Below are 144,179 nucleotides of genomic sequence, written 5' to 3'. Positions count from 1 at the left end.
GGCCCTCCCCGTCGTAACTCGAGAATATACCCCAGGTTCCGGCCGCAACTCGAGAAAAACCATGAGACTTCCCCCTCGCCGCGAGATGAGGCCGGATTCCCCTGCACTGGGTGCAGAGCAATTCCGTGTTCCACATCAAACGTGAAAGGAGTCTTGATTTCTTTGATGGCACTCCAGAGAAAACCCAAGTTCACTGTCTCAAGTCTAGAGGGATCCTGAGGTCACTGGAGCAACACGAAAGCGCTCCGTTGACCCCAAATCAACTCGAGATGAGAGCTTAGTCCCTGGCTTCGACTCAAGAGGAATACCAACTTTCCACAAGCACCTCAAGAGGAGGCTTCTCTCAGCTACAGGTATGTGAGAGGGACCCTGAGTTTGTGGCCTCAAGTGGAATGGACACCGAGATGCTCTGACTCGAAGTAAGGCCGCATATCCCTGCAGTGAATTGAATGCAGGCTCGTCTTGCATCTCCCGAGACGAAGGGATGTCTGAATCCCCTGTGGAGACGACAGAGAAAGACCGAGTTCTCCGCATCATCGAGAGCGGAGGCCTCACATCCTTTGAAAACTCGAGAGGTCCGCGAGAACAATGCTTCCAAAGGAGACAATGCCTGACTCCTCTTGAAAATGGATAGGAGTCTCAGGATCCCTGTGGCACGTGGAAAGGGACACTGGGTCTCCCGCCTCACATGGAGACGCATCCCAATTGCCATGCCAAGACTCGAGGAGAATCCCGAGGTGTCCCTCGCTCCTAGGCAGGAGTCCTGACGTCTCTGAACAAACACGTGTCTGGAAGGGCCCTCCCCATCGTAACTCGAGAATATACCCCAGGTTCCGACCGCAACTCGAAAAAAAACATGAGACTTCCCCCTCGACGCGAGATGAGCCCCAATTCCCCTGCATTGCGGGCAGAGCCATTCCGTGTTCCACATCAAACGTGAAAGGAGCCTTGATTTCCTTGATGGCACTCCAGAGAAAACCCAAGATCACTGTCTCAAGTCTAGAGGGATCCTGAGGTCACTGGAGCAAGACGAAACGGCTCCGTGGACCCCAAATCAACTCGAGATGAGAGCTTAGTCCCTGGCTTCGACTCAAGAGGAATACCAAGTTTCCACAAGCAACTCAAGAGGAGGCTTTTCTCAGCTACAGGTATGTGAGAGGGCCCCTGAGTTTGTGGCCTAAAGTGGAATGGACACCGAGATGCTCTGACTCGAAGTAAGGCCGGATATGACTGCAGTGATTTGAATGCAGGCTCGTCTTGCATCTGCCAAGACGAAGGGATGTCTGAATCCCCTGTGGAGACCACAGAGAAAGACCAAGTCCTCCGCCTCAACGCGACAGGAGGCCTCACATCCTTTGGAAACTCGAGAGGTCCGCAGAGATCAATGCTACCAAAGGAGCCGATGCCTGACTCCTCTTGAAAATGGATAGGAGTCCCAGGATCCCTGTGGCACGTGGAAATGGACCCTGGGTCTCCCGCCTCACGTGGAGACGCGTCCCAATTTCCATGCCAAGACTCGAGGAGAATCCCGAGGTGTCCCTCGCACCTAGGAAGGAGTGCTGACGTCGCTGAACAAACACGTGTCTGGAACGCCCTCCCCGTCGTAACTCGAGAATATACCCCAGCTTCCGGCCGCAACTCGAGAAAAACCATGAAACTTCCCCCTCGCCGCGAGATGAGGCCCGATTCCCCTGCACTGCTTGCAGAGCAATTCCGTGTCCGACATCAAACGTGAAAGGAGCCTTGATTTCCTTGATGGCACTCCAGAGAAAACCCAAGATCACTGTCTCAAGTCTAGAGGGATCCTAAGGTCACTGGAGCAACGCGAAAGGGCTCCGTGGACCCCAAATCAACTCGAGATGAGAGCTTAGTCCCTGGCTTCGACTCAAGAGGAATACCAACTTTACAGAAGCCCCTCAAGAGGAGGCTACTCTCACCTAATGGTATGTGAGAGGGACCCTGAGTTTGTCGCCTCAAGTGGAATGGACACCGAGATGCTCTGACTCGAAGTAAGGCCGGATATCCCTGCAGTGAATTGAATGCAGGCTCGTCTTGCATCTCCCAAGACGAAGGGATGTCTGAATCCCCTGTGGAGACCACAGAGAAAGACCTAGTCCTCCGCCTCATCGCGACCGGAGGCCTCACATCCTTTGAAAACTCGAAAGGTCCGCGGAGATCAATGCTTCCAAAGGAGAGGATGCCTGACTCCTCTTGAAAAAGGATAGGAGTCCCAGGATCCCTGTGGCACGTGGAAAGGGACCCTGGGTCTCCCGCCTCACCTGGATACGCGTCCCAATTGCCATGCCAAGACTCGAGGAGAATACCGAGGTGTCCCTCGCACCTAGGCAGGAGTCCTGACGTCGCTGAACAAACAGGTGTCTGGAAGGGCCCTCCCCGTCGTAACTCGAGAATATACCCCAGGATCCGGCCGCAACTCGAGAAACACCATGAGACTTCCCCCTCGCCGCTGGATGAGGCCTGATTCCCCTGCACTGAATGCAGAGCAATTCCGTGTTCCACATCAAACGTGAAAGGAGCCTTGATTTCCTTGATGGCACTCCAGAGAAAACCCAAGATCACTGTCTCAAGTCTAGAGGGATCCTGAGGTCACTGGAGCAACACGAAAGGGCTCCGTGGACCCCAAATCAACTCGAGATGAGAGCTTAGTCCCTGGCTTCGACTCAAGAGGAATACCAACTTTTCACAAGCAGCTCAAGAGGAGGCTTCTCTCAGCTACATGTAAGTGAGAGGGACCCTGAGTTTGTGGCCTCAAGTGGAATGGACACCGAGATGCTCTGACTCGAAGTAAGGCCGGATATCCCTGCAGTGAATTGAATGCAGGCTCGTCTTGCATCTCCCAAGAAGAAGGGATGTCTGAATCCCCTGTGGAGACCACAGAGAAAGACCTAGTTCTCCGCCTCATCGCGACCGGAGGCCTCACATCCTTTGAAACCTCAAGAGGTCTGCGGAGATCAATGCTTCCAAAGGAGACGATGCCTGACTCCTCTTGAAAATGGATAGGAGTCCCAGGATCCCTGAGGCACGTGGAAAGGGACCCTGGGTCTCCCGCCTCACGTGGAGACGCGTCCCAATTGCCATGCCAAGACTCGAGGAGAATCCCGAGGTGTCCCTCGCCCCTAGGCAGGAGTCCTGACGTCGCTGAACAAACACGTGTCTGGAAGGGCCCTCCCCGTCGTAACTCGAGAATATACCCCAGGTTCCGTCCGCAACTCGAGAAAAACCATGATATTTACCCGTCGCCGCGAGTTGAGGCCCGATTCCCCTGCACTGCGTGCAGAGCAATTCCGTGTTCCACATTAAACGTGAAAGGAGCCTTGATTTCCTTGATGGCACTCCAGAGAAAACCCAAGATCACTGTCTCAAGTCTAGAGGGATGTTGATGTCACTGGAGCAACACGAAATTTCCCCTTGGACCCCAAATCAACTCGAGATGAGAGCTTAGTCCTTGGCTTCGACTCAAGAGGAATACCAACTTTCCAAAAGCACCTCAAGAGGAGGCTTCTCTCAGCTACAGGTATGTGAGAGGGACCCTGAGTTTGTGGCCTCAAGTGGAATGGACACCGAGATGCTCTGACTCGAAGTAAGGCCGGATATCCCTGCAGTGAATTGAATGCAGGCTCGTCTTGCATCTCCCAAGACGAAGGGATGTCTGAATCCCCTGTGGAGGCCACAGAGAAAGACCTAGTTCTCCGCCTCATCGCGACCGGAGGCCTCACATCCTTTGAAAACTCAAAACGTCCGCGGAGATCAATGCTTCCAAAGGAGAAGATGCCTGACTCTTCTTGAAAATGGATAGGAGTCCCAGGATCCCTGTGGCACGTGGAAAGGGACCCTGGGTCTCCCGCCTAACTTGGAGACGCGTCCCAATTGCCATGCCAAGACTCGAGGAGAATCCCTAGGTGTCCCTCGCACCTAGGCAGGAGTCCTGACGTCGCTGAACAAACACGTGTCTGGAAGGGCCCTCCGCGTCATAACTCGAGAATATACCCCAGGTTCCGGCCGCTACTTAGAAAAACCATGAGACATCCTCCTTGCCGCGAGAAGAGGCCCGATTCCCCTGCACTGCGTGCAGAGCAATTACGTGTTCCACATCAAACGTGAAAGGAGCCTTGATTCCCTTGATGGCACTCCAGAGAAAACCCAAGATCACTGTCTCAAGTCTAGAGGGATCCTGAGGTCACTGGACCAACAGGAAAGGGCTCCATGGACCCCAAATCAACTCGAGATGAGAGCTTAGTCCCTGGCTTCGACTCAAGAGGAATACCAACTTTCCACAAGCACCTCAAGAGGAGGCTTCTCTCAGCTACAGGTATGTGAGAGGGACCCTGATTTTGTGGCCTCAAGTGGAATGGACACCGAGATGCTCTGATTCGAAGTAAGGCCGGATATCCCTGCAGTGAATTGAATGCAGGCTCGTCTTGCATCTCCCAAGATGAAGGGATGTCTGTATCCCCTGTGGAGACCGCAGAGAAAGACCGGGTTCTCCGCCTCATCGCGACCGGAGGCCTCACTTCCTTTGAAAACTCGAGAGGTCCGCGGAGATCAATGCTTCCAAAGGAGACGATGCCTGACTCCTCTTGAAAATGGATAGGAGTCCCAGGATCCCTGTGGCACGTGGAAAGGGAACCTGGGTCTCCCGCCTCACGTGGAGACGCGTCCAAATTGCCATGCCAAGACTCGAAGAGATTCCCGAGGTTTCCCTCGCACCTAGGCAGCAGTCCTGACGTCGCTCAACAAACACGTGTCTGGAAGGCCCTTCCCGTCGTAACTCGAGAATATACCCGAGGTTCAGGCCGCAACTCGAGAAAAACCATGAGATTTCCCCCTCGCCGCGAGATGAGGCCTGATTCCCCTGCACTGCATGCAGAGCAATTCCGTGTTCCACATCAAACGTGAAAGGAGCCTTGATTTCCTTGATGGCACTCCAGAGAAAACCCAAGATCACTGTCTCAAGTCTAGAGGGATCCTGAGGTCACTGGACCAACAGGAAAGGGCTCCGTGGACCCCAAATCAACTCGAGATGAGAGCTTAGTCCCTGGCTTCGACTCAAGAGGAATACCAACTTTCCACAAGCACCTCAAGAGGAGGCTTCTCTCAGCTACATGTATGTGAGAGGGACCCTGATTTTGTGGCCTCAAGTGGAATGGACACCGAGATGCTCTGACTCGAAGTAAGGCCGGATATCCCTGCAGTGATTTGAATGCAGACTCGTCTTGCATCTCCCAAGACGAAGGGATGTCTGAATCCCCCGTGGAGACAACAGAGAAAAACCTAGTTCTCCGCCTTCTCGCGACCGGAGGCCTCACATCCTTTGAAAACTCGAGAGGTGGGCGGAGATCAATGCTTCCAAAGGAGACGATGCCTGACTCCTCTTGAAAATGGATAGGAGTCCCAGGAACCCTGTGGCACGTGGAAAGCGACCCTGGGTCTCCCGCCTCACATGGAGGCGCGTCCCAATTTCCATGCCAAGACTCGAGGAGAATCCCGAGGTGTCCCTCGCACCTAGGCAGGAGTCCTGACGTCGCTGAACAAACACGTGTCTGGAAGGGCCCTCCCCGTCGTAACTCGAGAATATACCCCAAGTTCCGGCCGCAACTCGAGAAAAACCATGAGACTTCCCCCTCGCCGCGAGATGAGGCCCGATTCCCCTGCACTGCGTGCAGAGCAATTCCGTGTTCCACATCAAATATGATAGGAGCCTTGATTTCCTTGATGGCACTCCAGAGAAAACCCAAGATCACTGTCTCAAGTCTAGAGGGATCCTGAGGTCACTGGACCAACAGGAAAGGGCTCCGTGGACCCCAAATCAACTCGAGATGAGAGCTTAGTCCCTGGCTTAGACTCAAGAGGAATACCAACTTTACACAAGGACCTCAAGAGGAGGCTTCTCTCAGCTACAGGTATTTGAGAGGGACCCCGAGTTTGTGGCCTTAAGTGGAATGGACACCGAGATGCTCTGACTCGAAGTAAGGCCGGATATCCCTGCAGTGAACTGAATGCAGGCTCGTCTTGCATCTCCCAAGACGAAGGGATGTCTGAATCCCCTGTGGAGACCACAGAGAAAGAACTAGTTCACCGCCTCATCGAGACCGGAGGCCTCACATCCTTTGAAAACTCGAGAGGTCCACGGAGATAAATGCTTCCAAAGGAGACGATGCCTGACTCTTCTTGAAAATGGATAGGAGTCCAAGGATCCTTGTGGCACGGGGAAAGGGACCCTGGGTCTCCCGCCTCACGTGGAGACGCATCCCAATTGCCATGCCAAGACTCGAGGAGAATCCCGAGGTGTCCCTCGCACCTAGGCAGGAGTCCTGACGTCGCTGAACAAACACGTGTCTGAAAGGGCCCTCCCCGTCGTAACTCGAGAATATACCCCAGGTTCCGGCCCCAAGTCGAGAAAAACCATGAGACATCCCCCTTGCCGCGAGATGAGGCCCGATTCCCCTGAACTGCGTGCAGAGCAATTCTGTGTTTCAAAATCAAACTTGAAAGGAGCCTTGATTTCCTTGATGGCACTCCAGAGAAAACCCAAGATCACTGTCTCAAGTCTAGAGGGATCCTGAGGTCACTGGAGCAAGACGAAAGGGCTCCGTGGACCCCAAATCAACTCGAGATGAGAGCTTAGTCCCTGGCTTCGACTCAAGAGGAATACCAACTTTCCACAAGCACCTCAAGAGGAGGCGTCTCTCAGCTACATGTATGTGAGAGGGACCCTGATTTTGTGGCCTCAAGTGGAATGGACACCGAGATGCTCTGACTCGAAGTAAGGCCGGATATCCCTGCAGTGAATTGAATGCAGGCTCGTCTTGCATCTCCCAAGACGAAGGGATGTCTGAATCCCCTGTGGAGACCGCAGAGAAAGACCTAGTCCTCCGCCTCATCACGACCGGAGGCCTCATATCCTTTGAAAACTCGAGAGGTCCGCGGAGATCAATGCTTCCAAAGGAGAGGATGCCTGACTCTTCTTGAAAATGGATAGGAGTCCCACGATCCCTGTGGCACGTGGAAAGGGACCCTGGGTCTCCCGCCTCACGTGGAGACGCGTCCCAATTGCCATGCCAAGACTCGAGGAGAATCCCGAGGTGTCCCTCGCACCTAGGCAGGAGTCCTGACGTCGCTGAACAAACACGTGTCTGGAAGGGCCCTCCCCGTCGTAAAACGAAAATATACCCCAGGTTCTGGCCGCAACTCGAGAAAAACCATGAGACTTCCCCCTCACCGCGAGATGAGACCCGATTCCCCTGTACTGCGTGCAGAGCAATTCCGTGTTCCACATCAAACGTGAAAGGAGCCTTGATTTCCTTGATGGCACTCCAGAGAAAACCCAAGATCACTGTCTCAAGTCTAGAGGGATCCTGAGGTCACTGGAGCAACACGAAAGGGCTCCGGGGACCCCAAATCAACTCGAGATGAGAGCTTAGTCCCTGGCTTCGAATCAAGAGGAATACCAACTTTCCACAAGCACCTCAAGAGAAGGCTTCTCTCAACTACAGGTATGTGAGAGGGACCCTGAGTTTGTGGCCTCAAGTGGAATGGACACGGAGATGCTCTGACTCGAAGTAAGGCCGGAGAACCCTGCAGTGAATTGAATGCAGGCTCGTCTTGCATCTCCCAAGACGAAGGGATGTCTGAATCCGCTGTGGAGACCACAGAGAAAGACCTAGTCCTCCGCCTCATCGCGACCGGAGACCTCACATTCTTTGAAAATTCGAGAGGTATGCGGAGATCAATGCTTCCAAAGGAGACGATGCCTGACTCCTCTTGAAAATGGATAGGAGTCCCAGGATCCCTGTGGCACGTGGAAAGGGACCCTGGGTCTCCCGCCTCACGTGGAGACGCGTCCAAATTGCCATGCCAAGACTCCAGGAGAATCCCGAGGTGTCCCTCGCACCAAGGCAGGAGTCCTGATGTCGCTGAACAAACACGTGTCTGGAAGGGCCCTCCCCGTCGTAACTCGAGAATATACCCCAGGTTCGGGCCGCAACTCGAGAAAAACCATGAGACTTCCCACTCGCCGCGAGATGAGGCCCGATTCCCCTGCACTGCGTGCAGAGCAATTCCGTGTTCCACATCAAACGTGAAAGGAGCCTTGATTTCCTTGATGACACTCCAGAGAAAACCCAAGATCACTGTCTCAAGTCTAGAGGGATCCTGAGGTCACTGTAGCAACACGAAAGGGCTCCGTGGACCCCAAATCAACTCGAGATGAGTGCTTAGTCCCTGGCTTCGACTCAAGAGGAATACCAACTTTCCACAAGCACCTCAAGAGGAGGCTTCTCTCAGCTACAGGTATGTGAGAGGGACCCTGAGTTTGTGGCCTCAAGTGGAATGGACACCGAGATGCTCTGACTCGAAGTAAGGCCGGATATCCCTGCAGTGAATTGAATGCAGGCTCGTCTTGCATCTCCCAAGACGAAGGGATGTCTGAATCCCCTGTGGAGACCTCAGAGAAAGACCTATTCCTCCACCTCAAAGCAACCGGAGGCCTCATATCCTTTGAAAACTCGAGAGGTCCTCGGATATCAATACTTCCGAAGGAGTCGATACCTGACTCCTCTTGAAAATGGATAGGAGTCCCAGGATCGCTGTGGCACGTGGAAAGGGACCCTGGGTCTCCCGCCTCACGTGGATACGCGTCCCAATTGCCATGCCAAGACTCGAGGAGAATCCCGAGTTGTCCCTCGCACCTAGGCAGGAGTCCTGACGTCGCTGAACAAACACGTGTCTGGAAGGGCCCTCCCCGTCGTAACTCGAGAATATACCCCAGGTTCCGGACGCAACTCGGGAAAAACCATGAGACTTCCCCGTCGCCGCGAGATGAGGCCGGATTCCCCTGCACTGGGTGCAGAGCAATTCCGTGTTCCACATCAAACGTGAAAGGAGTCTTGATTTCTTTGATGGCACTCCAGAGAAAACCCAAGTTCACTGTCTCAAGTCTAGAGGGATCCTGAGGTCACTGGAGCAACACGAAAGCGCTCCGTTGACCCCAAATCAACTCGAGATGAGAGCTTAGTCCCTGGCTTCGACTCAAGAGGAATACCAACTTTCCACAAGCACCTCAAGAGGAGGCTTCTCTCAGCTACAGGTATGTGAGAGGGACCCTGAGTTTGTGGCCTCAAGTGGAATGGACACCGAGATGCTCTGACTCGAAGTAAGGCCGCATATCCCTGCAGTGAATTGAATGCAGGCTCGTCTTGCATCTCCCGAGACGAAGGGATGTCTGAATCCCCTGTGGAGACGACAGAGAAAGACCGAGTTCTCCGCATCATCGAGAGCGGAGGCCTCACATCCTTTGAAAACTCGAGAGGTCCGCGAGAACAATGCTTCCAAAGGAGACAATGCCTGACTCCTCTTGAAAATGGATAGGAGTCTCAGGATCCCTGTGGCACGTGGAAAGGGACACTGGGTCTCCCGCCTCACATGGAGACGCATCCCAATTGCCATGCCAAGACTCGAGGAGAATCCCGAGGTGTCCCTCGCACCTAGGCAGGAGTCCTGACGTCTCTGAACAAACACGTGTCTGGAAGGGCCCTCCCCATCGTAACTCGAGAATATACCCCAGGTTCCGACCGCAACTCGAAAAAAAACATGAGACTTCCCCCTCGACGCGAGATGAGCCCCAATTCCCCTGCATTGCGGGCAGAGCCATTCCGTGTTCCACATCAAACGTGAAAGGAGCCTTGATTTCCTTGATGGCACTCCAGAGAAAACCCAAGATCACTGTCTCAAGTCTAGAGGGATCCTGAGGTCACTGGAGCAAGACGAAAGGGATCCGTGGACCCCAAATCAACTCGAGATGAGAGCTTAGTCCCTGGCTTCGACTCAAGAGGAATACCAAGTTTCCACAAGCAACTCAAGAGGAGGCTTTTCTCAGCTACAGGTATGTGAGAGGGCCCCTGAGTTTGTGGCCTAAAGTGGAATGGACACCGAGATGCTCTGACTCGAAGTAAGGCCGGATATGACTGCAGTGATTTGAATGCAGGCTCGTCTTGCATCTGCCAAGACGAAGGGATGTCTGAATCCCCTGTGGAGACCACAGAGAAAGACCAAGTCCTCCGCCTCAACGCGACAGGAGGCCTCACATCCTTTGGAAACTCGAGAGGTCCGCAGAGATCAATGCTACCAAAGGAGCCGATGCCTGACTCCTCTTGAAAATGGATAGGAGTCCCAGGATCCCTGTGGCACGTGGAAATGGACCCTGGGTCTCCCGCCTCACGTGGAGACGCGTCCCAATTTCCATGCCAAGACTCGAGGAGAATCCCGAGGTGTCCCTCGCACCTAGGAAGGAGTGCTGACGTCGCTGAACAAACACGTGTCTGGAACGCCCTCCCCGTCGTAACTCGAGAATATACCCCAGCTTCCGGCCGCAACTCGAGAAAAACCATGAAACTTCCCCCTCGCCGCGAGATGAGGCCCGATTCCCCTGCACTGCTTGCAGAGCAATTCCGTGTCCGACATCAAACGTGAAAGGAGCCTTGATTTCCTTGATGGCACTCCAGAGAAAACCCAAGATCACTGTCTCAAGTCCAGAGGGATCCTAAGGTCACTGGAGCAACGCGAAAGGGCTCCGTGGACCCCAAATCAACTCGAGATGAGAGCTTAGTCCCTGGCTTCGACTCAAGAGGAATACCAACTTTACAGAAGCCCCTCAAGAGGAGGCTACTCTCACCTAATGGTATGTGAGAGGGACCCTGAGTTTGTCGCCTCAAGTGGAATGGACACCGAGATGCTCTGACTCGAAGTAAGGCCGAATATCCCTGCAGTGAATTGAATGCAGGCTCGTCTTGCATCTCCCAAGACGAAGGGATGTCTGAATCCCCTGTGGAGACCACAGAGAAAGACCTAGTCCTCCGCCTCATCGCGACCGGAGGCCTCACATCCTTTGAAAACTCGAAAGGTCCGCGGAGATCAATGCTTCCAAAGGAGAGGATGCCTGACTCCTCTTGAAAAAGGATAGGAGTCCCAGGATCCCTGTGGCACGTGGAAAGGGACCCTGGGTCTCCCGCCTCACGTGGATACGCGTCCCAATTGCCATGCCAAGACTCGAGGAGAATCCCGAGGTGTCCTTCGCACCTAGGCAGGAGTCCTGACGTCGCTGAACAAACAGGTGTCTGGAAGGGCCCTCCCCGTCGTAACTCGAGAATATACCCCAGGATCCGGCCGCAACTCGAGAAACACCATGAGACTTCCCCCTCGCCGCTGGATGAGGCCTGATTCCCCTGCACTGCGTGCAGAGCAATTCCGTGTTCCACATCAAACGTGAAAGGAGCCTTGATTTCCTTGATGGCACTCCAGAGAAAACCCAAGATCACTGTCTCAAGTCTAGAGGGATCCTGAGGTCACTGGAGCAACACGAAAGGGCTCCGTGGACCCCAAATCAACTCGAGATGAGAGCTTAGTCCCTGGCTTTGACTCAAGAGGAATACCAACTTTCCGCAAGCACCTCAAGAGGAGGCTTCTCTCAGCTACAGGTATGTGAGAGGGACCCTGAGTTTGTGGCCTCAAGTGGAATGGACAGCGAGATGCTCTGACTCGAAGTAAGGCCGGATATCCCTGCAGTGAATTGAATGCAGGCTCGTCTTGCATCTCCCAAGACGAAGGGATGTCTGAATCCCCTTTGGAGACCACAGAGAAAGACCTAGTTCTCCGCCTCATCGCCACCGGAGGCCTCACATCCTTTGAAAATTCGAGAGGTCCGCGAAGATCAATGCTTCCAAAGGAGAAGATGCCTGACTCTTCTTGAAAATGGATAGGAGTCCCAGGATCCCTGTGGCACGTGGAAAGGGACCCTGGGTCTCCCGCCTCACGTGGAGATGCATCCAAATTACCATGCCAAGACTCGAGGAGAATCCCGAGGTGTCCCTCGCACCTAGGCAGGAGTCCTGACGTCGCTGAACAAACACGTGTCTGGAAGGGCCCTTCCCGTCGTAACTCGAGAATATACCCCAGGTTCGGGCCGCAACTCGAGAAAAACCATGAGACTTCCCCCTCGCAGCGAGTTGAGGCCCGATTCCCCTGCACTGCATGCAGAGCAATTCCGTGTTCCACATCAAACGTGAAAGGAGCCTTGATTTCCTTGATGGCACTCCAGGGAAAACCCAAGATCACTGTCTCAAGTCTAGAGGGATCCTGAGGTCACTGGACCAACAGGAAAGGGCTCCGTGGACCCCAAATCAACTCGAGATGAGAGCTTAGTCCCTGGCTTAGACTCAAGAGGAATAGAACTATCCACAAGCACCTCTAGAGGAGGCTTCTCTCAGCTACAGGTATGTGAGAGGGACCCCGAGTTTGTGGCCTCAAGTGGAATGGACACCGAGATGCTCTGACTCGAAGTAAGGCCGGATATCCCTGCAGTGAATTGAATGCAGGCTCGTCTTGCATCTCCCAAGACGAAGGGTTGTCTGAATCCCCTGTGGAGACCACAGAGAAAGACCTAGTCCTCCACCTCAACGCAACCGGAGGCCTCATATCCTTTGAAAACTCGAGAGGACCGCGGAGATCAATACTTCCGAAGGAGATGATGTCTGACTCCTCTTGAAAATGGATAGGAGTCCCAGGATCCCTGTGGCACGTGGAAAGGGACCCTGGGTCTCCTGCCTCACGTGGAGACGCGTCACAATTCCCATGCCAAGACTCGAGGAGAATCCCGAGGTGTTCCTCACACCTAGGCAGGAGTCCAGACGTCGCTGAACAAACACTTGTCTGAAAGAGCCCGCCCCGTCTTAACTCGATAATATACCACAGGTTCCGGCCGCAACTCGAGAACAACCATGAGACTTCCCCCTGGCCGCGAGATGAGGCCCTATTCCCCTGCACTGCGTGCAGAGCAATTCGCTGTTCCACATCTAACATGAAAGGAGCCTTGATTTCCTTGATGGCACTCCAGAGAAAACCCAAGATCACCGTCTCCAGTCTAGAGGGATCCTGAGGTCACTGTAGCAACAGGAAAGTGTTCCGTGGACCCCAAATCAACTGGAGATGAGAGCTTAGTCCCTGGCTTCGACTCAAGAGGAATACCAACTTTCCACAAGCACTCAAGAGGAGGCTTCTCTCAGCTACAGGTATGTGAGAGGGACCCTGAGTTTGTGGCCTCAAGTTTAATGGACACCGAGATGCTCTGACTCGAAGTAAGGCCGGATATTCCTGCAGTGAATTGAATGCAGGCTCGTCTTGCATCTCCCAAGGCGAAGGGATGTCTGAATACCCTGTGCAGACCACAGAGAAAGACCTAGTTCTCCGCCTCATCGTGACCGGAGGCCTCACATCCTTTGAAACATCGAGAGGTTCGCGGAGATCAGTGCTTCCAAAGGAGATTATGCCTGACGCCTCTGGAAAATGGATAGCAGTCCCAGGATCCATCTGGCACGTGGAAAGGGACCCTGGGTCTCCCGCCTCACATGGAGAGGCATCCCAATTTCCATGCCAAGACTCGAGGAGAATCCCGAGGTGTCCCTCGCACCTAGGCAGGAGTCCTGACGTCGCTGAACAAACCCGTGTCTTGAAGGGCCCTCCCAGTCGTACCTCGAGAATATACCCCAGGTTCCGGCCGCAACTCGAGAAAAACAATGAGACTTCCCCCTCGCCGTGAGATGAGGCCCGATTCCCCTGCACTGTGTGCAGAGCAATTCCAAGTTCCACATCAAACGTGAAAGGAGCCTTGATTACCTTGATGGCACTCCAGAGAAAACCCAAAGTCACTGTCTCAAGTCTAGAGGGATCCTGAGGTCACTGGAGCAACACGAAAGGGCTCCGTGGACCCCAAATCAACTCGAGATGAGAGCTTAGTCCCTGGCTTCGACTCAAGAGGAATTCCAACTTTCAACAAGCACCTCAAGAGGAGGCTTCTCTCAGCTACAGGTATGTGAGTGGGACCCTGAGTTTGTGGCCTCCAGTGGAATGGACACCGAGATGCCCTGACTCAAAGTAATGCCAGATATCCCGGCAGTGAATTGAATGCAGGCTCGTCTTGCATCTCCCAAGATGAAGGAATCTCTGAATCCCCTGTGGAGACCACAGAGAAAGACCAAGTTCTCCGCCTCATCGCGACCAGAGGCCTCAAATCCTTTGAAAACTCGAGAGGTCCGCGGAGATCAATGCTTCCAAAGGAGACGATGCCTGACTCCTCTTGAAAATGGATAGGAGTCCCAGGATCCATGTGGCACGTGGAACGGGACCCTGGGTCTCCCGCCTCACGTGGAGACGCGTCCCAATTGCCATGCCAAGACTCGAGGAGAATCCCGAGATGTCCCTCGCACTTAGGCAGGAGTCCTGACGTCGCTGAACAAACTCGTGTATGGAAGGGCCCTCATCGTCGTAACTCGAGAATATACCTCAGGATCCGGCCGCACCTCGAGAAAAACGATGAGACTTCCCCTTTGCCGCGCGATGAGGCCCGATTCCCCTGCACTCCGTGCAGAGCAATTCCGTGTTCCACATGAAACGTGAAAGGAGCCTTGATTTCCTTGATGGCAGTCCAGAGAAAACCCAAGATCACTGTCTCAAGTCTAGAGGGATCCTGAGGTCACTGGAGCAACACGAAAGGGCTCCGTGGACCCCAAATCAACTCGAGATGAGAGCTTAGTCCCTGGCTTCGACTCAAGAGGAATACCAACTTTCCACAAGCACCTCAAGAGGAGGCTTCTCTCAGCTACAGGTATGTGAGAGGGACCCTGAGTTTGTGGCCTCAAGTGGAATGGACACCGAGATGCTCTGACTCGAAGTAAGGCCGTATATCCCTGCAGTGAATTGAATGCAGCCTCGTCTTGCATCTCCCAAGAAGAAGGGATGTCTGAATCCCCTGTGGAGACCACAGAGAAAGACCTAGTTTTCTGCCTCATCGCGACCGGAGGCCTCACATCCTTTGAAAACGCGAGAGGCCCGCGGAGATCAATGCTTCCAAAGGAGACGATGCCTGACTCCTCTTGAAAATGGATAGGAGTCCCAGGATCCCTGTGGCACGTGGTAAGGGACCTTGGGTCTCCTGCCTCACGTGGAGACGCGTCCCAATTGCCATGCCAAGACTCGAGGAGAATCCCGAGGTGTCCCTCACTCCTAGGCAGGAGTCCAGACGTCGCCGAACAAACACTTGTCTGGAAGGGCCCGCCTCGTCGTAACTCGAGAATATACCCCAGGTTCCGGCCGCAACTCGAGAACAACCATGAGACTTCCCCCTGGCCGCGAGATGAGGCCCTATTCCCCTGCACTGCGTGAAGAGCAGTTCGCTGTTCCATATCTAACATGAAAGGAGCCTTGATTTCTTTGATGGCACTCCAGAGAAAACCCAAGATCACTGTCTCCAGCCTAGAGGGATCCTGAGGTCACTGTAGCAACAGGAAAGTGTTCCGTGGACCCCAAATCAACTGGAGATGAGAGCTTAGTCCCTGGCTTCGACTCAAGAGGAATACCAACTTTCCACAAGCACCTCAAGAGGAGGCTTCTCTCAGCTACATGTATGTGAGAGGGACCCTGAGTTTGTGGCCTCAAGTGGAATGGACACCGAGATGCTCTGACTCGAAGTAAGGCCTGATATCCCTGCAGTGAATTGAATGCAGGCTCGTCTTGCATCTCCCAATAAGAAGGGATGTCTGAATCCCCTGTGGAGACCACAGAGAAAGACCTAGTTCTCTGCCTCATCGTGACCGGAGGCCTCACATCCTTTGAAAACGCGAGAGGCCCGCGGAGATCAATGCTTCCAAAGGAGACGATGCCTGACTCCTCTTGAAAATGGATAGGAGTCCCAGGATCCCTGTGGCACGTGGAAAGGGACCCTGGGTCTCCCCCCTCACGTGGAGACGCGTCCCAATTGCCATGCCAAGCCTCGAGGAGAATCCCGAGGTGTCCCTCACTCCTAGGCAAGAGTCCTGACGTCGCTGAACAAACACGTGTGTGGAAGGGGCCTCCCCGTTGTAACTCGAGAATATACCCCGGGTTCCAGCCGCAACTCGAGAACAACCATGAGACTTCCCCCTCTCTGCGAGATGAGGCCCGATTCCCCTGCATTGTGTGCAGAGCAATTCCGTGTGACAAATCAAACGTGAAAGGAGCCTTGATTTCCTTGATGGCACTCCAGAGAAAAGCCAAGATCACTGTCTCAAGTCTAGAGGGACCCTGAGGTCACTGTAGCTACAGGAAAGGGCTCCGTGGACCCCAAATCAACTCGAGATGAGAGGTTAGTCCCTGGCTTCGATTCAAGAGGAATACCAACTTTCCACAAGCACCTCAAGAGGAGGCTTCTCTCAGCTACAAGTATATGAGAGTTACCCTGATTTTGTGGCCTCAAGTGGAATGGACACCTTGATGCTCTGACTCGAAGTAAGGCCGGATATCCCAACAGTGAATTGAATGCAGGCTCGTCTTGCATCTCCCAAGACGAAGAGATTTATGAATCCCCTGTGGAGACCAGAGAGAAAGACCTGGTTCTCCGACTCATCGCGACTGGAGGCCTCACATCCTTTGAAAACTCGAGAGGTCGGCGGAGATCAATGCTTCCAAAGGAGACGATGCCTGACTCCTCTTGAAAATGGATAGGAGTCCCAGGATCCCTGTGGCACGTGGAAAGGGACCCTGGGTCTCCCGCCTCACGTGGAGACGCGTCCCAATTGCCATGGCAAGACTCGAGGAGAATCCCGAGGTGTCCCTCGCACCTAGGCAGGAGTCCTGACGTCGCTGAACAAACACATGTCTGGAAGGGCCCTCCCTGTCGTACCTCGAGAATATACCCCAGGTTCCGGCCACAACTCGAGAAAAACCATGAGACTTCCCCCTCGCCGCGAGATGAGGCCCGATTCCCCTGCACTGCATGCAAAGCAATTCCGTGTTCCTCATCAAACGTGAAAGGAGCCTTGATTTCCTTGATGGCACTCCAGAGAAAACCCAAGATCACTGTCTCAAGTCTAGAGGGATCCTGAGGTCACTGTAGCAACACGAAAGGGCTCCGTGGACCCCAAATCAACTCGAAATGAGAGCTTAATCCCTGGCTTCGACTCCAGAGGAATACCAACTTTTCACAAGCACCTCAAGAGGAGGATTCTCTAAGCAACAGGTATGGGGGAGGGACCCTGAGTTTGTGGCCTCAAGTGGAATGGACACCAAGATGCTCTGACTCGAAGTAAGCCGGATATCCCTGCAGTGAATTGAATGCAGGCTCGTCTTGCATCTACCAAGACGAAGGGATGTCTGAATCCCCCGTGGAGACCACAGAGAAAGACCTAGTTCTCCGCCTCATAGCGACCGGAGGCCTGAAATCCTTTGAAATCTCAAGAGGTCCGCCGAGATCAATGCTTACAAAGGAGACGATGCCTGACTCCTCTTGAAAATGGATAGGAGTCCCAGGATCCCTGTGGGACGTGGAAAGGGACACTGGGTCTCGTGCCTCACGAGGAGACGCGTCCCAATTGCCATGCCAAGACTCGCGGATAATACCGAGGTGTCCCTCGCACGTAGGCAGAAGTCCTGACGTCGCTGAACAAACACGGGTCTGGAAGGGCCCTCCCCGTCGTAACTCGAGAATATACCCCAGGTTTCGGCCGCAACTCGAGAAACACCATGAGACTTCCCCCTCGCCCTCGAGATTAAGGCTGATTCCCCAGCACTGCTTGCAGACCAATTACGTGTTCCACATCAATCATGAAAGGAGCCATGATTTACTTGATGGCACTCCAGAGGAAACCCAAGATCACTGTTTCAAGTCTAGAGGGATCCTGAGGTCACTGTAGCAACACGAAAGGGCTCCGTGGACCCCAAATCAACTCGAGATGAGAGCTTAGTCCCTGGCTTCGACTCAAGAGGAATACTAAGTTTCCACAAGCACCTCAAGAGGAGGCTTCTGTCAACTACAGGTATGTGAGAGGGACCCTTAGTTTGTGGACTTAAGCGGAATGGACACCGAGATGCTCTGACTCGAAGTAAGGCCGGATATCCCTGCAGTGAATTGAATGCAGGCTCGTCTTGCATCTCCCAAGAAGAAGGGGTGTCTGAATCCCCTGTGGAGACCACAGAGAAAGACCTAGTTCTCCGTTTCATCGCGAACGGAGGCCACGCATACTTTGAAAACTCGAGAGGACCGCAGAGATCAATGCTTCCAAAGGAGACGATGCCTGACTCCTCTTGAAAATGGATAGGAGTCCCAGGATCCCTGTGGCACGTGGAAAGGGACCCTGGGTCTCCCCCCTCACGTGGAGACGCGTCCCAATTGCCATGCCAATACTCGAGGAGAATCCCGAGGTGTCCCTCCCACCTAGGCAGGAGTCCTGACGTCGCTGAACAAACACGTGTGTGGAAGGGGCCTCCCCGTTGTAACTCGAGAATATACCCCGGGTTCCAGCCGCAACTCGAGAACAACCATGAGACTTCCCCCTCTCTGCGAGATGAGGCCCGATTCCCCTGCATTGCGTGCAGAGCAATTCCGTGTGACAAATCAAACGAGAAAGGAGCCTTGATTTCCTTGATGGCACTCCAGAGAAAATCCAAGATCACTGTCTCAAGTCTAGAGGGACCCTGAGGTCACTGTAGCTACAGGAAAGGGCTCCGTGGACCCCAAATCAACTCGAGATGAGAGGTTAGTCCCTGGCTTCGACTCAAGAGGAATACCAACTTTCCACAAGCACCTCAAGAGGAGGCTTCTCTCAGCTACAAGTATATGAGAGTTACCCTGATTTTGTGGCCTCAAGTGGAATGGACACCTTGATGCTCTGACTCGAAGTAAGGCCGGATATCCCAACAGTGAATTGAATGCAGGCTCATCTTGCATCTCCCAAGACGAAGAGATTTATGAATCCCCTGTGGAGACCAGAGAGAAAGACCTGGTTCTCCGACTCATCACGACTGGAGGCCTCACATCCTTTGAAAACTCGAGAGGTCCGCGGAGATCAATGCTTCCAAAGGAGACGAGGCCTGACTCGTCTTGAAAATGGATAGGAGTCCCAGGATCCCTGTGGCACGTGGAAAGGGACACTGGCTCTCCCGCCTCACGTGGAGACACGTCCCAATTGCCATGCCAAGACTCGAGGAGAATCCCGAGGTGTCCCTCGCACCTAGGAAGGAGTCCTGACGTCGCTGAACAAACACATGTCTGGAAAGGCCCTCCCCGTCGTACCTCGAGAATATACCCCAGGTTCCGGCCACAACTCGAGAAAAACCATGAGACTTCCCCCTCGCCGCGAGATGAGGCCCGATTCCCCTGCACTGCATGCAAAGCAATTCCGTGTTCCTCATCAAACGTGAAAGGAGCCTTGATTTCCTTGATGGCACTCCAGAGAAAACCCAAGATCACTGTCTCAAGTCTAGAGGGATCCTGAGGTCACTGTAGCAACACGAAAGGGCTCCTTGGACCCCAAATCAACTCGAGATGAGAGCTTAATCCCTGGCTTCGACTCCAGAGGAATACCAACTTTTCACAAGCACCTCAAGAGGAGGATTCTCTAAGCAACAGGTATGTGAGAGGGACCCTGAGTTTGCGGCCTCAAGTGGAATGGACACCAAGATGCTCTGACTCGAAGTAAGCCGTATATCCCTGCAGTGATTTGAATGCAGACTCGTCTTGCATCTACCAAGACGAAGGAATGTCTGAATCCCCCGTGGAGACCACAGAGAAAGACCTAGTTCTCCGCCTCATCGCGACCGGAGGCCTGAAATCCTTTGAAATCTCAAGAGGTCCGCCGAGATCAATGCTTCCAAAGGAGACGATGCCTGACTCCTCTTGAAAATGGATAGGAGTCCGAGGATCCCTGTGGGAGGTGGAAAGGGACACTGGGTCTCGTGCCTCACGAGGAGACGCGTCCCAATTGCCATGCCAAGACTCGCGGATAATACCGAGGTGTCCCTCGCACGTAGGCAGAAGTCCTGACGTCGCTGAACAAACACGGGTCTGGAAGGGCCCTCCCCGTCGTAACTCGAGAATATACCCCAGGTTTCGGCCGCAACTCGAGAAACACCATGAGACTTCCCCCTCGCCCGCGAGATTAAGGCTGATTCCCCAGCACTGCTTGCAGACCAATTTCGTGTTCCACATCAAACATGAAAGGAGCCATGATTTCCTTGATGGCACTCCAGAGGAAACCCAAGATCACTGTTTCAAGTCTAGAGGGATCCTGAGGTCACTGTAGCAACACGAAAGGGCTCCGTGGACCCCAAATCAACTCGAGATGAGAGCTTAGTCCCTGGCTTCGACTCAAGAGGAATACCAACTTTCCACAAGCACCTCAAGAGGAGGCTTCTGTCAGCTACAGGTATGTGAGAGGGACCCTTAGTTTGTGGACTCAAGCGGAATGGACACCGAGATGCTCTGACTCGAAGTAAGGCCGGATATCCCTGCAGTGAATTGAATGCAGGCTCGTCTTGCATCTCCCAAGAAGAAGGGGTGTCTGAATCCCCTGTGGAGACCACAGAGAAAGACCTAGTTCTCCGCCTCATCGCGACCGGAGGCCTCACATCCTTTGAAAACTCGAGAGGTCCGCGGAGATAAATGCTTCCAAAGGAGACGATGCCTGACTTTTCTTGAGAATGGATAGGAGTCCCAGGATTCCTGTGGCACGTGGAAAGGGAACCTGGGGCTCCCGCCTCACATAGAGAGGCGTCCCAATTGCCATGCCAAGACTCGAGGAGAATCCCGAGGTGTCCCTCGCACCTAGGCAGGAGTCCTGACGTCGCTGAACAAGCACGTGTCTGGAAGGGCCCTCCCCTTCGTAACTCCAGAATATACCACAGGTTCGGGCCGCAACTCGAGAAAAACCATGAGTCTTCCCCCTCGCCGCGAGATGAGGCCAGATTCCCATGCACTGCGTGCAGAGCAATTCCGTGTTCCACATCAAACATGAAAGGAGCCTTTATTTCCTTGATGGCACTGCAGAGAAAACCCAAGATCACTGTCTCAAATCTAGAGGGATCCTGAGCTCACTGGAGCAACACAAAAGGGCTCCGTGGACGATAAATCAACTCGAGATGAGAGCTTAGTCCCTGGCTTCGACTCAAGAGGAATACCAACTTTTCATAAGCACCTCAAGAGGAGGCTTCTCTCAGCTAAAGCTATGTGAGAGGGACCCTGAGTTTGTGGCCTCAAGTGGAATGGACACCGAGATGCTCTGACTCGAAGGAAGGCCGGATATCCCTGCAGTGAATTGAATGCAGGCTCGTTGAATTGAATTGCATCTCCCAAGCGAAGGGATGTCTGAATCCAATGTGGAGACCACAGAGAAAGCCTTAGTTCTCCGCCTCATCGCGACCGGAGGTCTCACATCCTTTGAAAATTCGAGAGGTCCGCGGAGATCAATGCTTCCAAAGGAGACGATGCCTGACTCCTCTCGAAAATGGATAGGAGTCCCAGGATCCCTGTGGCACGTGGAAAAGGACCCTGGGACTCGCGCCTCACGTGGAGACGCGTCCCAATATCCATGCCAAGACTCGAGGAGAATCCCGAGGTGTCCCTCGCACCTAGGCAGGAGTCCTGACATCGCTGAACAAACAAATGTCTGGAAGGGCCCTCCCCGTTGTAACTCGAGAATATAGCCCAGGTTCCGGCCGCAACTCGAGAAAAACCATGAGACTTCCCCCTCGACGTGAGATGAGGCCCGATTCCCCTGCACTGCATGCAGAGCAATTCCGTGTTCCACATCAAACGTGAAAGGAGCCTTGATTTCCTTGATGGCACTCTAGAGAAAACCCAAGATCACTCTCTCAAGTCTAGAGGGATCCTGAGGTCACTGGAGCAACACGAAATTTCCCCTTTGACCCCAATTCAACTCGAGATGAGAGCTTAGTCCCTGGATTCGAACCAAGAGAAATACCAACTTTCCATAAGCACCTCAAGAGGAGGATTCTCTCAGCTACAGGTGTGTGAGAGGGACCCTGAGTTTGTGGCCTCAAGTGGAATGGACACTGAGATGCTCTGACTCGAAGTAAGTCCGGATATCCCTGCAGTGAATTGAATGCAGGCTCGTCTTGCATCTCCCAAGACGAAGGGATGTCTGAATCCCCTGTGGAGACCACAGAGAAAGACCTAATTCTCCGCCTCATCGCAACCGGGGGCCTCACATCCTTTGAAAACTCGAGAGGTCCGTGGAGATCAATGCTTCAAAAGGAGACGATGCCTGACTCCTCTTGAAAATGGATAGGAGTCCCAGGATCACTGTGGCACGTGGAAAGGGACCCTGGGTCTCCCGCCTCACGTGGAGACGCGTCCCCATTGCCATGCCAAGACTCGAGGAGAATCCCGAGGTGTCCCTTGCACCTAGCCAGGAGTCCTGACGTCACTGAACAAACACGTGTCTGGAAGGGCCCTCCCCCTCGTAACTCGAGAATATACCCCAGGTTCCGGCCGCAACTCGAGAAAAACCATGAGACTTCCCCCTCGCCGCGAGATGAGGTCTGATTCCCCTGCACTGCGTGCAGAGCAATTCCGTGTTCCACATCAAACGTGAAAGGAGCCTTGATTTCCTTGATGGCACTCCAGAGAAAACCCAAGATCACTGTCTCAAGTCTAGAGGGATCCTGAGGTCACTGGAGCGACACAAAAGGGCTCCGTGGACCCCAAATCAACTCGAGATGAGAGCTTAGACGCTGGCTTCTACTCAAGAGGAATACCCACTTTCCACAAGCACCTCAAGAGGAGGCTTCTCTCAGCTACAGGTTTGTGAGAGGGACCATGAGTTTGTGGCCTCAAGTGGAATGGACACCGAGATGCTCTGACTCGAAGTAAGGGCGGATATCCCTGCAGTGAATTGAATGCAGGCTCGTCTTGCATCTCCCAAGACGAAGGGTTGTCTGAATCCCCTGTGGAGACCACAGAGAAATACCTAGTCCTCCGCCTCAACGCGACCGGAGTCCTCACATCCTTTGAAAACTCGAGAGGTCCGTGGAGATCAATGCTTCCAAAGGAGACGATGCCTGACTCCTCTTGAAAATGGATAGGAGTACCAGGATCCCTGTGGCACGTGGAAAGGGACACTGGCTCTCCCGGCTCACGTGGAGACGCGTCCCAATTGCCATGCCAAGACTCGAGGTGAATCCCGAGGTGTCCCTCGCACCTAGGTAGGAGTCCTGACGTCGCTGAACAAACACGTGTCTGGAAGGGCCCTGCCCGTCGTAACTCGAAAATATACCCCAGGTTCCGGCCGCAACTCGAGAAAAACCATGAGATTTCCCTCTCGCCGCGAGTTGAGGCCCGATTCCCCTGCACTGCATGCAGAGCTATTCCGTGTTCCACATCAAACGTGAAAGGACCCTTGATTTCCTTGATGGCACTCCAGAGAAAACCCAAGATCACTCTCTCAAGTCTAGAGGGATCCTGAGGTCACTGGAGCAACACGAAATTTCCCCTTTGACCCCAAATCAACTCGAGATGAGAGCTTAGTCCCTGGATTCGACTCAAGAGAAATACCAACTTTCCATAAGCACCTCAAGAGGAGGATTCTCTCAGCTACAGGTGTGTGAGAGGGACCCTGAGTTTGTGGCCTCAAGTGGAATGGCCACTGAGATGCTCTGACTCGAAGTAAGTCCGGATATCCCTGCAGTGAATTGAATGCAGGCTCTTCTTGCATCTCCCAAGACGAAGGGATGTCTGAATCCCCTGTGGAGACCTCAGAGAAAGACCGACTTCTCCGCCTCATCGCGACCGGAGGCCTCACATCCTTTGAAAACTCGAGAGGTCTGCGGAGATCAATGCTTCCAAAGGAGACGATGCCTGACTCCTCTTGAAAATGGATAGGAGTCCCAGGATCCCTGTGGCACGTGGAAAGGGACCCTGGGTCTCCCGCCTCACGTGGAGACGCGTCCAAATTGCCATGCCAAGACTCGAGGAGAATCCCGAGGTGTCCCTCGCACCTAGGCAGGAGTCCTGACGTCGCTGAACAAACACGTGTCTGGAAGGGCCCTCCCCGTCGTAACTCGAAAATATACCCCAGGTTCCGGCCGCAACTCGAGAAAAACCATGAGATTTCCCCCTCGCCGCGAGTTGAGGCCCGATTCCTCTGCACTGAATGCAGAGCAACTCCGTGTTCCACATTAAATGTGAAAGGAGCCTTGATTTCCTTGATGGCACTCCAGAGAAAACCCAAGATCACTGTCTCAAGTCTAGAGGGATCCTGAGGTCACTGGACCACCAGGAAAGGGCTTCGTGGACCCCAAATCAACTCGAGATGAGAGCTTAGACCCTGGCTTAGACTCAAGAGGAATACCAACTTTCCACAAGGACCTGAAGAGGAGGCTTCTCTCAGCTACAGGTATATTTGAGGGACCCTGAGTTTGTGGCCTCAAGTGGAATGGACACCGAGATGCTCTGACTCGAAATAAGGCCGGATATCCCTGCAGTGAATTGAATGCAGGCTCGTCTTGCATCTCCCAAGACGAAGGGATGTCTGAATCCCCTGTGGAGACCACAGAGTAAGACCTAATCCTCGCCTCATAGCGACCGGGGGCCTCACATCCTTTGAAAACTCGAGAGGTCCGCGGAGATCAATGCTTCCAAAGGAGACGATGCCTGACTCCTCTTGATAATGGATAGGAGTCCCAGGATCCCTGTGGCACGTGGAAAGGGACCCTGGGTCTCCCGCCTCACGTGGAGACGCGTCCCAATTGCCATGCCAAGACTCGAGGAGAATCCCGAGGTGTCCCTCGCACCTAGGCAGGAGTCCTGACGTCGCTGAACAAACACGTGTCTGTAAGGGCCCTCCCCGTCGTAACTCGAGAATATACCCCAGGTTCCGTCCGCAACTCGAGAAAAACCATGAGATTTCCCCGTCGCCATGAGTTGAGGCCCGATTCCCCTGGACTGCGTGCAGAGCAATTCCGTGTTCCACATCAAACGTGAAAGGAGCCTTGATATCCTTGAAGGCACTCCAGAGGAAACCCAAGATCACTGTCTCAGCTCTAGAGGGATGCTGAGGTCACTGGAGCAACACGAAATTTCCCCTTGGACCCCAAATCAACTCGAGATGAGAGCTTAGTCCCTGGCTTCGAGTCAAGAGGAATACCAATTTTCCATAAGCACCTCAAGAGGAGGCTTCTCTCAGCTACAGGTATGTGAGAGGGACCCTGAGTGTGTGGCCTCAAGTGGAATTGACACCGAGATGCTCTGACTCGAAGTAAGGCTGGATATCCCTGCAGTGAATTGAATGCAGGCTCGTCTTGCATCTCCCAAGACGAAGGGATGTCTGAATCCCCTGTGGAGACCAGAGAGAAAGACCTAGTCCTCCGCCTCATCAAGACCGGAGGCCTCACATCCTTTGAAAACTCGAGAGGTCTGCGGAGATCAATGCTTCCAAAGGAGACGATGCCTGACTCTTCTTGAAAATGGATAGGAGTCCCACGATCCCTGTGGCACGTTGAAAGGGACCCTGGGTCTCCCGGCTCCCGTGGAGACGCGTCCCAATTGCCATGACAAGACTCGAGGAGAATCCCGAGGTGACCTTCGCACCTAGGCAGGAGTTCGACGTCGCTGAACAAACACGTGTCTGGAAGGGCCCTCCCCGTCGTAACTCGAGATATACCCCAGGTTCCGGCCGCAACTCGAGAAAAACCATGAGACTTCCCCCTCGCCGCGAGATGAGGCCCGATTCCCCTGCAATGCGTGTAGAGCAATTCCGTGTTCCACATCAAACGTGAAAGGAGCCTTGATTTCCTTGATGGCACTCCAGAGAAAACCCAAGATCACTGTCTCAAGTCTAGAGGGATCCTAAGGTCACTGGAGCAACACGAAAGGGCTCCGTGGACCCCAAATCAACTCGAGATGAGAGCTTAGTACCTGGCTTCTACTCAAGAGGACTACCAACTTTCCACAAGCACCTCAAGCGGAGGCTTCTCTCATCTACAAGTATGTGAGAGGGACCCTGAATTTGTGGCCTCAGGTGGAATGGACACCGAGATGCTCTGACTCGAAGTAAGGCCGGATATCCCTGCAGTGAATTGAATGCAGGCTCGTCTTGCATCTCCCAAGACGAAGGGATGTCTGAATCCCCTGTGGAGACCTCAGAGAAAGACCGACTTCTCCGCCTCATCGCGACCGGAGGCCTCACATCCTTTGAAAACTCGAGAGGTCTGCGGAGATCAATGCTTCCAAAGGAGACGATGCCTGACTCCTCTTGAAAATGGATAGGAGTCCCAGGATCCCTGTGGCACGTGGAAAGGGACCCTGGGTCTCCCGCCTCACGTGGAGACGCGTCCAAATTGCCATGCCAAGACTCGAGGAGAATCCCGAGGTGTCCCTCGCACCTAGGCAGGAGTCCTGACGTCGCTGAACAAACACGTGTCTGGAAGGGCCCTCCCCGTCGTAACTCGAAAATATACCCCAGGTTCCGGCCGCAACTCGAGAAAAACCATGAGATTTCCCCCTCGCCGCGAGTTGAGGCCCGATTCCTCTGCACTGAATGCAGAGCAATTCCGTGTTCCACATCAAACGTGAAAGGAGCCTTGATTTCCTTGATGGCACTCCAGAGAAAACCCAAGATCACTGTCTCAAGTCTAGAGGGATCCTGAGGTCACTGGACCACCAGGAAAGGGCTTCGTGGACCCCAAATCAACTCGAGATGAGAGCTTAGACCCTCGCTTAGACTCAAGAGGAATACCAACTTTCCACAAGGACCTGAAGAGGAGGCTTCTCTCAGCTACAGGTATATTTGAGGGACCCTGAGTTTGTGGCCTCAAGTGGAATGGACACCGAGATGCTCTGACTCGAAATAAGGCCGGATATCCCTGCAGTGAATTGAATGCAGGCTCGTCTTGCATCTCCCAAGACGAAGGGATGTCTGAATCCCCTGTGGAGACCACAGAGAAAGACCTAATTCTCCGCCTCATAGCGACCGGGGGCCTCACATCCTTTGAAAACTCGAGAGGTCCGCGGAGATCAATGCTTCCAAAGGAGACGATGCCTGACTCCTCTTGAAAATGGATAGGAGTCCCAGGATCCCTGTGGCACGTGGAAAGGGACCCTGGGTCTCCGGCCTCACGTGGAGACGCGTCCCAATTGCCATGCCAAGACTCGAGGAGAATCCCGAGGTGTCCCTCGCACCTAGGCAGGAGTCCTGACGTCGCTGAACAAACACGTGTCTGTAAGGGCCCTCCCCGTCGTAACTCGAAAATATACCCCAGGTTCCGTCCGCAACTCGAGAAAAACCATGAGATTTCCCCGTCGCCATGAGTTGAGGCCCGATTCCCCTGGACTGCGTGCAGAGCAATTCCGTGTTCCACATCAAACGTGAAAGGAGCCTTGATATCCTTGAAGGCACTCCAGAGGAAACCCAAGATCACTGTCTCAGCTCTAGAGGGATGCTGAGGTGACTGGAGCAACACGAAATTTCCCCTTGGACCCCAAATCAACTCGAGATGAGAGCTTAGTCCCTGGCTTCGAGTCAAGAGGAATACCAATTTTCCATAAGCACCTCAAGAGGAGGCTTCTCTCAGCTACAGGTATGTGAGAGGGACCCTGAGTGTGTGGCCTCAAGTGGAATGGACACCGAGATGCTCTGACTCGAAGTAAGGCTGGATATCCCTGCAGTGAATTGAATGCAGGCTCGTCTTGCATCTCCCAAGACGAAGGGATGTCTGAATCCCCTGTGGAGACCAGAGAGAAAGACCTAGTCCTCCGCCTCATCAAGACCGGAGGCCTCACATCCTTTGAAAACTCGAGAGGTCTGCGGAGATCAATGCTTCCAAAGGAGACGATGCCTGACTCTTCTTGAAAATGGATAGGAGTCCCACGATCCCTGTGGCACGTTGAAAGGGACCCTGGGTCTCCCGGCTCCCGTGGAGACGCGTCCCAATTGCCATGACAAGACTCGAGGAGAATCCCGAGGTGACCTTCGCACCTAGGCAGGAGTTCGACGTCGCTGAACAAACACGTGTCTGGAAGGGCCCTCCCCGTCGTAACTCGAGAATATACCCCAGGTTCCGGCCGCAACTCGAGAAAAACCATGAGACTTCCCCCTCGCCGCGAGATGAGGCCCGATTCCCCTGCAATGCGTGTAGAGCAATTCCGTGTTCCACATCAAACGTGAAAGGAGCCTTGATTTCCTTGATGGCACTCCAGAGAAAACCCAAGATCACTGTCTCAAGTCTAGAGGGATCCTAAGGTCACTGGAGCAACACGAAAGGGCTCCGTGGACCCCAAATCAACTCGAGATGAGAGCTTAGTACCTGGCTTCTACTCAAGAGGACTACCAACTTTCCACAAGCACCTCAAGCGGAGGCTTCTCTCATCTACAAGTATGTGAGAGGGACCCTGAATTTGTGGCCTCAGGTGGAATGGACACCGAGATGCTCTGACTCGAAGTAAGGCCGGATATCCCTGCAGTGAATTGAATGCAGGCTCGTCTTGCATCTCCCAAGACGAAGGGATGTCTGAATCCCTTGTGGAGTCCTCAGAGAAAGACCGACTTCTCCGCCTCATCGCGACCAGAGGCATCACATCCTTTGAAAACTCGAGAGGTCCGCGGAGATCAATGCTTCCAAAGGAGACGATGCCTGACTCCTCTTGAAAATGGATAGGAGTCCCAGGATCCCTGTGGCACGTGGAAAGGGACCCTGGGTCTCGCTCCTCACATGGAGACGCGTCCAAATTGCCATGCCAAGACTCGAGGAGAATCCCGAGGTGTCTCTCGCACCTAGGCAGGAGTCCTGACGTCGCTGAACAAACACGTGTCTGGAAGGGCAATCCCCGTCGTAACTAGAGAATATACCCCAGGTTCCGGCCGCAACTCGAGAAAAACCATGAGATTTCCCCCTCGCCGCGAGTTGAGGCCCGATTCCCCTGCACTGAATGCAGAGCAATTCCGTGTTCCACATCAAACGTGAAAGGAGCCTTGATTATCTTGATGGCACTCCAGAGAAAACCCAAGATCACTGTCTCAAGTCTAGAGGGATCCTGAGGTCACTGGACCACCAGGAAAGGGCTTCATGGACCCCAAATCAACTCGAGATGAGAGATTAGACCCTGGCTTAGACTCAAGAGGAATACCAACTTTCCACAAGGACCTGAAGAGGAGGCTTCTCTCAGCTACAGGTATATTTGAGGGACCCTGAGTTTGTGGCTTCAAGTGGAATGGACACCGAGATGCTCTGACTCGAAATAAGGCCGGATATCCCTGCAGTGAATTGAATGCAGGCTCGTCTTGCATCTCCCAAACGAAGGGATGTCTGAATCCTCTGTGGAGACCACAGAGAAAGACCTAGTTCTTCGCCTCATCGCGACCGGAGGCCTCACATCCTTTGAAACCACAAGAGGTCCGCAGAGATCAATGCTTCCAAAGGAGACGATGCCTGATTCCTCTTGAAAATGGATAGGAGTCCCAGGATCCCTGTGGCACGTGGAAAGGGACCCTGGGTCTCCCGCGTCACGTGGAGACGCGTCCAAATTACCATGCGAAGACTCGAGGAGAATCCCGAGGTGTCCCTCGCACCTAGGCAGGAGTCCTGATGTCGCTGAACAAACACGTGTCTGGAAGGGCCCTCCCTGTCCTAACTCGAGAATATACCCCAGGTTCCGGCCGCAACTCGAGAAAAACCATGAGATTTCCCCCTCGGCGCGAGTTGAGGCCCGATTCCCCTGCACTGAATGCAGAGCAATTCCGTGTTCCACATCAAACGTGAAAGGAGCCTTGATTTCCTTGATGGCACTCCAGAGAAAACCCAAGATCACTGTCTCAAGTCTAGAGGGATCCTGAAGTCACTGGAGCAACACGAAAGGCCTCCGTGGACCCCAGATCAACTCGAGATGAGAGCTTAGACCCTGGCTTCGACTCAAGAGGAATACCCACTTTTCATAAGCACCTCAAGACGAGGCTTCTCTCAGCTACAGGTATGTGAGAGGGACCCTGAGTTTGTGGCCTCAAGTGGAATGGACACCGAGATGCTCTGACTCGAAGTAAGGCCGGATATCCCTGCAGTGAATTGAATGCAGGCTCGTCTTGCATCTCCAAAGCTGAAGGATTGTCTGAATCCCCTGTGGAGACCACAGAGAAAGACCTAGTCCTCCGCCTCAACGCGACCGGAGGCCTCACATCCTTTGAAAACTCGAGAGGTCTGCGGAGAACAATGCTTCCAAAGGAGACGATGCCTGACTCTTCTTGAAAATGGATAGGAGTCCCACGATCCGTGTGGCACGCTGAAAGGGAGCCTGGGTCTCCCGGCTCCCATGGAGACGCGTCCCCATTGCCATGCCAAGACTCGAGGAGAATCCCGAGGTGTCCCTCGCACCTAGGCCGGAGTCCTGACATCGCTGAACAAACACGTGTCTGAAAGGGCCCTCCCCGTCGTAACTCGAGAATATACCCGAGGTTCCGGCCGCAACTCGAGAAAAACCATGAGACTTCCCCCTCGCCGCGAGATGAGGCCCGATTCCCCTGCACTGCCTGCAGAGCAATTCCGTGTTCCACATCAAACGTGAAAGGAGCCTTGATTTCCTTGATGGCACTCCAGAGAAAACCCAAGATCACTGTCTCAAGTCTAGAGCGATCCTGAGGTCACTGGAGCAACACGAAAGAGCTCCGTGGACCCCAAATTAACTTGAGATGAGAGCGTAGTCCCTGGCTTCGACTCAAGAGGAATACCAACTTTCCACAAGCACCTCAAGAGGAGGCTTCTCTCAGCTACAGGTATGTGAGAGGGACCCTGAGGTTATGGCCTCAAGTGGAATGGACACCGAGATGCTCTGACTCGAAGTAAGGCCGGATATCCCTGCAGTGAATTGAATGCAGGCTCGTCTTGCATCTCCCAAGACGAAGGGATGTCTGAATCCCCTGTGGAGGCCACAGAGAAAGACCTAGTCCTCCGCCTCATCAAGACCGGAGGCCTCACATCCTTTGAAAACTAGAGAGGTCTCCGGAGATCAATGCTTCCAAAGGAGACGATGCCTGACTCCTCTTGAAAATGGATAGGAGTCCCAGGATCCCTGTGGCACGTAGAAAGGGACCCTGGGTCTCCGGCCTCACGTGGAGACGCGTCCCAATTGCCATGCCAAGACTCGAGGAGAATCCCGAGTTTTCCCTCGCCCCTAGGCAGGAATCCTGACGTCGCTGAAGAAACACGTGTCTGGAAGGGCCCTCCCCGTCGTAACTCGAGAATATACCCCAGGTTCCGTCCGCAACTGGAGAAAAACCATGAGACTTCGCCCTCGCCGCGAGTTGAGGCCCGATTCCCCTGGACTGCGTGCAGAGCAATTCCGTGTTCCACATCAAACGTGAAAGGAGCCTTGATTTCCTTGATGGCACTCCAGAGAAAACCCAAGATCACTGTCTCAAGTCTAGAGGGATCCTGAAGTCACTGGACCAACAGGAAAGGGATTTGTGGACCCCAAATCAACTCGAGATGAGAGCTTAGACCCTGGCTTAGACTCAAGAAGAATACCAACTTTCCACAAGGACCTCAAGAGGAGGTTTCTCTCAGCTACACGTATATTTGAGGGACCCTGAGTTTGTGGCCTCAAGTGGAATGGACACCGAGATGCTCTGACTCGAAGTAAGGCCGGATATTCCTGCAGTGAATTGAATGCAGGCTCGTCTTGCATCTCCCAAGACGAAGGGATGTCAGAATCCCCTGTGGAGACCACAGAGAAAGACCTAATTCTCCGCCTCATAGCGACCGGGGGCCTCACATCCTTTGAAAATTAGAGAGGTCCGCGGATATCAATGTTTCCAAAGGAGACGATGCCTGACTCCTCTTGAGAATGGATAGGAGTCCCAGGATCCCTGTGGCACGTTGAAAGGGAGCCTGGGTCTCCCGGCTCCCAAGGAGACGCGTCCCAATTGCCATGCCAAGACTCGAGGAGAATCCCGAGGTGTCCCTCGCACCTAGGCAGGAGTCCTGACGTCGCTGAACAAGCACGTGTCTGGAAGGGCCCTCCCCGTCGTAACTCCACAATATACCACAGGTTCGGGCCACAACTCGAGAAAAACCATGAGTCTTCCCCCTCGCCGCGAGATGAGGCCAGATTCCCCTGCACTGCGTGCAGAGCAATTCCGTGTTCCACATCAAACATGAAATGAGCCTTTATTACCTTGATGGCACTGCAGAGAAAACCCAAGATCACTGTCTCAAGTCTTGAGGGATCCTGAGGTCACTGGAGCAACACAAAAGGGCTCCGTGGACGATAAATCAACTCGAGATGAGAGCTTAGTCCCTGGCTTCGACTCAAGAGGAATACCAACTTTTCATAAGCACCTCAAGAGGAGGCTTCTCTCAGCTAAAGGTATGTGAGAGGAACCCTGAGTTTGTGGCCTCAAGTGGAATGGACACCGAGATGCTCTGACTCGAAGGAACACCGGATATACCTGCAGTGAATTGAATGCAGGCTCGTCTTGCATCTCCCAAGCGAAGGGATGTCTGAATCCAATGTGGAGACCACAGAGAAAGACCGAGTTCTCCGCCTCATCGCGACCAGAGGCCTCACATCCTTTGAAAACTCGAGAGGTCCGCGGAGATCAGTGCTTCCAAAGCAGACGATGCCTGACTCCTCTTGAAAATGGATAGGAGTCCCAGGATCCCTGTGGCACGTGGAAAGGGACACTGGGTCTCCCGCCTCACGTGGAGACCCGTCCCAATTGCCATGCCAAGACTCGAGGAGAATCCCGAGGTGTCCCTCGCACCTAGGCAGGAGTCCTGACGTCGCTGAACAAACACGTGTCTGGAAGGGCCCTCCCCGTCGGAACTCGAGAATATACCCCAGGTTCCGGCCGGAACTCGAGAAAAACAATGAGACTTCCCCCTCGCCGCGACATGAGGCCAGATTCCCCTGCACTGCGTGCAGAGCAATTCCGAGTTCCACATCAAACGTGAAAGGAGCCTTGATTTCCTTGATGGCACTCCAGAGAAAACCCAAGATCACTGTCTCAAGTCTAGAGAGATCCTGAGGTCACTGGAGCAACACGAAAGGGCTCCGTGGACCGCAAATCAACTCGAGATGAGAGCTTAGTCCCTGGCTTCGACTCAAGAGGAATACCAACTTTCCACAAGCACGTCAAGAGGTGGATTCTCTCAGCTACAGGTATGTGAGAGGGACCCTGAGTTTGTGGCCTCAAGTGGAATGGACACCGAGATGCTCTGACTCGAAGTAAGGCCGGATATCCCTGCAGTGAATTGAATGCAGGCTCGTCTTGCATCTCCCAAGACGAAGGGATATCTGAATCCCCGGTGGAGACCACAGAGAAAGATCTATTTCTCCGCCTGATCGCGACCGGAGGCCTCACATCCTTTGAAAACTGGAGAGGTCCGTGGAGATCAATGGTTCCAAAGGAGACGATGCCTGACTCCTCTTGAAAATGGAAAGGAGTCCCAGGGTCCCTGTGGCACGTGGAAAGGGACCCTGGGTCTCCCGCCTCACGTTGGGAGGCATCCGAATTGCCATGCCAAGACTTGAGGGGAATCCCGAGGTGTCCCTCGCACCTAGGCAGGAGTCCTGACGTCGCTGAACAAACTCGGGTCTGGATGGGCCCTCCCCGTCATAACTCGAGAATACACCCCAGGTTCCGGCCGCAACTCGAGAAAAACCATGAGACTTCCCCCTCGCCGCGAGATGAGGCCCGGTTCCCCTGCACTGCGTGCAGAGCAATTGCGTGTTCCACATCAAACGTGAAAGTAGCCTTGATTTCCTTGATGACACTCCAGAGAAAACCCAAGATCACTGTCTCAAGTCTAGAGGGATCCTGAGGTCACTGGAGCAACACTAAAAGACTCCGTGGACCGCAAATCAACTCGAGATGAGAGCTTAATCCCTGACTTTGACTCAAGAGGAATACCAACTTTCCACAAGCACCTCAAGAGGAGGCTTCTCTCAGCTACAGGTATGTGAGAGGGACCCTGAGTTTGTGGCCTCAAGTGGAATGGACACCGAGATGCTCTGACTCGAAGTAAGGCCGGATATCCCTGCAGTGAATTGGATGCAGGCTCGACTTGCATCTCCCAAGACGAATGGATGTCTGAATACCCTTTGGAGACCAAAGAGAAAGACCTAGTTCTCCACCTCATCGCGAACGGAGGCCTCACATCCTTTGAAAACTCGAGAGGTCCCCGGAGATCAATGCTTCCAAAGGAGACGATGCCGTACTCCTCTTGAAAATGGAAAGGAGTCCCAGGATCACTGTGCCACGTGGAAAGGGACCCAGGGTCTCCCGCCTCACGTGGAGAGGCATCCGAATTGCCATGCCAAGACTCGAGGAGAATCACGAGGTGTCCCTCGCACCTAGGCTGGAGTCCTGACATCGCTGAACAAACACGTGTCTGGAAGGGATCTCCCCGTCGTAACTCGAGAATATACCCCAGGTTCCGGCCGCAACTCGAGAAAAACCATCAGACTTCCCCCTGGCCGCAAGATGAGGCTCGATTCCCCTGCACTGCGTGCAGAGCAATTCCGTGTTCCACATCAAACGTGAAAGGAGCCTTGATTTCCTTGATGGAACTCCGGAGAAAACCCAAGATCACTGTCTCAAGTCTAGAGGGATCCTGAGGTCACTGGAGCAACAGGAAAGGGCTCCGTGGACCCCAAATCAACTCGAGATGAGAGCTTAGTCCCTGGCTTCGACTCAAGAGGAATACCAACTTTCCACAAGCACCTCAAGAGGAGGCTTCTCTCAGCTACAGGTATGTGAGAGGAACCCTGAGTTTGTGGCCTCAAGTGGAATGGACACCGAGATGCTCTGACTCGAAGTAAGGCCGGATATCCCTCCAGTGAATTAAATGCATTCTCGTCTTGCATCTCCCAAGACGAAGGGATGTCTGAATCCCCTGTGGAGACCACAGAGAAAGACCTAGTTCTCCGCCTCATTGCGACCGGAGGCCTCACATCCTTTGAAAACTCGAGAGGTCCGCGGAGATCAATGCTTCCAAAGGAGACAATGCCTGACTACTCTTGAAAATGGATAGGAGTCCCAGGATCCCTGTGGCACGTGGAAAGGGACCCTGGGTCTCCCGCCTCACGTGGAGACCCATCCCAATTGCCATGCCAAGATTTGAGGAGAATCCCGAGGTGTCCCTCGCACCTAGGCAGGAGTCCAGACGTCGCTGAACAAACATGTGTCTGGAAGGGCCCTCCCCTTAGTAACTCGAGAATATACCCCAGGTTCCGGCCGCAACTCGAGAAAAACCATGAGACTTCCCCATCGCCGCGAGATGAGGCCCGATTCCCCTGCACTGCGTGCAGAGCAGTTCCGTGTTCCGCATCAAACTTGAACGGAGCCTTGATTTCCTTGATGGCACTCCAGAGAAAACCCAAGATCACTGTCTCAAGTCTAGAGGGATCCTGAGGTAACTGGAGCAACAGGAAAGGGCTCCGTGGACCCCTAATCAGCTCGAGATGAGAGCTTAGTCCCTGGCTTCGACTCAAGAGGAATACCAACTTTCTACAAGCACCTCAAGAGGAGGCTTCTCTCAGCTACAGGTATGTGAGAGGGACCCTGAGTTTGTGGCCTCATGTGGAATGGACACCGAGATGCCCTGACTCGAAGTAAGGCCGGATGTCCCTCCAGTGAATTAAATGCATTCTCGCCTTGCATCTCCCAAGACGAAGGGATGTCTGAATCCCCTATGGAGACCACAGAGAAAGACCTAGTTCTCCGCCTCATCGCGACCGGAGGCCTCAAATCCTTTGAAAACTCGAGAGGTCCGCGGAGATCAATGCTTCCAAAGGAGATGATGCCTGACTCCTCTTGAAAATGGATAGGAGTCCCAGAATCCCTGTGGCACGTGGAACGGGACACTGGGTCTCCCGCCTCACGTGGAGACGCGTCCCAATTGCCATGCCAAGACTCGAGGAGAATCCCGAGGTGTCCCTCCCACCTAGGCAGGAGTCCTGACGTCGCTGAACAAACATGTGTTTGGAAGGGCCCTCCCCGTCGTAACTCGAGAATATACCCCAGGTTCCGGCCGCAACTCGAGAAAAACAATGAGACTTCTCCCTCGCCAAGAGATGAGGCCCAATTCCCCTGCACTGCGTGCAGAGCAATTCCGTGATCCTCCTCAAACGTGAAAAGAGCCTTGATTTCCTTGATGGCACTCCAGAGAAAACCCAAGATCAATGTCTCAAGTCTAGAGGGATCCTGATGTCACTGTAGCAACACGAAAGGGCTCCGTGGACCCCAAATCACCTCGAGATGAGAGCTTAGTCCCTGGCTTCCACTCAAGAGGAATACCAACTTTCCAGAAGCACCTCAAGAGGAGGCTTCTCTCAGCTACATGTATGTGAGAGGGACCCTGAGTTTGTGGCCTCAAGTGGAATGGACACCGAGATGCTCTGACTTGAAGTAAGGCTGGATATCCCTGCAGTGAATTGAATGCAGGCTCGTCTTGCATCTCCCAAGACGAAGGGATGTCTGAATCCCCTGTGGAGACCACAGAGAAAGACCCAGTTCTCCGCCTCATCGCGACCGGAGGCCTCACATCCTTTGAAAACTCGAGAGGTCTGCGGAGATGAATGCTTCCAAAGGAGACGATGCCTGACTCCTCCTGAAAATGGATAGGAGTCCCAGGATCCCTGTGGCACGTGGAAAGGGACCCTGGGTCTCCCGCTTCACGTGGAGACGCGTCCCAATTGCCATGCCAAGACTCGAGGAGAATCCCGAGGTGTCCCTCGCATCTAGGCAGGAATCCTGACGTCGCTGAACAAACACGTGTCTGGAAGGGCCCTCCCCGTCGTAACTCGAGAATATACCCCAGGTTCCGGCCGGAACTCGAGAAAAACAATGAGACTTCCCCCTCGCCGGGACATGAGGACAGATTCCCCTGCACTGCGTGCAGAGCAATTCCGAGTTCCACATCAAACGTGAAAGGAGCCTTGATTTCCTTGATGGCACTAAAGAGAAAACCCAAGATCACTGTCTCAAGTCTAGAGGGATCCTGAGGTCACTGAAGCAACACGAAAGGGCTCCGTGGACCGCAAATCAACTCGATATGAGAGCTTAGTCCCTGGCTTCGACTCAAGAGGAATACCAACTTTCCACAAGCACGTCAAGAGGTGGATTCTCTCAGCTACAGGTATGTGAGAGGGACCCTGAGTTTGTGGCCTCAAGTGGAATGGACACCGAGATGCTCTGACTCGAAGTTAGGCCGGATATCCCTGCAGTGAGTTGAATGAAGGCTCGTCTTGCATCTCCCAAGACGAAGGGATGACTGAATCCCCTGTGGAGACCACAGAGAAAGATCGATTTCTCCGCCTGATCGCGACCGGAGGCCTCACATCCTTTGAAAACTGGAGAGGTCCGCGGAGATCAATGGTTCCAAAGGAGACGATGCCTGACTCCTCTTGAAAATGGAAAGGAGTCCCAGGATCCCTGTGGCACGTGGAAAGGGACACTGGGTCTCCCGCCTCACGTGGAGAGGCATCCGAATTGCCATGCCAAGACTCGAGGAGAATCCCGAGGTGTCCCTCGCACCTAGGCAGGAGTCCTGACGTCGCTGAACAAACTCGTGTCTGGATGGGCCCTCCCCGTCATAACTCGAGAATACACCCCAGGTTCCGGCAGCAACTCGAGAAAAACCATGAGACTTCCCCCTCGCCGCGAGATGAAGCCCGGTTCCCCTGCACTGCATGCAGAGCAATTGCGTGTTCCACATCAAACGTGAAAGTAGCCTTGATTTCCTTGATGGCACTCCAGAGAAAACCCAAGATCACTGTCTCATGTCTAGAGGGATCCTGAGGTCACTGGAGAAACACGAAAGGGCTCCGTGGACCCCAAATCAACTCGAGATGAGAGCTTATTCCCTGGCTTTGACTCTAGAGGAATACCAACTTTCCACAAGCACCTCAAGAGGAGGCTTCTCTCAGCTACAGGCATGTGAGAGGGACACTGAGTTTGTGGCCTCAAGTGGAATGGACACCGATAGGCTCTGACTCGAAGTAAGGCCGGATATCCCTGCAGTGAATTGAATGCAGGCTCGTCTTGCATCTCCCAAGCGAAGGGATGTCTGAATCCCCTGTGGAGACCACAGAGAAAGACCTAGTTCTCCGCCTCATCGCGACCGGAAGCTTCACATCCTTTGAAAACTCGAGAGGTCCGCGGAGATCAATGCTTCCAAAGGAGACGATGCCTGACTCCTCTTGAAAATGGATAGGAGTCCCAGGATTCCTGTGGCACGTGGAAAGGGACCCTGGGTCTCCCGACTCACGTGGAGACACGTCCCAATTGCCATGCCAAGACTCGAGGAGAATCCCGAGGTGTCCCTCGCACCTAGGCAGGAGACCTGACGTCGCTGAACAAACACGTGTCTGGAAGGGCCCTCCCCGTCGTAACTGGAGAATATACCCCAGGTTCTGGCCGCAATTCGAGAAAAACCATGAGACTTCCCCCTTGCCCACGAAATGAGGGCCGATTCACCTGCACTGCGTGCAGAGCAGTTCCGTGTTCCACATCAAACTTGAAAAGATCCTTGATTTCTTTGAAGGCACTCCAGAGAAAACCCAAGATCACTGTCTCACGTCTAGAGGGATCCTGAGGTCACTGTAGCAATATGAAAGGGCTCCGTGGACCCCAAATCATCTCGAAATGAGAGCTTAGTGCCTGGCTTCGACTCAAGAGGAATACCAACTTTCCACAAGCACCTCAAGAGGAGGCTTCTCTCAGCAACAGGTATTTGAGAGGGACCCTGAGTTTGTGGCCTCAGGTGGAATGGACACCGAGATGCTCTGACTCGAAGTAAGGCCGGATATCCCTGCAGTGAATTGAATGCAGGCTCGTCTTGCATCTCCCAAGACGAAGGGATGTCTGAATCCCCTGTGGAGACCACAGAGAAAGACCTAGTCCTCCGCCTCAACGCGACCGGAGGCGTCACATCCTTTGAAAACTCGAGAGGACCGCGGAGATCAATGCTTCCAAAGGAGACGATGCCTGACTCCTCTTGAAAATGGATAGGAGTTCCAGGACTCCTGTGTAACTTGGAAAGGGATTCTGGGTCTCCCGCCTCACGTGGAGACGCGTCCCAATTGCCATGCCAAGACTCGAGGAGAATCCCGAGGTGTCCCTCACACCTAGGCAGGAGTCCTGAGGTCGCTGAACAAACACGTGTCTGGAAGGGCCCTCCCCGTCGTAACTCGAGAATATACCCGAGGTTCCGGCCGCAACTCGAGAAAAACCATGAGACTTCCCCCTCGCCGTGAGATGAGGCCCGATTCCCCAGCACTGTGTGCAGAGCAATTCCGTGTTCCACATCAAACATGAAAGGAGGCTTGATTTCCTTGATGGCACTCCAGAGAAAAAGCAAGATCACTGTCTCAAGTCTAGAGGGATCCTGAGGTCACTGGATAAACACGAAAGGGCTCCGTGGACCCCAAATCAACTCGAGATGAGAGCTTAGTCCCTGGCTTCGACTCAAGAGGAATACCAACTTTTCACAAGCACCTCAAGAGGAGGCTTCTCTCAGCTACAGGTATGTGAGAGGAACCCTGAGTTTGTGGCCTCAAGTGGAAAGGACACCGAAATGCTCTGACTCGAAGTAAGGCCAGATATCCCTGCAGTGAATTGAATGCAGCTCGTCTTGCATCTCCCAAGACAAAGGGATGTCTTAATCCCCTGTGGAGACCACAGACAAAGACCTAGTTCTCCGCCTCTTCGGGACCGGATGCCTGACATCCTTTGAAAACTCGAGAGGTCTGCGGAGATCAATGCTTCCAAAGTAGACGATGCCTGACTCCTCTTGAAAATAGATAGGAGTCCCAGGATCCCTGTGGCAAGTGAAAACGGACCCTGGGTCTCCCGCCTCACGTGGAGACGCGTCCCAATTGCCGCGAAGACTCGAGGAGAATCCCGACGTGTCCCTAGCACCTAGGCAGGAGTCCTGACGTCGCTGAACAAACATGTGTCTGGAAGGGCTCTCCCCGTCGTAACTCAAGAATATACCACAGGTTCCGGCCGCAACTCGAGAAAAACCATGAGACTTCCCCCTCGCCGCGAGATGAGGCTCGATTCCCCTGCACTGCGTGCAGAGCAATTCCGTGTTCCACATCAAACTTGAAAGGAGCCTTGATTTCCTTGATGGCACTCCAGAGAAAACCCAAGATCACTGTCTCAAGACTAGAGGGATCCTGAGGTCACTGGAGCAACACGAAAGTGCTCCATGGACCCCAAATTAATTTGAGATGAGAGTTCTGTCCCTGGCTTCGACTCAAGTGGAATACCAACTTTCCACAAGCACCTCAAGAGGAGGCTTCTCTCAGCTACAGGTATGTGAGAGGGACCCTGAGTTTGTGGCCTCAAGTGGAATGGACACCGAGATGCTCTGACTCGAAGTAAGGCTGGATATCCCTGCAGTGAATTGAATGCAGGCTCATCTTGCATCTCCCAAGGCGAAGGGATGTCTGAATACCATGTGCAGACCACAGAGAAAGACCTAGTTCTCCGCCTCATCGTGACCGGAGGCCTCACATCCTTTGAAACCTCGAGAGGTTCGCGGAGATCAATGCTTCCAAAGGAGACGATGCCTGACTCCACGTGAAAATGGATAGGAGTCCCAGGATCCCTATGGCACCTGGAAAGGGACCCTGCGTCTCCCGCCTCACGTGGAGAGGCATCCCAATTTCCATGCCAAGACTCGAGGAGAATCCCGAGGTGTCCCTCGCACCTAGGCAGGAGTCCTGACGTCGCTGAACAAGCACGTGTCTGGAAGGGCCCTCCCCGTCGTAACTCGAGAATATAGCCCAGGTTCCGGCCGCAACTCGAGAAAAACCATGATACTTCCCCCTCGACGCGAGATGAGGCCCGATTCCCCTGCACTGCGTGCAGAGCAGTTCCGTGTTCCACATCAAACTTGAAAGGAGCCTTGATTTCCTTGATGGCACTCCAGAGAAAACCCAAGATCACTGTCTCAAGTCTAGAGGGATCCTGAGGTCACTGGAGCAACAGGAAAGGGCTCCGTGGACCGCTAATCAACTCGAGATGAGAGCTTAGTCCCTGGCTTCGACTCAAGAGGAATACCAACTTTCAACAAGCACCTCAAGAGGAGTCTTCTCTCAGCTACAGGTATGTGAGAGGGACCCTGAGTTTGTGGCCTCATGTGGAATGGACACCGAGATGCCCTGACTCGAAGTAAGGCTGGATATCCCTCCAGTGAATTAAATGCATTCTGGCCTTGCATCTCCCAAGACGAAGGGATGTCTGAATCCCCTGTGGAGACCACAGAGAAAGACCGAGTCCTCCGCCTCATCGCGACCGGAGGCCTCACATCCTTTGAAAACTCGTGAGGTCCGCAGAGATCAATGTTTCTAAAGGAGACGATGCCTGACTCCTCTTGAAAATGGATAGGAGTCCCAGGATCCCTGTGGCACGTCGAAAGGGACCCTGGGTCTCCCGCCTCACGTGGAGACGCTTCCCAATTGCCATGCCAAGACTCGAGGAGAATCCCGTGGTGTCCCTCGCACCTAGGCAGGAGTCCTGACATAGCTGAACAAACACGTGTCTGGAAGGGCCCTCCCCGTCGTAACTCGAGAATATACCCCAGGTTCCGGCCGCAACTCGTGAAAAACCATGAGACTTCCCCCTCGCCGCAAGATGAGGCCCGATTCCCCTGCACTGCGTGCAGTGCAATTCCGAGTTCCACATCAAACGTGAAAGGAGCCTTGATTTCCTTGATGGCACTCCAGAGAAACCCGAAAGTCACTGTCTCAAGTCTAGAGGGATCCTGAGGTGACTGGAGCAACAGGAAAGGGCTCCCTGGACCGCAAATCAACTCGAGATGAGCGCTTAGTCCCTGGCTTCGACTCAAGAGGAATACCAACTTTCCACAAGCACGTCAAGAGGTGGCTTCTCTCAGCTACATGTATGTGAGAGGGACCCTGAGTTTGTGGCCTCAAGTGGAATGGACACCGAGATGCTCTGACTCGAAGTAAGGCCAGATATCCCTGCAGTGAATTGAATGAAGGCTCGTCTTGCATCTCCCAAGACGAAGGGATGTCTGAATCCCCTGTGGAGACCACAGAGAAAGATCTATTTCTCCGCCTGATCGCGACCGGAGGACTCACATCCTTTGAAAACTGGAGAGGTCCGCGGAGATCAATGGTTCCAAAGGAGACGATGCCTGACTCCTCTTGAAAATGGAAAGGAGTCCCAGGATCCCTGTGGCACGTGGAAAGGGACCCTGGGTCTCCCGCCTCACGTTGAGAGGCATCCGAAATGCCATGCCAAGACTAGAGGAGAATCCCGAGGTGTCCCTCGCACCTAGGCAGCAGTCCTGACATAGCTGAACAAACACGTGTCTGGAAGGGCCCTCCCCGTCGTAACTCGAGAATATACCCCAGGTTCCGGCCGCAACTCGAGAAAAACCATGAGACTTCCCCCTCGCCGCAAGATGAGGCCCGATTCCCCTGCACTGCGTGCAGTGCAATTCCGAGTTCCACATCAAACGTGAAAGGAGCCTTGATTTCCTTGATGGCACTCCAGAGAAACCCGAAAGTCACTGTCTCAAGTCTAGAGGGATCCTGAGGTGACTGGAGCAACAGGAAAGGGCTCCCTGGACCGCAAATCAACTCGAGATGAGCGCTTAGTCCCTGGCTTCGACTCAAGAGGAATACCAACTTTCCACAAGCACGTCAAGAGGTGGCTTCTCTCAGCTACATGTATGTGAGAGGGACCCTGAGTTTGTGGCCTCAAGTGGAATGGACACCGAGATGCTCTGACTCGAAGTAAGGCCAGATATCCTTGCAGTGAATTGAATGAAGGCTCGTCTTGCATCTCCCAAGACGAAGGGATGTCTGAATCCCCTGTGGAGACCACAGAGAAAGATCTATTTCTCCGCCTGATCGCGACCGGAGGCCTCACATCCTTTGAAAACTGGAGAGGTCCGCGGAGATCAATGGTTCCAAAGGAGACGATGCCTGACTCCTCTTGAAAATGGAAAGGAGTCCCAGGATCCCTGTGGCACGTGGAAAGGGACCCTGGGTCTCCCGCCTCACGTTGAGAGGCATCCGAAATGCCATGCCAAGACTAGAGGAGAATCCCGAGGTGTCCCTCGCACCTAGGCAGCAGTCCTGACGTCGGTGAACAAACTCGTGTCTGGATGGGCCCTCCCCGTCATAACTCGAGAATACACCCCAGGTTCCGGCCGCAACTCGAGAAAAACCATGAGACTTCCCCCTCGCCGCGAGATGAGGCCCGATTCCCCTGCACTGCGTGCAGAGCAATTGCGTGTTCCACATCAAACGTGAAAGTAGCCTTGATTTCCTTGATGGCACTCCAGAGAAAACCCAAGATCACTGTTTCAAGTCTAGAGGGATCCTGAGGTCACTGGAGCAACACAAAAAGACTCCGTGGACCGCAAATCAACTCGAGATGAGAGCTTAATCCCTGGCTTCGACTCAAGACGAATACCAACTTTCCACAAGCACCTCAAGAGGAGGCTTCTCTTAGCTACAGGTATGTGAGACGGACCCTGAGTTTGTGGCCTCAAGTGGAATGGACACCGAGATGCTCTGACTCGAAGTAAGGCCGGATATCCCTGCAGTGAATTGAATGCAGGCACGTCTTGCATCTCCCAAGACGAATGGATGTCTGAATACCCTTTGGAGACCAAAGAGAAAGACCTAGTTCTCCACCTCATCGTGACCGGAGGCCTCACATCCTTTGAAAACTCGAGAGGTCCGCGGAGATCAATGCTTCCAAAGGAGACGATGCCTTACTCCTCTTGAAAATGGATAGGAGTCCCAGGATCCCTGTGGCACGTGGAAAGGGACACTGGGTCTCCCGCCTCACGTGGAGAGGCATCCGAATTGCCATGCCAAGACTCGAGGAGAATCCCGAGGTGTCCCTCACACCTAGGCGGAGTCCTGACATAGCTGAACAAACACGTGTCTGGAAGGGCCCTCCCCGTCGTAACTCGAGAATATACCCCAGGTTCCGGCCGCAACTCGAGAAAAACCATGAGACTTCCCCCTGGCCGCAAGATGAGGCCCGATTCCCCTGCACTGCATGCAAGGCAATTCCGTGTTCCACATCAAACTTGAATGGAACTTTGATTTCCTTGATGGAACTCCGGAGAAAACCCAAGATCACTGTCTCAAGTCTAGAGGGATCCTGAGGTCAGTGGAGCAACACGAAAAGGCTCCGTGGACCCCAAATCAACTCGAGATGAATGCTTAGTCCCTGGCTTCGACTCAAGAGGAATACGAACTTTCCATAAGCCCCTCAAGAGGAGGCTTCTCTCAGCTACAGGTATGTGAGAGGAACCCTGAGTTTGTGGCATCAAGTGGAATAGACACCAAGATGCTCTGACTCGAAGTAAGGCCGGATATCCCTGCAGTGAATTCAATGCAGGCTCGTCTTGCATCTCCAAAGACGAAGCGATGTCTGAATCCCCTGTGGAGACCACAGAGAAAGCCTTAGTTCTCCGCCTCATCGCCACCGGAGGTCTCACATCCTTTGAAAATTCGAGAGGTCCGCGGAGATCAATGCTTCCAAAGGAGACGATGCCTGACTCCTCTCGAAAATGGATAGGAGTCCCAGGATCCCGGTGGCACGTGGAAAGGGACCCTGGGACTCACGCCTCACGTGGAGACGCGTCCCAATAGCCATGCCAAGACTCGAGGAGAATCCCGAGGTGTCCCTCGCACCTAGGCAGGAGTCCTGACATCGCTGAACAAACAAATGTCTGGAAGGGCCCTCCCCGTCGTAACTCGAGAATATAGCCCAGGTTCCGGCCGCAACTCGAGAAAAACCATGAGACTTCCCCCTCGACGCGAGATGAGGGCCGATTCCCCTGCACTGCGTGCAGAGCAGTTCCGTGTTCCACATCAAACTTGAACGGAGCCTTGATTTCCTTGATGGCACTCCAGAGAAAACCCAAGATCACTGTCTCAAGTCTAGCGGGATCCTGAGGTCACTGGAGCAACAGGAAAGGGCTCAGTGGATCGCAAATCAACTCGAGATGAGAGCTTAGTCCCTGGCTTCGACTCAAGAGGAATACCAACTTTCCACAAGCACCTCAAGAGGAGGCTTGTCTCAGCTACAGGTATGTGAGACGGACCCTGAGTTTGTGGCCTCAAGTGGAATGGACACCGAGATGCTCTGACTCGAAGTAAGGCCGGATATCCCTGCAGTGAAGTGAATGCAGGCTCGTCTTGCATCTCCCAAGCGAAGGGATGTCTGAATCCCCTGTGGAGAACACAGAGAAAGACCGAGTTCTCCGCCTCATTGCACCGGAGGCCTCACATCCTTTGAAAACTCGTGAGGTCCGCAGAGATCAATGCTTCTAAAGGAGACGATGCCTGACTCCTCTTGAAAATGGATAGGAGTCCCAGGATCCCTGTGGCACGTGGAAAGGGACCCTGGGTCTCCCGCCTCATGTGGAGACGTGTCCCAATTGCCATGCCAAGACTCAAGGAGAATCCTGAGGAGTCCCTCACACCTAGGCAGGAGTCCTGACGTCGCTGAACAAACACGTGTCTGGAAGGGCCCTCCCCATCGTAACTCGAGAATATACCTCAGGTTCCGGCCGCAACTCGAGAAAAACCATGAGACTTCCCCCTCGCCACGAGATGAGGCCCAATTCCCCTGCACTGCGTGCAGAGCAATTCCGTGTTCCACATCAAACGTGAAAGGAGCCTTGATTTCCTTGATGGCACTCCAGAGAAAACCCAAGATCACTGTCTCAAGTCTAGATGGATCCTGAGGTCACTGGAGCAACACGAAAGGGCTCCGTGGACCCCAAATCAACTCGAGATTAGAGCTTAGTCCCTGGATTCCACTCAAGAGGAATACCAACTTTCCAAAAGCACCTCAAGAGGAGGCTTCTCTCAGCTACAGGTATGTGAGAGGGACCCAGAGTTTGTGGCCTCAAGCGGAATGGACACCGAGAAGCTCTGACTCGAAGTAAGGCCGGATATCCCTGCAGTGAATTGAATGCAGGCTCGTCTTGCGTCTCCCAAGGCGAAGGGATGTCTGAATACCCTGTGCAGACCACAGAGAAAGACCTAGTTCTCCGCCTCATCGCGACCAGAGGCCTCACATCCTTTGAAAACTCGAGAGGTCTGCGGAGATCAATGCTTCCAAAGGAGACGATGCCTGACTCCTCTTGAAAATGGATAGGAGTCCCAGGATCCCTGTGGCACGTGGAAAGGGACCCTGGGTCTCCCGCCTCACGTGGAGACGCGTCCCAGTTGCCATGCCAAGACTCGAGGAGAATCCCGAGGTGTCCCTCGCACCTAGGCAGGAGTCCTGACGTCGCTGAACAAACACGTGTCTGGAAGGGCCCTCCCTGTCGTAACTTGAGAATATACCCCAGGTTCCGGCCGGAACTCGAGAAAAACCATGAGACTTCCCCCTCGCCGCGACAAGAGGCCAGATTCCCCTGCACTGCGTGCAGAGCAATTCCGAGTTCCACATCAAACGTGAAAGGAGCCTTGATTTCCTTGATGGCACTCCAGAGAAAACCCAAGATCACTGTCTCAAGTCTAGAGGGATCCTGAGGTCACTGGAGCAACACGAAAGGGCTCCGTGGACCCCAAATCAACTCGAGATGAGAGCTTAGTCCCTGGCTTCGACTCAAGAGGAATACCAACTTTCCACAGGCACGTCAAGAGGTGGATTTTCTCAGCTACAGGTATGTGAGAGGGACCCTGAGTTTGTGGCCTCAAGTGGAATGGACATCGAGATGCTCTGACTCGAAGTAAGGCCGGATATCCCTGCAGTGAATTGAATGCAGGCTCGTCTTGCATCTCCCAAGACGAATGGATGTCTGAATACCCTTTGGAGACCAAAGAGAAAGACCTAGTTCTCCACCTCATCGCGACCGGATGCCTCACATCCTTTGAAATCTCGAGAGGTCCCCGGAGATCAATGCTTCCAAAGTAGACGATGCCGTACTCCTCTTGAAAATGGATAGGAGTCCCAGGATCACTGTGGCACGTGGAAAGGGACCCTGGGTCTCCCGCCTCACGTGGAGACGCGTCCCAGTTGCCATGCCAAGACTCGAGGAGAATCCCGAGGTGTCCCTCGCACCTAGGCTGGAGTCCTGACATCGCTGAACAAACACGTGTCTGGAAGGGCCCTCCCCGTCGTAACTCGAGAATATACCCCAGGTTCGGGCCGCAACTCGAGAAAAAACATGAGATTTCCCCCTCGCCGCGAGATGAGGCCCGATTCCCCTGCACTGCATGCAGAGCAATTCCGTGTTCCACATCAAACGTGAAAGGAGCCTTGATTTCCTTGATGGCACTCCAGAGAAAACCCAAGATCACTGTCTCAAGTCCAGAGGGATCCTGAGCTCACTGGACCAACAGAAAAGGGCTCCGTGGACCCCAAATCAACTCGAGATGAGAGCTTAGTCCCTGGCTGAGACTCAAGAGGAATACCAACTTTCCACAAGCAACTCAAGAGGAGGCTTCTCTCAGCTACAGGTATGTGAGAGGGACCCCGAGTTTGTGGCCTCAAGTGGAATGGACACCGAGATGCTCTGACTCGAAGTAAGGCCGGATATCCCTGCAGTGAATTTAATGCCGGCTCGTCTTGCTACTCCCAAGACGAAGGGATGTCTGATTCCGCTGTGGAGACGACAGAGAAAGACCTAGTCCTCCGCCTCATCGCGACGGGGGCCTCACATCCTTTGAAATTCGAGAGGTATGTGGATATCAATGTTTCCAAAGGAGACGATGCCTGACTCCACTTGAAAATGGATAGGAGTCCCAGGATCCCTGTGGCACGTGGAAAGGGACCCTGGGTCTGCCGCCTCACGAGGAGACGCGTTCCAATTGCCATGCCAAGACTCGAGGAGAATCCCGAGGTGTCCCTCGCACCTAGGCAGGAGTCCTGACGTCGCTGAACAAACACGTGTCTGGAAGGGCCCTCCCCGTCGTAACTCGAGAATATACCCCAGGTTCCGGCCGCAACTCGAGAAAAATCATGAGACTTCCCCCTCGCCGCGAGATGAGGCCAGATTCCCCTGCACTGCGTGCAGAGCAATTCCGTGTTCCACATCAAACGTGAAAGGAGCCTTGATTCCTTGATGGAACTCCAGAGAAAACCCAAGACTACTGTCTCAAATCTAGAGGGATCCTGAGGTCACTGGAGCAACATGAAAGGGCTCCGTGGACCCCAAATCAACTCGAGATGAGAGCTTAGTCCCTGGCTTCGACTCAAGAGGAATACCAACTTTCCACAAGCACCTCAAGAGGAGGCTTCTCTCAGCTACAGGTATGTGAGAGGGACCCTGATTTTGTGGCCTCAAGTGTAATGGACACCGAGATGCTCTGACTCGAAGTAAGGCCGGATATCCCTGCAGTGAATTGAATGCAGGCTCGTCTTGCATCTCCCAAGACCAAGGGATGTCTGAATCCGCTGTGGAGACGACAGAGAAAGACCTAGTCCTCCGCCTCATCGTGACCGGAGGCCGCACATCCTTTGAAAATTCGAGAGGTCTGCGGAGATCAATGCTTCCAAAGGAGACGATGCCTGACTCCTCTTGAAAATGGATAGGAGTCCCAGGATCCCTGTGGCACGTGGAAAGGGACCCTGGGTCTCCCGCCTCACATGGAGACGCGTCCAAATTGCCATGCAAAGACTCGAGGAGAATCCCGAGGTGTCCCTCGCACCTAGGTAGGAGTCCTGACATCGCTGAACAAACACGTGTCTGGAAGGGCCCTCCCCGTCGTAACTCGAGAATCTACCCCAGGTTCCGGCCGCAACTCGAGAAAAGCCATGAGACTTCCCCCTCGCCGTGAAATGAGGCCAGATTCCCCTGCACTGCGTGCAGAGCAATTCCGTGTTCCACATCAAACGTGAAAGGAGCCTTGATTTCCTTGATGGCACTCCAGAGAAAACCCAAGATCACTGGCTCAAGTCTAGAGGGATCCTGAGGTCACTGGAGCAACATGAAAGGGCTCCGTGGACCCCAAATCAACTCGAGATGAGAGCTTAGTCCCTGGCTTCGACTCAAGAGGAATACCAACTTTCCATAAGCACCTCAAGAGGAGGCTTCTCTCAGCTACAGGTGTGTGAGAGGGACCCTGAGTTTGTGGCCTCAAGTGGAATGGACACCGAGATGCTCTGACTCGAAGTAAGGCCGGATATCCCTGCAGTGAATTGAATGCAGGCTCGTCTTGCATCTCCAAAGACGAAGGGATGTCTGAATCCCCTGTGGAAACCTCAGAGAAAGACCGACTTCTCCTCCTCATCGCGACCAGAGGCCTCACATCCTTTGAAAACTCGAGAGGTCCGCGGAGATCAATGCTTCCAAAGGAGACGATGCCTGACTCCTCTTGAAAATGGATAGGAGTCCCAGGATCACTGTGGCACGTGGAAAGGGACCCTGGGTCTCGCGCCTCACGTGGAGACGCGTCCAAATTGCCATGCCAAGACTCGAGGAGAATCCCGAGGTGTCCCTCGCACCTAGGCAGGAGTCCTGACGTCGCTGAACAAACAGGTGTCTGGAAGGGCCCTCCCCGTCGTAACTCGAGAATATACCCCAGGTTCCGGCCGCAACTCGAGAAAAACCATGAGATTTTCCACTCGCCGCGAGTTGAGGCCCGATTCCCCTGCACTGAATGCAGAGCAATTCCGTGTTCCACATCAAACGTGAAAGGAGCCTTGATTTCCTTGATGGCACTCCAGAGAAAACCCAAGATCACTGTCTCAAGTCTAGAGGGATCCTGAGGTCACTGGACCAACAGGAAAGGGCTTTGTGGTCCCCAAATCAACTCGAGATGGGAGCTTAGACCCTGGCTTAGACTCAAGAGGAATACCAACTTTCCACAAGGACCTCAAGAGGAGGCTTCTCTCAGCTACAGGTATATTTGAGGGACCCTGAGTTTGTGGCCTCAAGTGGAATGGACACCGAGATGCTCTGACTCGAAGTAAAGCCGGATATCCCTGCAGTGAATTGAATGCAGGCTCGTCTTGCATCTCCCAAGACGAAGGGATGTCTGAATCCCCTGTGGAGACCACAGAGAAAGACCTAATTCTCCGCCTCATAGCGACTGGGGGCCTCACATCCTTTGAAATCTCGAGAGGTCCGCCGAGATCAATGCTTCCAAAGGAGACGATGCCTGACTCCTCTTGAAAATGGATAGGAGTCCCAGGATCCCTGTGGCACGTGGCAAGGGACCCTGGGTCTCCCGCCTCACGTGGAGACGCGTCCCAATTGCCATGCCAAGACTCGAGGAGAATCCCGAGGTTTCCCTAGCACCTAGGTAGGAGTCCTGACGTCGCTGAACAAACACGTGTCTGGAAGGGCCCTCCCCGTCGTAACTCGAGAATATACCCCAGGTTCCGGCCGCAACTCGAGAAAAACCATGAGATTTCCCCCTCGCCGCGAGTTGAGGCCCGATTCCCCTGCACTTCATGCAGAGCAATTCCGTGTTCCACATCAAACGTGAAAGGAGCCTTGATTTCCTTGATGGCACTCCTGAGAAAACCCAAGATCACTGTCTCAAGTCTAGAGGGATCATGAGGTCACTGGAGCAACACGAAATTTCCCCTTTGACCCCAAATCAACTCGAGATGAGAGCTTAGTCCCTGGATTCGAGTCAAGAGGAATACCAACTTTCCATAAGCACCTCAAGAGGAGGCTTCTCTCAGCTACAGGTGTTTGAGAGGGACCCTGAGTTTGTGGCCTCAAGTGGAATGGACACTGAGATGCTCTGACTCGAAGTAAGTCCGGATATCCGTGCAGTGAATTGAATGCAGGCTCGTCTTGCATCTCCCAAGACGAAGGGATGTCTGAATCCCCTGTGGAGACCTCAGAGAAAGACCGACTTCTCCGCCTCATCGCGACAGGAGGCCTCACATCCTTTGAAAATTCGAGAGGTCCGCGGAGGTCAATGCTTCCAAAGGAGACGATGCCTGACTCCTCTTGAAAATGGATAGGAGTCCCAGGATCCCTGTGGCACGTGGAAAGGGACCCTGGGTCTCGCGCCTCACGTAGAGACGCGTCCAAATTGCCATGCCAAGACTCGAGGAGAATCCCGAGGTGTCCCTCGCACCTAGGCAGGAGTCCTGACGTCGATGAACAAACACGTGTCTGGAAGGGCCCTCCCCGTCGTAACTCGAGAATATACCCCAGGTTCCGGCCGCAACTCGAGAAAAACCATGAGACTTCCCCCTCGCTGCGAGATGAGGCCCGATTTCCCTGCACTGCATGCAGAGCAATTCCGTGTTCCACATCAAACGTGAAAGGAGCCTTTATTTCCTTGATGGCACTCCAGAGAAAACCCAAGATCACTGTCTCAAGTCTAGAGGGATCCTGAGGTCATTGGAGCAACAAGAAAGGGATTCGTGGACCCCAAATCAACTCGAGATGAGAGCTGAGTCCCTGGCTTCGACTCAAGAGGAATACCAACTTTCCACAAGCACCTCAAGAGGAGGCTTCTCTCAGCTACAGGTATGTGAGAGGGACCCTGAGTTTGTGGCCTCAAGTGGAATGGACACCGAGATGCTCTGACTCGAAGTAAGGCCGGATATCCCTGCAGTGAATTGAATGCAGGCTCGTCTTACATCTCCCAAGACGAAGGGATGTCTGAATCCCCTGTGGAGACCTCAGAGAAAGACCTAGTCCTCCGCCTCAACGCGACCGGAGGCCTCACATCCTTTGAAAACTCGAGAGGTCTGCGGAGATCAATGCTTCCAAAGGAGACGATGCCTGACTCCTCTTGAAAATGGATAGGAGTTCCAGGATCGCTGTGGCACGTGGAAAGGGACCCTGGGTCTCGCGCCTCACGTAGAGACGCGTCCCAATTGCCATGCCAAGACTCGAGGAGAATCCCGAAGTGTCCCTCGCACCGAGGCAGGAGTCCTGACGTCGCTGAACAAACACGTGTCTGGAAGGGCCCTCCCCGGCGTAACTCGAGAATATACCCCAGGTTCTGGCTGCACTCGAGAAAAACCATGAGACTTCCTCCTCGCCGGGAGATGACGCCCGATTCTTCTGCACTGCGTGCAGAGCAATTCCGTGTTCCACATCAAACGTGAAAGGAGCCTTGATTTCCCTGATGGCACTCCAGAGAAAACCCAAGATCACTGTCTCAAGTCTAGAGGGATCCTGAGGTCACTGGAGCAACACGAAATTTCCCCTTGGACCCCAAATCAACTCGAGATGAGAGCTTAGTCCCTGGCATCGACTCAAGAGGAATACCAACTTTCCATAAGCACCTCAAGATGAGGCTTCTCTCAGCTACAGGTGTGTGAGAGGGACCCTGAGTTTGTGGCCTCAAGTGGAATGGACACCGAGATGCTCTGACTCGAAGTAAGGCCGGATATCCCTGCAGTGAATTGAATGCAGGCTCGTCTTGCATCTCCAAAGACGAAGGGATGTCTGAATCCCCTGTGGAGACCTCAGAGAAAGACCGACTTCTCCTCCTCATCGCGACCAGAGGCCTCACATCCTTTGAAAACTCGAGAGGTCCGCGGAGATCAATGCTTCCAAAGGAGACGATGCCTGACTCCTCTTGAAAATGGATAGGAGTCCCAGGATCACTGTGGCACGTGGAAAGGGACCCTGGGTCTCGCGCCTCACGTGGAGACGCGTCCAAATTGCCATGCCAAGACTCGAGGAGAATCCCGAGGTGTCCCTCGCACCTAGGCAGGAGTCCTGACGTCGCTGAACAAACAGGTGTCTGGAAGGGCCCTCCCCGTCGTAACTCGAGAATATACCCCAGGTTCCGGCCGCAACTCGAGAAAAACCATGAGATTTTCCACTCGCCGCGAGTTGAGGCCCGATTCCCCTGCACTGCGTGCAGAGCAATTCCGTGTTCCACATCAAACGTGAAAGGAGCCTTGATTTCCTTGATGGCACTCCAGAGAAAACCCAAGATCACTGTCTCAAGTCTAGAGGGATCCTGAGGTCACTGGACCAACAGGAAAGGGCTTCGTGGACCACAAATCAACCACAGATGAGAGCTTAGACCCTGGCTTAGACTCAAGAGGAATACCAACTTTCCACAAGGACCTCAAGAGGAGGCTTCTCTCAGCTACAGGTATATTTGAGGGACCCTGAGTTTGTGGCCTCAAGTGGAATGGACACCGAGATGCTCTGACTCGAAGTAAGGCCGGATATCCCTGCAGTGAATTGAATGCAGGCTCGTCTTGCATCTCCCAAGACGAAGGGATGTCTGAATCCCCTGTGGAGACCACAGAGAAAGACCTAATTCTCCGCCTCATAGCGACTGGGGGCCTCACATCCTTTGAAATCTCGAGAGGTCCGCCGAGATCAATGCTTCCAAAGGAGACGATGCCTGACTCCTCTTGAAAATGGATAGGAGTCCCAGGATCCCTGTGGCACGTGGCAAGGGACCCTGGGTCTCCCGCCTCACGTGGAGACGCGTCCCAATTGCCATGCCAAGACTCGAGGAGAATCCCGAGGTGTCCCTAGCACCTAGGTAGGAATCCTGACGTCGCTGAACAAACACGTGTCTGGAAGGGCCCTCCCCGTCGTAACTCGAGAATATACCCCAGGTTCCGGCCGCAACTCGAGAAAAACCATGAGATTTCCCCCTCGCCGCGAGTTGAGGCCCGATTCCCCTGCACTTCATGCAGAGCAATTCCGTGTTCCACATCAAACGTGAAAGGAGCCTTGATTTCCTTGATGGCACTCCTGAGAAAACCCAAGATCACTGTCTCAAGTCTAGAGGGATCCTGAGGTCACTGGAGCAACACGAAAGGGCTCCGTGGACCCCAAATCAACTCGAGATGAGAGCTTAGTCCCTGGCTTCGACTCAAGAGGTATACCAACTTTCCACAAGCACCTCAAGAGGAGGCTTCTCTCAGCTACAGGTATGAGAGAGCGACCCTGAGGTTGTGGCCTCAAGTGGAATGGACACCGAGAACCTCTGACTCGAAGTTAAGCCGGATATCCCTGCAGTGAATTGAATGCAGGCTCGTCTTGCATCTCCCAAGACGAAGGGATGTCTGAATCCCCTGTGGAGACCACAGAGAAAGACCTAGTTCTCCACCTCATGGCAACCGGAAGCCTCATATCCTTTGAAAAGTCGAGAGGTCCGCGGAGATCAATGCTTCCAAAGGAGACGATGGCTGACTCCTCTTGAAAATGGATAGGAGTCCCAGGATCCGTGTGGCACGTGGAAAGGGACCCTGGGTCTCCCGCCTCACGTGGAGAAGCGTCCCAATTGCCATGTCAGGACTCGAGGAGAATCCAGAGGTGTCCCTCGCACCTAGGTAGGAGTCCTGACGTCGCTGAACAAACACGTGTCTGGAAGGACCGTCCCCGTCGTAAGTCGAGAATATACCCCATGTTCCGGCCGCAACTTGATAAAAACCATGAGACATAACCCTTGCCGCGAGATGAGGCCCGATTCCCCTGCACTGCATGCAGAGCAATTCCGTGTTCCACATCAAACGTGAAAGGAGCCTTGATTTCCTCTATGGCACTCCAGAGAAAACCCAAGATGACTGTCTCAAGTCTAGAGGGATCCTGAGGTCACTGGAGCAACACGAAAGGTCTCCCTGGACCCCAAATTAACTCGAGATGAGAGCTTAGTCCCTGGCTTCGACTCAAGAGGAATACCAACTTTCCACAAGCACGTCAAGAGGAGGCTTCTCTCAGCTACAGGTATGTGAGAGGGACCCTGAGTTTGTGGCCTCAAGTGGAATGGACACCGAGATGCTCTGACTCGAAGTAAGGCCGGATATTCCTGCAGTGAATTGAATGCAGGCTCGTCTTGCATCTCCCAAGACGAAGGGATGACTGAATCCCCTGTGGAGACCACAGAGAAGACCTAGTTCTCCACCTCTTCACGACTGGAGGCCTAACATCCTTTGAAAATTCAAGACGTCTGCGGAGATCAATGCTTCCAAAGGATACGATGCCTGACTCCTCTTGAAAATGGATAGGAGTCCCAGGATCTCTGTGGCACGTCGAAAGGGACCCTAGTTCTCCCGCCTCAAGTTGAAACGCGTCCCAAATGCCATGCCAAGTCTCGAGGAGAATCCCGAGGTGTCCCTCGCACCTAGGCAGGAGTCCTGACGTCGCTGAACAAACACGTGTCTGGAAGGGCCCTCCCCTTAGTAACTCGAGAATATACCCCAGGTTCCGGCCGCAACTCGAGAAAAACCATGAGACTTCCCCCTTGCCGCGAGATGAGGCCAGATTCCCCTGCACTGCGTGCAGAGCAAATCCGTGTTCCACATCAAATGTGAAAGGAGCCTTGATTTCCTCGATGGCACTCCAGAGAAAACCCAAGATGACTGTCTCAAGTCTAGAGGGATCCTGAGGTCACTGGAGCAACACGAAAGGGCTCCCTGGACCCCAAATTAACTCGAGATGAGAGCTTAGTCCCTGGCTTCGAATCAAGAGGAATACCAACTTTCCACAAGCACCTCAAGAGGAGGCTTCTCTCAGCTACAGGTATGTGAGAGGGACCCTGAGTTTTGGCCTCAAGTGGAATGGACACCGAGATGCTCTGACTCGAAGTAAGGCTGGATATTCCTGCAGTGAATTGAATGCAGGCTCGTCTTGCATCTCCCAAGACGAAGGGATGTCTGAATCCCCTGTGGAGACCACAGAGAAGACCTAGGTCTCCACCTCTTCACGACTGGAGGCCTCACATCCTTTGAAAACTCACGACGTCCGCGGAGATCAATGCTTCCAAAGGCTACGATGCCTGACTCCTCTTGAAAATGGATAGGTTTCCCAGGATCCTTGTGGCACGTGGAAATGGAACCAGGGTCTCCCGCTTCAAGTGGAAACGCGTCCCAATTGCCATGCCAAGACTCGAGGAGAATCCCGAGGTGTCCCTCGCACCTAGGCAGGAGTCCTGACCTCGCTGAAGAAACACGTGTCTGGAAGGGCCCTCCCCGTCGTAACTCGAGAATATACCACAGGTTCCGGCCGCAACTCGAGAAAAACCATGAGACTTACCCCTCGCTGCGATATCAGGCCCGATTCCGATGCACTGCGTGCAGAGCAAATCCGTGTTCCACATCAAACGTGAAAGGAGCCTTCATTTCCTTGATGGCACTCCAGAGAAAACCCAAGATCACTGTCTCAAGTCTAGAGGGATCCTGAGGTCACTGTAGCAACACGAAAGGGCTCCGTGGACCCCAAATCAACTCGAGATGAGAGCTTAGTCCCTGGCTTCGACTCAAGAGGTATACCAACTTTCCACAAGCACCTCAAGAGGAGGCTTCTCTCAGCTACAGGTATGAGAGAGCGACCCTGAGGTTGTGGCCTCAAGTGGAATGGACACCGAGAACCTCTGACTCGAAGTTAAGCCGGATATCCCTGCAGTGAATTGAATGCAGGCTCGTCTTGCATCTCCCAAGACGAAGGGATGTCTGAATCCCCTGTGGAGACCACAGAGAAAGACCTAGTTCTCCACCACATGGCGACCGGAAGCCTCATATCCTTTCAAAAGTCGAGAGGTCCGCGGAGATCAATGCTTCCAAAGGAGACGATGGCTGACTCCTCTTGAAAATGGATAGGAGTCCCAGGATCCGTGTGGCACGTGGAAAGGGACCCTGGGTCTCCCGCCTCACGTGGAGAAGCGTCCCAATTGCCATGTCAGGACTCGAGGAGAATCCAGAGGTGTCCCTCACACCTAGGTAGGAGTCCTGACGTCGCTGAACAAACACGTGTCTGGAAGGGCCGTCCCCGTCGTAAGTCGAGAATATACCCCATGTTCCGGCCGCAATTTGATAAAAACCATGAGACATAACCCTTGCCGCGAGATGAGGCCCGATTCCCCTGCACTGCATGCAGAGCAATTCCGTGTTCCACATCAAACGTGAAAGGAGCCTTGATTTCCTCTATGGCACTCCAGAGAAAACCCAAGATGACTGTCTCAAGTCTAGAGGGATCCTGAGGTCACTGGAGCAACACGAAAGGTCTCCCTGGACCCCAAATTAACTCGAGATGAGAGCTTAGTCCCTGGCTTCGACTCAAGAGGAATACCAACTTTCCACAAGCACGTCAAGAGGAGGCTTCTCTCAGCTACAGGTATGTGAGAGGGACCCTGAGTTTGTGGCCTCAAGTGGAATGGACACCGAGATGCTCTGACTCGAATTAAGGCGGGATATTCCTGCAGTGAATTGAATGCAGGCTCGTCTTGCATCTCCCAAGACGAAGGGATGTCTGAATCCCCTGTGGAGACCACAGAGAAGACCTAGTTCTCCACCTCTTCACGACTGGAGGCCTAACATCCTTTGAAAATTCAAGACGTCTGCGGAGATCAATGCTTCCAAAGGATACGATGCCTGACTACTCTTGAAAATGGATAGGAGTCCCAGGATCTCTGTGGCACGTCGAAAGGGACCCTAGTTCTCCCGCCTCAAGTGGAAACGCGTCCCAATTGCCATGCCAAGTCTCGAGGAGAATCCCGAGGTGTCCCTCGCACCTAGGCAGGAGTCCTGACGTCGCTGAACAAACACGTGTCTGGAAGGGACCTCCCCTTAGTAACTCGAGAATATACCCCAGGTTCCGGCCGCAACTCGAGAAAAACCATGAGACTTCCCCCTCGCCGCGAGATGAGACCCGATTCCCCTGCACTGCGTGCAGAGCAATTCCGTGTTCCACATCAAACGTGAAAGGACCCTTGATTTCCTTGGTGGCACTCCAGAGAAAACCCAAGATCATTGTCTCAAGTCTAGAGGGATCCTGAGGTCACTGTAGCATCACGAAAGGGCTCCGTGGACCCCAAATCAACTCGAGATGAGAGCTTAGTCCCTGGCTTCGACTCAAGAGGAATACCAACTTTCCACATGCACCTCAAGAGGAGGCTTCTCTCAGCTACATGTATGTGAGAGGGACCCTGTGTTTGTGGCCTCAAGTGGAATGGACACCGAGATGCTCTGACTCGAAGTAAGGCCGGATATCCCTGCAGTGAATTGAATGCAGGCTCGTCTTGCATCTCCCAAGAAGAAGGGATATCTGAATCCCGTGTGGAGAACACAGAGAAAGACCTAGTTCTCCGCCTCATCGCGACCGGAGGCCTCACATCCTTTGAAAACTCGAGAGGTCCGCGGAGATCAATGCTTCCAAAGGAGACGATGCCTGAGTCCTCTTGAAAATTGATAGGAGTCCCACGATCCCTGTGGCACGTGGAAAGGGACACGGGGTCTCCCGCCTCACGTGGAGACGCGTCCCAATTGCCATGCCAAGACTCGAGGAGAATCCCGAGGTTTCCCTAGCACCTAGGCAGGAGTCCTGACGTCGCTGAACAAACACGTGTCTGGAAGGGCCCTCCCCGTCGTAACTCGAGAATATACCCCAGGTTCCGGCCGCAGCTCGAGAAAAACCATGAGCCTTCCCACTCGCTGTGAGGTGAGGCCCGATTTCCCTGCACTGCGTGCAGAGCAATTCCGGGTTCCACATCAAACGTGAAAGGAACCTTGATTTCCTTGATGGCACTCCAGAGAAAACCCAAGATCACTGTCTCAAGTCTAGATGGATCCTGAGGTCCCTGTAGAAACAGGAAAGGGCTCTGTGGACCCCAAATCAACTCGAGATGAGAGCTTAGTCCCTGGCTTCGACTCAAGAGCAAAACCAACTTTCCACAAGCACCTCAAGTGGAGGGTTCTCTCAGCTACAGGTATGTGAGAGGGACCCTGAGTTTGTGGCCTCAAGTGGAATGGACACCGAGATGCTCTGACTCGAAGTAAGGCTGGATATCCCTGCAGTGAATTGAATGCCGGCTCGTCTTGCATCTCCCAAGACGAAGGGATGTCTAAATCCCGTGTGGAGACCACAGAGAAAGACCTAGTTCTCCGCCTCATCACGACCGGAGGCCTCACATCCGTTGAAAACTCGAGAGGTCCGCGGAAATCAATGCTTCCAAAGGAGACGACCCTGACTCCTCTTGAAAATAGATAGGAATCCCAGGATCCCTGTGGCACGTTATAAGGGACCCTGGGTCTCCCGCCTCACGTGGAGACACATCCCAATTGCCATGCCAAGACTCGAGGAGAATCCCGAGGTGTCCTCGCACCTAGCCAGGAGTCCGGACGTCGCTGAACAAACACGTGTCTGGAAGGGCCCTCCCCTTCGTAACTCGAGAATATACCACAGGTTCCGGCCGCAACTCGAGAAAAACCATGAGAGTTCCCCCTCGCCGCGAGAAGAGTCCCGATTCCCCTGCACTGCGTGCAGAGCAAATCCATGTTCCACATCAAACGTGAAGGGAGCCTTGATTTCCTTGATGGCACTCCAGAGAAAACCCAAGATCACTGTCTCAAGTCTAGAGGGATCCTGAGGTCACTGGACCAACACGAAAGGGCTCTGTGGACCCAAAGTCACCTCGAGATGAGAACTTAGTCCTTGGCTTCGACTCAAGATGAACACCAACTTTCCAGAAGCACCTCAAGAGGAGGCTTCTCTCAGCTACAGGTATGTGAGAGGGACCCTGAGTTTGTGGCCTCAAGTGGAATGGACACCGAGATGCTCTGACTCGAAGTAAGGCCGGATATCCCTGCAGTGAATTGAATGCAGGCTCGTCTTGCATCTCCCAAGACGAAGGGATGTCTGAATCCCCTGTGGAGACCACAGAGAAAGACCTAGTCCTCCGCTTCATCGCGACCGGAGGCCTCACATCCTTTGAAAACTCGAGAGGTCCGCGGAGATCAATGCTTCCAAAGGAGACTATGCCTGACTCCTCTCGAAAATGGATAGGAGTCCCAGGATCGCTGTGGCACGTGGAAAGGGACCCTGGGTCTCCCGCCTCACGTGGAGACGCGTCCCAATTGCCATGCCAAGACTCGAGGAGAATCCCGAGGTGTCCCTCGCACCTAGGCAGGAGTCCTGACGTCGCTGAACCAACACGTGTCTGGAAGGGCCCTCCCCATCGTAACTCGAGAATATACCCCAGGTTCCGGCCGCAACTCGAGAAAAACCATGAGACTTCCCCCTCGCCGCGAGATGAGGCCCGATTCCCCTGCACTGCGTGCAGAGCAATTCCGTGTTCCACATCAAACGTGAAAGGACCCTTGATTTCCTTGGTGGCACTCCAGAGAAAACCCAAGATCATTGTCTCAAGACTAGAGGGATCCTGAGGTCACTGTAGCATCACGAAAGGGCTCCGTGGACCCCAAATCAACTCGAGATGAGAGCTTAGTCCCTGGCTTCGACTCAAGAGGAATACCAACTTTCCACAAGCACCTCAAGAGGAGGCTTCTCTCAGCTACATGTATGTGAGAGGGACCCTGTGTTTGTGGCCTCAAGTGGAATGGACACCGAGATGCTCTGACTCGAAGTAAGGCCGGATATCCCTGCAGTGAATTGAATGCAGGCTCGTCTTGCATCTCCCAAGAAGAAGGGATATCTGAATCCCGTGTGGAGACCACAGAGAAAGACCTAGTTCTCCGCCTCATCGCGACCGGAGGCCTCACATCCTTTGAAAACTCGAGAGGTCCGCGGAGATCAATGCTTCCAAAGGAGACGATGCCTGAGTCCTCTTGAAAATTGATAGGAGTCCCACGATCCCTGTGGCACGTGGAAAGGGACCCGGGGTCTCCCGCCTCACGTGGAGACGCCTTCCAATTGCCATGCCAAGACTCGAGGAGAATACCGAGGTGTCCCTCGCACCTAGGCAGGAGTCCTGACGTCGCTGAACAAACACGTGTCTGGAAGGGCCCTCCCCGTCGTAACTCGAGAATATACCCCAGGTTCCGGCCGCAGCTCGAGAAAAACCATGAGCCTTCCCACTCGCTGTGAGGTGAGGCCCGATTTCACTGCACTGCGTGCAGAGCAATTCCGGGTTCCACATCAAACGTGAAAGGAGCCTTGATTTCCTTGATGGCACTCCAGAGAAAACCCAAGATCACTGTCTCAAGTCTAGATGGATCCTGAGGTCCCTGCAGAAACACGAAAGGGCTCTGTGGACCCCAAATCAACTCGAGATGAGAGCTTAGTCCCTGGCTTAGACTCAAGAGGAATATCAACTTTCCACAAGGACCTCAAGAGGAGGCTTCTCTCAGCTACAGGTATATTTGAGGGACCCTGAGTTTGTGGCCTCAAGTGGAATGGATAGCGAGATGCTCTGACTCGAAGTAAGGCCGGATATCCCTGCAGTGAATTGAATGCAGGCTCGTCTTGCATCTCCCAAGACGAAGGGATGTCTGAATCCCCTGTGGAGACCACAGAGAAAGACCTAATTCTCCGCCTCATAGCGACCGGGGGCCTCACATCCTTTGAAAATTCGAGAGGTCCGCGGAGATCAATGCTTCCAAAGGAGACGATGCCTGACTCCTCTTGAAAATGGATAGGAGTCCCAGGATCCCTGTGGCACGTGGAAAGGGACCCTGGGCCTCCGCGCTCACGTGGATACGCCTCCCAATTGCCATGCCAAGACTCGAGGAGAATCCCGAGGTGTCCCTCGCCCCTAGTCAGGAGTCCTGACGTCGCTGAACAAACACGTGTCTGGAAGGGCCCTCCCCGTCGTAACTCCTCAATATACCACAGGTTCCGGCCGCAACTCGAGGAAATCCATGAGACTTCCCCCTCGCCGCGAGATGAGACCCGATTCCCGTGCACTGCGTGCAGAGCAATTGGGTGTTCTACATCAAACGTGAAAGGAGCCTTGATTTCCTTGATGGCACTCCAGAGAATTCCCAAGATCACTGTCTCAAGTCTAGAGGGATCCTGAGGTCACTGGAGCAACACGAAAGGGCTCCATGGACCCCAAATCAACTCGAGATGAGAGCTTAGTCCCTGGCTTCGAATCAAGAGGAATACCAACTTTTCACAAGCACCTAAAGAGGAGGCTTCTCTCAGCTACAGGTATGTGAGAGGGACCCTGAATTTGTGGCCTCAAGTGGAATGGACACCGAGATGCTCTGACTCGAAGTAAGGCCGGATATCCCTGGAGTGAATTGAATGCAGGCTCGTCTTGCATCTCCCAATCTGAAAGGTTGTCTGAATCCCCTGTGGAGACCACAGAGAAAGACCTAGTCCTCCGCCTCAACGCGACCGGAGGCCTCACATCCTTTGAAAACTCGAGAGGTCCGCGGAGATCAATGCTTCCAAAGGAAACGATGCCTGACTCCTCTTGAAAATGGATAGGAGTCCCAGGATCCCTGTGGCACGTGGAAAGGGACACTGGGTCTCCCGCCTCACGTGGAGACGCGTCCCAATTGCCATGCCAAGACCCGAGGAGAATCCCGAGGTGTCCCTCGCCCCTAGGCAGGAGTCCTGACGTCGCTGAACAAACACGTGTCTGGAAGGGCCCTCCCCATCATAACTCGTGAATATACCCCAGGTTCCGGCCGCAACTCGAGAAAAACCATGAGATTTCCCCCTCGCCGCGAGTTGAGGCCCGATTCCCCTGCACTGCCTGCAGAGCAATTCCGTGTTCGACATCAAACGTGAAAGGAGCCTTGATTTCCTTGATGGCACTCCAGAGAAAACCCAAGATCACTGTCTCAAGTCTAGAGGGATCCTGAGGTCACTGGAGCAACACGAAATTTCCACTTGGACCCCAAATCTACTCGAGATGAGAGCTTAGTCCCTGGCTTCGACTCAAGAGGAATACCAACTTTCCACAAGCACCTCAAGAGGAGGCTTCTCTCAGCTACAGGTGTGTGAGAGGGACCCTGAGATTGTGGCCTCAAGTGGAATGGACACCGAGATGCTCTGACTCAAAATAAGGCCGGATATCCCTGCAGTGAATTGAATGCAGGCTCGTCTTGCATCTCCCAAGACGAAGGGATGTCTGAATCCCCTGTGGAGACCACAGAGAAAGACCTAGTTCTCTGCCTCATCGCGACCGGAGGCCTCACATCCTTTGAAAACTCGAGAGGTGCGCGGAGATCAATGCTTCCAAAGGAAACGATGCCTGAATCCTCTTGAAAATGGATAGGAGTCCCAGGATCCCTGTGGCACGTGGAAAGGGACCCTGGGTCTCCTGCCTCACGTGGAGACGCGTCCCAATTGCCATGCCAAGACTCGAGGAGAATCCCGAGGTGTCCCTCACACCTAGGCAGGAGTCCAGACGTCGCTGAACAAACACTTGTCTGGAAGGGCCCGCCCCGTTAACTCGATAATATACCCCAGGTTCGGGCCGCAACTCGAGAAGAACCATGAGACTTCCCCCTCGCCGCGAGATGAGGCCCTATTCCCCTGCACTGCGTGCAGAGCAATTCGCTGTTCCACATCTAACATGAAAGGAGGCTTGATTTCCTTGATGACACTCCAGAGAAAACCCAAGATCACTGTCTCCAGTCTAGAGGGATCATGAGGTCACTGTAGCAACAGGAAAGTGTTCCGTGGACCCCAAATCAACTGGAGATGAGAGCTTAGTCCCTGGCTTCGACTCAAGAGAAATACCAACTTTCCACAAGCACCTCAAGAGGAGGCTTCTCTCAGCTACATGTATGTGAGAGGGACCGTGAGTTTGTGGCCTCAAGAGAATGGACACCGAGATGCTCTGACTCGAAGTAAGGCCGGATATCCCTGCAGTGAATTGAATGCAGGCTCGTCTTGCATCTCCCAAGAAGAAGGGATGTCTGAATCCCCTGTGGAGACCACAGAGAAAGACCTAGTTTTCCGCCTCATCGTGACCGGAGGCCACGCATCCTTTGAAAACTCGAGAGGACTGCGGAGATCAATGCTTCCAAAGGAGACGATGCCTGACTCCTCTTGAAAATGGATAGGATTCCCAGGATCCCTGTGGCACGTGGAAAGGGACCCTGGGTCTCCCGCCTCACGTGGAGACGCGTCCCAATTGCCATGCCAAGCCTCGAGGAGAATCCCGAGGTGTCCCTCACACCTAGGCAAGAGTCCTGACGTCGCTGAACAAACACGTGTGTGGAAGCGGCCTCCCCGTTGTAACTGGAGAATATACCCCGGGTTCCAGCCGCAACTCGAGAACAACCATGAGACTTCCCCCTCTCTGCGAGATGAGGCCCGATTCCCCTGCATTGCGTGCAGAGCAATTCCGTGTGACAAATCAAAAGTGAAAGGAGCCTTGATTTCCTTGATGGCACTCCAGAGAAAACCCAAGATCACTGTCTCAAGTCTAGAGGGATCCTGGGGTCACTGTAGCAACACGAAAGTGCTCCGTGGACCCCAAATCAACTCAAGATGAGAGCTTAATCCCTGGCTTCGACTCCAGAGGAATACCAACTATTCAGAAGCACCTCAAGTGGAGGATTCTCTAAGCAACAGGTATGTGAGAGGGACCCTGAGTTTGTGGCCTCAAGTGGAATGGACACCAAGATGCTCTGACTCGAAGTAAACCGGATATCCCTGCAGTGATTTGAATGCAGAATCGTCTTGCATCTCCCAAGACGAAGGGATGTCTGAATCTCCCGTGGAGACCACAGAGAAAGACCTAGTTCTCTGCCTCATCACGACCGGAGGCCTCAAATCCTTTGAAATCTCGAGAGGTCTGCCGAGATCAATGCTTACAAAGGAGACGATATCTGACTCCTCTTGAAAATGGATAGGAGTCCCAGCATCCCTGTGGGACGTGGAAAGGGACACTGGGTCTCGTGCCTCACGAGGAGACGCGTCCCAATTGCCATGCCAAGACTCGAGGATAATACCGAGGTGTCCCTCGCACGTAGGCAGAAGTCCTGACGTCGCTGAACAAACACGGGTCTGGAAGGGCCCTCCCCGTCGTAACTCGAGAATATACCCCAGGTTTCGGCCGCAACTCGAGAAACACCATGAGACTTCCCCCTCGCCCGCGAGATTAAGGCCGATTCCCCAGCACTGCTTGCAGACCAATTTCGTGTTCCACATCAAACATGAAAGGAGCCATGATTTCCTTGATGGCACTCCAGAGGAAACCCAAGATCACTGTTTCAAGTCTAGAGGGATCCTGAGGTCACTGTAGCAACACGAAAGGGCTCCGTGGACCCCAAATCAACTCGAGATGAGAGCTTAGTCTTTGGCTTCAACTCAAGAGGAATACCAACTTTCCACAAGCACCTCAAAAGGAGGCTTCTCTCAGCTACAGGTATGTGAGAGGGACCCTGATTTTGTGGCCTCAAGTGGAATGGACACCGAGATGCTCTGACTCGAAGTAAGGCCGGATATCCCTGCAGTGAATTGAATGCAGGCTCGTCTTGCATCTCCCAAGAATAAGGGGTGTCTGAATCCCCTGTGGAGACCACAGAGAAAGACCTTGTTCTCCGTTTCATCGCGAACGGAGGCCACGCATCCTTTGAAAACTCGAGAGGACCGCAGAGATCAATGCTTCCAAAGGAGACGATGCCTGACTCCTCTTGAAAATGGATAGGAGTCCCAGGATCCCTGTGGTACGTGGAAAGGGACCCTGGGTCTCCCCCCTCACGTGGAGACGCGTCCCAATTGCCATGCCAAGACTCGAGGAGAATCCCGAGGTGTCCCTCCCACCTAGGCAGGAGTCCTGACGTCGCTGAACAATCATGTGTTTGGAAGGGCCCTCCCCGTCGTAACTCGAGAATATAACCCAGGTTCCGGCCGCAACTCGAGAAAAACCATGAGACTTCTCCCTCGCGGAGAGATGAGGCCCGTTTCCCCTGCACTGCGTGCAGAGCAATTCCATGATCCTCATCAAACGTGAAAGGAGCCTTGATTTCCTTGATGGCACTCCAGAGAAAACCCAAGATCAATGTCTCAAGTCTAGAGGGATCCTGAGGTCACTGTAGCAACACGAAAGGGCTCCGTGGACCCCAAATCAACTCGAGATGAGAGCTTAGTCCCTGGATTCCACTCAAGAGGAATACCAACTTTCCAGAAGCACCTCAAGAGGAGGCTTCTCTCAGCTACAGGTATGTGAGAGGGACCCTGATTTTGTGGCCTCAAGTGGAATGGACACCGAGATGCTCTGACTCGAAGTAAGGCCGGATATCCCTGCATTGAATTGAATGCAGGTTCGTCTTGCATCTCCCAAGAAGAAGGGGTGTCTGAATCCCCTGTGGAGACCACAGAGAAAGACCTTGTTCTCCGTTTCATCGCGAACGGAGGCCACGCATCCTTTGAAAACTCGAGAGGACCGCAGAGATCAATGCTTCCAAAGGAGACGATGCCTGACTCCTCTTGAAAATGGATAGGAGTCCCAGGATCCCTGTGGCACGTGGAAAGGGACCCTGGGTCTCCCCCCTCACGTGGAGACGCGTCCCAATTGCCATGCCAAGACTCGAGGAGAATCCCGAGGTGTCCCTCCCACCTAGGCAGGAGTCCTGACGTCGCTGAACAATCATGTGTTTGGAAGGGCCCTCCCCGTCGTAACTCGAGAATATACCCCAGGTTCCGGCCGCAATTCGAGAAAAACCATGAGACTTCTCCCTCGCCGAGAGATGAGGCCCGATTCCCCTGCACTGCGTGCAGAGCAATTCCATGATCCTCATCAAACGTGAAAGGAGCCTTGATTTCCTTGATGGCACTCCAGAGAAAACCCAAGATCAATGTCTCAAGTCTAGAGGGATCCTGAGGTCACTGTAGCAACACGAAAGGGCTCCGTGGACCCCAAATCAACTCGAGATGAGAGCTTAGTCCCTGGCTTCCACTTAAGAGGAATACCAACTTTCCAGAAGCACCTCAAGAGGAGGCTTCTCTCAGCTACAGGTATGTGAGAGGGACCCTGAGTTTGTGGCCTCAAGTGGAATGGACACCGAGATGCTCTGACTCGAAGTAAGGCCGGATATCCCTGCAGTGAATTGAATGCAGGCTCGTCTTGCATCTCCCAAGACGAAGGGATGTCTGAATTCCCTGTGGAGACCACAGAGAAAGACCTAGTTCTCCACCTCATCGCGACCGGAGGCCTCACATCCTTTGAAAACTCGAGTGGTCTGCGGAGATAAATGCTTCCAAAGGAGACGATGCCTGACTCCTCTTGAGAATGGATAGGAGTCCCAGGATACCTGTGGCACGTGGAAAGGGAACCTGGGGCTCCCGCCTCACATAGAGAGGCGTCCCAATTGCCATGCGAAGACTCGAGGAGAATCCCGACGTGTCCCTCGCACCTAGGCAGGAGTCCTGACGTCGCTGAACAAGCACGTGTCTGGAAGGGCCCTCCCCGTCGTAACTCCAGAATATACCACAGGTTCGGGCCACAACTCGAGAAAAACCATGAGTCTTCCCCCTCGCCGCGAGATGAGGCCAGATTCCCCTGCACTAGGTGCAGAGCAATTCCGTGTTCCACATCAAACATGAAATGAGCCTTTATTACCTTGATGGCACTGCAGAGAAAATCCAAGATCACTGTCTCAAGTCTTGAGGGATCCTGAGGTCACTGGAGCAACACAAAAGGGCTCCGTGGACGATAAATCAACTCAAGATGAGAGCTTAGTCCCTAGCTTCGACTCAAGAGGAATACGAACTTTTCACAAGCACCTCACGAGGAGGCTTCTCTCAGCTAAAGGTATGTGAGAGGGACCCTGAGTTTGTGGCCTCAAGTGGAATGGACACCGAGATGCTCTGACTCGAAGGAACGCCGGATATACCTGCAGTGAATTGAATGCAGGCTCGTCTTGCATCTCCCAAGCGAAGGGATGTCTGAATCCAATGTGGAGACCACAGAGAAAGCCTTAGTTCTCAGCCTCATCGCGACCGGAGGTCTCACATCCTTTGAAAATTCGAGAGGTCCGCGGAGATCAATGCTTCCAAAGGAGACGATTCCTGACTCCTCTCGAAAATGCATAGGAGTCCCAGGATCCCTGTGGCACGTGGAAAGGGACCCTGGGACTCGCGCCTCACGTGGAGACGCGTCCCAATAGCCATGCCAAGACTTGAGGAGAATCCCGAGGTGTCCCTCGCACCTAGGCAGGAGTCCTGACGTCGCTGAACAAGCACGTGTCTGGAAGGGCCCTCCCCTTCGTAACTCCAGAATATACCACAGGTTCGGGCCACAACCTGAGAAAAACCATGAGTCTTCCCCCTTGCCGCGGGATGAGGCCCGATTCCCCTGCACTGCGTGCAGAGCAGTTCCGTGTTCCGCATCAAACTTGAACGGAGCCTTGATTTCCTTGATTGCACTCCAGAGAAAACCCAAGATCACTGTCTCAAGTCTAGACGGATCCTGAGGTCACTGGAGCAACACGAAAGGGCTCCGTGGACCCCAAATCAACTCGAGATGAGAGCTCAGTCCCGGGCTTCCACTCAAGAGGAATACCAACTTTCCACAAGCACCTCAAGAGGAGGCTTGTCTCAGCTACAGGTATGTGAGACGGACCCTGAGTTTGTGGCCTCAAGTGGAATGGACACCGAGATGTTCTGACTCGAAGTAAGGCTGGATATCCCTGCAGTGAAGTGAATGCAGGCTCGTCTTGCATCTCCCAAGCGAAGGGATGTCTGAATCCCCTGTGGAGATCACAGAGAAAGACGGAGTTCTCGGCCTCATCGCGACCGGAGGCCTCACATCCTTTGAAAACTCCTGAGGTCCGCAGAGATCAATGCTTCTAAAGGAGACGATGCCTGACTCCTCTTGAAAATGGATAGGAGTCCCAGGATCCCTGTGGCACGTGGAAAGGGACTCTGGGTCTCCCGCCTCATGTGGAGACGTGTCCCAATTGCCATGCCAAGACTCAAGGAGAATCCTGAGGAGTCCCTCACACCTAGGCAGGAGTCCTGACGTCGCTGAACAAACACGTGTCTGGAAGGGCCCTCCCCGTCGTAACTCGAGAATATACCCCAGGTTCCGGCCGCAACTCGAGAAACACCATGAGACTTCTCCCTCGCCAAGAGATGAGGCCCGATTCCCCTGCACTGCGTGCAGAGCAGTTCCGTATTCCACATCAAAAGTGAACGGAGCCTTGATTTCCTTGATGGCACTCCAGAGAAAACCCAAGATCACTGTCTCAAGTCTAGAGGGATCCTGAGGTCACTGGAGCAACAGGAAAGGGCTCCGTGGACCCCTAATCAACTCGAGATGAGAGCTTAGTCCCTGGTTTCGACTCAAGAGGAATACCAATTTCCACAATCACCTCAAGAGGAGGCTTCTCTCAGCTACAGGTATGTGAGAAGGACCCTGAGTTTGTGGCCTCATGTGGAATGGACACCGAGATGCCCTGACTCGAAGTAAGGCCGGATATCCCTGCAGTGAATTGAATGCAGGCTCGTCTTGCATCTCCCAAGATGAAGGGATGTCTGAATCCCCTGTGGAGACCACAGAGAAAGACCTAGTTCTCCACCTCATCGCGACCGGAGGCCTCACATCCTTTGAAAACTCGAGAGGTCCGCAGAGATCAATGCTTCCAAAGGAGATGATGCCTGACTCCTCTTGAAAATGGATAGGTGTTCCAGGATCCCTGTGGCACATGGAACGGGACACTGGGTTTCCCGCCTCACGTGGAGACGCGTCCCAATTGCCATGCCAAGACTCGAGGAGAATCCCGAGGTGTCCCTCCCACCTAGGCAGGAGTCCTGACGTCGCTGAACAAACATGTGTCTGGAAGGGCCCTCCCCGTCGTAACTCGAGAATATACCCCAGGTTCCGGCCGCAACTCGAGAAAAACCATGAGACTTCTCCCTCGCCAAGAGATGAGGCCCGATTCTCCTGCACTGCGTGCAGAGCAATTCCGTGATCCTCATCAAACTTGAAAGGAGCCTTGATTTCCTTGATGGCACTCCAGAGAAAACCCAAGATCAATGTCTCAAGTCCAGAGGGATCCTGAGGTCACTGTAGCAACACGAAAGGTCTCCGTGGACCCCAAATCAACTCGAGATGAGAGCTTAGTCCCTGGCTTCCACTCAAGAGGAATACCAACTTTCCAGAAGCACCTCAAGAGGAGGCTTCTCTCAGCTACAGGTATGTGAGAGGGACCCTGAGTTTGTGGCCTCAAGTGGAATGGACACCGAGATGCTCTGACTCGAAGTAAGGCTGGATATCCCTGCAGTGAAATGAATGCAGGCTCGTCTTGCATCTCCCAAGACGAAGGGATGTCTGAATCCCCTGTGGAGACCACAGAGAAAGACCTATTTCTCCGCCTCATCGCGACCGGAGGCCTCACATCCTTTGAAAACTCGAGAGGTCCGCGGAGATAAATGCTTCCAAAGGAGACGATGCCTGACTCCTCTTGAGAATGGATAGGAGTCCCAGGGTTCCTGTGGCACGTGGAAAGGGAACCTGGGGCTCCCGCCTCACATAGAGAGGCGTCCCAATTGCCATGCCAAGACTCGAGGAGAATCCCGAGGTGTCCCTCGCACCTAGGCAGGAGTCCTGACGTCGTTGAACAAGCACGTGTCTGGAAGGGCCCTCCCCGTCGTAACTCCACAATATACCACAGGTTCGGGCCGCAACCTGAGAAAAACCATGAGTCTTCCCCCTCGCCGCGAGATGAGGCCAGATTCCCCTGCACTGCGTGCAGAGCAATTCCGTGTTCCACATCAAACATGAAAGGAGCCTTTATTTCCTTGATGGCACTCCAGAGAAAACCCACGATCACTGTCTCAAGTCTAGAGGGATCCTGAGGTCACTGGAGCAACAAAAAAGGGCTCCGTGGACGATAAATCAACTCGAGATGAGAGCTTAGTCACTGGCTTCGACTCAAGAGGAATACCAACATTTCATAAGCACCTCAAGAGGAGGCTTCTCTCAGCTAAAGGTATGTGCGAGGGACCCTGAGTTTGTAGCCTCAAGTGGAATGGACACCGAGATGCTCTGACTCGAAGGAAGGCCGGATATCCCTGCAGTGAATTGAATGCAGGCTCGTCTTGCATCTCCCAAGCGAAGGGATGACTGAATCCAATGTGGAGACCACAGAGAAAGCCTTAGTTCTCCGCCTCATCGCGACCGGAGATCTCACATCCTTTGAAAATTCGAGAGGTCCACGGAGATCAATGCTTCCAAAGGAGACGATGCCTGACTCCTCTTGAAAATGGATAGGAGTCCCAGGATTCCTGTGGCACGTGGAAAGGGACCCTGGGACTCGCGCCTCACGTGGAGACGCGTCCCAATAGCCATGCCAAGACTCGAGGAGAATCCCGAGGTGTCCCTCGCACCTAGGCAGGAGTCCTGACATCGCTGAACAAACAAATGTCTGGAAGGGCCCTCCCCGTCGTAACTCGAGAATGTAGCCCAGGTTCCGGCCGCAACTCGAGAAAAACCATGAGACTTCCCCCTCGCCGCGAGATGAGTCCCGATTACCCTGCACGGCGTGCAGAGCAGTTCCGTGTTCCACATCAAACTTGAACGGAGCCTTGATTTCCTTGATGGCACTCCAGAGAAAACCCAAGATCACTGTCTCAAGTCTAGAGGGATCCTGAGGTCACTGGAGCAACAGGAAAGGGCTCCGTGGACCCCTAATCAACTCGAGATGAGAGCTTAGTCACTGGCTTCGACTCAAGAGGAATACGAACTTTCTACAAGCACCTCAAGAGGAGGCTTCTCTCAGCTACAGGTATGTGAGAGGGACCCTGAGTTTGTGGCCTCATATGGAATGGACACCGAGATGCCCTGACTCGAAGTAAGGCCGGATGTCCCTCCAGTGAATTAAATGAATTCTCGCCTTGCATCTCCCAAGACGAAGGGATGTCTGAATCCCCTATGGAGACCACAGAGAAAGACCTAGTTCTCCGCCTCATCGCGACCGGAGGCCTCAAATCCTTTGAAAACTCGAGAGGTCCGCGGAGATCAATGCTTCCAAAGGAGATGATGCCTGACTCCTCTTGAAAATGAATAGGAGTCCCAGGATCCCTGTGGCACGTGGAACGGGACACTGGGTCTCCCGCCTCACGTGTAGACGCGTCCCAATTGCCATGCCAAGACTCGAGGAGAATCCCGAGGTGTCCCTCCCACCTAGGCAGGAGTCCTGACGTCGCTGAACAAACATGTGTTTGGAAGGGCCCTCCCCGTCGTAACTCGAGAATATACCCCAGGTTCCGGCCGCAACTCGAGAAAAACTTTGAGACTTCTCCCTCGCCGCGAGATGAGGCCCGATTCCCCTGCACTGCGTGCAGAGCAATTCCGTGTTGCACATCAAACGTGAAAGGAGCCTTGATTTCCTTGGTGGCACTCCAGAGAAAACCCAAGATCACTGTCTCAAGTATAAAGGGGTCCTGATGTCACTGTAGCAATACGAAAGGGCTCCGTGGACCCCAAATCAACTCGAGATGGGAGCTTAGTCCCTGGCTTCGACTCAAGAGGAATACCAACTTTCCACAAGCACCTCAAGAGGAGGCTTCTTTCAGCTACAGGTATGTGAGAGGGACCCTGAGTGTGTGGCCTCAAGTGGAAAGGACACCGAGATCCTCTGACTGGAACTAAGGACGGATATCCCTGCAGTGAATTGAATGCAGGCTCGTCCTGCATCTCCCCAGAGGAAGGGATGTCTGAATCACCTGTGGAGACGACAGAGAAAGACCTAGTCCTCCACCTCATCGAGACCGGAGGCCTCACATCCTTTGAAAACTCGAGAGGTCTGCGGAGATCAATGCTTCCAAAGGAGACGATGCCTGACTCTTCTTGAAAATGGATAGGAGTCCCAGGATCCCTGTGGCATGTGGAAAGGGACCCTGGGTCTCCCACCTCACGTTTAGACGCATCCCAATTGCCATGCCAAGACTCGAGGAAAATCCCGAGGTGTCCCTCGCACCTAGGAAGGAGTCCTGACGTCGCTGAACAAACACGTGTCTGGAAGGGCCCTCCCTGTCGTAACTCGAGAATATCCCCCAGGTTCCGGCCGCAACTCGAGAAAAACCATGAGACTTCCAACTCGCCGCTGGATGAGGCCCGATTCCCCTGCACTGCGTGCAGTGCAATTCCGTGTTCCACATCAAACATGAAAGGAGCCTTGATTCCCTTGATGGCACTCCAGAGAAAACCCAAGATCACTGTCTCAAGTCTAGAGGGATCCTGAGGTCACTGGAGCAACACGAAAGGGCTCCGTGGACCCCAAATCAACTCGAGATGAGAGCTTAGTCCCTGGCTTCGACTCAAGAAGAATACCAACTTTCCACAAGCACCTCAAGAGGAGGCTTCTCTCAGCTACAGGTATGTGAGAGGGCCCCTGAGTTTGTGGTCTCAAGTGGAATGGACACCGAGATGCTCTGACTCGAAGTAAGGCCGGATATTTCTGCAGTGAGTTGAATGCATGCTCGTCTTGCATCTCCCAAGACGAAGCGATGTCTGAATCCCCTGTAGAGACCACAGAGAAAGACCGAGTTGTCCGCCTCATCGCGACCGGAGGCCTCACATCCTTTGAAAACTCGAGAGGTCCGCGGAGATCAATGCTTCCAAAGGAGACGATGCCTGACTCGTCTTGAAAATGGATAGGAGTCCCAGGATCCCTGTGGCACGTGGAAAAGGACACTGGGTCTCCCGCCTCACGTGGAGACGCATCCCAATTGCCATGCCAAGACTCGAGGAGATTCCCGAGGTGTCCCTCGCACCTAGGCAGGAGTCCTGACGTCGCTGAACAAACACGTGTCTGATAGGGCCCTCCCCGTGGTTACTCGAGAATATACCCCAGGTTCCGGCCGCAACTCGAGAAAAACCATGAGACTTCCCCCTCCCCGCGAGATGAGGCCCGATTCCCCTGCACTGCGTGCAGACCAATTCCGTGTTCCACATCAAACGTGAAAGGAGCCTTGATTTCCTTGATGGCACTCCAGAGAAAACCCAAGATCACTGTCTCAAGTCTAGAGGGATCCTGAGGTCACTGGAGCAGCACGAAAGGGCTCCGTGGACCCCAAATCAACTCGAGATGAGAGCTTAGTCCCTGGCTTCGACTCAAGAGGAATACCAACTTTCCACAAGCACCTCAAGAGGAGGCTTCTCTCAGCTACTGGCATGTCAGAGGGACCCTGAGTTTGTGGTCTCAAGTGGAATGGACACCGAGATGCTCTGACTCGAAGTAAGGCCGGATATCCCTGCAGTGAATTGAATGAAGGCTCGTCTTGCATCTCCCAAGACGAAGGGTTGTCTGAATCCCCTGTGGAGACCACAGAGAAAGACCTAGTCCTCCGCCTCAATGCGACCGGAGGCCTCACATCCTTTGAAAACTCGAGAGGTCCGCGGAGATCAATACTTCCCAAGGAGACGATGCCTGACTCCTCTTGAAAATGGATAGGAGTCCCAGGATCCCTGTGGCACGTGGAAAGGGACCCTGGGTCTCCCGCCTCACGTGGACACGCCTCCCAATTGCCATGCCAAGACTTGAGGAGAATCCCCGGGTGTCCCTCGCACCTAGGCAGGAGTCCTGACGTCGCTGAACAAACACGTGTCTGGAAGGGCCCTCCCCGTCGTAACTCGAGAATATGCCCCAGGTTCTGGCCGCAACACGAGAAAAACCATGAGACTTCCCCCTCGCCGTGAGATGAGGCCCGATTCCCCTGCACTGCGTGCAGAGCAATTCCGTGTTCCACATCAAACGTGAAAGGAGCCTTGATTTCCCTGATGGCACTCCAGAGAAAACCCAAGATCACTGTCTCAAGTCTAGAGGGATCCTGACGTCACTGGAGCAACACGAAAGGGCTCCGTGGACCCCAAATCAACTCGAGATGAGAGCTTAGTCCCAGGCTTAGACTCAAGAGGAATACCAACTTTCCACAAGCACCTCAAGAGGAGGCTTCTCTCAGCTACAGGTATGTGAGAGGGACCCTGAGTTTGTGGCCTCAAGTGCAATGGACACCGAGATGCCCTGACTCGAAATAAGGCCGGATATCCCTGCAGTGAATTGAATGCAGGCTCGTCTTGCATCTCCCAAGACGAAGGGATGTCTGAATCCCCTGTGGAGACCACAGAGAAAGACCGAGTTCTCAGCCTCATCGCGACCAGAGGCCTCACATCCTTTGAAAACTCGAGAGGTCCGCGGAGATCAATGCTTCCAAAGGAGACGATTCCTGACGCCTCTTGAAAATGGATAGGAGTCCCAGGATCACTGTGGCACGTGGAAAGGGACCCTGGGTCTCCCGCATCACGTGGACACGCCTCCCAATTGCCATGCCAAGACTTGAGGAGAATCCCGAGGTGTCCCTCGCACCTAGGCAGGAGTCTTGACGTCGCTGAACAAACACGTGTCTGGAAGGGCCCTCCCCGTCGTAACTCGAGAATATGCCCCAGGTTCCGTCCGCAACTCGAGAAAAACCATGAGACTTCCCCCTCCCCGGAAGATGAGGCCCGATTCCCCTGCACTGCGGGCAGACCATTTCCGTGTTCCACATCAAACGTGAAAGGAGACTTGATTTCCTTAATGGCACTCCAGAGAATACCCAAGATCACTGTCTCAAGTCTAGAGGGATCCTGAGGTCACTGTAGCAGCACGAAAGGTCTCCGTGGACCCCAAATCAACTCGAGATGAGAGCTTAGTCCCTGGCTTCGACTGAAGAGGAATACCAACTTTCCACAAGCACCTCAAGAGGAGGCTTCTCTCAGCTACTGGTATGTCAGAGGGACCCTGAGTTTGTGGCCTCAAGTGGAATGGACACCGAGATGCTCTGACTCGAAGTAAGGCTGGATATCCCTGCAGTGAATTGAATGCAGGCTCGTCTTGCATCTCCCAAGACGAAGGGTTGTCTGAATCCCCTGTGGAGACCACAGAGAAAGACCTAGTCCTCCGCCTCAACGCGACCGGAGGCCTCACATCCTTTAAAAACTCGAGAGGTCCGCGGAGATCAATGCTTCCAAAGGAGACGATGCCTGACTCCTCTTGAAAATGGATAGGAGTCCCAGGATCCCTGTGGCACGTGGAAAGGGACCCTGGGTCTCCCAACTCACTTTTAGACGCATCCCAATTGCCATGGCAAGACTCGAGGAGAATCCCGAGGTGTCCCTCGCACCTAGGCAGGAGTCCTGACGTCGCTGAACAAACACGTGTCTGGAAGGGCCCTCCCCGTCGTAACTCGAGAATATACCCCAGGTTCCGGCCGCAACTCGAGAAAAACCATGTGACTTCCCCCTCGCCGCTGGATGAGGCCGGATTCCCCTGCACTGCGTGCAGAGCAATTCCGTGTTCCACATCAAACGTGAAAGGAGCCTTGATTTCCTTGATGGCACTCCAGGGAAAACCCAAGATCACTGTCTCAAGTCTAGAGGGATCCTGAGGTCACTGGAGCAACACGAAAGGGCTCCGTGGACCCCAAATCAACTCGAGATGAGAGCTTAGTCCCTGGCTTCGACTCAAGAGGAATACCAACTTTCCACAAGCACCTCAAGAGGAGGCTTCTCTCAGCTACAGGTATGTGAGAGGGCCCCTGAGTTTGTGGCCTCAAGTGGAAGGGACACCGAGATGCTCTGACTCGAAGTAAGGCCGGATATCCCTGCAGTGAATTGAATGCAGGCTCGTCTTGCATCTCCCAAGACAAAGGGATGTCTGAATCCCCTGTGGAGACCACAGAGAAAGACCTAGTCCTCCGCCTCATCGCGACCGGAAGCCTCACATCCTTTGAAAACTCGAGAGGTCCACGGAGATCAATGCTTCCAAAGGAGACGATGCCTGACTCTTCTTGAAAATGGATAGGAGTCCCAGGATGCCTGTGGCACGTGGAAAGGGACCCTCGGTCTCCCACTTCACGTTTAGACGCATCCCAATTGCCATGCCAAGTCTCGAGGAGAATCCCGAGGTGTCCCTCGCACCTAGGCAGGAGTCCTCACGTCGCTGAACAAACATGTGTCTGGAAGGGCCCTCCCCGTCGTAACTGGAGAATATACCCCAGGTTCCGGCCGCATCTCGAGAAAAACCATGAGACTTCCCCCTGGCCCCGAGATGAGGCCTGATTCCTCTGCACTGCATGCAGAGCAATTCCGTGTTTCACATCAAACGTGAAAGGAGCCTTGATTTCCTTGATGGTAATCCAGAGAAAACCCAAGATCACTGTCTCAAGTCTAGAGGGATCCTGAGGTCACTGGAGCAACAGGAAAGGGCTCTGTGGACCCCAAATCAACTCGAGATGAGAGCTTAGTCCCTGGCGTCGAATCAAGAGAAATACCAACTTTCCACAAGCACCTCAAAAGGAGGCTTCTCTCAGCTACAGGTATGTGCGAGGGACCCTGAATTTGTGGCCTCAAGTCGAATGGACACCGAGATGCTCTGACTCGAATTAAGGCCGGATATCCCTGCAGTGAATTGAATGCAGGCTCGTCTTGCATCTCCCAAGACGAAGGGATGTCTGAATCCCCTGTGGAGACCACAGAGAAAGACCTAATTCTCCGCCTCATCGCGACCGGAGGCTTCACATCCTTTGAAAATTCGAGAGGTCCACGGAGATCAATGCTTCCAAAGGAGACGATGCCTGACTCTTCTTGAAAATGGATAGAAGATCCAGGATCCCTGTGGCCCGTGGAAAGGACCCTGGGTCTCCCGATTCACGTGGAGACGCGTCCCAATTGCCATGCCAAGACTCGTGGAGAATCCCGAGGTGTCCCTCGCACCTAGGCAGGAGTCCTGACGTCTTTGAACAAACACGTGTCTGGAAGGGCCCTCCCCGTCGTAACTGGAGAATATACCCGAGGTTCCGGCCGCAACTCTAGAAAAACCATGAGACTTCCCCCTCGCCGCGAGATGAGGCCCGATTCCCCTGCACTGCGTGCAGAGCAATTCCGTGTTCCACATCAAACGTGAAAGGAGCCTTGATTTACTTGAGGGCACTCCAGAGAAAACCCAAGATCACTGTCTCAAGTCTAGAGGGATCCTGAGGTCACTGGAGCAACACGATATTTCTCCGTGGACCCCAAATCAACTCGAGATGAGAGCTTAGTCCCTGGCTTCGACTCAAGAGGAATACCAACTTTCCACATGCACCTCAAGTGAAGGCTTCTCTCAGCTACAGGTATGTGAGAGGGACCCTGAGTTTGTGGCCTCAAGTGGAATGGACACCGAGATGCTCTGACTCGAAGTAAGGCCGGATATCCCTGCAGTGAATTGAATGCAGGCTCGTCTTGCATCTCCCAAGACGAAGGGATGTCTGAATCTGCTGTGGAGACCACAGAGAAAGACCTAGTCCTCCGCCTCATCGCGACCGGAGGCCTCACATCCTTTGAAAACTCGAGAAGTCCGCGGAGATCAATGCTTCCAAAGGAGACGATGCCTGAATCCTCTTGAAAATGGATAGGAGTTCCAGGATCCCTGTGGCACGTGGAAAGGGACCCTGGGTCTCCCGCCTCACGTGGAGACGCGTCCAAATTGCCATGCCAAGACTCGTGGAGAATCCCGAGGTGTCCCTCACACCTAGGCAGGAGTCCTGACGTCGCTGAACAAACACGTGTCTGGAGGGGCCCTCCCCGTCGTAACTCGAGAATATACCTCAGGTTCCGTCCGCAACTCGAGAAAAACCATGAGAATTCCCCCTCGCCGCGAGATGAGGCCCGATTCCCCTGCACTGCGTGCAGAGCAATTCCGTGTTCCACGTCAAACGTGAAAAGAGCCTTGATTTCCTTGATGGCACTCCAGAGAAAACCCAAGATCACTGTCTCAAGTCTAGAGGAATCCTGAGGTCACTGGAGCAACATGAAAGGGCTCCGTGGACCCCAAATCAACTCGAGATGAGAGCTTAGTCCCTGGCTTCGACTCAAGAGGAATACAGACTTTAAAAAAGCACCTCAAGAGGAGGCTTCTCTCAGCTACAGGTATGTGAGAGGGACCCTGAATTTGTGGCCTCAAGTGGAATGGACACCGAGATGCTCTGACTCGAAGTAAGGCCGGATATCCCTGCAGTGAATTGAATGCAGGCTCGTCTTGCATCTCCCAAGACGAAGGGATGTCTGAATCCCCTGTGGAGACCACAGAGAAAGACGTAGTTCTCCGCCTCATCGCGACCGGAGGCCTCAGATCCTTTGAAACCTTAAGAGGTCCGCGGAGATCAATGCTTCCAAAGGAGACGATGCCTGAATCCTCTTGAAAATGGATAGGAGTCCCAGGATCCCTGTGGCACGTGGAAAGGCACCCTGGGTCTCCCACCTCACGTGGAGACGCGTCCCAATTGCCATGCCAAGACTCGAGGAGAATCCCGAGGTGTCCCTCCCACCTAGGCAGGAGTCCTGACGTCGCTGAACAAACAGGTGTCTGGAAGGGCCCTCCCCGTCGTAACTCGAGATTATACCCCAGGTTCCGGCCGCAACTCGAGAAAAAACATGAGATTTTCCCCTCGCCCCGAGTTGAGGCCCGATTCCCCTGCACTGAATGCAGAGCAATTCCGTGTTCCACATCAAACGTGAAAGGAGCCTTGATTTCCTTGATGGCACTCCAGAGAAAACCCAAGATCACTGTCTGCAGTCTAGAGGGATCCTGAGGTCACTGGACCAACAGGAAAGGGCTTTGTGGACCCCAAATCAACTCGAGATGAGAGCTTAGACCCTGGCTTAGACTCAAGAGGAATACCAACTTTCCACAAGGACCTCAAGAGGAGGCTTCTCTCAGCTACAGGTATATTTGAGGGACCCTGAGTTTGTGGCCTCAAGTGGAATGGACACCGAGATGCTCTGACTCGAAGTAAGGCCGGATATCCCTGCAGTGAATTGAATGCAGGCTCGTCTTGCATCTCCCAAGACGAAGGGATGTCTGAATCCCCTGTGGAGACCACAGAGAAAGACCTAGTTCTCCGCCTCATCGCGACCGGAGGCCTCACATCCTTTGAAAACTCGAGAGGTCCGCGGAGATAAATGCTTCCAAAGGAGACGATGCCTGACTCCTCTTGAGAATGGATAGGAGTCCCAGGATTCCTGTGGCACGTGGAAAGGGAACCTGGGGCTCCCGCCTCACATAAAGAGGCGTCCCAATTGCCATGCCAAGACTCGAGGAGAATCCCGAGGTGTCCCTCGCACCTAGGCAGGAGTCCTGACGTCGTTGAACAAGCACGTGTCTGGAAGGGCCCTCCCCGTCGTAACTCCAGAATATACCACAGGTTCGGGCCGCAACCTGAGAAAAACCATGAGTCTTCCCCCTCGCCGCGAGATGAGGCCAGATTCCCCTGCACTGCGTGCAGAGCAATTCCGTGTTCCACATCAAACATGAAAGGAGCCTTTATTTCCTTGATGGCACTCCAGAGAAAACCCACGATCACTGTCTCAAGTCTAGAGGGATCCTGAGGTCACTGGAGCAACACAAAAGGGCTCCGTGGACGATAAATCAACTCGAGATGAGAGCTTAGTCCCTGGCTTCGACTCAAGAGGAATACCAACTTTTCATAAGCACCTCAAGAGGAGGCTTCTCTCAGCTAAAGGTATGTGCGAGGGACCCTGAGTTTGTAGCCTCAAGTGGAATGGACACCGAGATGCTCTGACTCGAAGGAAGGCCGGATATCCCTGCAGTGAATTGAATGCAGGCTCGTCTTGCATCTCCCAAGACGAAGGGATGTCTGAATCTGCTGTGGAGACCACAGAGAAAGACCTAGTCCTCCGCCTCATCGCGACCGTAGGCCTCACATCCTTTGAAAACTCGAGAGGTCCATGGAGATCAATGCTTCCAAAGGAGACGATGCCTGACTCCTCTTGAAAATGGATAGGAGTCCCAGGATCCCTGTGGCACGTTTAAAGGGACCCTGGGTCTCGCGCCTCACGTGGAGACGCTTCCAAATTGCCATGCCAAGACTCGCGGAGAATCCCGAGGTGTCCCTCGCACCTAGGCAGGAGTCCTGACGTCGCTGAACAAACACGTGTCTGGAAGGGCCCTCCCCGTCGTAACTCGAGAATATACCCCAGGTTCCGGCCGCAACTCGAGAAAAACCATGAGATTTTCCCCTCGCCGCGAGTTGAGGCCCGATTCCCCTGCACTGCGTGCAGAGCAATTCCGTGTTCCACATCAAACGTGAAAGGAGCCTTGATTTCCTTGATGGCACTCCAGAGAAAACCCAAGATCACTGTCTCAAGTCTAGAGGGATCCTGAGGTCACTGGACCAACAGGAAAGGGCTTTGTGGACCCCAAATCACCTCGAGATGAGAGCTTAGACCCTGGCTTCCACTCAAGAGGAATACCAACTTTCCAGAAGCACCTCAAGAGGAGGCTTCTCTCAGCTACAGGTATGTGAGAGGGACCCTGAGTTTGTGGCCTCAAGTGGAATGGACACCGAGATGCTCTGACTCGAAGTAAGGCTGGATATCCCTGCAGTGAAATGAATGCAGGCTCGTCTTGCATCTCCCAAGACGAAGGGATGTCTGAATCCCCTGTGGAGACCACAGAGAAAGACCTAGTTCTCCGCCTCATCGCGACCGGAGGCCTCACATCCTTTGAAAACTCGAGAGGTCCGCGGAGATAAATGCTTCCAAAGGAGACGATGCCTGACTCCTCTTGAAAATGGATAGGAGTTCCAGGATCTCTGTGGCACGTGGAAAGGAACCCTGGGTCTCCCGCCTCACATGGAGACGCGTCCCCATTGCCATGCCAAGACTCGAGGAGAATCCCGAGGTGTCCCTCGCACCTAGGCAGGAGTCCTGACGTCGCTGAACAAACAGGTGTCTGGAAGGGCCCTCCCCGTCGTAACTCGAGAATATACCCCAGGTTCCAGCCGCAACTCGAGAAAAACCATGAGACTTCCCCCTCGCAGCGAGATGAGACCCGATTCCCCTGCACTGCGTGCAGAGCAATTCCGTGTTCCACATCAAACGTGAAAGGAGCCTTGATTTCCTTGATGGCACTCCAGAGAAAACCCAAGATCACTGTCTCAAGTCTAGAGGGAACCTGAGGTCACTGGAGCAACATGAAAGGGCTCTGTGGACCCAAATCAACTCGAGATGAGAGCTTAGTCCCTGGCTTCGACTCAAGAGGAATACAAACTTTCCAAAAGCACCTCAAGAGGAGGCTTCTCTCAGCTACAGGTATGTGAGAGGCCCCTAGTTTGTGGCCTCAAGTGGAATGGACACCGAGATGCTCTGACTCGAAGTAAGGCCGGATATACCAACAGTGAATTGGATCCAGGCTCGTCTTGCATCTCCCAAGACGAAGGGATGTCTGAATCCCCTGTGGAGACCACAGAGAAAGACCTAGTCCTCCCCCTCATCGAGACCGGAGGCCTCACATCCTTTGAAAACTCGAGAGGTCCGCGGAGATCAATGCTTCCAAAGGAGACGATGCCTGACTCCTCTTGAAAATGGATAGGAGTCCCAGGATCCCTGTGGCACGTGGAAAGGGACCCTGGGTCTCCCGCCTCACGTGGAGACACGTCCCAATTGCCATGCCAAGACTCGAGGAGAATCCCGAGGTGTCCCTCGCACCTAGGCAGGAGTCCTGACGTCGCTGAACAAACACGTGTCTGGAAGGGCCCTCCCCATCGTAACTCGAGAATATACCCCAGGTTCCGGCCGGAACTCGAGAAAAACCATGAGACTTCCCCCTCGCCGCGAGATGAGGCCAGATTCCCCTGCACTGCATGCAGAGCAATTCCGTGTTCCACATCAAACGTGAAAGGAGCCTTGATTTCCTCGATGGCACTCCAGAGAAAACCCAAGATCACTGTCTCACGTCTAGAAGGATCCGGAGGTCACTGGAGCAACACGAAAGGGCTCCCTGGACCCCAAATCAACTCGAGATGAGAGCTTAGTCCCTGGCTTCGACTCAAGAGGAATACCAACTTTCCACAAGCACCTCAAGAGGAGGCTTCTCTCAGCTACAGGTATGTGAGAGGGCCCCTGAGTTTGTGGCCTCAAGATGAATGGACACCGAGATGCTCTGACTCGAAGTAAGGCCGGATATCCCTGCAGTGAATTGAATGCAGGCTCGTCTTCCATCTCCCAAGACGAAGGGATGTCTGAATCCCCTGTGGAGACCACAGAAAAAGAACTAGTTCTCCGCCTCATCGCGACCGGAGGCCTCACATCCTTTGAAAACTCGAGACGTCCGCGGAGATCAATGCTTCCAAAGGAGACGATGCCTGACTCCTCTTGCAAATGGATAGGAGTCCCAGGATCCCTGTGGCACGTTATAAGGGACCCTGGGTCTCCCGCCTCACGTGGAGACGCGTCCCAATTGCTATGCCAAGACTCGAGGAGAATCCCGAGGTGTCCCTCGCACCTAGGCAGGAGTCCTGACGTCGCTGAACAAACACGTGTCTGGAAGGGCCCTCCCCGTCGTAACTCGAGAATATACCACAGGTTCCGGCCGCAACTCGAGAAAAACCATGAGACTTCCCCCTCGCCGCGAGAAGAGTCCAGATTCCCCTGCACTGCGTGCAGGGCAAATCCGTGTTCCACATCAAACGTGAAAGGAGCCTTGATTTCCTTGATGGCACTCCAGAGAAAACCCAAGATGACTGTCTCAAGTCTAGAGGGATCCTGAGGTCACTGGAGCAACACGAAAATGCTCCCTGGACCCCAAATTAACTCGAGATGAGAGCTTAGTCCCTGGCTTCGAATCAAGAGGAATACCAACTTTCCACAAGCACCTCAAGAGGAGGCTTCTCCCAGCTACAGGTATGTGAGAGGGACCCTGAGTTTGTGGCCTCAAGTGGAATGGACACCGAGATGCTCTGACTGAAGTAAGGCTGGATATTCCTGCAGTGAATTGAATGCAGGCTCGTCTTGCATCTCCCAAGACGAAGGGATGTCTGAATCCCCTGTGGAGACCACAGAGAAGACCTAGGTCTCCACCTCTTCACGACTGGAGGCCTCACATCCTTTGAAAACTCACGACGTCCGCGGAGATCAATGCTTCCAAAGGCTACGATGCCTGACTCCTCTTGAAAACGGATAGGTGTCCCAGGATCCTTGTGGCACGTGGAAAGGGACCCAGGGTCTCCCGCTTCAATTGGAAACGCGTCCCAATTGCCATGCCAAGACTCGAGGAGAATCCCGAGGTGTCCCTCGCACCTAGGCAGGAGTCCTGACGTCGCTGAAGAAACACGTGTCTGGAAGGGCCCTCCCCGACGTAACTCGAGAATATACCACAGGTTCCGTCCGCAACTCGAGAAAAACCATGAGACTTACCCCTCGCCGCGAGATCAGGCCCGATTCCGATGCACTGCGTGCAGAGCAAATCCGTGTTCCACATCAAACGTGAAAGGAGCCTTGATTTCCTTGATGGCACTCCAGAGAAAACCCAAGATCACTGTCTCAAGTCTAGAGGGATCCTGAGGTCACTGGAGCAACACGAAAGGGCTCCGCGGACCCCAAATCAACTCCAGATGAGAGCTTAGTCCCTGGCTTCGACTCAAGAGGAATACCAACTTTCCACAAGCACCTCAAAAGGAGGCTTCTCTCAGCTACAGGTATGTGAGAGGGCCCCTGAGTTTGTGGCCTCAATTGGAATGGACACCTAGACGCTCTCACTCGAAGTAAGGCCAGATATCCCAATAGTGAATTGAATGCAGGCTCGTCTTGCATCTCCCAAGATGAAGGGATGTCTGAATCCCCTGTGGAGACCACAGAGAAAGACCTAGTCCTCCGCCTCATCGAGACCGGAGGCATCACATCCTTTGAAAACTCGAGAGGTCTGCGGAGGTCAATGCTTCCAAAGGAGACGATGCCTGACTCTTCTTGAAAATGGATAGGAGTCCCAGGATCCCTGTTGCACGAGGAAAGGGGCCCTGGGTCTCCCGCCTCACGTGGAGACGCGTCCCAATTGCCATGCCAAGACTCGAGGAGAATCCCGAGGTGTCCCTCGCACCTAGGCAGGAGTCCTGACGTCGCTGAACAAACACGTGTATGGAAGGGCCCTCCCCATCGTAACTCGAGAATACACCCCAGGTTCAGGCCGCAACCCGAGAAAAACCATGAGACTTCCCCCTCGCCGTGAGATGAGGCCCGATTCCCCTGCACTGCGTGCAGAGCAATTCCGTGTTCCACATCAAACGTGAAAGGAGCCTTGATTTCCTTAATGGCACTCCAGAGAAAACCCAAGATCACTGTCTCAAGTCTAGAGGGATCCTGAGGTCACTGGAGCAACAAGAAAGGGCCCCGTGGGCCCCAAATCTACTCGAGATGAGAGCTTAGTCCCTGGCTTCGACTCAAGAGGAATACCAACTTTCCACAAGCACCTCAAGAGGAGGCTTCTCTCAGCTACAGGTATGTGAGAGGGACCCTGAGTTTGTGGCCTCAAGTGGAATGGACACCGAGATGCTCTGACTCGAATTAAGGCCGGATATCCCTGCAGTGAATTGAATGCAGGCTCGTCTTGCATCTCCCAAGACGAAGGGATGTCTGAATCCCCTGTGGAGACGACAGAGAAAGACCTAGTCGTCCGCCTCGTCACGACCGGAGGCCTCACATCCTTTGAAAACTCGAGAGGTCCGCGGAGATCAATGCTTCCAAAGGAGACGATGCCTGACTCCTCTTGAAAATGGATAGGAGTCCCAGGATCCCTGTGGCACGTGGAAAGGGACCCTGGGTCTCCCGCCTCATGTGGAGACACGTCCCAATTGCCATGCCAAGACTCGAGGAGAATCCCGAGGTGTCCCTCACACCTAGGCAGGAGTCCTGACGTCGCTGAACAAACACGTGTATGGAAGGGCCCTCCCCGTCGTAACTCGAGAATATACCCCAGGTTCCGGCCGCAACTCGAGAAAAACCATGAGACTTCCCCCTCGCCTCGATTTGAGGCCCCATTCCCCTGCACTGCGTGCAGAGCAATTGCGTGTTCCACATCAAACGTGAAAGGAGCCTTGATTTCCTTGATGGCACTCCAGAGGAATCCCAAGATCACTGTCTCAAGTCTAGAGGGATCCTGAGGTCACTGGACCAACAGGAAAGGGCTTCGTGGACCCCAAATCTACCAGAGATGAGAGCTTAGACCCTGGCTTAGACTCAAGAGGAATACCAACTTTCCACAAGGACCTCAAGAGGAGGCTTCTCTCAGCTACAGGTATATTTGAGGGACCCTGAGTTTGTGGCCTCGAGTGGAATGGACACCGAGATGCTCTGACTCGAAGTAAGGCCGGATATCCCTGCAGTGAATTGAATGCAGGCTCGTCTTGCATCTCCCAAGACGAAGGGATGTCTGAATCCCCTGTGGAGACCACAGAGAAAGACCTAATTCTCCGCCTCATAGCGACCGGGGACCTCACATCCTTTGAAAAATCGAGAGGTCCGCGGAGATCAATGCTTCCAAAGGAGACGATGCCTGACTCCTCTTGAAAATGGATAGGAGTCCCAGGATCCCTGTGGCACGTGGAAAGGGACCCTGGGTCTCCCGCCTCACGTGGAGACGCTTCCCAATTGCCATGCCAAGACTCGAGGAGAATCCCGAGGTGTCCCTCGCACCTAGGCAGGAGTCCTGACGTCGCTGAACAAACACGTGTCTGGAAGGGCCCTCCCCGTCGTAACTCCTCAATATACCACAGGTTCCGGCCGCAACTCGAGAAAAACCATGAGACTTCCCCCTCGCCACGAGATAAGGCCCGATTCCCCTGCCCTGCGTGCAGAGCAATTCCGTATTCCACATCAAAAGTGAAAGGAGCCTTGATTTCCTTGATGGCACTCCAGAGAAAACCCAAGATCACTGTCTCAAGTCTAGAGGGATCCTGAGGTCACTGTAGCAACACGAAAGGGCTCCGTGGACCCCAAATCAACTCGAGATGAGAGCTTAGTCCCTGGCTTCGACTCAAGAGGTATACCAACTTTCCACAAGCACCTCAAGAGGAGGCTTCTCTCAGCTACAGGTTTGAGAGAGCGACCCTGAGGTTGTGGCCTCAAGTGGAATGGACACCGAGAACCTCTGACTCGAATTTAAGCCGGATATCCCTGCAGTGAATTGAATGCAGGCTCGTCTTGCATCTCCCAAGACGAAGGGATGTCTGAATCCCCTGTGGAGACCACAGAGAAAGACCTCGTTCTCCACCTCATGGCGACCGGAAGCCTCATATCCTTTGAAAAGTCGAGAGGTCCGCGGAGATCAATGCTTCCAAAGGAGACGATGGCTGACTCCTCTTGAAAATGGATAGGAGTCCCAGGATCCGTGTGGCACGTGGAAAGGGACCCTGGGTCTCCCGCCTCTCGTGGAGAAGCGTCCCAATTGCCATGTCAGGACTCGAGGAGAATCCAGAGGTGTCCCTCACACCTAGGTAGGAGTCCTGACGTCGCTGAACAAACACGTGTCTGGAAGGGCCGTCCCCGTCGTAAGTCGAGAATATACCCCATGTTCCGGCCGCAACTTGATAAAAACCATGAGACATAACCCTTGCCGCGAGATGAGGCCCGATTCCCCTGCACTGCATGCAGAGCAATTCCGTGTTCCACATCAAACGTGAAAGGAGCCTTGATTTCCTCTATGGCACTCCAGAGAAAACCCAAGATGACTGTCTCAAGTCTAGAGGGATCCTGAGGTCACTGGAGCAACACGAAAGGTCTCCCTGGACCCCAAATTAACTCGAGATGAGAGCTTAGTCCCTGGCTTCGACTCAAGAGGAATACCAACTTTCCACAAGCACGTCAAGAGGAGGCTTCTCTCAGCTACAGGTATGTGAGAGGGACCCTGAGTTTGTGGCCTCAAGTGGAATGGACACCGAGATGCTCTGACTCGAAGTAAGGCCGGATATTCCTGCAGTGAATTGAATGCAGGCTCGTCTTGCATCTCCCAAGATGAACGGATGTCTGAATCCCCTGTGGAGACCACAGAGAAGACCTAGTTCTCCACCTCTTCACGACTGGAGGCCTAACATCCTTTGAAAATTCAAGACGTCTGCGGAGATCAATGCTTCCAAAGGATACGATGCCTGACTCCTCTTGAAAATGGATAGGAGTCCCAGGATCTCTGTGGCACGTGGAAAGGGACCCTAGTTCTCCCGCCTCAAGTGGAAACGCGTCCCAATTGCCATGCCAAGTCTCGAGGAGAATCCCGAGGTGTCCCTCGCACCTATGCAGGAGTCCTGACGTCGCTGAACAAACACGTGTCTGGAAGGGCCCTCCCCGTCGTAACTCGAGAATATACCCCAGGTTCCGGCCGCAACTCGAGAAAAACCATGAGACTTCCCGCTCGCCGCGAGATGAGGCCCGATTCCCTTGCACTGCGTGCAGAGCAAATCCGTGTTCCACATCAAACGTGAAAGGAGCCTTGATTTCCTTGATGGCACTGCAGAGAAAACCCAAGATGAATGTCTCAAGTCTAGAGGGATCTTGAGGTCACTGGAGCAACACGAAAATGCTCCCTGGACCCCAAATTAACTCGAGATGAGAGCTTAGTCCCTGGCTTCAAATCAAGAGGAATACCAACTTTCCATAAGCACCTCAAGAGGAGGCTTCTCTCAGCTACAGGTATGTGAGAGGGACCCTGAGTTTGTGGCCTCAAGTGGAATGGACACCGAGATGCTCTGACTCGAAGTAAGGCTGGATATTCCTGCAGTGAATTGAATGCAGGCTCGTCTTGCATCTCCCAAGACGAAGGGATGCCTGAATCCCCTGTGGAGACCACAGAGAAGACCTAGGTCTCCACCTCTTCACGACTGGAGGCCTCACATCCTTTGAAAACTCACGGCCTCCGCGGAGATCAATGCTTCCAAAGGCTACGATGCCTGACTCCTCTTGAAAATGGATAGGTGTCCCAGGATCCCTGTGGCACGTGGAAAGGGACCCAGGGTCTCCCGCTTCAAGTGGAAACGCGTCCCAATTGCCATGCCAAGACTCGAGGAGAATCCCGAGGTGTCCCTCGCACCTAGGCAGGAGTCAGGACTTCGCTGAATAAACCCGTGTCTGGAAGGGCCCTCCCCATCGTAACTCGAGAATATACCCCAGGTTCCGGCCGCAACTCGAGAAAAACAATGAGACTTCCACCTCGCCGCGAGATGTGGCCCGATTCCCCTGCACTGCATGCAGAGCAATTCCGTGTTCCACATCAAACGTGAAAGGAGCCTTGATTTCCTTGATGGCACTCCAGAGAAAACCCAAGATCACTGTCTCAAGTCTAGAGGGATCCTGAGGTCATTGGAGCAACAAGAAATGGCTCCGGGGACCCCAAATCAACTCGAGATGTGAGCTTAGTCCCTGGCTTCGACTCAAGAGGAATACCAACTTTCCACAAGCACCTCAAGAGGAGGCTTCTCTCAGCTACAGGTATGTGAGAGGGACCCTGAGTTTGTGGCCTCAAGTGGAATGGACACCGAGATGCTCTGACTCGAAGTAAGGCCGGATATCCCTGCAGTGAATTGAATGCAGGCTCGTCTTGCATCTCCCAAGACGAAGGGATGTCTGAATCCCCTGTGGAGACCACAGAGAAAGACTTAGTTCTCCGCCTCATCGCGACCAGAGGCCTCACATCCTTTGAAAACTCGAAAGGTCCGTGGAGATCAATGCTTCCAAAGGAGACGATGCCTGACTCCTCTTGAAAATGGATAGGAGTCCCAGGATCCCTGTGGCACGTGGAAAGGGACACTGGGTCTCACGCCTCACGTGGAGAGGCATCCCAATTTCCTTGCCAAGACTCGAGCTGAATCCCGAGGTGTCCCTCGCACCTAGGCAGGAGTCCTGACGTCGCTGAATAAACCCGTGTCTGGAAGGGCCCTCCGCGTCGTAACTCGAGAATATACCCCAGGTTCCGGCCGCAACTCAAGAAAAACCATGAGACTTCCCCCTCGCCGCGAGATGAGGCCCGATTCCCCTGCACTGCGTGCAGAGCAATTCCGTGTTCCACAACCAACATGAAAGGAGCCTTGATTTCCTTGATGGCACTCCAGAGGAGACCCAAGATCACTGTCTCATGTCTAGAGGGATCCAGAGGTCACTGTAGCAACATGAAAGGTTTCCGTGGACCCCAAATCAAGTTGAGATGAGAGCTTAGTCCCTGGCTTCGACTCAAGGGGAATACCAAATTTCCACAAGTACCTCAAGAGGAGGCTTCTCTCAGCTACTGGTATGTGATAGGGACCCTGAGTTTGTGGCCTCAAGTGGAATGGACACCGAGATGCTCTGACACGAAGTAACGCTGGATATCCCTGCAGTGAATTGAATGCAGGCTCGTCTTGCATCTCCCAATACGAAGGGATGTCTGAATCCCCTGTGGAGACCACAGAGAAAGACCTAGTTCTCCGCCTCTTCGCGACCGGAGGCCTCACATCCTTTGAAAACTCGAGAAGTCCGCGGAGATCAATGCTTCCAAAGGAAACGATGCCTGACTCCTCTTGAAAATGGATAGGAGACGCAGGTTCCCTGTGGCACGTGGAAAGGGACCCTGGGTCTGCCGCCTCATGTGGAGACACGTCCCAATTGGCATGCCGAGACTCGAGGAGAATCCCGGGAGTCCCTCCCACCTAGGCAGGAGTCCTGACGTCGCTGAACAAACACGTGTCTGGAAGGGCCCTCCCCATTGTAAGTCGAGAATATACCCCATGTTCCGGACGGAACTCGAGAAAAACCATTAGACTTCCCCCTCGCCGCGAGATGAGGCCCGATTCCCCTGCACTGCGTGCAGAGCAATTCCGTGTTCCACATCAAAAGTGAAAGGAGCCTTGATTTCCTTGATGGCACTCCAGAGAAAACCCAAGATCACTGTCTCAAGTCTAGAGGAATCCTGAGGTCACTGGAGCAATACGAAAGGGCTCCGTGGTCCCCAAATCAACTCGAGATGAGAGCTTAGTCCCTGGCTTAGACTCAAGAGGAATACCAACTTTCCACAAGCACCTCAAGAGGAGGCTTCTCTCAGCTACAGGTATGTGAGAGGCACCTGGAATTTGTGGCCTCAAGTAGAATGGACACCGAGATGCTCTGACTCGAAGTAAAGCCGGATATGCCTGCAGTGAATTGAATGCAGGCTCGTCTTGCATCTCCCAAGACGACGGGATGTCTGAATCCCCTGTGGAGACCACAGAGAAAGAACTACTTCTCCGCCTCATCGCGACCGGAGGCCTCACATCCTTTGAAAACTCAAGAGGTCCGCGGAGATCAATGCTTCCAAAGTAGACGATGCCTGACTCCTCTTGAAAATAGATAAGAGTCCCAGGATCCCTGTGGCACGTGAAAACGGACCCTGGGTCTCCCGCCTCACGTGGAGACGCGTCCCAATTGCCGCGAAGACTCGAGGAGAATCCCGAGGTGTCCCTAGCACCTAGGCAGGAGTCCAGACGTCGCTGAACAAACACGTGTCTGGAAGGGCCCTCCCCGTCATAACTCGAGAATATACCCCAAGTTCCGGCCGCATCTCGAGACAAACCATGAGACTTCCCCCTCGCCACGAGATGAGGCCCGATTCCCCTGCACTGCGTGCAGAGCAATTCCGTGTTCCACATCAAAAGTGAAAGGAGCCTTGATTTCCTTGATGGCACTCCAGAGAATACCCAAGATCACTGTCTCAAGTCTAGAGGGATCCTGAGGTCAATGGAGCAACACGAAAGGGCTCCATGGACCCCAAATTAACTTGAGATGAGAGCTTAGTCCCTGGCTTCGACTCAAGAGGAATACCAACTTTCCACAAGCACCTCAAGAGGAGGCTTCTCTCAGCTACAGGTATGTGAGAGGGACCCTGATTTTGTCGCCTCAAGTGGAATGGACACCGAGATGCTCTGACTCGAAGTAAGGCCGGATATCCCTGCAGTGAATTGAATGCAGGCTCGTCTAGCATCTCCCAAGACGAAGGGATGTCTGAATCCCCTGTGGAGACCACAGAGAAAGACCTAATTCTCCGACTCAACGCGACCAGAGGCCTCACATCCTTTGAAAACTCGAGAGGTCCGCGGAGATCAATGCTTCCAAAGGAGACGAAGCCTGACTCCTCTTGAAAATGGATAGGAGTCCCAGGATCCCTGTGGCACGTGGAAAGGGACACTGGGTCTCCCGCCTCACGTGGAGATGCGTCCCAATTGCCATGCCAAGACTCGAGGGGAATCTAGACGTGTCCCTCGCACTTAGGCAGGAGTCCTGACGTCACTGAACAAACACGTGTCTGGAATGGCCCTCCCCGTCGTAACTCGAGAATATACACCAGGTTCCGGCCGCAACTCGAGAAAACCATGAGATTTCCCCCTCGCCGTGAGATGAGGCCCGATTCCCCTGCACTGCGTGCAGAGCAATTCCGTGTTCCACATCCAACTTGAAAGGAGCCTTGATTTCCTTGATCGCACTCCAGTGAAAACCCAAGATCACTGTCTCAGGACTAGAGGGATCCTGAGGTCACTGGAGCAACACGAAAGTGCTCCATGGACCCCAAATTAACTTGAGATGAGAGCGTAGTCCCTGGCTTCGACTCAAGACGAATACCAACTTTCCACAAGCACCTCAAGGGGAGGCTTCTCTCGGCTACAGGTATGTGAGAGGGACCCCGAATTTGTGGCCTCAAGTGGAATGGACACCGAGATACTCTGACTCGAAGTAAGGCCGAATGTCCCTGCAGTGAATTGAATGCAGGCTCGTCTTGCATCTCCCAAGGCGAAAGGATGTCTGAGTACCCTGTGCAGACCACAGAGAAAGACCTAGTTCTCCTCCTCATCGCGACCGGAGGCCTCACATCCTTTGAAAACTCGAGGGATCCGAGGAGATCAATGCTTCCAAAGGAGACGATGCCTGACTCCTCTTGAAAATGGATAGGAATCCCAGGATCCCTGTGGCACGTGGAAAGGGACCCTGGGTCTCGCGCCTCACGTGGAGACGCGTCCCAATTGCCATTCCACGACTCGAGGAAAATCCCGAGTTGTCCCTCACACCTAGGCAGGAGTCCTGACGGCGCTGAACAAACACGTGTCTGGAAGCGCCCTCCCCGTCGTAACTCGAGAATATACCCCAGGTTCCGGCCGCACCTCGGGAAAAACCATGAGAATTCCCCCTCTCCGCGAGATGAGGCCCGATTCCCCTTGCACTGCATGCAGAGAAATTCCGTGTTCCACATCAAGCGTGAAAGGAGCCTTGATTTCCTTGATGGCACTCCAGAGAAAACCCAAGATCACTGTCTCAAGTCTAGAGGGATCCTGAGGTCAATGGAGCAACACGAAAGGGCTCCGTGGACCCCAAATCAACTCGAGATGTGAGCTTAGTCCCTGGCTTCGACTCAAGAGGAATACCAACTTTCCACAAGCACCTCAAGAGGAGGCTTCTCTCAGCTACAGGTATGTGAGAGGGACCCTGAGTTTGTCGCCTCAAGTGGAATGGACACCGAGATGCTCTGACTCGAAGTAAGGCCGGATATCCCTGCAGTGAATTGAATGCAGGCTCGTCTTGCGTCTCCCAAGGCGAAAGGATGTCTGAATCCCCTGTGGAGACCACAGAGAAAGACCTAGTTCTCTGCCTCATCGCGACCGGAGGCCTCACATCCTTTGAAAACTCGAGAGGCCCGCGGAGATCAATGCTTCCAAAGGAGACGATGCCTGACTCCTCTTGAAAATGGATAGGAGTCCCAGGATCACTGTGGCACGTGGAAAGGGACCCTGGGTCTCCTGCCTCACGTGGAGACGCGTCCCAATTGCCATGCCAAGACTCGAGGAGAATCCCGAGGTGTCCCTCACACCTAGGCAGGAGTCCAGACGTCGCTGAACAAACACTTGTCTGGAAGAGCCCGCCCCGTCGTAACTCGATAATATACCCCAGGTTCCGGCCACAACTCGAGAACAACCATGAGACTTCCCCCTCGCCGCGAGATGAGGCCCTATTCCCCTGCACTGCGTGAAGAGCAATTCGCTGTTCCACATCTAACATGAAAGGAGCCTTGATTTCCTTGATGGCACTCCAGAGAAAACCCAAGATCACTGTCTCCAGTCTAGAGGGATCCTGAGGTCACTGTAGCAACAGGAAAGTGCTCCGTGGACCCCAAATCAACTGGAGATGAGAGCTTAGACCCTGGCTTAGACTCAAGAGGAATACCAACTTTGCACAAGGACCTCAAGAGGAGGTTTCTCTCAGCACCACGTATATTTGAGGGACCCTGAATTTGTAGCCTCAAATGGAATGGACACCGAGATGCTCTGACTCGAAGTAAGGCCGGATATCCCTGCAGTGAATTGAATGCAGGCTCGTCTTGCATCTCGCAAGACGAAGGGATGTCTGAATCCCCTGTGGAAACCACAGAGAAAGACCTAATTCTCCGCCTCATAGCGACCGGGGGCCTCACATCCTTTGAAAATTCGAGAGGTCCGCGGAGATCAATGCTTCCAAAGGAGACGATGCCTGACTACTCTTGAAAATGGATAGGAGTCCCAGGATCCCTGTGGCACGTGGAAAGGGACACTGGGTCTCCCGCCTCACGTGGAGACGCTTCCCCATTGCCATGCCAAGACTCGAGGAGAATCCCGAGGTGTCCCTCGCACCTAGGCAGGAGTCCTGACGTCGCTGAACAAACACGTGTCTGGAAGGGCCCTCCCCGTCGTAACTCGAGAATATACCCCAAGTTCCGGCCGCAACTCGAGAAAAACCATGAGACTTCCCCCTCGCCGCGAGATGAGGCCCGATTCCCCTGCACTGCGTGCAGAGGAATTCCGTGTTCCACATCAAATATGATAGGAGCCTTGATTTCCTTGATGGAACTCCAGAGAAAACCCAAGATCACTGTCTCAAGTCTAGAGGGATCCTGAGGTCACTGGAGCAACATTAAAGGGCTCCGGGGACCCCAAACCAACACGAGATGACAGCTTAGTCCCTGGCTTCGACTCAAGAGGAATACGAACTTTCCACAGGCCACTCAAGAGGAGGCTTCTCTCAGCTACAGGTATGTGAGAGGGACCCTGAGTTTTTGGCCAAAGTGGAATGGACAGCGAGATGCTCTGACTCGAAGTAAGGCCGGATATGCCTGCAGTGAATTGAATGCAGGCTCGTCTTGCATCTCCCAAGACGAAGGGTTGTCTGAATCCCCTGTGGAGACCACAGAGAAAGACCTAGTTCTCCGCCTCATCGCGACCGGAGGCCTCACATCCTTTGAAAATTCGAGAGGTCCGCGGAGATCAATGCTTCCAAAGGAGAAGATGCCTGACTCTTCTTGAAAATGGATAGGAGTCCCAGGATCCCTGTGGCACGTGGAAAGGGACCCAAGGTCTCCCGCCTCACGTGGAGACGCGTCCCAATTGCCATGCCAAGACTCGCGGAGAATCCCGAGGTGTCCCTCGCACCTAGGCATGAGTCCTGACGTCGCTGAACAAACACGTGTCTGGAAGGGCCCTCCGCGTCGAAACTCAGAATATACCCCAGGTTCCGGCCGCTACTTAGAAAAACCATGAGACATCCTCCTTGCCGCGAGATGAGGCCTGATTCCCCTGCACTGCATGCAGAGCAATTCCGTGTTCCACATCAAACGTGAAAGGAGCCTTGATTTCCTTGATGGCACTCCAGAGAAAACCCAAGATCACTGTCTCAAGTCTAGAGGGATCTTGAGGTCACTGGACCAACAGGAAAGGGCTCCGTGGACCCCAAATCAACTCGAGATGAGAGCTTAGTCCCCGGCTTCGAATCAAGAGGAATACCAACTTTCCACAAGCACCTCAAGAGGAGGCTTCTCTCAGCTACAGGTATGTGAGACGGACCCTGAGTTTGTGGCCTCAAGTGGAATGGACACCGAGATGCTCTGATTCGAAGTAAGGCCGGATATCCCTGCAGTGAATTGAATGCAAGCTCGTCTTGCATCTCCCAAGACGAAGGGATGTCTGAATCCCCTGTGGAGACCGCAGAGAAAGACCGAGTTCTCCGCCTCATCGCGACTGGAGGCCTCACATCCTTTGAAAACTCGAGAGGTCCGCGGAGATCAATGCTTCCAAAGGAGACGATGCCTGACTCCTCTTGAAAATGGATAGGAGTCCCAGGATCCCTGTGGCACGTGGAAAGGGAGCCTGGGTCTCCCGCCTCACGTGGATACGCGTCCCAATTGCCATGCCAAGACTCGAGGAGTATCCCGAGGTGTCCCTCGCACCTAGGCAGGAGTCCTGACGTCGCTGAACAAACACGTGTCTGGAAGGGCCCTCCCCGTCGTAACTCGAGAATATACCCCAGGTTCCGGCCACAACTCGAGAAACACCAAGAGACTTCCCCTTCGCCGCGAGATGAGGCCCGATTCCCCTGCACTGCGTGCAGAACAATTCCGCGTTCCACACTAAACGTGAAAGGAGACTTGATTTCCTTGATGGCACTCCAGAGAAAACCCAAGATCACTGTCTCAAGTCTAGAGGGATCCTGAGGTCACTGGAGCAACACCAAAAGGCTCCGTGGACCCCAAATCAACTCGTGATGAGAGCTTAGTCCCTGGCTTCGAATCAAGTGGAATACAAACTTTCCACAAGCACCTCAAGAGGAGGCTTCTCTCAGCTACAGGTATGTGAGAGGGACCCTGAGTTTGTGGCTTCAAGTGGAATGGACACCGAGATGCTCTGACTCGAAGTAAGGCCGGATATCCCTGCAGTGAATTGAATGCAGGCTCGTCTTGCATCTCCCAAGACGAAGGGATGTCTGAATCCCCTGTGGAGACCACAGAGAAAGAAGTACTCCTCCGCCTCATCGCGTCCGGAGGCCTCAAATCCTTTGAAAACTCGAGAGGTCTGCGGAGATCAATGCTTCCAAAGGAGACGATGCCTGACACCTCCAGAAAATGGATAGGAGTCCCAGGATCCCTGTGGCACGTGGAAAGGGACCCTGGGTCTCCCGCCTCACGTGGAGACGCGTCCCAATTGCCATGCCAAGACTCGAGGAGAATCCCGAGGTGTCCCTCGCACCTAGGCAGGAGTCCTGACCTCGCTGAACAAACACGTGTCTGGAAGGGCCCTCCCCGTCGTAACTCGAGAATATACCCCAGGTTCCGGCCACAACTCGAGAAAAACCATGAGACTTCCCCCTCGCCGCGATATGAGGCCGGATTCCCCTGCCCTGCGTGCAGAGCAATTCCGTATTCCACATCAAAAATGAAAGGAGCCTTGATTTCCTTGATGACACTCCAGAGAAAACCCAAGATCACTGTCTCAAGTCTAGAGGGATCCTGAGGTCACTGGAGCAACACGAAAGGGCTCCGTGGACCCCAGATCAACTCGAGATGAGAGCTTAGACCCTGGCTTCGACTCAAGAGGAATACCCACTTTTCATAAGCACCTCAAAACGAGGCTTCTCTCAGCTACAGGTATGTGAGAGGGACCCTGAGTTTGTGGCCTCAAGTGGAATGGACACCGAGATGCTCTGACTCGAAGTAAGGCCGGATATCCCTGCAGTGAATTGAATGCAGGCTCGTCTTGCATCTCCCAAGACGAAGGATTGTCTGAATCCCCTGTGGAGACCACAGAGAAAGACCTAGTCCTCCGCCTCAATGCGACCGGAGGCCTCACATCCTTTGAAAATTCGAGAGGTCCGCGGAGATCAATGCTTCCAAAGGAGACGATGCCTGGCTCTTCTTGAAAATGGATAGGAGTCCCACGATCCGTGTGGCACGTTGAAAGGGAGCCTGGGTCTCCTGGCTCCCGTGGAGACGCGTCCCCATTGCCATGCCAAGACTCGAGGAGAATCCCGAGGTGTCCCTCGCACCTAGGCAGGAGTCCTGACGTCGCTGAACAAACACGTGTCTGGAAGGACCCTCCCCGTCGTAACTCGAGAATATACCCGAGGTTCCGGCCGCAACTCGAGAAAAACCATGAGACTTCCCCCTCGCCGCGAGATGAGGCCCTATTCCCCTGGACTGCGTGCAGAGCAATTCCGTGTTCCACATCAAACGTGAAAGGAGCCTTGATTTCCTTGATGGCACTCCAGAGAAAACCCAAGATCACTGTCTCAAGTCTAGAGGGATGCTGAGGTCACTGGAGCAACACGAAAGGGCTTCGTGGACCCCAGATCAACTCGAGATGAGAGCTTAGACCCTGGCTTAGACTCAAGAGGAATACCAACTTTGCACAAGGACCTCAAGAGGAGGTTTCTCTCAGCACCACGTATATTTGAGGGACCCTGAATTTGTAGCCTCAAATGGAATGGACACCGAGATGCTCTGACTCGAAGTAAGGCCGGATATCCCTGCAGTGAATTGAATGCAGGCTCGTCTTGCATCTCGCAAGACGAAGGGATGTCTGAATCCCCTGTGGAAACCACAGAGAAAGACCTAATTCTCCGCCTCATAGCGACCGGGGGCCTCACATCCTTTGAAAATTCGAGAGGTCCGCGGAGATCAATGCTTCCAAAGGAGACGATGCCTGACTACTCTTGAAAATGGATAGGAGTCCCAGGATCCCTGTGGCACGTGGAAAGGGACACTGGGTCTCCCGCCTCACGTGGAGACGCTTCCCCATTGCCATGCCAAGACTCGAGGAGAATCCCGAGGTGTCCCTCGCACCTAGGCAGGAGTCCTGACGTCGCTGAACAAACACGTGTCTGGAAGGGCCCTCCCCGTCGTAACTCGAGAATATACCCCAAGTTCCGGCCGCAACTCGAGAAAAACCATGAGACTTCCCCCTCGCCGCGAGATGAGGCCCGATTCCCCTGCACTGCGTGCAGAGGAATTCCGTGTTCCACATCAAATATGATAGGAGCCTTGATTTCCTTGATGGAACTCCAGAGAAAACCCAAGATCACTGTCTCAAGTCTAGAGGGATCCTGAGGTCACTGGAGCAACACGAAATTTCCCCTTGGACCCCAAATCAACTCGAGATGAGAGCTTAGTCCCTGGCTTCTACTCAAGAGGACTACCAACTTTCCACAAGCACCTCAAGAGGAGCCTTCTCTCAGCTACAGGTAAGTGAGAGGGACCCTGAGTTTGTGCCCTCAAGTGGAATGGACACCGAGATGCTCTGACTCGAAATAAGGCCTGATATTCCTGCAGTGAATTGAATGCAGGCTCGTCTTGCATCTCCCAAGACGAAGGGATGTCTGAATCCCCTGTGGAGACCACAGAGAAAGACCTAGTTCTCCGCCTCATCGCGACCGGAGGCCTCACATCCTTTGAAACCTCAAGAGGTCTGCGGAGATCAATGCTTCCAAAGGAGACGATGCCTGACTCCTCTTGAAAATGGATAGGAGTCCCAGGATGCCTGTGGCACGTGGAAAGGGACCCTGGGTCTCCCGCCTCACGTGGAGACGCGACCCAATTGCCATGCCAAGACTCGAGGAGAATCCCGAGGTGTCCCTCGCCCCTAGGCAGGAGATCTGACGTTGCTGAACAAACCCGTGTCTGGAAGGTCCCTCCCCGCCTTAACTCGAGAATATACCCCAGGTTCCGTCCGCAACTCGAGAAAAACCATGAGATTTCCCCGTCGCCGCGAGTTGAGGCCCGATTCCCCTGGACTGCGTGCAGAGCAATTCCGTGTTCCACATCAAACGTGAAAGGAGCCTTGATTTCCTTGATGGCACTCCAGAGGAAACCCAAAATCACTCTCTCAATTCTAGAGGGATGCTGAGGTCACTGGAGCAACACGAAATTTCCCCTTGGACCTCAAATCAACTCGACATGAGAGCTTAGTCCCTGGCTTCGACTCAAGAGGAATACCAACTTTCCACAAGCACCTCAAGAGGAGGCTTCTCTCAGCTACAGGTATGTGAGAGGGACCCTGAGTTTGTGGCCTCAAGTGGAATGGACACCGAGATGCTCTGACTCGAAGTAAGGCCGGATATCCCTGCAGTGAATTGAATGCAGGCTCGTCTTGCATCTCCCAAGACGAAGGGATGTCTGAATCCCCTGTGGAGACCACAGAGAAAGACCTAGTCCTCCGCCTCATCAAGACCGGAGGCCTCACATCTTTGAAAACTCGAGAGGTCTGCGGAGATCAATGCTTCCAAAGGAGACGATGCCTGACTCTTCTTGAAAATGGATAGGAGTCCCACGATCCCTGTGGCACGTTGAAAGGGACCCTGGGTCTCCCGGCTCCCGTGGAGACGCGTCCCAATTGCCCTGCCAAGACTCGAGGAGAATCCCGAGGTGTCCCTCGCACCTAGGCAGGAGTCCGACGTCGCTGAACAAACACGTGTCTGGAAGGGCCCTCCCCGTCGTTACTCGAGAATATACCCCAGGTTCCGGCCGCAACTCGAGAAAAACCATGAGACTTCCCCCTCGCCGCGAGATGAGGCCCGATTCCCCTGCACTGCATGTAGAGCAATTCCGTGTTCCACATCAAACGTGAAAGGAGCCTTGATTTCCTTGATGGCACTCCAGAGAAAACCCAAGATCACTGTCTCAAGTCTAGAGGGATCCTAAGGGCACTGGAGCAACACGAAAGGGCTCCGTGGACCCCAAATCAACTCGAGATGAGAGCTTAGTCCCTGGCTTCTACTCAAGAGGACTACCAACTTTCCACAAGCACCTCAAGAGGAGCCTTCTCTCAGCTACAGGTATGTGAGAGGGACCCTGAATTTGTGGCCTCAAGTGGAATGGACACCGTGATTCTCTGACTCGAAGTAAGGCCGGATATCCCAGCAGTGAATTGAATGCAGGCTCGTCTTGCATCTCCCAAGACGAAGGGTTGTCTGAATCCCCTGTGGAGACCACAGAGAAAGACCTAGTCCTCCGCCTCAACGCGACCTCAGGCCTCACATCCTTTGAAAACTCGAGAGGTCCGCGGAGATCAATGCTTCCAAAGGAGACGATGCCTGACTCTTCTTGAAAATGGATAGGAGTCCCAGGATCCCTGTGGCACGTGGAAAGGGACCCTGGCTCTCCCGCCTCACGTGGAGACGCGTCCCAATTGCCATGCCAAGACTCGAGGAGAATCCCGAGGTGTCCCTCTCCCCTAGGCAGGAGTCCTGACGTCGCTGAACAAACACGTGTCTGGAAGGGCCCTCCCCGTCATAACTCGTGAATATACCCCAGGTTCCGGCCGCAACTCGAGAAAAACCATGAGATTTCCCACTCGCCGCGAGTTGAGGCCCGATTCCCCTGCACTGCATGCAGAGCAATTCCGTGTTCCACATCAAACGTGAAAGGAGCCTTGATTTCCTTGATGGCACTCCAGAGAAAACCCAAGATCACTGTCTCAAGTCTAGAGTGATCCTGAGGTCACTGGAGCAACACGAAATTTCCCCTTGGACCCCATATCAACTCGAGATGAGAGCTTAGTCCCTGGCTTCGACTCAAGAGGAATACCAACTTTCCATAAGCACCTCAAGAGGAGGCTTCTCTCAGCTACAGGTGTGTGAGAGGGACCCTGAGTTTGTGGCCTCAAGTGGAATGGACACCGAGATGCTCTGACTCGAAGTAAGGCCGGATATCCCTGCAGTGAATTGAATGCAGGCTCGTCTTGCATCTCCCAAGATGAAGGGACGTCTGAATCCCCTGTGGAGACCTCAGAGAAAGACCTAGTCCTCCGCCTCATCAAGACCGGAGGCCTGACATCCTTTGAAAACTCGAGAGGTCTGCGGAGATCAATGCTTCCAAAGGAGACGATGCCTGACTCTTCTTGAAATTCGATAGGAGTCCCACGATCTCTGTGGCACGTTGAAAGGGACCCTGGGTCTCCCGGCTTCCGTGGAGACGCGTCCCAATTGCCATGCCAAGACTCGAGGAGAATCCCGAGGTGTCCCTCTCCCCTAGGCAGGAGTCCTGACGTCGCTGAACAAACACGTGTCTGGAAGGGCCCTCCCCGTCATAACTCGTGAATATACCCCAGGTTCCGGCCGCAACTCGAGAAAAACCATGAGATTTCCCACTCGCCGCGAGTTGAGGCCCGATTCCCCTGCACTGCATGCAGAGCAATTCCGTGTTCCACATCAAACGTGAAAGGAGCCTTGATTTCCTTGATGGCACTCCAGAGAAAATCCAAGATCACTGTCTCAAGTCTAGAGGGATCCTAAGGTCACTGGAGCAACACGAAAGGACTCCGTGGACCCCAAATCAACTCGAGATGAAAGCTTAGTCCCTGGCTTGGACTCAAGAGGAATACCAACTTTCGACAAGCACCTCAAGAGGAGGCTTCTCTCAGCTACAGATATGTGACAGGGACCCTGAGTTTGTGGCCTCAAGTGGAATGGACACCGAGATGCTCTGACTCGAAGTAAGGCCGGATATCCCTGCAGTGAATTGAATGCAGGCTCGTCTTGCATCTCCCAAGACGAAGGGATGTCTGAATCACCTGTGGAGACTTCAGAAAAAGACCGACTTCTCCCCCTCATCGCAACCGGAGGCCTCACATCCTTTGAAAACTCGAGAGGTCCGCGGAGATCAATGCTTCCAAAGGAGAGGATGCCTGACTCCTCTTGAAAATGGATAGGAGTCCCAGGATCCCTGTGGCACGTGGAAAGGGACCCTTGGTCTCCCGGCTCCCGTGGAGACGCGTCCCAATTGCCATGCCAAGACTCGAGGAGAATCCCGAGGTGTCCCTCGCACCTAGGAAGGAGTCCTGATGTCGCTGAACAAACACGTGTCTGGAAGGGCCCTCCCCGTCGTAACTCGAGAATATACCCCAGGTTCCGGCCGCAACTCGAGAAAAACCATGAGATTTCCCCCTCGCCACGAGTTGAGACCCGATTCCCCTGCACTGAATGCAGAGCAATTCCGTGTTCCACATCAAACGTGAAAGGAGCCTTGATTTCCTTGATGGCACTCCAGAGAAAACCCAAGATCACTGTATCAAGTCTAGAGGGATCCTGAAGTCACTGGACCAACAGGAAAGGGCTTCGTGGACCCCAAATCAACTCGAGATGAGAGCTTAGACCCTGGCTTAGACTCAAGAGGAATACCAACTTTCCACAAGCACCTCAAGAGGAGGTTTCTCTCAGCTACAGGTATATTTGAGGGACCCTGAGTTTGTGGCCTCAAGTGGAATGGACACCGAGATGCTCTGACTCGAAGTAAGGCCGGATATCCCTGCAGTGAATTGAATGCAGGCTCGTCTTGCATCTCCCAAGATGAAGGGTTGTCTGAATCCCCTGTGGAGACCACAGAGAAAGACCTAATTCTCCGCCTCATAGCGACCGTGGGCCTCACATCCTTTGAAAATTCGAGAGGACCGCGGAGATCAATGCTTCCAAAGGAGACGATGCCTGACTCCTCTTGAAAATGGATAGGAGTCCCAGGATGCCTGTGGCACGTGGAAAGCGACCCTGGGTCTCCCGCCTCACGTGGAGTCGCTTCCCCATTGCCATGACAAGACTCGAGGAGAATACTGAGGTGTCCCTCGCACCTAGGCAGGAGTCCTGACGTCGCTGAACAAACACGTGTCTGGAAGGGCCCTCCCCGTCGTAACTCGAGAATATACACCAGGTTCCGGCCGCAACTCGAGAAAAACCATGAGATTTCCCCCTCGCCGCGAGATGAGGCCCGATTCCCCTGCACTGCGTGCAGAGCAATTCCGTGTTCCACATCAAACGTGAAAGGAGCCTTGATTTCCTTGATGGCACTCCAGAGAAAACCCAAGATCACTGTCCAAAGTCTAGAGGGATCCTGAGGTCACTGGAGCAACACGAAAGGGCTCCGTGGACCCCAGATCAACTCGAGATGAGAGCTTAGACCCTGGCTTCGACTCAAGAGGAATACCCACTTTTCACAAGCACCTCAAGACGAGGCTTCTCTCAGCTACAGGTATGTGAGAGGGACCTTGAGTTTGTGGCCTCAAGTGGAATGGACACCGAGATGCTCTGACTCGAAGTAAGGCCGGATATCCCTGCATGAATTGAATGCAGGCTCGTCTTGCATCTCCCAAGACGAAGGGATGTCTGAATCTCCTGTGGAGACCTCAGAGAAAGACCGACTTCTCCGCCTCATCGCGACCGGAGGCCTCACATCCTTTGAAAACTCGAGAGGTCCGCGGAGATCAATGCTTCCAAACGAGACGATGCCTGACTCCTATTGAAAATGGATAGGAGTCCCAGGATCCCTGTGGCACGTGGAAAGGGACACTGAGTCTCCCGCCTCACGTGGAGACGCTTCACAATTGCCATGCCAAGACTCGAGGAGAATCCCAAGGTGTCCCTCGCACCTAGGCAGGAGTTCGATGTCGCTGAAAAAACACGTGTATGGAAGGGCCCTCCCCGTCGTAACTCGAGAATATACCCCAGGTTCCAGCCGCAACTCGAGAAAAACCATGAGACTTCCCCCTCGCCGCGAGATGAGGCCCGATTCCCCTGCACTGCGTGCAGAGCAATTCCGTGTTCCACATCAAACGTGAAAGGAGCCTTGATTTCCTTGATGGCACTCCAGAGAAAACCCAAGATCACTTTCTCAAGTCTAGAGGGATCCTGAGGTCATTGGAGCAACACGAAAGGGCTCCGTGGACCCCAAATCAACTCGAGATGAGAGCTTAGTTCCTGGCTTCGACTCAAGAGGAATACGAACTTTCCACAAGCACCTCAAGAGGAGGCTTCTCTCAGCTACAGGTATGTGAGAGGGACCCTGAGTTTGTGGCCTCAAGTGGAATTGACAACGAGATGCTCTGACTCGAAGTAAGGCCGGATATCCCTGCAGTGAATGGAATGCAGGCTCGTCTTGCATCTCCCAAGATGAAGGGATGTCTGAATCCCCTGTGGAGACCACAGAGAAAGACCTAGTCCTCCGCCTCATCGCGACCGGAGGCCTCACATCCTTTGAAAACTCGAGAGGTCAGCGGAGATCAGTGCTTTCAAAGGAGACGATGCCTGACTCCTCTTGAAAATGGATATGAGCCCCAGGATCCCTGTGGCACGTGGAAAGGGACCCTGGGTCTCCCGCCTCACGTGGAGACGCGTCCCAATTGCCATGCCAAGACTCGAGGAGAATCCCGAGGTGTCCCTCGCACCTAGGCAGTAGTCTTGACGTCGATCAACAAACACGTGTCAGGAAGGGCCCTCCCCATCGTAACTCCAGAATATACCCCAGGTTCCGGCCTCAACTCGAGAAAAACCATGAGACTTCCCCCTTGCCGCGACATGAGGCCCGATTCCCCTGCCCTGCGTGCAGAGCAATTCCGTGTTCCACATCAAACGTGAAAAGAGCCTTGATTTCCTTGATGGCACTCCAGAGAAAACCCAAGATCACTGTCTCAAGTCTAGAGGGATCCTGAGGTCACTGGAGCAACACGAAAGGGCTCTGTGGACCCCAAATCAACTCGAGATGAGAGCTTAGTCCCTGACTTCGACTCAAGAGGAATACCAAATTTTCACAAGCACCTCAAGAGGAGGCTTCTCTCAGCTACAGGTAAGTGAGAGGGACCCTGAGTTTGTGGCCTCAAGTGGAATGGACACTGAGATGCTCTGACTCGAAGTAAGGCCGGATATCCCTGCAGTGAATTGAATGCAGGCTCGTCTTGCATCTCCCAAGACGAAGGGATGTCTGAATCCCCTGTGGAGACCACAGAGAAAGACCTAGTCCTCCGCCTCATCGCGACCGGAGGCCTCACATCCTTTGAAAATTCGAGAGGTCTGTGGAGATCAATGCTTCCAAAGGAGACGATGCCTGACTCTTCTTGAAAATGGATAGGAGTCCCAGGATCCCTGTGGAACGTGCAAAGGGACCCTGGGTCTCCCGCCTCACGTGGATACGCGTCCCAATTGCCATGCCAAGACTCAAGGAGAATCCAGAAGTGTCCCTCGCACCTAGGCAGGAGTCCTGACGTCGCTGAACAAACTCGTTTGTGGAAGGGCCCTCCCCGTCGTAACTCGAGAATATACCCCAGGATCCGGCCGCACCTCGAGAAAAACCATGATACTTCCCCTCGCCGAAAGATGAGGCCCGATTCCCCTGCACTCCGTGCAGAGCAATTCCGTGTTCCACATCAAACGTGAAAGGAGCCTTGATTTCCTTGATGGCACTCCAGAGAAAACCCAAGATCACTGTCTCAAGTCTAGAGGGATCCTGAGGTCACTGGAGCAACACGAAAGGGCTCCGTGGACCCCAAATCAACTCGAGATGAGAGCTTAGTCCCTGATTCGACTCAAGAGGAATACCAACTTTCCACAAGCACCTCAAGAGGAGGCTTCTCTCAGCTACAGGTATGTGAGAGTGACCCTGAGTTTGTGGCCTCAAGTGGAATGGACCCCGAGATGCTCTGACTCGAAGTAAGGCCGGATATCCCTGCAGTGAATTGAATGCAGGCTCGTCTTGCATCTACCAAGACGAAGGGATGTCTGAATCCCCTGTGGAGACCACAGAGAAAGACCTAGTCCTCCGCCTCATCGCGACCGCAAAAATCACATCTTTGAAAAATCGAGAGGTCTGCGGAGATCAATGCTTCCAAAGGAGACGATGCCTGACTCCTCTTGAAAATGGATAGGAGTCCCAGGATCCCTGTGGCACGTGGAAAGGGACCCTGGGTCTCCCGCCTCATGTGGAGACGCGTCAAAATTGCCATGCCAAGACTCGAGGAGAATCCCGAGTTGTCCCTCGCACATAGGCATGAGTCCTGACGTTGCTGAACAAACACGTGTCTGGAAGGGCCTTCCCCGTCGTATCTCGAGAATATACCCCAGGTTCCGGCCGCAACTCGAGAAAAACCATGAGACTTCCCCTTCGTCCCGAGATGAGGCCCGATTCCTCTGCACTGCGTGGAGAGCAATTCCGTGTTCCACATCAAACGTGAAAAGAGCCTTGATTTCCTTGTTGGCACTCCAGAGAAAACCCAAGATCACTGTCTCAAGTCTAGAGGGATCCTGAGGTCACTGGAGCAACACGAAAGGGCTCCGTGGACCGCAAATCAACTCGAGATGAGAGCTTAGTCCCTGGCTTTGACTCAAGAGGAATACCAACTTTCCACAAGCACCTCAAGAGGAGGCTTCTCTCAGCTACAGGTATGTGAGAGGGACCCTGAGTTTGTGGCCTCAAGTGGAATGGACCCCGAGATGCTCTGACTCGAAGTAAGGCCGGATATCCCTGCAGTGAATTGAATGCAGGCATGTCTTGCATCTCCCAAGACAAAGGAATGTCTGAATCCCCTCTGGAGACCACAGAGAAAGACCTAATCCTCCGCCTCATCGTGACCGGAGGCCTCACATCCTTTGAAAACTCGAGAGGTCTGCAGAGATCAATGCTTCCAAAGGAGACCATGCCTGACTCCTCTTGAAAATGGATAGGAGTCCCAGGATCACTGTGGCACGTGGAAAGGGACACTGGGTCTCCCGCCTCACGTGGAGATGCGTCCCAATTGCCATGCCAAGACTCGAGGAGAATCCCGAGGTGTCCCTCGCACCTAGGCAGGAGTCCTGACGTCACTGAACAAACACGTGTCTGGAAGGGCCCTCCCCGTCGTAACTCGAGATTATACCCCAGGTTCCGGCCGCAACTCGAGAAAAACCATGAGACTTCCCGCTCGCCGCGAGATGAGGCCCGATTCCCCTGCACTGCGTGCAGAGCAATTCCGTGTTCCACATCAAACGTGAAAGGAGCCTTGATTTCCTTGATGGCACTCCAGACAAAACCCAAGATCACTGTCTCAAGACTAGAGGGATCCTGAGGTCAGTGGAGCAACCCGAAAGGGCTCCGTGGACCCCAAATCAACTCGAGATGAGAGCTTAGTCCCTGGCTTCGACTCAAGAGGAATACCAACTTTCCAAGAGCATCTCAAGAGGAGGCTTCTCTCAGCTACAGGTATGTGAGAGGGACCCTGAGTTTGTGGCCTCAAGTGGAATGGACACCGAGATTCTCTGACTCGACGTAAGGCCGGATATCCCTGCAGTGAATTGAATGCAGGCTCGTCTTGCATCTCCCAAGACGAAGGGATGTCTGAATCCCCTGTGGAGACCACAGAGAAATACCTAATTCTCCGCCTCATAGCGACCGGGGGCCTCACATCCTTTGAAAATTCGAGAGGTCTGCGGATATCAATGCTTCCAAAGGAGACGATGCCTGACTCCTCTTGAAAATGGATAGGAGTCCCAGGATCCCTGTGGCACGTGGAAAGGGACCCTGGGTCTCCCGCCTCACGTGGAGACGCTTCCCCATTGCCATGCCAAGACTCGAGGAGAATCACGAGGTGTCCCTCGAACCTAGGCAGGAGTCCTGACGTCGCTGAACAAACACGTGTCTGGAAGGGCCCTCCCCGTCGTAACTCGAGAATATACCCCAGGTTCCGGCCGCAACTCGAGAAAAACCAAGACTTCCCCCTCGCCGCGAGATGAGGCCCGATTCCCCTGCACTGCGTGCAGAGCAATTCCATGTTCCACATCAAAAGTGAAAGGAGCCTTGATTTCCTTGATGGCACTCCAGAGAAAACCCAAGATCACTGTCTCAAGTCTAGAGGGATCCTGAGGTCACTGGAGCAACACGAAAGGGCTCCGTGGACCCCAAATCCACTCGAGATGAGAGCTTAGTCCCTGGCTTCGACTCAAGAGGAATACCAACTTTCCACAAGCACGTCAAGAGGAGGCTTCTCTCACCTACAGGTATGTGAGAGGGCCCCTGAGTTTGTGGCCTCAAGTGGAATGGACACCGAGATGCTCTGACTCGAAGTAAAGTCGGATATCCCTGCAGTGAATTGAATGCAGGCTCGTCTTGCATCTCCCAAGACGAAGGGTTGTCTGAATACCCTGTGGAGTCCACAGAGAAAGATCTAGTCCTCCGCCTCAACGCGAACGGAGGCCTCACGTCCTTTGAAAATTCGAGAGGTCCGCGGAGATCAATGCTTCCAAAGGTGATGATGACTTGAAAATGGATAGGAGTCCCAGGATCCCTGTGGCACGTGGTTAGGGACACTGAGTCTCCCGCCTCACGTGGAGACGCTTCACAATTGCCATGCCAAGACTCGAGGAGAATCCCAAGGTGTCCCTCGCACCTAGGCAGGAGTTCGATGTCGCTGAACAAACACGTGTATGGAAGGGCCCTCCCCGTCATAACTCGAGAATATACCCCAGGTTCCAGCCGCAACTCGAGAAAAACCATGAGACTTCCCCCTCGCCGCGAGATGAGGCCCGATTCCCCTGCACTGCGTGCAGAGCAATTCCGTGTTCCACATCAAACGTGAAAGGAGCCTTGATTTCCTTGATGGCACTCCAGAGAAAACCCAAGATCACTTTCTCAAGTCTAGAGGGATCCTGAGGTCATTGGAGCAACACGAAAGGGCTCCGTGGACCCCAAATCAACTCGAGATGAGAGCTTAGTTCCTGGCTTCGACTCAAGAGGAATACGAACTTTCCACAAGCACCTCAAGAGGAGGCTTCTCTCAGCTACAGGTATGTGAGAGGGACCCTGAGTTTGTGGCCTCAAGTGGAATGGACAACGAGATGCTCTGACTCGAAGTAAGGCCGGATATCCCTGCAGTGAATGGAATGCAGGCTCGTCTTGCATCTCCCAAGATGAAGGGATGTCTGAATCCCCTGTGGAGACCACAGAGAAAGACCTAGTCCTCCGCCTCATCGCGACAGGAGGCCTCACATCCTTTGAAAACTCGAGAGGTCAGCGGAGATCAGTGCTTTCAAAGGAGACGATGCCTGACTCCTCTTGAAAATGGATATGAGCCCCAGGATCCCTGTGGCACGTGGAAAGGGACCCTGGGTCTCCCGCCTCACGTGGAGACGCGTCCCAATTGCCATGCCAAGACTCGAGGAGAATCCCGAGGTGTCCCTCGCACCTAGGCAGTAGTCTTGACGTCGATCAACAAACACGTGTCAGGAAGGGCCCTCCCCATCGTAACTCCAGAATATACCCCAGGTTCCGGCCTCAACTCGAGAAAAACCATGAGACTTCCCCCTTGCCGCGACATGAGGCCCGATTCCCCTGCCCTGCGTGCAGAGCAATTCCGTGTTCCACATCAAACGTGAAAAGAGCCTTGATTTCCTTGATGGCACTCCAGAGAAAACCCAAGATCACTGTCTCAAGTCTAGAGGGATCCTGAGGTCACTGGAGCAACACGAAAGGGCTCTGTGGACCCCAAATCAACTCGAGATGAGAGCTTAGTCCCTGACTTCGACTCAAGAGGAATACCAACTTTTCACAAGCACCTCAAGAGGAGGCTTCTCTCAGCTACAGGTAAGTGAGAGGGACCCTGAGTTTGTGGCCTCAAGTGGAATGGACACCGAGATGCTCTGACTCGAAGTAGGGCCGGATATTCCTGCAGTGAATTGAATGCAGGCTCGTCTTGCATCTCCCAAGACGAAGGGATGTCTGAATCCCCTGTGGAGACCACAGAGAAAGACCTAGTCCTCCGCCTCATCGCGACCGGAGGCCTCACATCCTTTGAAAATTCGAGAGGTCTGTGGAGATCAATGCTTCCAAAGGAGACGATGCCTGACTCTTCTTGAAAATGGATAGGAGTCCCAGGATCCCTGTGGAACGTGCAAAGGGACCCTGGGTCTCCCGCCTCACGTGGATACGCGTCCCAATTGCCATGCCAAGACTCAAGGAGAATCCAGAAGTGTCCCTCGCACCTAGGCAGGAGTCCTGACGTCGCTGAACAAACTCGTTTGTGGAAGGGCCCTCCCCGTCGTAACTCGAGAATATACCCCAGGATCCGGCCGCACCTCGAGAAAAACCATGATACTTCCCCTCGCCGAAAGATGAGGCCCGATTCCCCTGCACTCCGTGCAGAGCAATTCCGTGTTCCACATCAAACGTGAAAGGAGCCTTGATTTCCTTGATGGCACTCCAGAGAAAACCCAAGATCACTGTCTCAAGTCTAGAGGGATCCTGAGGTCACTGGAGCAACACGAAAGGGCTCCGTGGACCCCAAATCAACTCGAGATGAGAGCTTAGTCCCTGACTTCGACTCAAGAGGAATACCAACTTTCCACAAGCACCTCAAGAGGAGGCTTCTCTCAGCTACAGGTATGTGAGAGTGACCCTGAGTTTGTGGCCTCAAGTGGAATGGACCCCGAGATGCTCTGACTCGAAGTAAGGCCGGATATCCCTGCAGTGAATTGAATGCAGGCTCGTCTTGCATCTACCAAGACGAAGGGATGTCTGAATCCCCTGTGGAGACCACAGAGAAAGACCTAGTCCTCCGCCTCATCGCGACCGCAGAAATCACATCTTTGAAAAATCGAGAGGTCTGCGGAGATCAATGCTTCCAAAGGAGACGATGCCTGACTCCTCTTGAAAATGGATAGGAGTCCCAGGATCCCTGTGGCACGTGGAAAGGGACCCTGGGTCTCCCGCCTCATGTGGAGACGCGTCAAAATTGCCATGCCAAGACTCGAGGAGAATCCCGAGTTGTCCCTCGCACATAGGCATGAGTCCTGACGTTGCTGAACAAACACGTGTCTGGAAGGGCCTTCCCCGTCGTATCTCGAGAATATACCCCAGGTTCCGGCCGCAACTCGAGAAAAACCATGAGACTTCCCCTTCGTCCCGAGATGAGGCCCGATTCCTCTGCACTGCGTGGAGAGCAATTCCGTGTTCCACATCAAACGTGAAAAGAGCCTTGATTTCCTTGTTGGCACTCCAGAGAAAACCCAAGATCACTGTCTCAAGTCTAGAGGGATCCTGAGGTCACTGGAGCAACACGAAAGGGCTCCGTGGACCCCAAATCAACTCGAGATGAGAGCTTAGTCCCTGGCTTTGACTCAAGAGGAATACCAACTTTCCACAAGCACCTCAAGAGGAGGCTTCTCTCAGCTACAGGTATGTGAGAGGGACCCTGAGTTTGTGGCCTCAAGTGGAATGGACCCCGAGATGCTCTGACTCGAAGTAAGGCGGGATATCCCTGCAGTGAATTGAATGCAGGCATGTCTTGCATCTCCCAAGACGAAGGAATGTCTGAATCCCCTCTGGAGACCACAGAGAAAGACCTAATCCTCCGCCTCATCGTGACCGGAGGCCTCACATCCTTTGAAAACTCGAGAGGTCTGCAGAGATCAATGCTTCCAAAGGAGACCATGCCTGACTCCTCTTGAAAATGGATAGGAGTCCCAGGATCACTGTGGCACGTGGAAAGGGACACTGGGTCTCCCGCCTCACGTGGAGATGCGTCCCAATTGCCATGCCAAGACTCGAGGAGAATCCCGAGGTGTCCCTCGCACCTAGGCAGGAGTCCTGACGTCACTGAACAAACACGTGTCTGGAAGGGCCCTCCCCGTCGTAACTCGAGAATATACCCCAGGTTCCGGCCGCAACTCGAGAAAAACCATGAGACTTCCCGCTCGCCGCGAGATGAGGCCCGATTCCCCTGCACTGCGTGCAGAGCAATTCCGTGTTCCACATCAAACGTGAAAGGAGCCTTGATTTCCTTGATGGCACTCCAGACAAAACCCAAGATCACTGTCTCAAGACTAGAGGGATCCTGAGGTCAGTGGAGCAACCCGAAAGGGCTCCGTGGACCCCAAATCAACTCGAGATGAGAGCTTAGTCCCTGGCTTCGACTCAAGAGGAATACCAACTTTCCAAGAGCATCTCAAGAGGAGGCTTCTCTCAGCTACAGGTATGTGAGAGGGACCCTGAGTTTGTGGCCTCAAGTGGAATGGACACCGAGATGCTCTGACTCGAAGTAGGGCCGGATATTCCTGCAGTGAATTGAATGCAGGCTCGTCTTGCATCTCCCAAGACGAAGGGATGTCTGAATCCCCTGTGGAGACCACAGAGAAAGACCTAGTCCTCCGCCTCATCGCGACCGGAGGCCTCACATCCTTTGAAAATTCGAGAGGTCTGTGGAGATCAATGCTTCCAAAGGAGACGATGCCTGACTCTTCTTGAAAATGGATAGGAGTCCCAGGATCCCTGTGGAACGTGCAAAGGGACCCTGGGTCTCCCGCCTCACGTGGATACGCGTCCCAATTGCCATGCCAAGACTCAAGGAGAATCCAGAAGTGTCCCTCGCACCTAGGCAGGAGTCCTGACGTCGCTGAACAAACTCGTTTGTGGAAGGGCCCTCCCCGTCGTAACTCGAGAATATACCCCAGGATCCGGCCGCACCTCGAGAAAAACCATGATACTTCCCCTCGCCGAAAGATGAGGCCCGATTCCCCTGCACTCCGTGCAGAGCAATTCCGTGTTCCACATCAAACGTGAAAGGAGCCTTGATTTCCTTGATGGCACTCCAGAGAAAACCCAAGATCACTGTCTCAAGTCTAGAGGGATCCTGAGGTCACTGGAGCAACACGAAAGGGCTCCGTGGACCCCAAATCAACTCGAGATGAGAGCTTAGTCCCTGACTTCGACTCAAGAGGAATACCAACTTTCCACAAGCACCTCAAGAGGAGGCTTCTCTCAGCTACAGGTATGTGAGAGTGACCCTGAGTTTGTGGCCTCAAGTGGAATGGACCCCGAGATGCTCTGACTCGAAGTAAGGCCGGATATCCCTGCAGTGAATTGAATGCAGGCTCGTCTTGCATCTACCAAGACGAAGGGATGTCTGAATCCCCTGTGGAGACCACAGAGAAAGACCTAGTCCTCCGCCTCATCGCGACCGCAGAAATCACATCTTTGAAAAATCGAGAGGTCTGCGGAGATCAATGCTTCCAAAGGAGACGATGCCTGACTCCTCTTGAAAATGGATAGGAGTCCCAGGATCCCTGTGGCACGTGGAAAGGGACCCTGGGTCTCCCGCCTCATGTGGAGACGCGTCAAAATTGCCATGCCAAGACTCGAGGAGAATCCCGAGTTGTCCCTCGCACATAGGCATGAGTCCTGACGTTGCTGAACAAACACGTGTCTGGAAGGGCCTTCCCCGTCGTATCTCGAGAATATACCCCAGGTTCCGGCCGCAACTCGAGAAAAACCATGAGACTTCCCCTTCGTCCCGAGATGAGGCCCGATTCCTCTGCACTGCGTGGAGAGCAATTCCGTGTTCCACATCAAACGTGAAAAGAGCCTTGATTTCCTTGTTGGCACTCCAGAGAAAACCCAAGATCACTGTCTCAAGTCTAGAGGGATCCTGAGGTCACTGGAGCAACACGAAAGGGCTCCGTGGACCCCAAATCAACTCGAGATGAGAGCTTAGTCCCTGGCTTTGACTCAAGAGGAATACCAACTTTCCACAAGCACCTCAAGAGGAGGCTTCTCTCAGCTACAGGTATGTGAGAGGGACCCTGAGTTTGTGGCCTCAAGTGGAATGGACCCCGAGATGCTCTGACTCGAAGTAAGGCCGGATATCCCTGCAGTGAATTGAATGCAGGCATGTCTTGCATCTCCCAAGACGAAGGAATGTCTGAATCCCCTCTGGAGACCACAGAGAAAGACCTAATCCTCCGCCTCATCGTGACCGGAGGCCTCACATCCTTTGAAAACTCGAGAGGTCTGCAGAGATCAATGCTTCCAAAGGAGACCATGCCTGACTCCTCTTGAAAATGGATAGGAGTCCCAGGATCACTGTGGCACGTGGAAAGGGACACTGGGTCTCCCGCCTCACGTGGAGATGCGTCCCAATTGCCATGCCAAGACTCGAGGAGAATCCCGAGGTGTCCCTCGCACCTAGGCAGGAGTCCTGACGTCACTGAACAAACACGTGTCTGGAAGGGCCCTCCCCGTCGTAACTCGAGAATATACCCCAGGTTCCGGCCGCAACTCGAGAAAAACCATGAGACTTCCCGCTCGCCGCGAGATGAGGCCCGATTCCCCTGCACTGCGTGCAGAGCAATTCCGTGTTCCACATCAAACGTGAAAGGAGCCTTGATTTCCTTGATGGCACTCCAGACAAAACCCAAGATCACTGTCTCAAGACTAGAGGGATCCTGAGGTCAGTGGAGCAACCCGAAAGGGCTCCGTGGACCCCAAATCAACTCGAGATGAGAGCTTAGTCCCTGGCTTCGACTCAAGAGGAATACCAACTTTCCAAGAGCATCTCAAGAGGAGGCTTCTCTCAGCTACAGGTATGTGAGAGGGACCCTGAGTTTGTGGCCTCAAGTGGAATGGACACCGAGATTCTCTGACTCGACGTAAGGCCGGATATCCCTGCAGTGAATTGAATGCAGGCTCGTCTTGCATCTCCCAAGACGAAGGGATGTCTGAATCCCCTGTGGAGACCACAGAGAAAGACCTAATTCTCCGCCTCATAGCGACCGGGGGCCTCACATCCTTTGAAAATTCGAGAGGTCTGCGGATATCAATGCTTCCAAAGGAGACGATGCTTGACTCCTCTTGAAAATGGATAGGAGTCCCAGGATCCCTGTGGCACGTGGAAAGGGACCCTGGGTTTCCCGCCTCACGTGGAGACGCTTCCCCATTGCCATGCCAAGACTCGAGGAGAATGCCGAGGTGTCCCTCGCACCTAGGCAGGAGTCCTGACGTCGCTGAACAAACACGTGTCTGGAAGGGCCCTCCCCGTCGTAACTCGAGAATATACCCCAGGTTCCGGCCGCAACTCGAGAAAAACCATGAGATTTCCCCCTCGCCGCGAGATGAGGCCCGATTCCCCTGCACTGCGTCCAGAGCAGTTCCGTGTTCCACATCAAACGTGAAAGGAGCCTTGATTTCCTTGATGGCACTCCAGAGAAAACCCAAAATCACTGTCTCAAGTCTAGAGGGATCCTGAGGTCACTGGAGCAACACGAAAGGGCTCCGTTTATCCCAAATCTACTCGAGATGTGAGCTTAGTCCCTGGAGTCAAATCAAGAGGAATACCAACTTTTCACAAGCACCTCAAGAGGAGGCTTCTCTCAGCTACAGGTAAGTGAGAGGGACCCTGAGTTTGTGCCCGAAAGTGGAATGGACACCGAGATGCTGTGACTCGAAGTAAGGCCGGATATCCCTGCAGTGAATTGAATGCAGGCTCGTCTTGCATCTCCCAAGACGAAGGGATGTCTGAATCGCCTGTGGAGACCACAGAGAAAGACCTAGTCCTCCGCCTCATCAAGACCGGAGGCCTCACATCCTTTGAAAACTCAAGAGGTCTGCGGAGATCAATGCTTCCAAAGGAGACGATGCCTGACTCCTCTTGAAAATGGATAGGAGTCCCAGGATCCCTGTGGCACGTGGAAAGGGACCCTGGGTCTCCCGCCTCACGTGGAGACGCTTCCCCATTGCCATGCCAAGACTCGAGGAGAATACAGAGGTGTCCCTCGCACCTAGGCAGGAGTCCTGACGTCGCTGAACAAACACGTGTCTGGAAGGGCCCTCCCCGTCGTAACTCGAGAATATACTCCAGGTTCCGGCCGCAACTCGAGAAAAACCATGAGACTTCCCCCTTGCCGCGAGATGAGGCCCGATTCCCCTGCACTGCGTGCAGAGCAATTCCGTGTTCCACATCAAACGTGAAAGGAGCCTTGATTTCCTTGATGGCACTCCAGAGAAAACCCAAGATCACTGTCTCAAGTCTAGAGGGATCCTGAGGTCACTGGAGCAACACGAAACGGCTCCGTGGACCCCAAATAAACTCGAGATGAGAGCTTAGTCCCTGGCTTCGACTCAAGAGGAATACCAACTTTCCACAAGCACCTCAAGAGGAGGCTTCTCTCAGCTACAGGTATGTGAGAGGGACCCTGAGTTTGTGGCCTCAAGTGGAATGGACACCGAGATGCTCTGACGCGAAGTACGGCCGGATATCCCTGCAGTGAATTGAATGCAGGCTCGTCTTGCATCTCCCAAGTCGAAGGGATGTCTGAATCCCCTGTGGAGACCACAGAGAAAGACCTAGTCCTCCGCCTCATTGCGACCGGAGTCCTCACATCCTTTGAATACTCGAGAGGTCCGCGGAGATCAATGCTTCCAAAGGAGACGATGCCTGACTCCTCTTGAAAATGGATAGGAGTCCCAGGATCCCTGTGGCACGTGGAAAGGGACCCTGGGTCTCCCCTCTCACGTGGAGACGCGTCTCAATTGCCATGCCAAGACTCGAGGAGAATCCCGAGGTGTCCCTCGCACCTAGGCAGGAGTCCTGACGTCGCTGAACAAACACGTGTCTGGAAGGGCCCTCCCCGTCGTAACTCGAGAATATACACCAGGTTCTGGCCACAACTCGAGAAAAACCATGAGACTTCCCCCTCGCCCCGAGATGAGGCCCGATTCCCCTGCACTGCGTGCAGAGCAATTCCGTGTTCCACATCAAACGTGAAAGGAGACTTGATTTCCTTGATGGCACTCCAGAGAAAACCCAAGATCACTGTCTAGAGTCTAGAGGGATCCTGAGGTCACTGGAGCAACACGAAAGGGCTCCGTGGACCCCAAATCAACTCGAGATGAGAGCTTAGTCCGTGGCTTCGACTCAAGAGGAATACCAAATTTCCACAAGCACCTCAAGAGGAGGCTTCTCTCAGCTACAGGTATGTGAGAGGGACCCTCAGTTTGTGGCCTCAAGTGAAATGGACACCGAGATGCTCTGACTCGAAGTTAGGCCGGATATCCCTGCAGTGAATTGAATGACGGCTCGTCTTGCATCTCCCAAGACGAAGGAATGTCTGAATCCCCTGTGGAGACCACAGAGAAAGACCTAGTCCTCCGCCTCATCGCGACCGGAGGCATCACATCCTTTGAAAACTCGAGAGGTCCGCGGAGATCAATGCTTCCAAAGGAGACGATGCCTGACTCCTCTTGAAAATGGATAGGAGCCCCAGGATCCCTGTGGCACGTGGAAAGGGACCCTGGGTCTCCCGCCTCACGTGGAGACGCGTCTCAATTGCCATGCCAAGACTCGAGGAGAATCCCGAGGTGTCCCTCGCACCTAGGCAGGAGTCCTGCCGTCGATGAACAAACACGTGTCAGGAAGGGCCCTCCCCGTCGTAACTCCAGAATATACCCCAGGTTCTGGCCGCAACTCGAGAAAAACCATGAGACTTCCCCCTCGCCGCGAGATGAGGCCCGATTCCCCTGCACTGCAGGCAGAGCAATTCCGTGTTCCACATCAAACGTGAAAGGAGCCTTGATTTCCTTGATGGCACTCCAGAGAAAACCCAAGATCACTGTCTAGAGTCTAGAGGGATCCTGAGGTCACTGGAGCAACACGAAAGGGCTCCGTGGACCCCAAATCAACTCGAGATGAGAGCTTAGTCCCTGGCTTCGACTCAAGAGGAATACCAAATTTCCACAAGCACCTCAAGTGGAGGCTTCTCTCAGCTACAAGTATGTGAGAGGGACCCTGAGTTTTTGGCCTCAAGTGAAATGGACACCGAGATGCTCTGACTCGAAGTAAGGCCAGATATCCCTGCAGTGAATTGAATGCAGGCTTGTCTTGCATCTCCCAAGACGAAGGGTTGTCTGAATCCCCTGTGGAGACGACAGAGAAAGACCTAGTCCTCCGCCTCATCGCGACCGGAGGCCTCACATCCTTTGAAAACTCGAGAGGTCCGCGGAGATCAATGCTTTCAAAGGAGCCGATGCCTGACTCCTCTTGAAAATGGATAGGAGTCCCAGGATCCCTGTGGAACGTGGAAAGGGACCCTGGGTCTCCCGCCTCACGTGGAGACGCGTCCCAATTGCCATGCCAAGACTCGAGGAGAATCCCGAGGTGTCCCTCGCACCTAGGCAGTTGTCCTGACGTCGCTGAACAAACACGTGTCTGGAAGGGCCCTCCCCGTCGTAACTCGAGAATATACCCCAGGTTCTGGCGGAAACTAGAGAAAAACCATGAGACTTCCCCCTCGCCCCGAGATGAGGCCCGATTCCCCTGCACTGCGGGCAGAGCAATTCCGTGTTCCACATCAAACGTGAAAGGAGCCTTGATTTCCTTCATGGCACTCCAGAGAAAACCCAAGATCACTGTCTCAAGTCTAGAGGGATCCTGAGGTCACTGGAGCAACATGAAAGGGCTCCGTGGACCCCAAATCAACTCGAGATGAGAGCTTAGTCCCTGGCTTCGACACAAGAGGAATACCAACTTTCCACAAGCACCTCAAGAGGAGGCTTCTCTCAGCTACAGGTATGTGAGAGGGACCCTGAGTTGTAGCCTCAAGTGGAATGGACACCGAGATGCTCTGATTCGAAGTAAGGCCGGATATCCCTGCAGTGAATTGAATGCAGGCTCGTCTTGCATCTCCCAATACGAAGGGATGTCTGAATCCCCTGTGGAGACCACAGAGAAAGACGTAGTTCTCCGCCTCATCGCGACCGGAGGCCTCCCATCCTTTGAAAACTCGAGAGGTCCGCGGAGATCAATGCTTCCAAAGGAGACGATGCCTGACTCCTCTTGAAAATGGATAGGTGACCCAGGATCCGTGTGGCACGTGGAAAGGGAACCTGGGTCTCCCGCCTCACGTGGAGACGCGTCCCAATTGCCATGCCATGACTCGAGGAGAATCCCGAGGTGTCCCTCGCACCTAGGCAAGAGTCCTGACGTCGCTGAACAAACACGTGTCTGGAAGGACCCTCCCCGTCGTAACTGGAGAATATACCCCAGGTTCTGGCCGCAACTCGAGAAAAACCATGAGACTTCCCCCTCGCCGCAAGATGAGGCCCTATTCCCCTGCACTGGGTGCAGAGCAATTCCGTGTTCCACATCAAAATTGAAAGGAGCCTTGATTTCCTTGATGGCACTCCAGAGAAAACCCAAGATCACTGTCTCAAGTCTAGAGGGATCCTGATGTCACTGTAGCAAAAGGAAAGTGCTTCGTGGACCCCAAATCAACTCGAGATGAGAGCTTAGTCCCTGGCTTCCACTCAAGAGGAACACCAACTTTCCACAAGCACCTCAAGAGGAGGCTTCTCTCAGCTACAGGTATGTGAGAGGGACCCTGAGTTTATGGCCTCAAGTGGAATGGACACCGAGATGCTCTGACTCGAAGTAAGGCCGGATATCCCTGCAGTGTATTGAATGCAGGCTCGTCTTGCATCTCCCAAGACGAAGGGATGTCTGAATCCCCTGTGGAGACCACAGAGAAAGACCTAGTTCTCCGCCTCATCGCGACCGGAGGCCTCACATCCTTTGAAAACTCGAGAGGTCCGCGGAGATCAATGCTTCCAAAGGAGACGATGCCTGACTCCTCTTGAAAATGGATAGGAGCCCCAGGATCCCTGTGGCATTTGGAAAGGGACACTGGGTCTGCCGCCTCACGAGGAGACGCGTCCCAATTGCCATGCCAAGACTCGAGGAGAATCCCGAGGTGTCCCTCGCACCTAGGCAGGATTCCTGAGGTCGCTGAACAAACACGTGTCTGGAACGGCCCTCCCCGTTGTAACTCGAGAATATACCCAGGTTCCGGCCGCAACTCGAGAAAAACCATGAGACTTCCCCCTCGCCGCGAGATGAGGCCCGATTACCCTGCACTGCGTGCAGAGCAATTCCGTGTTCCACATCAAACGTAAAATGAGCCTTGATTTCCTTGATGGCACTCCAGAGAAAACCCAAGATCACTGTCTCAAGTCTAGAGGGATCCTGAGGTCACTGGAGCAATAGGAAAGGGCTGCGTGGACCCCAAATCAACTCGACATGAGAGCTTAGTCCCCGGCTTCGACTCAAGAGGAATACCAACTTTCCACAAGCTCCTCAAGAGGAGGCTTCTCTCAGCTACAGGTATGTGAGAGGGACCCTGAGTTTGTGGCCTCAAGTGGAATGGACACCGAGATGCTCTGACTCGAAGTAAGGCCGGATATCCCTGCAGTGAATTGAATGCAGGCTCGTCTTGCATCTCCCAAGATCAATGGATGTCTGAATCCCCTGTGGAGACCACAGAGAAAGACCTAGTTCTCCGCCTCATCGCGACGGGAGTCCTCACATCCTTTGAATACTCGACAGGTCTGCGGAGATCAATGCTTCCGAAGGAGACGATGCCTGACTCCTCTTGAAAATGCATAGGAGTCCCAGGATCCCTGTGGCACGTGGAAAGGGACGCTGGTTCTCCCGCCTCACGTGGAAATGCGTCCCAATTGCCATTCCAAGACTCGAGGAGAATCCCGAGGTGTACGTCTCCCCTAGGCAGGAGTCATGACGTCGCTGAACAAACACGTGTCTGGAAGGGCCCTCCCCGTCGTAACTCGAGAATATACCCGAGGTTCCGGCCGCAACTCGAGAAAAATCATGAGACTTCCCCCTCGCCGCAACTTGAGGCCCGATTCCCCTGCACTGTGTGCAGAGCAATTCCGTGTTCCACCTCAAACGTGAAAGGAGCCTTGATTTCCTTGATGGCACTCCAGAGAAAACCCAAGATCACTGTCTCAAGTCTAAAGGGATCCTGAGGTCACTGGAGCAACACGAAAGGGCTCCGTGGACCCCAAATCAACTCGAGATGAGAGCTTAGTCCGTGGCTTCGACTCAAGAGGAATACCAAATTTCCACAAGCACCTCAAGAGGAGGCTTCTCTCAGCTACAGGTATGTGAGAGGGACCCTCAGTTTGTGGCCTCAAGTGAAATGGACACCGAGATGCTCTGACTCGAAGTTAGGCCGGATATACCTGCAGTGAATTGAATGACGGCTCGTCTTGCATCTCCCAAGATGAAGGAATGTCTGAATCCCCTGTGGAGACGACAGAGAAAGACCTAGTTCTCCGCCTCATCGCGACCGGAGGCATCACATCCTTTGAAAACTCGAGAGGTCTGCGGAGATCAATGCTTCCAAAGGAGCCGATGCCTGACTCCTCTTGAAAATGGATAGGAGTCCCAGGATCCCTGTGGCACGTGGAAAGGGACCCTGGGTCTCCCGCCTCACGTGGAGAGGCGTCCCAATTGCCATGCCAAGACTCGAGTAGAATCTCGAGGTGTCCCTCGCACCTAGGCAGTTGTCCTGACGTCGCTGAACAAACACGTGTCTGGAAGGGCCCTCCCCGTCGTAACTCGAGAATATACCCCAGGTTCTGGCCGCAACTAGAGAAAAACCATGAGAATTCCCCCTCGCCCAGAGATGAGGCCCGATTCCCCTGCACTGCGGGCAGAGCAATTCCGTGTTCCACATCAAACGTGAAAGGAGCCTTGATTTCCTTGATGGCACTCCAGAGAAAACCAAAGATCACTGTCTCAAGTCTAGAGGGATCCTTAGGTCATTGGAGCAACACGAAAGGGATCCGTCGACCCCAAATCAACTCGAGATGAGAGCTTAGTTCCTGGCTTCGACTCAAGAGAAATACCAACTTTTCACAAGCACCTCAAGAGGAGGCTTCTCTCAGCTACATGTATGTGAGAGGGACCCTGAGTTTGTGGCCTCAAGTGGAATGGACACCGAGATGCTCTGACTCGGACTAAGGCCGGATATCCCTGCAGTGAATTGAATGCAGGCTCGTCTTGCATCTCCCAAGACGAAGGGATGTCTGAATGCCCTGTGGAGACCACAGAGAAAGACCTAGTTCTCCGCCTCATCGCAACCGGAGGCCTCCCATCCTTTGAAAACTCGAGAGGTCCGCGGAGATCAATGCTTCCAAAGGAGACGATGCCTGACTCCTCTTGAAAATGGATAGGAGCCCCAGGATCCCTGTGGCATTTGGAAAGGGACCCTGAGTCTGCCGCCTCACGAGGAGACGCGTCCCAATTGCCATGCCAAGACTCGAGGAGAATCCCGAGGTGTCCCTCGCACCTAGGCAGGAGTCCTGAGGTCGCTGAACAAACACGTGTCTGGAAGGGCCCTCCCCGTTGTAACTCGAGATTATACCCCATGTTCCGGCCGCAACTCGAGAAAAAGCATGAGACTTCCCCCTCGCCGCGAGATGAGGCCCGATTCCCCTGCACTGCGTGCAGAGCAATTCCGTGTTCCACATCAAACGTAAAAGGAGCCTTGATTTCCTTGATGGCACTCCAGAGAAAACCCAAGATCACTGTCTCAAGTCTAGAGGGATCCTGAGGTCACTGGAGCAATAGGAAAGGGCTGTGTGGACCCCAAATCAACTCGACATGAGAGCTTAGTCCCTGGCTTCGACTCAAGAGGAATACCAACTTTCCACAAGCTCCTCAAGAGGAGGCTTCTCTCAGCTACAGGTATGTGAGAGGGACCCTGAGTTTATGGCCTCAAGTGGAATGGACACCGAGATGCTCTGACTCGAAGTAAGGCCGGATATCCCTGCAGTGAATTGAATGCAGGCTCGTCTTGCATCTCCCAAGATCAATGGATGTCTGAATCCCCTGTGGAGACCACAGAGAAAGACCTAGTTCTCCGCCTCATCGCGACGGGAGGCCTCACATCCTTTGAAAACTCGAGAGGTCTGCGGAGATCAATGCTTCCGAAGGAGACGATGCCTGAGTCCTCTTGAAAATGCATAGGAGTCCCAGGATCCCTGTGGCACGTGGAAAGGGACGCTGGTTCTCCCGCCTCACGTGGAGATGCGTCCCAATTGCCATTCCAAGACTCGAGGAGAATCCCGAGGTGTACCTCTCCCCTAGGCAGGAGTCATGACGTCGCTGAACAAACACGTGTCTGGAAGGGCCCTCCCCGTCGTAACTCGAGAATATACCCCAGGTTCCGGCCGCAATTCGAGAAAAATCATGAGACTTCCCCCTCGCCGCAACATGAGACCCGATTCCCCTGCACTGGGTGCAGAGCAATTCCTTTTTCCACCCCAAACGTGAAAGGAGCCTTGATTTCCTTGATGGCACTCCAGAGAAAACCCAAGATCACTGTCTCAAGTCTAGAGCGATCCTGAGGTCACTGGAGCAACACGAAAGGGCTCCGTGGACCCCAAATCAACTCTAGATGAGAGCTTAGTCCCTGGCTTCGACTCAAGAGGAATACCAACTTTCCACAAGCACCTCAAGAGGAGGCTTCTCTCAGCTACAGGTATGTGAGAGGGACCCTGAGTTTGTGGCCTCAAGTGGAATGGACACCGAGATGCTGTGACTCGAAGTAAGGCCGGATATCCCTGCAGTGAATTGAATGCAGGCTCGTCTTGCATCTCCATAGACGAAGGGATGTCTGAATCGCCTGTGGAGACCACAGAGAAAGACCTAGTCCTCCGCCTCATCAAGACCGGAGGCCTCACATCCTTTGAAAACTCAAGAGGTCCGCGGAGATCAATGCTTCCAAAGGAGACGATGCCTGACTCCTCTTGAAAATGGATAGGAGTCCCAGGATCCCTGTGGCACGTGGAAAGGGACCCTGGGTCTCCCGCCTCACGTGGAGACGCTTCCCCATTGCCATGCCAAGACTCGAGGAGAATACAGAGGTGTCCCTCGCACCTAGGCAGGAGTCCTGACGTCGCTGAACAAACACGTGTCTGGAAGGGCCCTCCCCGTCGTAACTCGAGAATATACCCCAGGTTCCGGCCGCAACTCGAGAAAAACCATGAGACTTCCCCCTTGCCGCGAGATGAGGCCCGATTCCCCTGCACTGCGTGCAGAGCAATTCCGTGTTCCACATCAAACGTGAAAGGAGCCTTGATTTCCTTGATGGCACTCCAGAGAAAACCCAAGATCACTGTCTCAAGTCTAGAGGGATCCTGAGGTCACTGGAGCAACACGAAACGGCTCCGTGGACCCCAAATAAACTCGAGATGAGAGCTTAGTCCCTGGCTTCGACTCAAGAGGAATACCAACTTTCCACAAGCACCTCAAGAGGAGGCTTCTCTCAGCTACAGGTATGTGAGAGGGACCCTGAGTTTGTGGCCTCAAGTGGAATGGACACCGAGATGCTCTGACGCGAAGTACGGCCGGATATCCCTGCAGTGAATTGAATGCAGGCTTGTCTTGCATCTCCCAAGACGAAGGGATGTCTGAATCCCCTGTGGAGACCACAGAGAAAGACCTAGTCCTCCGCCTCATTGCGACCGGAGTCCTCACATCCTTTGAAAACTCGAGAGGTCCGCGGAGATCAATGCTTCCAAAGGAGACGATGCCTGACTCCTCTTGAAAATGGATAGGAGTCCCAGGATCCCTGTGGCACGTGGAAAGGGACCCTGGGTCTCCCCTCTCACGTGGAGACGCGTCTCAATTGCCATGCCAAGACTCGAGGAGAATCCCGAGGTGTCCCTCGCACCTAGGCAGGAGTCCTGACGTCGCTGAACAAACACGTGTCTGGAAGGGCCCTCCCCGTCGTAACTCGAGAATATACCCCAGGTTCCGGCTGCTACTTAGAAAAACCATGATACATCCTCCTTGCCGCGAGATGACGCCCAATTTCCCTGCACTGCGTGCAGAGCAATTCCGTGTTCCACATCAAACGTGAAAGGAGCCTTGATTTCCTTGATGGCACTCCAGAGAAATCCCAAGATCACTGTCTCAAGTCTAGAGGGATCCTGAGGTCACTGGACCAACAGGAAAGGGCTCCGTGGACCCCAAATCAACTCGAGATGAGAGCTTAGTCCCTGGCTTCGACTCAAGAGGAATACCAACTTTCCACAAGCACCTCAAGAGGAGGCTTCTCTCAGCTACAGGTATGTGAGAGGGACCCTGAGTTTGTGGCCTCAAGTGGAATGCACACCGAGATGCTCTGACTCGAAGTAAGGCCGGATATCCTTGCAGTGAATTGAATGCAGGCTCGTCTTGCATCTCCATAGACGAAGGGATGTCTGAATCCCCTGTGGAGACCACAGAGAAAGACCTAGTCCTCCGCCTCATCAAGACCGGAGGCCTCACATCCTTTGAAAACTCGAGAGGTCTGCGGAGATCAATGCTTCCAAAGGAGACGATGCCTGACTCTTCTTGAAAATGGCTAGGAGTCCCACGATCCCTGTGGCACGTTGAAAGTGACCCTGGGTATCCCGGCTCCCGTGGAGACACGTCCCAATTGCCATGCCAAGACTCGAGGAGAATCCCGAGGTGTCCCTCGCACCTAGACAGGCGTCCTGAAGTCGCTGAACAAACACGTGTCCTGAAGGGCCCTCCCCGTCGGAACTCGAGAATATACCCCAGGTTCTGGTCGCAACTCGTGATAAACCATGAGACTTCCCCCTCGCCACGAGATGAGGCCCGATTACCCTGCACTGCGTGCAGAGCAATTCCGTGTTCCACATCAAACGTGAAAGGAGCCTTGATTTCCTTGATGGCACTCTAGAGAAAACCCAAGATCACTGTCTCAAGTCTAGAGGGATCCTGAGGTCACTTTAGCAACATGAAAGGGCTCCGTGTACCCCAAATCAAATCGAGATGAGAGCTTAGTCCCTGGCTTCGACTCAAGAGGAATACCAACTTTCCACAAGCACCTCAAGAGGAGGCTTCTCTCAGCTACAGGTATGTGAGAGGGACCCTGAGTGTGTGGCCTCAAGTGGAAAGGACACCGAGATTCTCTGACTCGAAGTAAGCCCGGATATCCCTGCAGTGAATTGAATGCAGGCACGTCTTGCATCTCCCAAGACGAAGGGATGTCTGAATCCCCTGTGGAGACGACAGAGAAAGACCTAGTACTCTGCCTCATCGCGACCGGAGGCCTCACATCCTATGAGAACTTGACAGGTCTGCGGCGATCAATGCTTCCAAAGGAGACGATGCCTGACTCCTCTTGAAAATGGATAGGAGTCCCAGGATCCCTGTGGCACGTGGAAAGGGACCCTGTGTCTCCCGCCTCACGTGGAGACGTGTGCCAATTGCAATGCCAAGACTCGAGGAGAATCCCGAGGTGTCCCTCGCACCTAGACGGGAGTCCTGACATCACTGAACAAACACGTGTCTGGAAGGGCCCTCCCCGTCGTAACTCGAGAATATACCCCAGGTTCCGGCCGCAACTCGAGAAAAACCATGAGATTTCCCCTCACCGCGAGATGAGGCCCGATTCCCCTGCACTGCGTGCAGAGCAATTACGTGTTCCATATCAAACGTGAAAGGAGCCTTGATTTCCTTGATGGCACTCCAGAGAAAACCCAAGATCACTGTCTCAAGTCTAGAGGGATCCTGAGGTCACTGGAGCAACATGAAAAGGCTCCGTGTACGCCAAATTAACTCGAGATGATATCTTAGTCCCTGGCTTCGACTCAAGAGGAATACCAACTTTCCACAAGCACCTCAAGAGGAGGATTCTCTCAGCTACAGGTATGTGAGAGGGACCCTGAGTTTGTGGCCTCAAGTGGAATGGACACCGAGATGCTCTGACTCGAAGTAAGGCTGGATGTCTCTGCAGTGAATTGAATGCAGGCTCGTCTTGCATCTCCCAAGATGAAGTGAGGTCTGAATCCCCTGTGGAGACCACAGAGAGACCTAGCCCTCCACCTCAAGGCGACCGGAGGCCTCACATCCTTTGAAAACTCGAGAGGTCCGCGGAGATCAATGCTTCCAAAGGCGACGATGCCTGACTCCTCTGGAAAATAGATAGAAGTCCCAGGATCCCTGTGGCACGTTGAAACTGAAACTGGGTCTCCCGCCTCACGTGGAGACACGTCCCAATTGCCATGCCAAGACTCGAGGAGAATCCCGAGGTGTCCCTCGCACCTAGGCAGGAGTCCTGACGTCGCTGAACAAACACGTGTCTGGAAGGGCCCTCCCCATCGTAACTCGAGAATATACCCCAGGTTCCGGCCGCAACTTGAGAAAAACAATGAGACATCCCCCTTGCCACGAGATGAGGCCCGATTCCCCTGCACTGCGTGCAGAGCAATTCCGTGTTCCACATCAAACGTGAAAGGAGCCTACATTTCCTTGATGGCACTCCAGAGAAAACCCAAGATCACTGTCTCAAGTCTAGAGGGATCCTGAGGTCACTGTACCAACACGAAAGGTCTCCGTGGACCCAAAATCAACTCGGGATGAGAGCTTAGGCCCTGGCTTCGACTCATGAGGAATACCAACTTTCCACAAGCACCTCAAGAGGAGGCTTCTCTCAGCTACAGGTATATGAGAGGGACCCTGAATTTGTGGCCTCAAGTGTAATGGACACCGAGATGCTCTGACTCGAAGTAAGGCCGGATATCCTTGCAGTGAATTGAATGCAGGCTCGTCTTGCATCTCCCAAGACGAAGGGATGTTTGAATCCCATGTGGAGACAACAGAGAAAGACCTAGTCCTCCGCCTCATCGCGACCGGAGGCCTCACATCCTTTGAAAACTCGAGAGGTCTGCGGAGATCAATGCTTCCAAAGGAGACGATGCCTGACTCCTCTTGAAAATGGTTAGAAGTCCCAGGATCACTGTGGCACGTGGAAAGGGACCCTTGGTCTCCCGCCTCACGTGGAGACCCGTCCCAATTGCCATTCCACGACTCGAGGAGAATCCCGAGGTGTCACTCGCACCTAGGCAGGAGTCCTGACGTCGATGAACAAACACGTGTCTGGAAGGGCCCTCCCCATCGTAACTCGAGAATATACCCCAGGTTCTGGCCGCAACTCGAGAAAAACCATGAGACTTCCCCCTCGCCGCGAGTTGAGGCCCGATTCCCCTGCACTGCGTGCAGAGCAATTCCGTGTTCCACATCAAATGTGAAAGGAGCCTTGATTTCCTTGATGGCACTCCAGAGAAAACCCAAGATCACTGTCTCAAGTCTAGAGGGATCCTGAGGTCACTGTACCAACACGAAAGGGCTCCGTGGACCCCAAATCAACTAGAGATGAGAGCTTAGTCCCTGGCTTCGACTCAAGAGGAATACCAACTTTCCACAAGCACCTCAAGAGGAGGCTTCTCTCAGCTACAGGTATGTGAGAAGGACCCTGAGTTTGTGGCCTCAAGTGGAATGGACACCGAGATGCTCTGACTCGAACTAAGGCCGGATATCCCTGCAGTGAATTGAATGCAGGCTCGTCCTGCATCTCCCAAGACGAAGGGATGTCTGAGTCCCCTGTGGAGACGACAGAGAAAGACCTATTCCTCCGCCTCCTCGCGACCGGAGGCCTCACATCCTTTGAAAACTCGAGAGGTCCGCGGAGATCAATGCTTCCAAAGGACACGATGCCTGACTCCTCTTGTAAATGGATGGGAGTCCCCGGATCCCTGTAGCACGTGGAAAGGGAACCTGGGTCTCCCGCCTCACGTGGAGATGCGTCCCAATTGCCATGCCAAGACTCGAGGAGAATCCCGGGGTGTCCCTCGCACCAAGGCAGGAGTCCTGATGTCACTGAACTAACACGTGTCTGGAAGGGCCCTCCCCGTCGGAACTCGAGAATATACCCCAGGTTCCGGCCGCAACTCGAGAAAAACCATGAGCCTTCCCCCTCCCCGCGAGATGAGGCCCGATTCCCCTGCACTGCGTGCAGACCAATTCCGTGTTCCACATCAAACGTGAATGGAGCCTTGATTTCCTAAATGGCACTCCAGAGAAAACCCAAGATCACTGTTTCAAGTCTAGAGGGATCCTGAGGTTACTGGAGCAACAGGAAAGGGCTCCGTGGACCCCAAATCAACTCGAGATGAGAGCTTAGTCCCTGGCTTCGACTCAAGAGGAATACCAAATTTCCACAAGCACCTCAAGAGGAGGCTACTCTCAGCTAATGGTATGTGAGAGGGACCCTGAGTTTGTGGCCTCAAGTGGAATGGACACCGTGATGCTCTGACTCGAAGTAAGGCCAGATATTCCTGCAGTGATTTGAATGCAGGCTCGTCTTGCATCTCCCAAGACGAAGGGTTGTCTGAGTCCCCTGTGGAGACCACAGAGAAAGACCTAGTCCTCCACCTCCTCGCAACCGGAGGCCTCATATCCTTTGAAAACTCGAGAGGACCGCAGAGATCAATACTTCCTAAGGAGACGATGCCTGACGCCTCTTGAAAATGGATAGGAGTCCCAGGATCCCTGTGGCACGTGGAAAGCTACCCTGAGTCTCCTGCCTCACGTAGAGACGCATCCCCATTGCCATGCCAAGACTCGAGGAGAATCCCGAGGTGTCCCTTGCACCTAGGCAGGAGTCCTGACGTCGCTGAACAAACACGTGTCTGGAAGGGCCCTCCCCGTCGTAACTCGAGAATATACCCCAGGTTCTGGCCGCAACTCGAGAAAAACCATGAGACTTCCCCCTCGCCGCGAGATGAGGCCCGATTCCCCTGCACTCCGTGCAGAGCAACTCTGAGTTCCACATCAAACGTGAAAGGAGCCTTGATTTCCTTGATGGCACTCCAGAGAAAACCCAAGATCACTGTCTCAAGTCTAGAGGGATCCTGAGGTCACTGGAGCAACACGAAAATTCTCCGAGGACCCCAAATCAACTCGAGATGAGAGCTTAGTCCCTGGCTTCGACTCAAGAGGAATACCAACTTTCCACAAGCACCTCAAGAGGAGGCTTCTCTCAGCTACATGTATGTGAGAGGGACCCTGAGTTTGTGGCATCAAGTGGAATGGACACCGAGATGCTCTGACTCGAAGTAAGGCCGGATATCCCTGCAGTGAATTGAATGCAGGCTCGTCTTGCATCTCCCAAGACGAAGGGATGTCTGAATCCCCTGTGGAGACCACAGAGAAAGACCAAGTCCTCCGCCTCATCGCGACCGGAGGCCTCACATCCTTTGAAAACTAAGGAGGTCTGCCAAGATCAATGCTTCCCAAGGAGACGATGCCTGACTCCTCTTGAAAATGGATAGGAGTCCCAGGATCCCTGTGGCACGTGGAAAGTGACCCTGGGTCTCCCGCCTCACGTGGAGACGCGTCCCAACTGCCATGCCAAGACTCGAGGAGAATCCCGAGGTGGCCCTCGCACCTAGGCAGGAGTCCTGACATCGCTGAACAAACACTTGTCTAGAAGGGCCCTCCCTGTCGTAACTCGAGAATATACCCCAGGTTCCGGCCGCAACTCGAGAAAAACCATGAGACTTCCCCCTAGCCAAGAGATGAGGCCCGATTCCCCTGCCCTGCGTGCAGAGCAATTCCGTGTTCCACATCAAACGTAAACGGAGCCTTGATTTCCTTGATGGCACTCCAGAGAAAACCCAAGATCACTGTCTCAAGTCTAGAGGGATCCTGAGGTCACTGGAGCAACAGGAAAGGGCTCCGTGGACCCCAAATCAACTCGAGATGAGAGCTTAGTCCCTGGCTTCGACTTAAGAGGAATACAACTTTCCACAAGCACCTCAAGAGGAGGCTTCTCTCAGCTACAGGTATGTGAGAGGGACCCTGAGTTTGTGGCCTCAAGTGGAATGGACACCGAGATGCTCTGACTCGAAGTAAGGCCGGATATCCCTGCAGTGAATTGAATGCAGGCTCGTCTTGCATCTCCCAAGACGAAGGGATGTCTGAATCCCCTGTGGAGACCACAGAGAAAGACCTAGTTCTCCGCCTCATCGCGTCCGGAGGCCTCACATCCTTTGAAAACTCGAGAGGTCCACGGAGATCAATGCTTCCAAAGGAGACGATGCCTGACTCCTCTTGAAAATGGATAGGAGTCCCAGGATCCCTGTGGCACGTGGAAAGGGACCCTGGGTCTGCCTCCTCACGTGGAGACGCGTACCAATTGCCATGCCAAGACTCGTGGAGAATCCCGAGGTGTCCCTCGCACCTAGGAAACAGTCGTGACATCGCTGAACAAACTCGTGTCTGGAAGGGCCCTCCCCGTCGTAACTCGAGAATATACCCCAGGTTCGGCCGCAACTCGAGAAAAACCATGAGATTTCCCCTTCACCGTGAGATGAGGCCCGATTCCCTTGCATTGCGTGCAGAGCAATTCCGTGTTCCACATCAAACGTGAAAGGAGCCTTGATTTCCTTGATGGCACTCCAGAGAAAACCCAAGATCACTGTCTCAAGTCTAGAGGGATCCTGAGGTCACTGGAGCAACACAAAAAGGCTCCGTGGACCCCAAATCAACTCGAGATGATAGCTTAGTCCCTGGCTTCGACTCAAGAGGAATACCAACTTTCCACAAGCAGCTCAAGAGGAGGATTCTCTCAGCTACAGGTATGTGAGAGGGACCCTGAGTTTGTGTCCTCGAGTGGAATGGACACCGAGATGCTCTGACTCGAAGTAAGGCTGGATATCCCTGCAGTGAATTGAATGCAGGCTCGTCTTGCATCTCCCAAGACGAAGGGATGTCTGAATCCCCTGTGGAGACCACAGAGAAAGACCTAGTCCTCCGCCTCAACGCGACCGGAGGCCTCACATCGTTTGAAAATATGAGAGGTCCGCGGAGATCAATGCTTCCAAAGGAGACGATGCCTGACTCCTCTTGAAAATAGATAGGAGTCCCAGGATCCCTGTGGCACGTTGAAAGGGACACTGGGTCTCCCGCCACACGTGGAGACGCCTCCCAAATGCCATGTCAAGACTCGAGGAGAATCCCGAGTTGTCCCTCGCACCTAGGCATGAGTCCTGACGTCGCTGAAGAAACACGTGTCTGGAAGGGCCCTCCCCGTCGCAACTCGAGAATATACCCCAGGTTCCGGCCACAACTCGAGAAAAACCATGAGACTTCCCCCTCGCCGCGAGATGAGGCCCAATTCACCTGCACTGCGTGCAGAGCAATTGTGTGTTCCACATCAAACGTGAAAGGAGCCTTGATTTCCTTGATGGCACTCCAGAGAATACCCAAGATCACTGTCTCATGTCTAGAGGGAACCTGAGGTCACTGGAGCAACATCAAAAGGCTCCGTGGACCCCAAATCAACTCGTGATGAGAGATTAGTCCCGGGCTTCGACTCAAGAGGAATACCAACTTTCCACAAGCACCTCAAGAGGAGGCTTCTCTCAGCTACAGGTATGTGAGAGGGTCGCTGAGTTTGTGCCCTCAAGTGGAATGGACACCGAGATGCTCTGACTCGAAGTAAGGCCGGATATCCCTGCAGTGAATTGAATGCAGGCTCGTCTTGCATCTCCCAAGACGAAGGGATGTCTGAATCCCCTGTGGAGACCACAGAGAAAGTCCTAGTCCTCCGCCTCATCGCGACCGGAGGCCTCACATCCTTTGAAAACTCGAGAGGTCCGTGGAGATCAATGCTTACAAAGGAGACGATGCCTGACTCCTCTTGAAAATGGATAGGAGTCCCAGGATCCCTGAGGCACGTTGAAAGGGACACTGGGTCTCCCGCCACACGTGGAGACGCCTCCCAAATGCCATGTCAAGACTCGAGGAGAATCCCGAGTTGTCCCTCGCACCTAGGCAGGAGTCCTGACGTCGCTGAACAAACACGTGTCTGGAAGGGCACTCCCCGTCGTAACTCGAGAATATACCCCAGGTTCCGGCCGCAACTCGAGAAAAACCATGAGACTTCCCGCTCGCCGCGAGATGAGACCCGATTCCCCTGCACTGCGTGTAGAGCAATTCAGTGTTCCACATCAAACGTAAACGGAGCCTTGATTTCCTTGATGGCACTCCAGAGAAAACCCAAGATCACTGTCTCAAGTCTAGAGGGATCCTGAGGTTACTGGAGCAACATGAAAGGGCTCCGTGGACCCCAAATAAACTCGTGGTGAGAGCCTAGTCCCTGGCTTCGACTCAAGAGGAATACCAACTTTCCACAAGCACCTCAAGAGGAGACTACTCTCAGCTAAAGGTATGTGATTGGGACCCTGAGTTTGTGGCCTCAAGTGGAATGGACACCGAGATGCTCTGACTCGAAGTAAGGCCAGATATCCCTGCAGTGAATTGAATGCAGGCTCGTCTTGCATATCCCAAGACGAAGAGATGTCTGAATACCATGTGGAGACCACAGAGAAAGACCTAGTCCTCTGCCTCATCGCGAGCGGAGGCCTCACATCCTTTGAAAACTCGAGAGGTCCGCGGAGATCAATGCTTCCAAATGAGACGATGCCAGACTCCTCTTGAAAATGGATAGGAGTCCCAGGATCCCTGTGGCACGTGGAAAGGGACCCTGGGTCTCCCGCCTCATGTGGAGACGCGTCCCAATTGCCATGCCAAGACTCGAGGAGAATCCCGAGTTGTCCCTTGCACCTAGGCAGGAGTCCTGACGTCGCTGAACAAACACGTGTCTGGAAGGGCACTCCCCGTCGTAACTCGAGAATATACCCCAAGTTCCGGCCGCAACTCGAGAAAAACCATGAGATTTCCCCCTCGCCGCGAGATGAGGCCCGATTCCCCTGCCCTGCGTGCAGAGCCATTCCGTATTCCACATCAAAAATGAAAGGAGCCTTGATTTCCTTGATGGCACTCCAGAGAAAACCCAAGATCACTGTCTCAAGTCTAGAGGGATCCTGACGTCACTGTAGCAACACGAAAGGGCTCCGTGGACGGCAAATCAACTCGATATGAGAGCTTAGTCCCTGGCTTCGACTCAAGAGGAATACCAACTTTCCACAAGCACCTCAAGAGGAGGCTTCTCTCAGCTACAGGTATGTGAGAGGGTCCCTGAGTTTGTGCCCTCAAGTGGAATGGACACCGAGATGCTCTGACTCGAAGTAAGGCCGGATATCCCTGCAGTGAATTGAATGCAGGCTCGTCTTGCATCTCCCAAGACGAAGGGATGTCTGAATCCCCTGTGGAGACCACAGAGAAAGTCCTAGTCCTCCGCCTCATCGCGACCGGAGGCCTCACATCCTTTGAAAACTCGAGAGGTCCGTGGAGATCAATGCATACAAAGGAGACGATGCCTGACTCCTCTTGAAAATGGATAGGAGTCCCAGGATCCCTGTGGCACGAGGAAAGGGACCCTGGGTCTCCCGCCTCACGTGGAGACGCGTCCCAATTGCCATGCCAAGACTCGAGGAGAATCCCGAGTTGTCCCTCGCACCTAGGCAGGAGTCCTGACGTCGCTGAACAAACACGTGTCTGGAAGGGCACTCCCCGTCGTAACTCGAGAATATACCCCAAGTTCCGGCCGCAACTCGAGAAAAACCATGAGACTTCCCGCTCGCCGCGAGATGAGACCCGATTCCCCTGCACTGCGTGTAGAGCAATTCGGTGTTCCACATCAAACGTAAACGGAGCCTTGATTTCCTTGATGGCACTCCAGAGAAAACCCAAGATCACTGTCTCAAGTCTAGAGGGATCCTGAGGTTACTGGAGCAACATGAAAGGGCTCCGTGGACCCCAAATAAACTCGTGGTGAGAGCCTAGTCCCTGGCTTCGACTCAAGAGGAATACCAACTTTCCACAAGCACCTCAAGAGGAGACTACTCTCAGCTAAAGGTATGTGATTGGGACCCTGAGTTTGTGGCCTCAAGTGGAATGGACACCGAGATGCTCTGACTCGAAGTAAGGCCAGATATCCCTGCAGTGAATTGAATGCAGGCTCGTCTTGCATATCCCAAGACGAAGAGATGTCTGAATACCATGTGGAGACCACAGAGAAAGACCTAGTCCTCTGCCTCATCGCGAGCGGATGCCTCACATCCTTTGAAAACTCGAGAGGTCCGCGGAGATCAATGCTTCCAAATGAGACGATGCCTGACTCCTCTTGAAAATGGATAGGAGTCCCAGGATCCCTGTGGCACGTGGAAAGGGACCCTGGGTCTCCCGCCTCATGTGGAGACGCGTCCCAATTGCCATGCCAAGACTCGAGGAGAATCCCGAGTTGTCCCTTGCACCTAGGCAGGAGTCCTGACGTCGCTGAACAAACACGTGTCTGGAAGGGCCCTCGCCATCGTAACTCGAGAATATAACCCAGGTTCCGGCCGCAACTCGAGAAAAACCATGAGATTTCCCCCTCGCCGCGAGATGAGGCCCGATTCCCCTGCCCTGCGTGCAGAGCCATTCCGTATTCCACATCAAAAATGAAAGGAGCCTTGATTTCCTTGATGGCACTCCAGAGAAAACCCAAGATCACTGTCTCAAGTCTAGAGGGATCCTGACGTCACTGTAGCAACACGAAAGGGCTCCGTGGACGGCAAATCAACTCGATATGAGAGCTTAGTCCCTGGCTTCGACTCAAGAGGAATACCAACTTTCCACAAGCACCTCAAGAGGAGGCTTCTCTCAGCTACAGGTATATGAGACGGACCCTGAGTTTGTGGCCTCAAGTGGAATGGACACCGAGATGCTCTGACTCTTAGTAAGGCCGGATATCCCTGCAGTGAATTGAATGCAGGCTCGTCTTGCATCTCCCAAGACGAAGGGATGTCTGAATCCCCTGTGGAGACCACAGAGAAAGACCTAGTTCTCCGCCTCATCGCGACCGGAGGCCTCACATCTTTGAAAACTCAAGAGGTCCACGGAGATCAATGCTTCCAGAGGAGACGATGCCTGACTCCTCTTGAAATTGGATAGGAGTCCCAGGATCCCTGTGGCACGTGGAAAGGGATCCTGGGTCTCCCGCCTCACGTGGAGTCGCGTCCCAATTGCCATGCCAAGACTCGAGGAGAATCCCGATGTGTCCCTCGAACCTAGGCAGGAGTCCTGACGTCGCTGAACAAACACGTGTCTCGAAGGGCCCACCGCATCGTAACTCGAGAATATACCCCAGGTTCCGACCGCAACTCGAGAAAAACCATGAGACTTCCCGCTCGCCACGAGCTGAGGCCCGATTCCCCTGCACTGCGTGCAGAGCAATTCCGTGATCCACGTCAAACGTGATAGGAGCCTTGATTTCCATGATGGCACTCCAGAAAAAACCCAACATCACTGTCTCAAGTCTAGAGGGATCCTGAGGTCACTTTAGCAACATGAAAGGGCTCTGTGGACCTCAAATAAACTCGAGATGAGAGCTTAGTCCCTGGCATCGACTCAAGAGGAATACCAACTTTCCACAAGCACCTGAAGAGGAGGCTTCTCGCAGCGACAGGTATGTGAGAGGGACCCTGAGTTTGTGGCCTCAAGTGGAATGGACACCGAGATGCTCTGACTCGAAGTAAGGCCGGATATCCCTGCAGTGAATTGAATGCAGGCTCGTCTTGCATCTCCCAAGACGAAGGGATGTCTGAATCCCCTGTGGAGACCACAGAGAAAGACCTAGTCCTCCACCTCATCGCGACCGGAGGCCTCACATCCTTTGAAAACTCGAGAGGTCCTCGGAGATCAATGCTTCCAAAGGAGACGATGCCTGACTCCTCTTGAAAATGGATAGGAGTCCCAGGATCCCTGTGGCACGTGCAAAGGGACCCTGGGTCTCCCGCCTCACGTGGAGACGCGTCCCAATTGCCATGCCAATACTCGAGGAGAATCCCGAGGTGTCCCTCGCACCTCGGCAGGAGTCCTGACGTCGCTGAACAAACACGTGTCTGGAAGGGCCCTCACCATCGTAACTCGAGAATATACCCCAGGTTCCGGCCGCAACTCGAGAAAAAACATGAGACTTCCCCCTCGCCGCGAGATGAGGCCCGATTCCCCTGCACTGCGTGCAGAGCAATTCCGTGTTCCACTTCAAACGTGAAAGGTGACTTGATTTCCTTGATGGCACTCAGAGAAAACCCAATATCACTGTCTCAAGTCTAGAGGGATCCTGAGGTCACTGGAGCAACACGAAAAGGCTCCGTGCACCCCAAATCAACTTGAGATGACAGCTTAGTCCCTGGCTTCGAGTTAAGAGGAATACCAACTTTTCTCAAGCACCTCAAGAGGAGGCTTGTCTCACCTACAGGTATGCGAGAGGGACCATGAGTTTGTGGCCTAAAGTGGAATGGACACTGAGATGCTCTGACTTGAAGTAAGTCCGGATATCCCTGAAGTGAATTGAATGCAGGCTCGTCTTGCATCTCCCAAGACGAAGGGTTGCCTGAATCCCCTGTGGAGACCACAGAGAAAGACCTAGTCCTCCGCCTCAACGCGACCGGAGGCCTCACATCCTTTGAAAACTCGAGATGTCCGCGGAGATCAATGCTTCCAAAGGAGACGATGCCTGACTCCTCTTGAAAATGGATAGGAGTCCCAGGATCCCTGTGGCACGTGGAAAGGGACCCGGGGTCTCCCCCCTCACATGGAGATGCGTCCCAATTGCCATGCCAAGACTCGAGGAGAATCCCGAGGTTTCCCTCGCACCTAGGCAGGAGTCCTGACGTCGCTGAACAAACCCGTGTCTGGAAGGGCCCTCCCCGTCGTAACTCGAGAATATACACCAGGTTCCGGCCGCAACTCGAGAAAAACTATGAGACTTCCCCCTCGCCGCGAGATGAGCCCCGATTCCCCTGCACTGCATGCAGAGCAATTCCGTGTTCCACATCAAACGTGAAAGGAGCCTTGATTTCCTTGATGGCACTCCAGAGAAAACCCAAGTTCACTGTCTCAAGTCTAGAGGGATCCTGAGGTCACTGGAGCAACACGAAAGGGCTCCGTGGACCCCAAATCAACTCGAGATGAGAGCTTAGTCCCTGGCTTCGACTCAAGAGGAATACCAACTTTCCACAAGCACCTCAAGAGGAGGCTTCTCTCAGCTACAGGTAAGTGAGAGGGACCCTGAGTTTTTGGCCTCAAGTGGAATGGACACCGAGATACTCTGACTCGAAGTAATGCTGGATATCCCTGCAGTGAATTGAATGCAGGCTCGTCTTGCATCTCCCAAGACGAAGGGATGTCTGAATCCCCTGTGGAGACCACAGAGAAAGACCTAATTCTCCGCCTCTTCGCGAGCGGAGGCCTCACATCCTTTGAAAACTCGAGAGGTCTGCGGAGATCAATGCTTCCAAAGGAGACGATGCCTGACTCCTCTTGAAAATGGATAGGAGTCCCAGGATCCCTGTGGCACGTCGAAAGGGACCCTGGGTCTCCCGCCTCACGTGGAGACGCGTCCCAATTGCCATGCCAAAACTCGAGGAGAATCCCGAGGTGTCCCTCGCACCTAGGCAGGAGTCCTGATGTCGCTGAACAAACACGTGTCTGGAAGGGCCCTCCCCGTCGTAACTCGAGAATATACCCCAGGTTCCGGCCGCAACTCGAGAAAAACAATGAGACTTACCCCTCGCCGCGAGATGAGGCCCGATTCCCCTGTACTGCGTGCAGAGCAACTCGGTTTTCCACATCAAACGTGAAAGGAGCCTTGATTTCCTTGATGGCACTCCAGAGAAAACCCAAGATCACTGTCTCATGTCTAGAGGGATCCTGAGGTCACTGTACCAACACGAAATGGCTAAGTGGACCCCAAATCAACCCGAGATGAGAGCTTAATCCCTGACTTCGACTCAAGAGGAATACCAACTTTCCACAAGCACCTCAAGAGGAGGCTTCTCTCAGCTACATGTATGTGACAGGGACCCTGAATTTGTGGCCTCAAGTGTAATGGACACCGAAATGTTCTGACTCGAAGTAAGGCCGGATATCCCGGCAGTGAATTGAATGCAGGCTCGCCTTGCATCTCCCAAGATGAAGGGATGTCTGAATCCCCTGTGGAGACCACAGAGAAAGACCTAGTTCTCCGCCTCATCGCGACCGGAGGCCTCACATTCTTTGAAAACTCGAGAGGTCCGGGGAGATCAATGCTTCCAAAGGAGACGATGCCTGACTCCTCTTGAAAATGGATAGAAGTCCCAGGATCTCTGTGGCACGTGGAAAGGGACCCTGGGTCTCCTTCCTCACGTGGAGACGCGTCCCAATTGCCATGCCAAGACTCGAGGAGAATCCCGAGGTGTCCCTCGCACCTGGGCAGGAGTCCTGACGTCGCTGCACAAACACGTGTCTGGAAGGGCCCTCCCCATCGTAACTCGACAATATACCCCAGGTTCCTGCCGCAACTCGAGAAAAACCATGAGACTTCCCGCTCACCACGAGCTGAGGCCCGATTCCCCTGCACTGCGTGCAGAGCAATTCCGTGATCCACGTCAAACGTGATAGGAGCCTTGATTTCCATGATGGCACTCCAGAAAAAACCCAACGTCACTATCTCAAGTCTAGAGGGATCCTGAGGTCACTGTAGCAACATGAAAGGGCTCTGTGGACATCAAATATACTCGAGATGAGAGCTTAGTCCCTGGCATCGACTCAAGAGGAATACCAACTTTCCAAAATCACCTCAAGAGGAGGCTTCTCTCAGCTACAGGTATGTGAGAGGGACCCAGAGTTGGTGGCCTCAAATGGAATGGACACCGAGATGCTCTGAATCGAAGTAAGGCCGAATAACCCTGCAGTGAATTGAATGCAGGCTCGTCTTGCATCTCCCAAGACGAAGGGATGTCTGAATCCCCTGTGGAAACCACAGAAAAAGACCTAGTTCTATGCCTGATCGCGACCGGAGGCCTCACATCTTTGAAAACTCAAGAGTTCCACGGAGATCAATGCTTCCAGAGGACACGATGCCTGACACCTCTTGAAATGGAAAGGAGTCCCAGTATCCCATGGCACTTGAAAGGGACCCTGGGTCTCCCGCCTCATGTGGAGACGCGTCCCTATTGCCTTGCCAAGACTCGAGGAGAATCCCGAGGTGTCCCGCGCACCTAGGCAGGAGTCCTGACGTCGCTGAACAAACACGTGTCTGGAAGGGCCCTCCCCGTCGTAAGTCGAGAATATACCCCAGGTTCAGGCCGCAACTTGAGAGAAACCATGAGACATCCCCCTCGCCGCGAGATGAGGCCCGATTCCCCTGTACTGCGTGCAGAGCAATTCCGTGTTCCACATCAAACGTGAAAGGAGCCTTGATTTCCTTGTTGGCACTACAGCGAAAACCCAAGATCACTGTCTCAAGTCTAGAGGGATCCTGAGGTCACTGTAACAACACGAAAGGGCTCCGTGGACCCCAAATCAACTCGAGATGAGAGCTTAGTCCCTGGCTTCGACTCAAGAGGAATACCAACTTTCCACAAGCACCTCAAGAGGAGGCTTCTCGCAGCGACAGGTATGTGAGAGGGACCCTGAGTTTGTGGCCTCAAGTTGAATGGACACCGAGATGCTCTGACTCGAAGTAAGGCCGGATATCCCTGCATGAATTGAATGCAGGATCGTCTTGCATCTCCCAAGACGAAGGGATGTCTGAATCCCCTGTGGAGACCACAGAGAAAGACCTAATTCTCCGCCTCATCGCGACCGGGGGCCTCACATCATTTGAAAACTCGAGAGGTCCGCGGAGATCAATGCTTCCAAAGGAGACGATGCCTGACTCCTCTTGAAAATGGATAGGAGTCCCAGGATCCCTGTGGCACGTGGATAGGGACCCTGGGTCTCCCGCCTCACGTGGAGACGCGCCCCATTGCCATGCCAAGACTCGAGGAGAATCCCGAGGTGTCCCTCGCACCTAGGCAGGAGTCCTGACGTCACTGAACAAACACGTGACTGGAAGGGCCCTCCCCGTCGTAACTCGAGAATATACCCCAGGTTCCGGCCGCAACTCGAGAAAAACCATGAGACTTCCCCCTCGCCGCGAGATGAGGCCTCATTCCCCTGCACTGCGTGCAGAGCAATTCCGTGTTCCACATCAAACGTGAAAGGAGCCTTGATTTCCTTGATGGCACTCGAGAGAAAACCTAAGATCACTGTCTCAAGTCTAGAGGGATCCTGAGGTCACTGGAGCAACACAAAAGGGCTCCGTGGACCCCAAATCAACTCGAGATGAGAGCTTAGACCCTGGCTTCTACTCAAGAGGAATACCCACCTTTCACAAGAACCTCAACACGAGGCTTCTCTCAGCAACAGGTATGTGAGAGGGACCCTGAGTTTGTGGCCTCAAGTGGAATGGACACCGAGATGCTCTGACTCGAAGTAAGGCCGGATATCCCTGCAGTGAATTGAATGCAGGCTCGTCTTGCATCTCCCAAGACGAGGGTTGTCTGAATCCCCTGTGGAGACCACAGAGAAAGACCTAGTCCTCCGCCTCAACGCGACCGGAGGCCTCACATCCTTTGAAAACTAGAGAGGTCCGCGGAGATCAATGCTTCCAAAGGAGTCGATGCCTGACTCCTCTTGAAAATGGATAGGAGTCCCAGGATCACTGTGGCACGTGGAAAGGGGCACTGGCTCTCCCGCCTAACGTGGAGACGCGTCCCAATTGCCATGCCAAGACTCGAGGTGAATCCCGAGGTGTCCCTAGCACCTAGGTAGGAGTCCTGACGTCGCTGAACAAACACGTGTCTGGAAGGGCCCTGCCCGTTGTAAATCGAAAATATACCCCAAGTTCCGGCCGCAACTCGAGAAAAACCTTGAGATTTCCCCCTCGCCGCGAGTTGAGGCCCGATTCCCCTGCACTGCATGCAGAGCAATTCCGTGTTCCACATCAAACGTGAAAGGAGCCTAGATTTCCTTGATGGAACTCCAGAGAAAACCCAAGATCACTCTCTCAAGTCTAGAGGGATCCTGAGGTCACTGGAGCAACACGAAATTTCCCCTTTGACCCCAAATCAACTCGAGATGAGAGCTTAGTCCCTGGATTCGACTCAAGAGGAATACCAACTTTCCATAAGCACCTCAAGAGGAGGCTTCTCTCAGCTACAGGTATGTGAGAGGGTCCCTGAGTTTGTGGCCTCAAGTGGAATGGACACCGAGATGCTCTGACTCGAACTAAGGCCGGATATCCCTGCAGTGAATTGAATGCAGGCTCGTCTTGCATCTCCCAAGACGAAGGGATGTCTGAATCCCCTGTGGAGACCACAGAGAAAGTCCTAGTCCTCCGCCTCATCGCGACCGGAGGCCTCACATCCTTTGAAAACTCGAGGGGTCTGCGGAGATCAATGCTTCCAAAGGAGACGATGCCTGACTCCTCTTGAAAATGGATAGGAGTCCCAGGATCCCTGTGGCACGTGGAAAGGGACCCTCGGTCTCCCACTTCACGTGGAGACGCGTCCCAATTGCCATGCCAAGACTCGAGGAGAATCCCGAGGTGTCCCTCCCACCTAGGCAGGAGTCCTGACGTCGCTGAACAAACACGTGTCTGGAAGGGCCCTCCCCGTCGTAACTCGAGAATATACCCCAGGTTCGGGCCGCAACTCGAGAAAAACCATGAGATTTCCCCCTCGCCGCGAGATGAGGCCCGATTCCCCTGCACTGCATGCAGAGCAATTCCGTGTTCCACATCAAACGTGAAAGGAGCCTTGATTTCCTTGATGGCACTCCAGAGAAAACCCAAGATCACTGTCTCAAGTCTAGAGGGATCCTGAGGTCACTGGACCAACAGGAAAGGGCTCCGTGGACCCCAAATCAACTCGAGATGAGAGCTTAGTCCCTGGCTTCGACTCAAGAGGAATACCAACTTTCCACAAGCAACTCAAGAGGAGGCTTCTCTCAGCTACAGGTATATTTGAGGGACTCCGAGTTTGTGGCCTCAAGTGGAATGGACACCGAAATGCTCTGACTCGAAGTAAGCCCGGATATCCCTGCATTGAATTGAATGCAGGCTCGTCTTGCATCTCCCACGACGAAGGGATGTCTGAATCCCCTGTGGAGACCACAGAGAAAGACCTAGTCCTCCGCCTCAACGCGACCGGAGGCCTCACATCCTATGAAAATATGAGAGGTCCGCGGAGATCAATGCTTCCAAAGGAGACGATGCCTGACTCCTCTTGAAAATAGATAGGAGTCCCAGGATCCCTGTGGCACGTTGAAAGGGACACTGTGTCTCCCGCCACACGTGGATACGCGTCCCAAATGCCATGCCAAGACTCGAGGAGAATCCCGAGTTGTCCCTCGCACCTAGGCATGAGTCCTGACGTCGCTGAAGAAACACGTGTCTGGAAGGGCCCTCCCCGTCGCAACTCGAGAATATACCCCAGGTTCCGGCCACAACTCGAGAAAAACCATGAGACTTCACCCTCACGTGAGATGAGGCCCAATTCACCTGCACTGTGTGCAGAGCAATTCCGTGTTCCACATCAAACGTGAAAGGAGCCTTGATTTCCTTGATGGCACTCCAGAGAAAACCCAAGATCACTGTCTCATGTCTAGAGGGAACCTGAGGTCACTGGAGCAACAGCAAAAGGCTCCGTGGCCCCCAAATCAACTCGTGATGAGAGATTAGTCCCTGGCTTCGACTCAAGAGGAATACCAAGTTTCCACAAGCACCTCAAGAGGAGGCTTCTCTCAGCTACAGGTATGTGATTGGGACCCTGAGTTTGTGGCCTCAAGTGGAATGGACACCGAGATGCTCTGACTCGAACTAAGGCCGGATATCCCTGCAGTGAATTGAATGCAGGCTCGTCTTGCATCTCCGAAGACGAAGGGATGTCTGAATCCCCTGTGGAGACCACAGAGAAAGTCCTAGTCCTCCGCCTCATCGCGACCGGAGGCCTCACATCCTTTGAAAACTCGAGAGGTCTGCGGAGATCAATGCTTCCAAAGGAGAAGATGCCTGACTCCTCTTGAAAATGGATAGGAGTCCCAGGATCCCTGTTGCACATGGAAAGGGACCCTGGGTCTCCCGCCTCACGTGGAGACGCGTCCCAATTGCCATGCCAAGACTCGAGGAGAATCCCGAGTTGTCCCTCGCACCTAGGCTGGAGTGCTGACGTCGCTGAACAAACACGTGTCTGGAAGGGCCCTCCCCGTCGTAACTCGAGAATATACCCCAGGTTCCAGCCGCAACTCGAGAAAAACCATGAGACTTCCCCCTCGCCGCGAAATGAAGCCCGATTCCCCTGCACTGCGTGCCCAGCAATTCCGTGTTCCACATCAAACGTTAAAGGAGCCTTGATTTGCTTGATGGCACTCCAGATAAACCCCAAGATAACTGTCTCAAGTCTAGAGGGATCCTGAGGTCACTGTAGCAACAAGAAAGGGCTCCGTGGACCCCAAATCAACTTGAGATGAGAGCTTAGTCCCTGGCTTCGACTCAAGGGGAATACCAAGTTTCCACAATTACCCCAAGAGGAGGCTGCTCTCAGCTGCAGGTATGTGAGAGGGACCCTGAATTTGTGGCCTCAAGTGGAATGGACACCGAGATGATCTGACTCGAAGTAAGGCCATTATCCCTGCAGTCAATTGAATGCCGGCTCGTCTTGCCTCTCCCAAGACGAATGGATGTCTGAATACCCTGTGCAGACCACAGAGAAAGACCTAGATCTCTGCCTCATCGCGACCGGAGGCCTCACATCCTTTGAAAACTCGAGAGGTCCGCGGAGATCAATGCTTCCAAAGGAGACGATGCCTGACTCCTCTTGATAATAGATAGGAGTCCCAGGATCCCTGTCGCACGTGGAAAGTGACCCTGGGTCTCCCGCCTCACGTGGAGACGGGTCCCAATTGCCATGCCAAGACTCGAGGAGAATCCCGAGGTGTCCCTCACACCTAGGCCGGAGTCCTGACGTCGCTGAACAAACACGTGTCTGGAAGGGACCTCCCCGTCCTAACTCGAGAATATACCCCAGGTTCCGGCCGCAACTCGAGAAAAACCTTGAGACTTCTCCCTCGCCGCGAGATGAGGCCCGATTCCCCTGCACTGCGTGCAGAGCACTTCCGTGTTGCACATCAAACGTGAAAGGAGACTTGATTTCCTTGGTGGCACTCCAGAGAAAACCCAA

The sequence above is a fragment of the Dama dama genome, chromosome 25 (assembly GCF_033118175.1).
Source record: "Dama dama isolate Ldn47 chromosome 25, ASM3311817v1, whole genome shotgun sequence".
Lineage (NCBI taxonomy): Eukaryota > Metazoa > Chordata > Mammalia > Artiodactyla > Cervidae > Dama > Dama dama.
This window is presented reverse-complemented; position numbering follows the sequence as displayed.